General features: G+C 36.3%; 4 protein-coding genes across 4 annotated transcripts; 3 read left to right on the top strand and 1 right to left on the bottom strand.

Annotated features, from left to right (window-relative positions):
• Positions 1 to 80,358: 80,358 nt before the first annotated feature.
• On the top strand, positions 80,359 to 94,698 carry LOC142541944 (uncharacterized). Its single transcript, XM_075648388.1, has 5 exons — positions 80,359 to 80,634; positions 80,745 to 81,189; positions 81,639 to 81,778; positions 81,893 to 82,076; positions 94,583 to 94,698. The coding sequence occupies exons 1-5, from the start codon at positions 80,359 to 80,361 to the stop codon at positions 94,696 to 94,698; spliced, it is 1,161 nt and encodes a 386-aa protein (XP_075504503.1).
• Positions 94,699 to 100,515: 5,817 nt separating this feature from the next.
• LOC142543204 (calmodulin-7-like) lies at positions 100,516 to 104,520 on the bottom strand. The gene is made up of 3 exons (XM_075650312.1): positions 104,290 to 104,520; positions 103,197 to 103,566; positions 100,516 to 100,781 (listed from the first exon to the last, which is right to left on the bottom strand). Exons 1-3 carry the CDS (start codon positions 104,363 to 104,365, stop codon positions 100,703 to 100,705), a joined length of 525 nt encoding a protein of 174 aa, XP_075506427.1. The 5' UTR covers positions 104,366 to 104,520; the 3' UTR covers positions 100,516 to 100,702.
• A 5,173-nt stretch (positions 104,521 to 109,693) lies between these two features.
• LOC142541610 (putative ubiquitin-like-specific protease 2A) lies at positions 109,694 to 110,672 on the top strand. Its single transcript, XM_075648100.1, has 4 exons — positions 109,694 to 109,816; positions 109,911 to 110,042; positions 110,123 to 110,204; positions 110,290 to 110,672. Exons 1-4 carry the CDS (start codon positions 109,719 to 109,721, stop codon positions 110,410 to 110,412), a joined length of 435 nt encoding a protein of 144 aa, XP_075504215.1. The 5' UTR covers positions 109,694 to 109,718; the 3' UTR covers positions 110,413 to 110,672.
• Positions 110,673 to 123,030: 12,358 nt separating this feature from the next.
• On the top strand, positions 123,031 to 125,076 carry LOC142541943 (putative ubiquitin-like-specific protease 2A). Its single transcript, XM_075648387.1, has 7 exons — positions 123,031 to 123,115; positions 123,381 to 123,526; positions 123,736 to 123,983; positions 124,061 to 124,228; positions 124,323 to 124,454; positions 124,535 to 124,616; positions 124,703 to 125,076. Exons 1-7 carry the CDS (start codon positions 123,031 to 123,033, stop codon positions 124,823 to 124,825), a joined length of 984 nt encoding a protein of 327 aa, XP_075504502.1. The 3' UTR covers positions 124,826 to 125,076.
• The last annotated feature ends 19,103 nt before the right edge of the window (positions 125,077 to 144,179 follow it).

Here is a 144,179-nt window from a genome sequence, read left to right as displayed (position 1 = left end):
ACCGAGAGGCGAGACTTGTCTTCTCAATTATTGTAAGATTTTATTTAAGTTTTGCTAAGTAGAATCCTATGTTACATAAGCTTGATTAAAAGTTAATTAAGCACAATCTAGATGAATTAAGAAGCCTATAATTAAATTGGTGATTAATTAATTAAAGTAGACTTAAATCCACTTGATTTCAACAAAATAAATTATTTCTTAGCTCGGAATAAATTTAGGAATATTTTTGGATCATAAAATTCATCTCCGATTTTCTATCTCCGGTCCGGTCTCGCTTAAATATCTAAAATGCTAAAATTTGAAATACGCGATTTAAAATCCTTAAAAATAACGTAAATGATTTAAATGCAATTAAATCAATCATTTCTTAAAAAAATAACCATTTAAAATTAAATAATAGAAATTATGCACATATATACGCATATTGGTTTTTCGGGTATTACAGCTTTCTTGTCGAAGATTAAAATATTACCTGATATAACTGAAGAATCAGGATTAGAAATTTCTTTGGTCATTGCAAAAATTCTTCCTTGAACTCTTCCTTGATTCGAAGAAAGGGGACACTTCTGTGCTGTGTGCCCCATTTTCTTGAATCTAAAATATCGATCACTACCAACCAAACATTCACCTTTGTGTGGCTTGCCACACTTAGGACACACAGGTCGCTTCCTTACCTGACGAAGACAAGGAAGGCTTATTGCGATGCTCCATCTTTCCTTTTCCTTTGTGGCCACCTCGCACATTAGTACTTGTCCCTTCCCTCTAGCTTGAAAAGCTTGCCTCCTTAACTGTCGTTCCTTCTCAATGTCTTGTTCATCATGCTCGGCATGTAAGGCTATCTCAACAATGTCTTGATAGGTGATGACCTTGGGCATATGAACATCTCTTTGAATCTCTGACTTCAAACCACGAAGGACGTGTTCTCCCTTATCTTTGTCGTTTTCAGCAATAAAAGGAACAAAAAGACATCCTTCTTCGAACTTCAAAGTAGACTCAGCGACGGACATATCATCTTGCTTCAATTCAAGGAATTCCTTCACCTTCTTGGCCTTGACCTCTCTTGAAAAATATTTGGCGCAGAATAATTCCTTGAACTTGTCCCGCTTTAAATCTCGAACATTAACTGTAACCTTGGTGGCTTCCCACCAGATACATGTCGCTTTGGCCAATATAAACACAGCACAACTTACTACAAGAAGATGTAAGTTTCATTCAATTCCAGCACATTTTGATATATATGTGTTAGGAGAAGGATGAATTGAGTTCTATAATATGTTCTTGAGATTATTGATATCGTAGAAACGCAACCGAATCGAAGAACGGACGTTGTATGCTATAGTTATTATTTTCCAGCATGTTTAGAATTAAATATGCAGATTTTGAGTACTATCATGTGCTTATGATGATGATTATGAGTTGAGAATTATGAATTGGTGATATATGTTGAGAGATGGATTGACCGGTATCGAGAAATTACGTCGTTTTGCCGTCAATGTGTACCGAGATTAAGTATTGAATTGGATATGTGTTGATTGAGATTAGAGATTGATAGAATATGTATCAACATTTCCATTACAGATTTGATATTGACAGATTCGTCTTCGAGACTTCGACTACGACACAGATTGTGCGACAAAAGGTATAATTCATGTTTTGTTTGGGGAAGACACAACTCAAATGAGATCTAATTTGAGTTTCCCAACCAAATCACATACTAGAATTGTTGTTTATCTTTTGATATGAATTTGATTTGTTTATAGATTTATATTCAAATCTCGTGATATGATGATGTCTTGTTTATAGATTTATATTCAAGCCTTTGAGATAGGAGAGTCATTGGCAGACTTGCCAAACTAGATGTTCGGTGGTATCGACGCTTCGGACCAGATTCAATCCGATTGTAGACATTCGATACAGATATGACAAAAGTCAAGGAATAAGACGTACAGTCACCCCGAGTGGGAGGGTAGGTGACAGCCATTGACATCTTATTCACACCGGGATCCCTAGAGTAGAGTCGATTCGAGTCAAGACATGATTTGATTTGAATTGCATGTTTAGATAGATCGGTTTCATAGACTATGGAGCCATTGTTATTACTTTCACGCATGATTTATGATTTTGTATTAGCATGCATACATGTTTTATACTGAGATTTGTTCTCACCGGAGTTTCCGGCTGTTGTTATGTCTGTATGTGTGCATAATAACAGGTGGGACAGGATCTGGGTCACGTCAGAGGTGAGATCAAGATAGCGTGGTGACTACGGGCGCAGAAGACCACTAGTGATGTTGTACTAGATTTGTACTACTTGTAGTTTATGGTTTGTATTAAAACACTAGTGATGTGTTTGTATGTGGGGACCCGGGCTCTAACTCAGTTCTTTTCGGGATTAATTGGATCATTGTTACAATATACGGGTCAAAATTTTGCTTTCAACATTAATTCACATGTTTATAACTTAAGCAAAAAAAAGTTCTATATTTATTTCATTACAACAAACATAATATACATGTCTTGTTTTGTCCATATTCTACAAACCAGTATTTAAGTACAGTACATGTCAAAAGTACAACTACTAGTTCATCCGCTACGCCCGTGATCACCACGCTATGTCCATCTCTCATCTTTGTCGCGACCCTGATTCTGCCCCACCTGTTGTTATGCACACATACAGACATAACAACAGCCGGAAACTCCGGTGAGAACAAATCCCAGTATAAAATATGTATACATGCTGATACATAATCATGAATCATGAATCAAAGCAATAATAATGGGCTCCATAGTCTATGAACCAATCTATATAAACATGCAATTCAAGTCAAATCATGTCTTGACTCAACTCGACTCTACTCTAGGGATCCCGGTGTGAATAAGACGTCACTGTCTGTCACCTACCCTCCTAATCGGGGTAACTGTACGTCTTATTCCTAGACTTCGGTCATGTCTGTATCGAATGTCTACAATTGGAGGATGCCTGCTCCTATGCGTCGATACACCGAACATATAGAAGTTTGGCAAATCTGCCAATGACTCTCCTCTCTCAAATGCATGAATATAAATCTATAAATGCATAATCATATCAAAAGATTTGAATATAATTTATACACAAATCATAATCATATCAAAAAGCAAGCAACTAATCTAGTATGTGATTTTGTTGGGAAACTCAAATTGAATCTTATTTGAGTTGTGTCTTCCCCAAACAAAACATGCATTATACCTTCGTTGTAGTATAGTTGTCGTCGTAGTCGAAGTCTTGTTCCCAAATTTACCAATACAAATCTGAAATGGCATAATCAATGTGTATTCTATCAAACTTCTACTCAATTCAACACATATATGAATTGACAATCAATCTCAATACAATCGACGGTACAACGGCATAATCCTGCGATACCGATCACTCAATAACATCATAATCAATCACAATCAACTCATACTCCTCATTACAATATAATGTATCATACTGAACTCTTCACTATCTTAACTCAATATACATGCTGGAAAATCGACACCATCTCAAACGTTATCCGAAAATCGATCCGATTGTATTTCCATACTCACCATAATCATAAGAACATATAATACAACTCATATCTGATTTTCTCATACAACTCAACATCAAAACATGCTGAAAGGAAACAATACTTACATTCCCTTGTAGCCTTCAAAGAGAGGAATCCAAATCTATGTTTAGATTCAAGTTTTAATGTATAAATCTCACACAATCACCATTACTAATTTGGAAGAACTTGAGGAATTGTTGAAGCTGCTCTCGATTCTGAATTCTGAAATGAGAAAGACTAAATCAGTCCAATATCTATATATATATATGCCATGTGTCACAACAAGGAACAAAGGTGGATCTCTCGCATGCAGCACAGCGGGTGCGGTCACTCTTCACCGCGGGTGCGCTGTGGCCACGGCATGCCTTTCATTTTCTGAAATTCGACGACCGCGAGTGCGGTCCCTCCTTGACCGCGGCTGCGGTCTTGCTTCGCATAAAATTTCCTACCCTACTGGCCATGCACCGCGGGTGCGGTACTTCTTCACCGCGGGTGCGGTGTCACTTTGGTAAATAATCTCCAACTCTCTGTCCATCAACCGCGGGTGCACTCTCTCAGGACCGCGGGTGCGGTTACCCTACAGTAAAAATGGCCATCTTTCTGTCCATGCACCGCGGGTGCGGTGCTTCTCTAGGCGCGGGGGCGGTCTCCCTTCAAGCAACATTTCCTCTTTGCATTTTAGATATGACCATCTAGGGCATTACATTTCTCCCCCTCTTAGATATTAGTTCGTCCTCGAACGTGAAATCAATTAATCAAAGTATGTAAAAACAACAGTAAAATCAAAAGCTGAATAAATACTCACATCATGAGAATAACTCAGGATATCTCTGTCTCATATCTGTTTCTGTCTCCCAAGTCGCTTCCTCGGTGCCATGACGAGTGCACTGAACTTTCACCAGTGGAATAGTCTTTGTTCTGAGTTGTTTCTCTTTCTGATCAAGAATCTGTATCGGTTGTTCAATATAACTCAACGTCTGATCCAGCTCAGCTTCGTCAGGCCGAATGACATGAGAATAATCTGGCATGTATCTACGCAGCATCGATAATGAAAAACGTCATGTATCCCGGATAGAGAAGGAGGAAGTGCCAGTCGATATGCTCGATCGCCAAACTTCTCAAGAATCTCGTATGGACCGATGTATCTAGGAGACAATTTCCCACGCTTGCCAAATCTTACAATGCCTCTGAAGGGAGAAATCTTCAAGAATACTCTAACCCCTTTTTCAAATACAAGCGATCTACGTCTGATATTGGCATATTTGGCTTGCCTGTCTTGTGCCGTCTTCATTCGCTTCTGAATGATCTTTACCTTCTCAGTCATTTCCCGAATCATATCAGGCCCAAGTTCTGGTACCTCAGACATATCATCCCAGTACAACGGAGATCTGCACTTCTTACCATATAATGCTTCAAACGGTGCCATCTCTAGGCTCGTTTGATAGCTGTTGTTGTACGAAAATTCACACAACGGTAGTGAATCTTGCCAACTAGTGCCAAAGTCTAGCACTACAGCTCTCAACATGTTCTCTAAAGTCTGGATAGTCCGCTCTGACTGTCCATCTGTCTGTGGATGTTAAGCAGTGCTCAGGTGCAATGTCGTACCTAAAGCATGCTGCAGACTGTGCCAAAAGTGAGAAGTGAATCGTGGATCACGGTCTGATACGATAGACTTCGGCACACCATGTAATCTGACTACCTCTCGGACATATATTTCAGCAATCTGATCATGTCTATACGTCATTCTGTACGGAATAAAACACGCTGATTTGGTTAATCTGTCTATCACAACCCAAATCGCATCACAACCCCGGGATGATCGAGGTAACTTCGTCACGAAATCCATGGAGATGTGATCCCATTTCCATTCAGAAATAGACAAACTCTGAAGTAAACCTCCGGGCTTCTTTCTTTCGGCCTTCACCTGTTGGCAATTTAAGCATTTAGACACAAATTCGGCAATATCTGATTTCATCTGTTTCCACCAGAACTGTGTCTTCAAGTCGTTGTACATCTTTCTGCCACCAGGGTGAATGCTGAACCGACTACAGTGCGCTGCTGACAATATCTGTTGTTTCAACTCTGAAACATCTCGCACTACAATACGGTTATTCACATACAGAACAAAATCATGTACCTGATATTCAGACTGATGTCCTGATCTGACCATCTGAATCGACTTCTGCACATTCTGATCAGTTCTTTGTGCCTCTTTGATTTTCGTAATCAAATCTGGCTCAACTTGAATCGTGGCAAGTCTTAATGGTCTACTATCTGTGTCAAATGCTAAACCAGACAAACAACAATCTTCAACTAAATTCGAAACACCTATCGTTGATAAGGATAAGGCACAAACCTTTCGACTCAAGGCATCTGCTGCTGTATTTGACTTCCCTGGATAGTACTTGATCTCGCAATCAAAATCTTTCAGTAGATCAAGCCATCACGCTGCCTCATGTTCAACTCTGACTGAGAAAACAGATACTTCAGGCTTTTATGGTCAGAGTAAATCTCAAATTTTTCACCATAAAGATAATGACGCCAAATCTTTAATGCAAATACGATAGCCGCCAATTCAAGATCATGAATGGGGTATCGAATCTCGTGTGGCTTCAGCTGTCTAGAGGCATATGCGATCACATGACTCCGCTGCATAAGAACACATCCCAGCCCTCTGTGAGATGCATCACAATATACAACGAAATCGCCAGTACCTGAAGGAATCATCAAGACATGTGCACTGGTCAGCCTCTTCTTCAACTCTAGGAAGCTAGACTCGCAATCCTCCGACCACACAAATGGTGTATTCTTTTGCGTCAACTGGGTAATCGGCTTCGCAACTGAATTCACAATCTTCAGACCACACAAACGGCGCATTTTTATGTGTCAACTGGGTAATCGGCTTCGCAATACTGGAGGAATCTTTGATGAATCGTCTATAGTACCCTGCTAGACCCATGAAACTGCGTATCTCAGGCACCGAAGTCGGTCTAGGCCAACCGATCACCGCTTCAACTTTACTTGGATCTACCGAAATACCATCTCCAGATATGATATGACCCAAGAAGACAACCTGTCTCAGCCAAAACTCACACTTTGACAGTTTCGCATATAATCTTTCATTTCTTAGTGTTTGCAACACAATTCTCAAATGATTGGCATGCTCATTCAGATTCTTAGAGTACACCAAAATATCATCAATAAAAACAATCACAAATTCATCTAAACATCTCTGAAAGACGCGGTTCATCAGTCCCATAAATACCGCTGGAGCATTCGTTAAACCAAAAGGCATGACAATAAATTCGTAATGTCCATACCTGATTCGGAATGCTGTCTTTGGTATATCAATATCTCGTACTCGCAGCTGGTGATATCCAGACCTCAAATCAATCTTAGAATAGATAGAAGATGTAATAGCCAAGCCTGGTGTACGGTACGGTTTAAGTTTTCATAAGTTTATTGACTACTTGGTCAAGTTTAGGTATAGTTTGGATGTTAAGAGTTTCGATTTATGATTTATAGTATGGTTGGTTATAGATGATGTGTAGTGCTTTTGTAGCGGCGTTACAATTAATTCATGATAAATTGTATATTGATCCAAATGAGGTGAGGCCTTTTCCATTAGAAATATAAGACATAGAGGTGTAACTTTCTTGTTTTGAGTTTTGTTCAAATCATTGTGGAAGGATAGCCAAAAGTGCCCCGAAGTGTTTCGTGTGTTTCGACGTTCCTCCTGTGACACATGTTGGAAGAATGGGCATAAGTCGTCCAATTGATCTGAAATTTTGAGGGATTCAAGATAAGACATAGAGCTACAACTTTGTAGTTTACCACGTTTCCAAATTATAAAGAGAAGAGGCGTTTCAAAAGCGATCTTTGGAGTGGCAGTGCGCAGAGTGCGCGCCCGAGCGGGAATAAATGTCCGCTCGGGCGAGCCTACTTCGAAAATTTTGGATTTATGGCCGTGAGTTCTGCGCTCGGGCGGAAAAATATGTTCGCCCGAGCGGCCAACAATGTTTAAAAATCGTGTTTTGGTATTTTTAGTCTTTAAATACAAGTGTTTGCCCTCATTTCTCTCATTTCCTCCATTCTTCTCGGTTCTTCACTTCAAGGGAGAGCTAGGGTTCTCATTCCTTTTTCATTTCCTTTGATTCAAGCTTCTTGTTGGGTTGTTGAAGTGAGAGCAAGATTATTTTGGGTTCAAAGAGCTAAGGTAAGCTTGTGGTTTTGTTTATTCTTGGATTTTGGTGTTGGGGAGAAATCTGGGTTTGGTGATGTGTTGATTTTATGGATTAATTGATATGGGTTATGATTATTGAGTTGTTGATGGTTCAATACATGGTTTATTGTTGTAGGATTGCTACCAAGATTATAGATTCAAGGTGTTCTTGTGGTTTGTAAGTGGAAATTCATCCCTTGTGCTCACATGATGTTATATGTATTGTGTTTCAAAGGTTGTAATGTGTTATTCCCTTCATTTGCTTCATAGTTATGTATTGATTCATTTGTTATATCTATTGGAGGCATTGTATGTCTCAATTGTATTGAAAGGGAATACAAAGATATAGTATTCAAGGTGTTTGATAAAATGTCCCAAAGAAGGAGTTTAAATGTTTTATGGATTGATAGATACATAGTCAGAGATTACATGCAATTAGTTGATCAACGACCATAGGCTTATATCCCTCAGAGTTGTCGATTTATATCGATGGGATAAGAGCACCACAGACAGAGTTACTATTGATATCAATCCACCATAGTAAAGAGAAATACCATCTCATTGTTGTGCTATTGCTACGATATACATGTTTTAGAGTTGATGGTATTTTATGTTTTCAAAGCCATGTTTTACAGAATATACTATGTATCATTGCTATGTAAGAGTTCCACTTGCTGAGTTTTATACTCATTTCAGTTATTTCATGTGATGCAGATAAGAGCGACGGACCAGGACGTTGATTGTGGCCCGGAGTCATATGCATACGAAGTTGGAAGGAAGATGTTATTTTGCAAGTATTTTTGGATCATGATCATAGGAATGATATTTTGTATTTTGTTATATCATTTGAATGATAATTTATTTACTTTTAAACATTTTATGGTGATGTATTTTGAAACCTTCCTTCATTTTATAAGAAAATTTTAAATTCCGCTGTTATTTTTATTGTAAACGGGTCGAGGTGTCACAGAAGATCCCTGCAACTGATCAAATAAGTCGTCGATACGAGGCAAAGGATATTTGTTCTTTATCGTTACCTTGTTCAGTTGCCTGTAATCTACACACAATCTCATAGAACCGTCTTTCTTTCGCACAAATAGCACTGGTGCGCCCCAAGGAGATACACTGGGTCTGATACATCCCTTGGCTAGAAGATCTTCTAGTTGTGCTTTCAATTCTTTCAATTCTATTGGCGCCATCCAATATGGGGCTCTCGAAATAGGAACGGTACCTGGAATAAGATCAATACTAAAATCTACCTCTCGAGCTGGAGGTAACCCTGGAATCTCGTCAGGAAATACATCTGCAAACTCCCGTACTACTGGCAAATCTGCCAATGCCGGGCTCAATTTCAGTAAATCTACTGAATAAATAAGGAACCCTTCTGCTCCTTGTTGCAACAATCTACTCATAGTCAGCGCAGATACTAAGGGAACCGAGATCTGGATCCCTTACCGTAGAATTTCCACTCCTCTGTCATTTCAGGTCTGAATCTGACAATCTTGTGAAAACTGTCTACGGTGGCTCTGTACTTAGTCAACATGTCAATCCCGACAATACAATCAAAATCAGATAAACCAAGTATAGCACATTCTAAATCGATCTCATGCCCTTCAAACTGTAGTAAGCAATGTCTAACTGAAGTCACTGATATCAGACCACTTCCAAACGGAGAAGAAATAGACACTACAGTAGACAATGACTCTATAGGCAATGCATGTGTCAATGCAAAATGTTCTGATATGAATGTATGTGATGCACCTGTATCTATCAATACATATGCAGGATAACCGTAAAGAAAACAGTTACCTGCAATCACATCGTCTGGCGCATCTTGGGTTTGCTCTTCCGTCAATGCAAACACCTGAGCTTGTTGTCTGGGAGGTTGGCTTACTGTCTGGCCACCTCTGGCTCTAGGCTGGGACTGTGTAGGCGTGGGCTGGAAGGAATGGACAGACGAAGCTTGCCTCTCAGGCTTAGTCACTGATGCTGATGACCCTGCACTCTGAAATCTCTAGGCATCTCTCTGGGGACAGACTCTGGCGAAATGTCCCTGTTGCTTACATATGTTACATCTGCCCATCACTCCCTAACAGTGCTCTGTGGCATGTCGGCCTCCACAAGTAGTACAATACACACCTGTCACATCTGTACTCTGGCCAGGACCTCTCTCTCGTGACCCGCTGGAGCTCGATGAACTGCTCCCTGCTCTCTTGAACTGCTTACCCTTAGCTTTCAAAGAATCTTTCCTCGCTGCCTAATCAAGCCAGCCTCTACTCCCTTCGCTCGATTCAGTGCCTCAGAAAAAGTGTTGGGTCGCCCCGTGTTCACTAAAGTGAAGATATTCGGATTCAAACCATTTATGAACTGATCGGCAACTGCCTCATCATTCCCTGCTACATGAGGTGAAAATCAAAGCAAGGACGAGAATTTGGCAACATACTCCTCTACGTTCCATTGCCCCTGTCTCAAGTTGGCGAAGTTTGCCCCTTTGTCTTTTCGATACGACACTGGAAAGAAACGTTGATAAAATTCATCTTTAAAGACTTTCCAAGTAATATCAATACCTCGATGCTCTAAGGCTCGTTTCGCCGTTAGCCACCAACTCTTGGCCACTTTTTGCAATTGATGCCCAACCAGCTTCACTCTACGTTCATCTGTATAGGCAAGTGATTCAAATAACATCTCTATATCATCCAACCATTGGAAATCAGTTTCCACCACCTCCTCCTCGATTTGATAGTGGAATCAGTAGTAGTGGGAAGAAAGATTCTTTGAAAGCTAAGGGTAAGCAGTTCAAGAGAGCAGGGAGCAGTTCATCGAGCTCCAGTGGGTCAAGACAGAGAGGTCCTGGCATGAGTACAGATGTGACAGGTGTATATTGTACTACTTGTGGAGGCCGACATGCCACAGAGCAGTGTCAAGGAGTGATGGGCAGATGTAACATATGTAAGCAACAGGGACATTTCGCCAAAGTCTGTCCCCAGAGAGGTGCCCAGAGATTTCAGAGTGTAGGGTCATTAGCATCAGTGACTCAGCCTGAGAGGCAAGCTTCGTCTGTCCATTCCTTCCCGCCCACGTCTACACAGTCCCAGCCTAGAGCCAGAGGTGGCCAGACAGTGAGCCAACCTCCCAGACAACAAGCTCAGGTGTTTGCATTGACGGAAGAGCAATCCCAGGATGCACCAGACGATGTGATTGCAGGTAACTGTTTTCTTTACGGTTATCCTGCATATGTATTGATAGATACAGGTGCATCACATACATTCATATCAGAACGTTTTGCATTGACACATGCATTGCCTGTAGAGTCATTGTCTACTGTAGTATCTATTTCTTCTCCGTTGGGAAGTGGTCTGATATCTGTGACTTCAGTTAGACATTGCTTACTACAGTTTGAAGGGCATGAGATCGATTTAGAATGTGTTGTACTTGGTTTATCTGATTTTGATTGTATTGTCGGGATTGACATGTTGACCAAGTACAGAGCTACCGTAGATTGTTTTCACAAGATTGTCAGATTCAGACCTGAAATGACAGAAGAGTGGAAATTCTACGGTAAGGGTTTCAGATCTCGGATTCCCTTAGTGTCTGCTCTGACTATGAGTAGATTGTTGCAACAAAGAGCAGAAGGGTTCCTTATTTATTCAGTAGATTTACTGAAATCGAGCCCGGCATTGGCAAATTTGCCAGTAGTACGGGAGTTTGCAGATGTATTTCCTGACGAGATTCCAGGGTTACCTCCAGCTCGAGAGGTAGATTTTAGTATTGATCTTATTCCAGGTACCGTTCCTATATCTCGAGCTCCGTATAGGATGGCGCCTATAGAGTTGAAAGAATTGACAGCACAATTAGAAGATCTTCTGACCAAGGGATACATTAGACCGAGTGTGTCTCCTTGGGGCGCACCAGTGCTATTTGTGCGAAAGAAAGACGGTTCTATGAGATTGTGTATAGATTACAGGCAACTGAACAAGGCAACAATAAAGAACAAATATCCTTTGCCTCGTATCGACGACTTATTTGATCAGTTGCAGGGATCATCTATCTATTCCAAGATCGATCTGAGATCTGGATATCACCAGCTGCGAGAACGAGATATTGATATACCAAAGACAGCATTCCGAACCAGGTATGGACATTACGAATTTATTGTCATGCCTTTTGGTTTAACGAATGCTCCAGCGGTGTTTATGGGACTGATGAACCGCGTCTTTCAGAGATATTTAGATGAGTTTGTGATTGTTTTTATTGATGACATTCTGGTGTATTCTAAGAGTATGACTGAGCATGCCGATCATTTGAGAATTGTATTGCAGACATTGAGAAAAGAGAGATTGTATGCCAAACTGTCCAAGTGTGAGTTTTGGCTGAGACAGGTTGTCTTCTTGGGTCATATCATATCTGGAGATGGTGTTTCTGTGGATCCGAGTAAAGTGGAAGCTGTGATCAGTTGGCCGAGACCGACTTCGGTGCCTGTGATCAGTTGCAAAGCCGATTACCCAGTTGACGCAAAAGAATACACCATTTGTGTGGTCGGAGGATTGCGAGTCTAGCTTCCTAGAGTTGAAGAAGAGGCTGACCAGTGCACATGTCTTGATGATTCCTTCAGGTACTGGCGATTTCGTTGTATATTGTGATGCATCTCACAGAGGGCTGGGATGTGTTCTTATGCAGCGGGGTCATGTGATCGCATATGCCTCTAGACAGCTGAAGCCACACGAGATTCGATACCCAATTCATGATCTTGAATTGGCGGCTATTGTATTTGCATTGAAGATCTGGCGTCATTATCTTTATGGTGAGCAATTTGAGATTTACTCTGACCATAAAAGCCTGAAGTATCTGTTTTCTCAGTCAAAATTGAATATGAGGCAGCGTAGATGGCTTGATCTACTGAAAGATTTTGATTGCGAGATCAAGTACTATCCAGGGAAGTCAAATGCAGCAGCAGATGCCTTGAGTCGAAAGGTTTGTGCCCTATCCTTATCGACGATAGGTGTTTCGAATTTAGTTGAAGATTGTTGTTTGTCTGGTTTAGCATTTGACACAGTTAGTAGACCATTGAGACTTGCCACGATTCAAGTTGAGCCAGATTTGATCATGAAAATCAAAGAAGCTCAAAGAACAGATCAGAATATACAGAAGTCAATTTAGATGGTCAGATCAGGACATCAGTCTGAATATCAAGTACATGATTTTGTTCTGTATGTGAATGACCGTCTTGTAGTGCCAGATGTATCAGAATTGAAACAACAGATTATGTCAGAAGCGCACTGTAGTCGGTTCAGTATTCATCCTGGTGGCAGGAAGATGTACAACGATCTAAAGACACTGTTCTGGTGGAAACAGATGAAGTCCGACATTTCCGAATTTGTGTCTAAATGTTTAAATTGCCAACAGGTGAAAGCTGTGAGAAAGAAGCCCGGAGGTTTACTTCAGAGTTTGTCTATTCCAGAATGGAAATGGGATCACATTTCCATGGATTTCGTGACAAAGTTACCTCGATCATCACGGAGCTGTGACGCGATTTGGGTCATTATTGACAGATTAACCAAATCAGCGTGTTTTATTCCATACAGAATGACGTACAGACATGATCAGATGGCTGAGATATATGTCCGAGAGGTAGTCAGATTACATGGTGTGCCGAAGTCTATCGTCTCAGATCGTGATCCACGATTCACTTAACATTTTTGGCACAGTCTGCAGCAGGCTTTAGGTACGACATTGCACCTAAGTACTGCTTATCATCCCCAGACAGATGGACAGTCAGAGCGGACTATCCAGACTTTAGAGGATATGCTAAGAGCTGTAGTGCTAGACTTTGGCACTAGTTGGCAAGATTCACTACCGTTGTGTGAATTCTCGTACAACAACAGCTATCAAACGAGCATAGAGATGGCACCGTTTGAAGCATTGTATGGCAAGAAGTGCAGATCTCCGTTATACTGGGATGATATATCTGAGGTACCAGAACTTGGGCATGATATGATTCGAGAGATGATTGAGAAAGTGAAGATAATCCAGATGAGAATGAAAACAGCACAAGATAGGCAAGCCAAATATGCCAATATCAGACGTAGATTGCTTGTATTTGAAAAAGGGGACAGAGTATTCTTGAAGATTTCTCCCTTCAGAGGCATTGTCAGATTTGGCAAGCGTGGGAAATTGTCTCCTTGATACATCGGCCCATATGAGATTCTTGAGAAAATTGGCGATCGAGCATATCGACTGGCAAGTCTTCCTCCTTCGCTATCCGGGATACATGATGTTTTTCATGTATCGATGCTGCGTAGATACATGCCAGATTATTCTCATGTCATTCGGCCTGACGAAGCTGAGCTGGATCAGACGTTGTGTTATGTTGAACAACCGATACAGATTCTTGATCGGAAAGAGAAACAGCTCAGAACGAAGATTATTCCATTAGTGAAAGTCCAGTGGAGTCGTCATGGCACCGAGGAAGCGACTTGGGAGACAGAAGCAGACATGAGACAGAAATATCCCGAATTGTTTACATGATGTGAGTATTTATTCAGCTTTTGAGTTTACTGCTGTTTTTACATATTTTGATTAATTGATTTCACGTTCGAGGACGAACTAATATCTAAGAGGGTGAGAAATGTAATGCCCTAGATGGTCATATTTAAAATGCAAAGATGAAATGTTGCTTGAAGGGAGACCGCCCCCGCGCCTGGAGAAGCACCGCACCCGCGGTGCATGGACAAAAAGTTGGCCAATTTTACTGTAGGGTCACCGCACCCGCGGTCCAAATAAGAGTGCACCCGCGGTTGATGGACAGAGAGTTGGAAAGTATTTACAGAAATGACACCGCACCCGCGGTGCAGAACTGACCGCACCCGCGGTCGACGTTTATGCAAATATGGTTGGACCGCCGAAGCTTGAGCGCAGCCGCGGTTCATGAACGGTGCACCCGCAGTCATACGTGTTACTTGAAAAATATGACACTTGCCCCTCAACATGCAAGAATATATATATTATATGTCTTCATTTCCTCTCCTGGACAGCTGAGAATCGAGAGGGAGAAGGGATCAAGGAAAAGGAAAGTTCTTTCACTTTTGAAGCTAGCTTGTACAAGACTTTTACATCCAAACTTTAATCCGATTTTGGTTTTGTGTTCCTCTCATCACTAGCTACAAGAAGATGTAAGTTTCATTCAATTCCAGCACATTTTGATATATATGTGTTAGGAGAAGGATGAATTGAGTTCTATAATATGTTCTTGAGATTATTGATATCGTAGAAACGCAACCGGATCGAAGAATGGACGTTGTATGCTATAGTTATTATTTTCCAGCATGTTTAGAATTAAATATGCAGATTTTGAGTACTATCATGTGCTTATGATGTTGACTATGAGTTGAGAATTATGAATTGGTGATATATGTTGAGAGATGGATTGACCGGTATCGAGAAATTACGCTGTTATGCCGTCAAAGTGTACCGAGATTATGTATTGAATTGGATATGTGTTGATTGAGATTAGAGATTGATAGAACATGTATCAACATTTCCATTTCAGATTTGATATTGACAGATTCGTCTTCACGACTTCGACTACGACACAGATTGTGCGACGAAAGGTATAATTCATGTTTTGTTTGGGGAAGACACAACTCAAATGAGATCTAATTTGAGTTTCCCAACCAAATCACATACTAGAATTGTTGTTTATCTTTTGATATGAATTTGATTTGTTTATAGATTTATATTCAAATCTCGTGATATGATGATGTCTTGTTTATAGATTTATATTCAAGCCTTTGATATAGGAGAGTCATTGGCAGACTTGCCAAACTAGATGTTCGGTGGTATCGACGCTTCGAACCAGATTCAATCCGATTGTAGACATTCGATACAGATATGACCGAAGTCTAGGAATAAGACGTACAGTCACCCCGAGTGGGAGGGTAGGTGACAGCCATTGACGTCTTATTCACATCGGGATCCCTAGAGTAGAGTCGATTCGAGTCAAGACATGATTTGATTTGAATTGCATGTTTAGATAGATCAGTTTCATAGACTATGGAGCCATTGTTATTACTTTCACGCATGATTTATGATTATGTATTAGCATGCCATACATGTTTTATACTGGGATTTGTTCTCACCAAAGTTTTCGGCTGTTGTTATGTCTGTATGTGTGCAAAACAACAGGTGGGACAGGATCTGGGTCACGTCAAAGGTGAGATCAAGATAGCGTGGTGACTATGGGCGCAGAAGACCACTAGTGATGTTGTACTAGATTTGTACTACTTGTAGTTTATGGTTTGTATTAAACACTAGTGACGTGTTTGTAGTAGAACATGACATGTATCTTATATGTGTTGTAATTAAATAAAGAAAGATATTATGCTTAGTATTTACATTTGAATTAATGTTAAAAAGCGAAAATTTGACCCACATTTTGAATAAAGATCCAATTTATCCCGAAAAGAATTGAGTTAGAGCCCGAGTCCCCACACGTGTCCACCTCCGTGTAAGGGTCTGTGTACACTCGGTCTTTGCAAATGTCATAGGACACTAACCCCGTGTGCTGTTCCGTGCTCGGGTCCGTGTAGACTCTGGAATTCTTCATCCTCGGCTGTAAAGGACACGGACCCCATGTGCAGGTCCGTGTACACGTCCGTGTAGTCTCGGCCGTCTCCAACAATGCTTGAATGACATTCCTTTGGCCTCCCGACGTACTCCCATACATCACGACCCCTTCGGCACTTTGCTCCTTGCACGTAAGCCCTCCTCGCCTGCTTATAAACCCATTAACGGCTACCATGATCGCATCATCCTCCCCTTCTTGAAAAGGATTTGTCCTCAAATCTTTGCTACCTACACAAAAATGAAGCAATTTAGTAATAACAAGGATTATACGACCAACATGCTTACCTTTAAACTCAAGTCGATAGGTGCTATCGCCCACGTGCTCCATCAACGCTTTGAACTCCAACTCCAAGGTCGACTTCACTTTCAATTCACCAACCTCAACATATACCAAATAGTAAAAGACACCAAATGATAAAATATGATTAAGTATCACAAATATCAGATTCCTCCCCTTCTTAGACCTAGTTAACCCAAAAATAAGATCCATACACGTGTACATCCACAGTTCACTAGGAATAAATTTTATATCATGCAATGAATATAGAATGAAGAATTTATTTTCTTTAAACATATATCCATCATGAATGGAGGAATTATCATATTCTGTGATGGACCTTTCAAAATCACCACCAACCAAATATGACTCATCATGAACGAAACAATTATCATTCCCAACCATCAATCTCTCAAAACCTTCCCTAACCAAATATAAATCATGCAAATAGGACACATTAAATGTACTACCAATGTATTCATTTAACTCATCACATGACTTTAATTCTAATGCATACAAGTCATTGTCATGACAAAGTGTCAATTGGACAATCTTTGAACACTCAAAATCAATAACATTTGAATCTAATTCATGCAATATATCTTCATTCTCAATTCTATGACACTTAGGCAACAAGATTAAATCACATTCATATCTTCTAAACATCACATTTTCAACTTGTTCCCATAATTCTTGAAAACAAAACAACAATAAATTAAAGTAAGGAAGAAAATCATACCTCCCATATGTTGCGTTGACAGCTAACCTTACCTCATCGCTATGGCTCTTGAATCCATATGGTTCATCCCATTGCATCCTCACACCATCAACACTTGCTAGCCTACCCATCATGACATCACCGTATGTAAGGCTCGAGACTTATTAATCTTCATTGATGTGATATTCGGAAGATATGAGTATGCATGACATGTAATGAGAAGCACTAAAAAAGATTATGAAGTGGTGCATGAAATAATAGACCGCACCCGCGGTAAGGAAAGGGCCGCACCCGCGGTTGAACTCATGAATTGTGGAAGAATTACAGTAGCATGAGCGCACCTGCGCTACGAACAAGACCGCACCCACGGTTGAAGGACAGAGAGTTGGAGATTAATTACGGAAGTGACACCGCACCCCGGTGCTAGACAGACCGCACCCGCGGTTTTGCTACAGTGAGGTCAGCGCACCCGCGTTACAGGACTGAGCGCACCCGCGGTCGAAGCTTTCGGAAAAGTTGATGTATATCCTTACACTGAGCGCACCCGCGGTGCGACGTGCAGCTTGAAAAATAAGCCACGTTTCCTTGTGTTGCATGCAGTATATATATAGATATACAATCGATTCATTCTTCACAATTCAGAGAGGAATCAAGAAAAGGCTCCGAGGAAGGATTCCAATTTGTGATTGAAGATTTTGGAGATCCATCCGTCCGATTGTGAATCCGACTTCAGTACTGTGTTCCTATCGACGCAGGCTACAACTGGACGTAAGTTTTTTTACGTTTAGACATGATTTGAATTTATGATATTGTCAGAATTGAATATGAATCAGATATGATGTTTCTGCTACAGTAGACATGGTATAACTGAAATCAGATTAAAGAATAGACTCTTTATGAAATTGTTATGAATTTCAGAGTTGATTTAGTTGAGATTTTATATCAGAGTTGTGTTATTGTAAGGCTCGAGATTTATTAGTCTTCATTGATGTGATATTCGGAAGATATGAGTATGCATGACATGTAATGAGAAGCACTAAATGAGATTATGAAGTGGTGCATGAAATATAGACCGCACCCGCGGTAAGGAAAGAACCGCACCCGCGGTTGAGCTCATGAATTGTGGAAGAATTACAGTAGCATGAGCGCACCCGCGCTACGAACAAGAACGCACCCGCGGTTGATGGACAGAGAGTTTGAGATTAATTACGGAAGTGACACCGCACCCGCGGTGCTAGACAGACCGTACCCGCGGTGTTATACCAATAGGGTCAGCGCACCCGCGTTAAAAGACAGAGCGCACCCGCGGTCCAAGCTTCGGGGAAAGTTGATGCATATCAATACATGGAGCGCACCCGCGGTGCAAAAGTGAGCGCACCCGCGGTGCGACGTGCAGTATGAAGGTTTAGCCATTTGTTTGACATGCAATTGAGATATATATATGTACTGATTCTCACGATTTCAGCAGAAGAAATAGTGGGTTTTCCTTCAACAAATCACTTAAAGCTTTTCATATCTTCAAATAGTGATTTTGAGATATCCGTGTATCAGAAGTCGAATCCAAACGCAGTATCGTACTCCTCTCGCTACGAGCTATACAAGGACGTAAGTTTTATTAAGTTCTGAGATGATTTGGAAACATGATATTGTCAGAATTGAATATGAATCAGATATGATGTTTCTGCTACAGTAGACATTGTATAACTGAAGTCAGATTAAAGAATAGACTGTTTATGAAATTGTTATGAATTTCAGAGTTGAATTAGTTGAGATTCTATATCAGAGTTGTGTTATTATTCAGATTATGAGTTGTACTGATACTGATTATGAATTCTGGTATTATATCCGTGATGTTGAGAGAGACGGGGTTATCGTGACTGTATTGTTATGCCGTCGAAACATCAGTAGATTGATATTGATCAGATTCAGTAATGATTTCGATTGTATCGTGATATCATTGATATGAATTAGATTGTACCTTGTTCAGATATGGATCAGATTATATACCGATTTGAGTATTGATCAGAACAGGTCTTGAATTGAGTTATATACTGATATGGTATTTATATGATTGTCATTATCAGATTTGGATATGGACAGATTGGAATGCGAGACTTCATCTTCATCAGACCGAGAAGACAATTATAAATCGATGTTAATTGGGAGATCGACTTGAGTTAGATTTAACTCGAGTTTCCCTAAACCACATACTTGCATGGTATTGTTTCTGTTGTACCTTTATGCTTTTCTTTAAATGATTGTGCTTATTCGATTGAATTAGAAGTAGAAAGCAGAGAGCTATTAAGTAAGAGTCACTGACAGAGGGGTGAGATTATGACAGTCTTGTCACTGACCCATTGCACATTGTCAGAATAGGCTTAGTCTTGGTGGATACGCCAAGGCACTGGACGTTTGGTATATCGTTATGCTTCAGATACAGATAGCATTCTATTCGATATAGATTAGACCAAAGTCCAGAAATAAATACGTACCGCCACTGCGACTGGTAGTAGTAGGTGGGAGACTTGTTACGTTCTTATTCACCGGGATCCCTAGATTAGAATGAGAGATGAGTCGAGTTTTAGATATTGAGACTAGAATTTGATTTACTGATCCGTATTGATTTATGTTTCGTAGATTACGATTCATGTTTTATTTACAGACTGATATGGATACATGTTGTTTGATTATGCTACATGTGATAAGATAAAAATCATGCTTTTATGTTAATTCAGTTAAATGCATGTATACATTATATATACTGGGATTTATTCTCACCGGAGTATCCGGCTGTTGTCTTGTTTGTATGTGTGCATGACAACAGGTGGGGCAGGATCAGGGTAAAGAGGATGATGAGAGATCGAGACTAGAGTGGTGATTCCGGACATGGATGTAGACTTGGTTTAATACTGAAAATTAGTAGTTGAACCTTAGACTAGTTTGAATAAATGTTGTACATTATTGTACTTTTATACTGAGATGTATATTAGTTAAATTCCATTACGTTCCGCACTTATATTTTAAAAAGAAAAATTTTTAGACCCTGTTTATCTTAATTGATAATTAAATCCCAAAGATGATTAAGAAGATGATTAGCGTCCGGGTCCCCACAACAGGTGGTATCAGAGCCATAGATCCTTTAGACTGAGATAGAAGAAAATGAGCGGGGTAGATTGAGTTTTCTTTCCTTGCATGTGATTGCTAGCATGAGATTTATTTTAATATTGACTTACATTGTGTGTGCTAGCATGACATTATGCTTTACTGCTTTAAAATACATGTTATCTAATTATCTGATTTGAATTGGTAATATGTATTATTGAGTATGAATCAGATTTGATTCTTGATCTGCAGTAAGATGACCAGAGAAAGATTGGAACAGATTTGTAGTATTTGAGTACTAATGTTTTGATAAGCAGATATACCTCCACGGAGAATTCCAGAAAGGGGTAGTACTTCGACTGAACAGATAGATGTATCAGAAATTCCGATGGAAAAACAGATGAAGAGGTTTCAGTCGTTTCAACCGCCGATTTTAAAGGGTACTGAGACGCCAGTAGATTGTGAGAATTTGCTTGAAAACATAGAAATGCTATTTGAATTTCTTGGTTTCACAGATGATTGTAGAGTTACACTGATTGGGAACCAGCTAAAAGAGACTGCAAGAAGTTGGTGGCTAATAACCAAAGAAGCTTTGGAACAACGTAGTTCACTAATTACGTGGAAAATTTTTAAGGTTGAATTCTATCAAAGATTTTTCCCCGTATCATACAGACAAGACAAAAGTGCAGAGCTTTTCAAATTTGAGACATTGTCACTTGAGTATTGATGAGTATTTGGGCCAGTTCTTTACCTTGCTACGTTTTGTCCCTCATGTTGCTAGAAATGATGAAGCTATATCTGATCAGTTCATTCAGGGATTGAATTCGGAGATACGTACATTGGTAAATGTGAAACGATCGATTAATTTTGCTGATACCTTGAACAGAGCCAAAAGAGCAGAAACAGTTCAGAGAGGACAAAAGAGAGCATCGTATGTTCTTCCAAGATCGAGTTCACATCGACTGCCCCACAGAGTTGAGATGGGCAGTAGCAGTAGTGGGACGAAAGAACAGTTCCAAGCTCGAAAGAAGCAGTTCAAGAAGTTAGGGAGCGGGTCATCTAGCTCTAGTGGTTCTAGCTCGAATTACATTGTAGAGTATTGCAGAACTTGTGGAGGAAGACATCCTACCGAGCAATGCCAGGGAGTGACTGGTATTTGCAATATCTGCAAACAGCCGGGAGACTTTGCTAGAGTTTGTCCTCAGAGAAGTTCCCGAAGATTTTAGGGAGCAGAAGACCAAGGAACAGACACCGGACACACCTGATGATAGAGTGGCAGGTACTGTTCTTTTATGATTATATTGCATAGGTATTGATATATACTAATGCATTCCCTATGATTATCTTTGAATGAGTAACATTGAGATATGCTGTATCTGTTGAGTCTGATTGTACGGTAGTATTGATTCCCTTACTTGTTGGGAAAGAAAGATTGATATCAGAGATTTCGGTGAAATATTGTATACTACAGTAAGATGAGAATGAGGTCGAGTTAGATTATGATGTACTTGTATTTCTGAGTTGACCGCATTATTGATATTAATATGCTGGACAAGTACAGAACTATTATAGATTCTTGTCAGGAGAGTATAGAATTCAAACCAGATATGACTGATGAATAAAGATTTCACGGTAAGGATTCTAGATTTAGAATTCCTTTGATATCTGTATTATTTATGACTCGATTAATACAGAAAGGAGCAGATGGTATCCTTATGTATTCAGTAGATATACTGAAATCGAGCCTAGAATTGGCAGATTTGCCAATAATGTACGACTGGCTGATGGTTGTCCAGATGAGATTCCGGATTTGACTCGAATTGAAAGATAGACTTCAAAATTGAAATGAGATCAGGTACTGTTTGTTTTATTAGAACTCAGTACAGAATGATATTGAATGTGCAGAATGTCACTGAATGAAGTGAAACAATTAAAAGATCAGTAGAAGAGTACCGACCAGGAGTTACATTTGATTTAGTGTTGCTCGGTGGCATATTTCATTATGTTCAGAGATATTCTGATGATTTCATGCTCGTTGTATCTATGATGTTTTGATATGATTGCAGCATCTGATTGATTGAATCGAATATCTGAAGATTGTATTGAATACTCTGAGAACTGTGATTATTATATACAGAAATTATTCAGATATGAATCCTGCTTGAAACAGATTGTATTCAGAATATTCGCGCGATATCTGAAGTTAGTATATCTATTGATTTGGACACAGTTACGATCATGATCAGTAGATAAGAATAATATCGATATCAGACAGAGCAGAAATGTCAGAAATTTATTTTGGTCTGAATTGACAGATTTTCGTATACATTGTTGTTTTGTGTCTGCCTGAGTATTGTTATTGTTCTAACACAATATTTGAGACAGCTTATATTGTTTGAGGACATATTATATTTGCAGGTGATATATAGCGGTTGATCAAAACGACATGAAGACGTGATTGATTAGTCAGAATTGACAATATTGCCAGAAATTGCCGTTTTATGAGTTTACTAAACTCACTAGATCAGTATAGATTATTGATATTATGAATCTGATTTGATAGTACTGTTATTCTGAGTCAGTGTTTGATATAGATTATTCAAACCGAATCAGAGTTGAATTTGAGAATTTCAGTAGATCAGAAATATAATCAGAATGTTCAGAGCTTAATTTCAATAATCAGAACAGAGCATCGATCAGAGTGACAGATATGTGATTTTACAGTATGAGAATGATTATCTTGTGATGCCAAATGTTTCAGAAATTTTACAACAGAATTTGATATCGACAATCAGAACCGAATACCAGATAGGTATTTTTCTTTAATATATATTATTAACTGATTTGTTTTTACCAAATAGTTCGAATATGAAATGACAGATAGGGTCAGAAGCGCACAGTAATGAATTCAGTTTTCATTCTGATGATTGAGAATTTATAATATTCGGACAGATAGTTTTGATATAGACAGATTAAATCAGTTATGGCAGAATTTATACTGAAATATTGGCAGAATTGTACTGAAATGTCTGAACCGCCAATAAATGAAGTTAGAAAGATAGGGATCAGAAGAATTATTACAGAATTTGTATATTCTGACTAGACATGGGGAGTATAATTCGATGAATTTCGTAATGAGATCACTATAATACTTTCCAGATTGTGATATGATATGATTGTGGTTGACAGACTGTTCAATCTATATCTTTTAATTTGTACAAGATGACGTACAAACATGACCAAATGACACAGATTGATGTCACAGAAATGGTCAGATTGATCAGAATGTAGAATTAGACTATATCAGATTATAATTTTGATTGAGTTTGTAATTGTGGCAGAATATACCATGAACTCATTCATATATTATCCACCGACTGACAGATAGCCAGAGCGTACTATCCAGATATTAGATGATTATTATGGAGTTGTAGTGCTGGATGCTAGCACTAGTTAATATGACATATTGTCATCCTATGAATTATAGTATGATAATAGCCATCAGAAAGTAATGAGATAGTTACGGATGATATAGTGTACAGTGAGTACTGCAGATTTCTTTGGTATAAGAATAATATCTCGGAGATACCTGAGATAAGATTTGATACAGTCAGAGATGTGACAAAGAAAATGTAGCTAATTCAGAAGAAAATGAAGATAGCTCAGACCAGACAGACTTAATACGCCAACGTCGGATGATGACGATTGGTATTTGGGGCCGAAGATTTAATATATCCTTGACTGGGATAAACAGATTTGATAACAGCTGATGATATTGATTTGGTATGAGCTGTTGAATTGGTATATACAGATGTTGTATAGCCAGTATTGCGAAATTGATTCTGTCAGAGTATTTCGAAGGGGATTATGAGATTATACTCTTGAATTATTATTCCAATTTAGAATCACAGATCCGTACAAGAAAGATACTTCAGAATGAAGACTATTCTATTATTGAAAATACAGTAAGTGACAGGGCCTCAAAGAGACTATCTGAAAGACAGAACTTGTCATGAGATTAAGATTTCAGAATGGATTCATTGAGATGAATTTTGATTTAAACTCTGTATACATTTCTTCTTATATATCTGAATTGATTACTTGTGATTTCGAGGACGAAATCATTTCTTAGAGGTGGAGAAATGTAAGGCTCGAGATTTATTAGTCTTCATTGATGTGATATTCGGAAGATATGAGTATGCATGACATGTAATGAGAAGCACTAAATGAGATTATGAAGTGGTGCATGAAATATAGACCGCACCCGCGGTAAGGAAAGGACCGCACCTGCGGTTGAGCTCATGAATTGTGGAAGACTTACAGTAGCATGAGCGCACCCGCGCTACGAACAAGACCCTACCCGCGGTTGATGGACAGAGAGTTGGAGATTAATTACGCAAGTGACACCGCACCCGCGGTGCTAGACAGACCGTACCCGCGGTGTTGTACCAGTAGGGTCAGCGCACCCGCGTTAAAAGACAGAGCGCACCCGTGGTCCAAGCTTCGGGGAAAGTTGATGCATATCAATACATGGAGCGCACCCGCGGTGCGACTTGCAGTATGAAGGTTTAGCCATTTGTTTGACATGCAATTGAGATATATATATATGTATTGATTCTCACGATTTCAGCAGAAGAAATCGTGGGTTTTCCTTCAACAAATCCCTTAAAGCTTTTCATATCTTCAAATAGTGATTTTGAGATATCCGTGTATCAGAAGTCGAATCCAAACGCAGTATCGTACTCCTCTCGCTACGAGCTATACAAGGACGTAAGTTTTATTAAGTTCTGAGATGATTTGGAAACATGATATTGTCAGAATTGAATATGAATCAGATATGATGTTTCTGCTACAGTAGACATTGTATAACTGAAGTCAGATTAAAGAATAGACTGTTTATGAAATTGTTTTGAATTTCAGAGTTAAATTTTTTGAGATTCTATATCAGAGTTGTGTTATTATTCAGATTATGAGTTGTACTGATACTGATTATGAATTCTGGTATTATATCTGTGATGTTGAGAGAGACGGGGTTATCGTGACTGTATTGTTATGCCGTCGAAACATCAGTAGATTGATATTGATCAGATTCAGAAATGATTTCGATTGTATCGTGATATTATTGATATGAATTAGATTGTACCTTGTTCAGATATAGATCAGATTATATACCGATTTGAGTATTGATAAGAACAGGTCTTGAATTGAGTTATATACTGATATGGTATTTATATGATTGTCATTATCAGATTTGGATATGGACAGATTGGAATGCGAGACTTCATCTTCATCAGACTGAGAAGACAAAGGTATAAATCGATGTTAATTGGGAGATCGACTTGAGTTAGATTTAACTCGAGTTTCCCTAAACCACATACTTGCATGGTATTGTTTCTGTTGTACCTTTATGCTTTCTTTAAATGATTGTGCTTATTCGATTGAATTAGAAGTAGAAAGCAGAGAGCTATTAAGTAAGAGTCACTGACAGAGGGGTGAGATTATGACAGTCTTGTCACTAACCCATTGCACATTGTCAGAATAGGCTTAGTCTTGGTAGATACGCCAAGGCACTGGACGTTTGGTATATCGTTATGCTTCAGATATAAATAGCATTCTATTCCATATAGATTAGACCAAAGTCCAGAAAAAAATACGTACCGCCACTGCGACTGGTAGTAGTAGGTGGGAGACTTGTTACGTTCTTATTCACCGGGATCCCTAGATTAGAATGAGAGATGAGTCGAGTTTTAGATATTGAGACTAGAATTTGATTTACTGATCCGTATTGATTTATGTTTCGTAGATTACGATTCATGTTTTATTTACAGACTGATATGGATACATGTTGTTTGATTATGCTACATGTGATAAGATAAAATTCATGCTTTTATGTTAATTCAGTTAAATGCATGTATACATTATTTAAACTGGGATTTATTCTCACCGGAGTATCCTGCTGTTGTCTTGTTTGTATGTGTGCATGACAACAGGTGGGGCAGGATCAGGGTGAAGAGGATGATGAGAGATCGAGACTAGAGTGGTGATTCCGGACTTGGATGTAGACTTGGTTTAATACTGAAAATTAGTCGTTGAACCTTAGACTAGTTTGAATAATTGTTGTACATTATTGTACTTTTATACTGAGATGTATATTAGTTAAATTCCATTACGTTCCGCACTTATATTTTAAAAAGAAAAATTTTTAGACCCTGTTTATCTTAGTTGATAATTAAATCCCAAAGATGATTAAGAAGATTATTAGCGTCCGGGTCCCCACAACAGGTGGTATCAGAGCCATAGATCCTTTAGACTGAGATTGAAGAAAATGAGCGGGGTAGATTGAGTTTTCTTTCCTTGCATGTGATTGCTAGCATGAGATTTATTTTAATGTTGACTTACATTGTGTGTGCTAGCATGACATTATGCTTTACTGCTTTAAAATACATGTTATCTAATTATCTGTTTTGAATTGGTAATATGTATTATTGAGTATGAATCAGATTTGATTCTTGATCTGCAGTAAGATGACCAGAGAAAGATTGGAACAGATTTGTAGTATTTGAGTACTAATATTTTGATAAGCAGATATACCTCCACGGAGAATTCCAGAAAGGGGTAGTACTTCGACTGAACAGATAGATGTATCAGAAATTCCGATGGAAACACAGATGAAGAGGTTTCAGTCGTTACCGCCGATTTTAAAGGGTACTGAGACGCCAGTAGATTGTGAGAATTGGCTTGAAAACATAGAAATGCTATTTGAATTTCTTGGTTTCACAGATGATTGTAGAGTTACACTGATTGGGAACCAGCTAAAAGAGACTGCAAGAAGTTGGTGGCTAATAACCAAAAAAGCTTTGGAACAACGTAGTTCACTAATTACGTGAAAAATTTTTAAGGTTGAATTCTATCAAAGATTTTTCCCCGTATCATACAGACAAGATAAAAGTGCAGAGTTTTCAAATTTGAGACTGGGTCACTTGAGTATTGATGAGTATTTGTGTAACGCCCCAGATTCGACGACTGTCCTCACTGTATCAAGACGAGTCTTTCCAGCGTGCTTATGTCCTCACTCACACGCACCCTGGGAAACTTCCCAGGAGGTCACCCATCCCAAAATTGCCCCAAGTCAAGCACGCTTAACTTTGGAGTTCTTATGTGATGAGCTACCGAAAAGAAGATGCACCTTCGTGATATGAGTAGTACAAAATAAATCTTTTAAGCCCTCTTCAACTGTACAGTCCATTACATTGAACAGTCTCGGAATCCCTCTCATTCCCGTGTGGGTTCGGTTCATTCATGTTCCCTTCACCTAGAAGCCTGCCAGGAGCCGCTCATTGTCCGTGCAACTGATGGCACCGGCGATCACCCCCCGCCCTCTTCGGCCCCGGGCCTCACATGCCCACCAGCTTCCGCTTGGTTCGTCCCCGAACCACACCGTACTAAGAGAGGTCTGCTCTGATACCACTTCTAACGCCCCAGATTCGACGACTGTCCTCACTGTATCAAGACGAGTCTTTCCAGCGTGCTTATGTCCTCACTCACACGCACCCTGGGAAACTTCCCAGGAGGTCACCCATCCCAAAATTGCTTCAAGTCAAGCACGCTTAACTTTGGAGTTCTTATGTGATGAGCTACCGAAAAAAAGATGCACCTTCGTGATATGAGTAGTACAAATCAAATCTTTTAAGCCCTCTTCAACTGTACAGTCCATTACATTGAACAGTCTCGGAATCCCTCTCATTCCCGTGTGGGTTCGGTTCATTCATGTTCCCTTCACCTAGAAGCCTGCCAGGAGCCGCTCATTGTCCATGCAACTGATGGCACTGGCGATCACCCCCCGCCCTCTTCGGCCCCGGGCCTCACAATTTGGGCCAGTTCTTTACCTTGCTACGTTTTGTCCCTCATGTTGCTAGAAATGATGAAGCTATATCTGATCAGTTTATTCAGGGATTGAATTCGGAGATACGTACATTGGTAAATGTGAAACGATCGATTAATTTTGCTGATACCTTGAACAGAGCCAAAAGAGCAGAAACAGTTCTGAGAGGACAAAAGAGAGCATCGGTATGTTCTTCCAAGATCGAGTTCACAGCAACTGCCCCACAGAGTTGAGATGGGCAGTAGCAGTAGTGGGACGAAAGAACAGTTCCAAGCTCGAAAGAAGCAGTTCAAGAAGTTAGGGAGCGGGTCATCTAGCTCCAGTGGTTCTAGCTCGAATTACATTGTAGAGTATTGCAGAACTTGTGGAGAAAGACATCCTACCGAGCAATGCCAGGGAGTGACTGGTATTTGCAATATCTGCAAACAACGGGGACACTTTGCTAAAGTTTGTCCACAGAGAGATTCCCGAAAATTTCAGGGATCAGGACCATCTTGTGGTAGTGACCGAGGAACAGACCCAAGAGGCACCTGATGATATAGTGGCAGGTACTGTTCTTTTATGATTATATTGCATATGTATTGATATACTAATGCATTCCCTTCAGATTTGCTTTATATCAGAAAGATAGATTTCAGAATTGAATTGATACCAGGTACTGGTTGTGTTTTTGAATTCAGTACAGAATGATATTGAATGTAAAGAATGACACTGAAAGAATTGAAAGATCAGTAGAAGAGTACCGACCAGGAGTTACATCTAATTTAATGCTTCTCTTTGGCATATTTCAGTATGTTCAGAGATATTCTGATGATTTTATGCTCGTTGTATCTATGATATTTTGATATGATTGCAGCATCTGATTGATTGAATAGAATATCTGAAGATTGTATTGAATACTTTGAGAACTGTGATTATTGTATACAGAAATTATTCAGATATGAATCCTGCTTGAAACAGATTGTATTCAGAATATGCGATATCTGAAGTTAGTATACCTATTGATTTTGACACAGTTACGATCATGATCAATAGATAAGAATAATATCGATATCAGACAGAGCAGAAATGTCAGAAATTTATTTTGGTCTGAATTGACAGATTTTCGTATATGATTGTTGTTTTGTGTCTGCCTGAGTATTGTTATTGTTCTAACACAATATTTGAGACAACTTATATTGTTTGAGGACGTATTATATTTGCAGATGATATATAGCAGTCGATCAAAACGACATGAAGACGTGATTGATTAGTCAGAATTGACAATATTGCCAGGAATTGCCGTTTTATGAGTTTACTAAACTCACTAGATCAGTATAGATTATTGATATTATGAATCTGATTTGATAGTACTGTTATTCTGACTCAGTGTTTGATATAAATTATTCAATCTGAATCAGAGTTGAATTCGAGAATTTCAGTAGATCAGAAATATAATCAGAATGTTCAGAGCTTAATTTCAATAATCAGAACAGAGTATCAATCAGAATGACAGATAAGTGATTTTACGGTATGAGAATGATTATCTTGTGATGTCAAATGTTTCAGAATTGTACAACAGAATTTGATATCGACAATCAGAACCGAATATCAGGTAGGTATTTTTCTTTAATTATATTATTAACTGATTGTTTGTACCAAATAGTTCGAATTGGAAATGACAGATAGGGTCAGAAGCGCACAGAAATGGATTCAGTAGTCATTCCGGTAACAGAAAGTATATGATAATTCGAACAGATAGTTTTTGATATAGACCGATTAAATCAGTTATGACAGAATTATGCTGAAATGTTGGCAGAATTGTACTGAAATGTCTGAACCGCCAATAAATGAAGATAGAAAGATAGAGATCAGAAGAATTATTACAGAATTTGAATATTCTGACTAGACATGGGAAGTATAATTCAATGAATTTCGTAATGAGATCACTATAATACCTTCCAGATTGTGATATAATATGATTGTGATTGACAGATTGTTCAATCTATATCTATTAGTTTGTATAAGATGATGTACAAACATGACCAGATGACAAAGATCGATGTCAAAGAAATGGTCAGATTGATCAGAATGTAGAACTAGACTACATCAGATAGTGATTTTGATTGAGTTTGTAACTGTGGCATAACGTACCATGAACTCATTCATATTTTATCCACAGACTGACAGATAGCCAGAGCGTACTATTCGGATATTGAGAGATATCCAGGGAGTGGTAGTGCTGGATGCTAGCACTAGTTAATATGACATATTGTCATCCTATGAATTATAGTATGATAATAGCCATCAGAAAGTAATGAGATAGTTACAGATGATATAGTGTACAGTGAGTACTGCAGATTTCTTTTGTATAAGAATAATATCTCGGAGATACCTGAGATAAGATTTGATACAGTTAGAGATGTGACAAAGAAAATGTAGCTAATTCAGAAGAAAATGAAGATAGCTCAGACCAGACAGACTTAATACGCCAACGTCGGATGATGACGATTGGTATTTGGGGCCGAAAATTTAATATATCCTTGACTGGGATAAACAGATTTGACTAGACATGGGAAGTATAATTCGATGAATTTCGTAATGAGATCACTATAATACCTTCCAGATTGTGATATAATATGATTGTGATTGACAGATTGTTCAATCTATATCTATTAGTTTGTATAAGATGATGTACAAACATGACCAGATGACAAAGATCGATGTCAAAGAAATGGTCAGATTGATCAGAATGTAGAACTAGACTATATCAGATTGTGATTTTGATTGAGTTTGTAACTGTGGCATAACGTACCATGAACTCATTCATATATTATCCACAGACTGACAGATAGCCAGAGCGTACTATTCGGATATTGAGAGATATCCAGGGAGTGGTAGTGCTGGATGCTAGCACTAGTTAATATGACATATTGTCATCCTATGAATTATAGTATGATAATAGCCATCAGAAAGTAATGAGATAGTTACAGATGATATAGTGTACAGTGAGTACTGCAGATTTCTTTGGTATAAGAATAATATCTCGGAGATACCTGAGATAAGATTTGATACAGTCAGAGATGTGACAAAGAAAATGTAGCTAATTCAGAAGAAAATGAAGATAGCTCAGACCAGACAGACTTAATACGCCAACGTCGGATGATGACGATTGGTATTTGGGGCCGAAGATTTAATATATCATTGACTGGGATAAAAAGATTTGATAACAGCTGATGATATTGATTTGGTATGAGCTGTTGAATTGATATATACAGATGTTGTATAGCCAATATTGTGAAATTGATTCTGTCAGAGTATTTCGAAGGGTATTATGATATTATACTCTTGAATTATTATTCCAATTTAGAATCACAGATCCGTACAAGAAAGATATTTCAGAATGAAGACTATTCTATTATTGAAAATACAATAAGTTGACAGGGCCTCAAAGAGACTACCTGAAAGACAGAACTTGGCATGAGATTACGATTTCAGAATGGATTCATTGAGATGAGTTTTGATTTAAACTCTGTATACATTTCTTCTGATATATCTGAATTGATTACTTGTGATTTCGAGGACGAAATCATTTCTTAGAGGGGGGGAAATGTAAGGCTCGAGACTTATTAATCTTCATTGATGTGATATTCGGAAGATATGAGTATGCATGACATGTAATGAGAAGCACTAAATGAGATTATGAAGTGGTGCATGAAATAAGAGACCGCACCCGCGGTAAGGAAAGGACCGCACCCGCGGTTGAACTCATGAATTGTGGAAGAATTACAGTAGCATGAGCGCACCCGCGGTTCATGGACAGAGAGTTGGAGATTAATTACGGAAGTGACACCGCACCCGCGGTGCTAGACAGACCGCACCCGCGGTTCTGCTACAGTGAGGTCAGCGCACCCGCGTTACAGGACTGAGCGCACCCGCGGTCGTAGCATTTGGAAAAGTTTATGTATATCCTTACACTGAGCGCACCCGCGGTGCGACGTGCAGCTTGAAAAATAAGCCACGTTTCCTGGTGTTGCATGCAGTATATATATAGATATACAATCGATTCATTCTTCACAATTCAGAGAGGAATCAAGAAAAGGCTCCGAGGAAGGATTCCAATTTGTGATTGAAGGTTTTAGAGATCCATCCGTCCGATTGTGAATCCGACTTCAGTACTGTGTTCCTATCGACGCAGGCTACAACAGGACGTAAGTTTTGTTACATTTAGACATGATTTAAATTTATGATATTTTCAGAATTGAATATGAATCAGATATGATGTTTCTGCTACAGTAGACATGATATAACTGAAATCAGATTAAAGAATAGACTGTTTATGAAATTGTTATGAATTTCAGAGTTGTTTAGTTGAGATTTATATCAGAGTTGTGTTATTATTCGGATTATGAGTTGTACTGATACTGATTATGAATTTTGGTATTATATCCGTGATGTTGAGATAGACGGGGTTATCGTGACTGTATTATTATGCCGTCGAAACATCAGTAGATTGATATTAATCTGATTCAGTAATGATTTCGATTGTACCGTGATATCATTGATATGAATTAGATTGTACCTTGTTCAGATATGGATCAGATTATATACTGATGTGAGTATTGATCAGAACAGGTCTTGAATTGAGTTATATACTGACTGATATGGTATTTATATGATCGTCATTATCAGATTTGGATATGGACAGATTGGAATACAAGACTTCGTCTTCATCAGACCGAGAAGAGAAGGTATAAATGGATGTCAATTGGGAGATCGACTTGAGTTAGATTTAACTCGAGTTTCCCTATTGAATTAAAAGTAGAAAGCAGAGAGCTACTAAGTAAGAGTCACTGACAGAGGGGTTAGATTTTGACAGACTTGTCACTGACCCATTGCACATTGTCAGAATAGGCTTAGTCTTGGTAGATACGCCAAGGCACTGGACGTTTGGTAGTCCAACATGTCAAGAATACATAATAACCATCATATCATAATTTTTCAACACATGGAATCTAAATCATGCTGAAGCATAACCCAACTTACATCCTCTTGTAGCCTTTGAAGTGAGGAACAAGAATCTAAGCTTGGATTAACTTTTGGATGAGTAATTCTTACACAACCAAATGATAAAGATGGAGGGAAAGGCTTGAAGAAACTCTCTCCATCGTTGCTGGTATGCTGGAATGAACAAGAAGTGAGTCATGCTCAACTTATATATACCTCAGGCCATGTGTAACATAAAATTCAAAGGTGGATTTCTCGCACCAAGCACCACGGGTGCGCTCCGTCTAGACCGCGGGTGCGCTTAAGCTTCGGCAGTCCATTCATTTTCCAAAATCGACGACCGCGGGTGCGCTACATATAAGACCGCGGGTGCGTTGACATCAACGCGGGTGCGGTTACGTTTGAACCGCGGGTGCGGTCCCTACTATAAAAATGGCTAACTTTCTGTCCATGCACCGCGGGTTCGGTGCTTCTCTAGGCGCGGGTGCGGTCCCTTTCTTCAAGCAACACTTCATCTTTTCATTTTATCCACATACAATCTTGGGCCTTACACAGAGGTAGCCAGACAGTGAGCCAACCTCCCAGACAACAGGCTCAGGTGTTTGCACTGACAGAGAAGCAGGCCCAAGATGCACCAGACGATGTGATTGCAGGTAACTGTTTTCTTTGTGGTTATCCTACCTATGTATTAATAGATACAGGTGCATCACATACATTCATATCAGAACGTTTTGCATTGATACATGCATTGCCTGTCGAGTCATTGTCTGCTGTAGTGTCTATTACTTCTCCGTTGGGAAATGGTCTGATATCTGTAACTTCAGTTAGACATTGTATACTACATTTTGAGGGACAAGAGATTGATTCAGACTGTGTTGTACTCGGCTTATCTGATTTTGATTGTATTGTCAGGATTGACATGTTAACCAAGTACAGAGCCACCGTAGACTGTTTTCACAATATTGTCAGATTCAGACCTGAAATGACAGAAGAGTGGAAATTCTACGGTAAGAGTTCCAGATCTCGGATTCCCTTAGTGTCTGCTTTGACTATGAGTAGATTGCTGCAAAAAGGAGCAGAGGGGTTCCTTATTTATTCTGTAGACCTACAGAAATCGAGCCCGGCATTGGCAGATTTGCCATTAGTACGGGAGTTTGCAGATGTATTTCCTGACGAAATTCCAGGATTTCCTCCAGTTCGAGAGGTAGATTTTAGCATTGATCTCATTCCGGGTACCGTTCCTATTTCAAGAGCTCCGTATAGGATGGCGCGGATAGAATTGAAAGAATTGAAAGCACAGTTAGAAGATATTCTAGCCAAGGGATATATCAGACCCAGTGTATCTCCTTGGGGCGCTCCAGTACTTTTTGTACGAAAGAAAGACGGTTCAATGAGATTGTGTATAGACTACCGGCAACTGAACAAGGCGTCGTAAAGAACAAGTATCCTTTGCCTCGTATCGACGATATATTTGATCAGTTGCAGGGATCTTCTATCTATTCCAAGATTGATTTGCGATCGGGATATCACCAGCTCATAGTTCGAGATGTTGATATACCGAAGACAGCATTCCGAACCAGGTGTGGACATTATGAGTTTGTTGTCATGCATTTTGGTTTAATGAATGCTCCAGCGGTGTTTATGAGGTTGATGAATTATAAAGGCCTAAAATCCTTACTTGGAAATTTGCGGAAAATTTAAAATTTTCCGCAAATTTCCAATTACGGATTTTTAGGCCTTTACAGATGGTATCAGAGCGGTGGTTCTGTATAGGGTTGTACTACTACTGACCACTAGAAGCTCACGAAGTCACGTCTTCGGTCTGTAAGTTTATATTTACGCATTTTCTTTAAAGCATGAATTATTTTCTTAACGGCATGATTTCATGAAGCATTTTATGTCCAGATTCATTTTATTTGTTCAATATTTAAATTTAAATAAATTATGAAATTATGCATGTTAGTTACGTATGGGTTATGTATGGAACAGTATGCCCCCTAGACGCATCCTTGAGCGCCCTACTGGGGAGGAGCCTCGCCGAGAGTACAGAGAGGAGCCGAGGCAGGAGAGAGACTTACCACCTCCACCTCCACCGAACATGAATGCCCAGATGTTAGCTGGGATTACTCAGTTCTTCGCACAGTTTGCGGGGAACAATGCTGTGGCGACCAGGCCGACAGGGCCCGAGGCTGTCTACGAAAGATTCATGAAGATGCGTCCGAAAGAGTTTTCTGGGACGTCTGACCCCATGATTGCTGAGGGCTGGATCAAGTCCCTCGAGGTTATCTTCGAGTTCATGGAGCTTGGAGATGCAGACAGAGTCCGATGTGCCACATACTTACTCGGAGGAGATGCCCGCTTATGGTGGGAAGGAGCATCGGTAGCCCTGAACATGGCTACGCTGAGTTGGGTACGCTTCACGGAGGTGTTCTACTCCAAATACTTTGCTGAGGAAGTGCGCACCAGGTTGACCACTGAGTTTATGAGCTTGAGGCAAGGAGATATGACTGTTACGGAGTTCATCCGTAAGTTCGAGAGGGGTTGTCATTTTGTACCCCTGATCGCAAACGATGCTAGAGCCAAGATGATGCATTTTCTGGTGGGTCTACGGCCGATCTTGCGCCGTGATGTTAGGGTGTCTGACCCTACTTCTTATGAGGTCGCTGTCTCCAAAGCCTTAGCTGCAGAGCAGGATCAGCGTGATATCGAGAGAGATCGCTTGGGAAAGCGACCAGCCCAGGTACCACACCGCCCTCCTCGTCAGCAGCATCAGCAGCAGAACGAGAGGCCTTTTCACGGACCGCCTAGAAACATAGGCCAGCAGCAGCAGCAGCGGGGACGCCCAGCCCCGAGGGCTCTTGAGCGCCCAGTCTATCCTAAGTGTTCACGTCGCCATCCTGGAGCATGTTTGTACGGCTCAGGAAAGTGTTATAGGTGTGGTAGTGATGTGAATCTTTGTACGACGAATAGCAAACACGTTTAAAATCGAATCGCGCCCTCAATTCAATAACGAACAAAGAATCGCTGTTGTCCCGATCTTTTGAATCAAGTGTGTGTGTTGTGATTTTCACCTCTAAACTATGAAAAGTCTAGCAACAATAATCACGAAATAAACAACCGAAATTATAACGAACCTTCAAAGAACAAGTCGACGACAATCCGCACAAGCAAGATCGACAAACGCCACAAAGTTAAAAACTTTGATAAGTTTGATTTTTGAATAACAAAGCGAAGCTTTGAAAAGTTTGAGAGAAAACTCTAAACTTTGATAAAACCCTTCAGCACTCTGCTCCTTGCTTGTATGTCCTTCTTCATTTCTCATAAGTCCGTGCAACGCTTCCTTGAACTTCTTCAATCGTCCCCTCGTGATTGGTCCCTCCGGCAACTCCAAAGGGTCCCAGGCTTTCCTTGTCGCCTGACCATCCGTGCTCGCATCATCCTCCCCTTCTTGAAAAGGATTTGTCCTCAAATCCAGCTCGTTACCTACATCAAACAACGACAAGTCACTAACATTAAAAGTAGAACTCACGTTATACTCACCTGGTAGATCGAGTTTGAAGGCATTGTCATTGATCCTTTCAAGGACTTGAAATGGTCCATCGCCCCTAGGTAATAGCTTTGAACGTCTCTTCTCGGGGAACCTCTCCTTCCTCAAGTGTAACCACACCCAATCTCCCTTCTCAAATATCACTTTCTTCTTTCCCTTGTTGGCTTGCTTGGCATTTTGCTCATTCTTCTTTTCAATATTGGCCTTGACCTTTTCATGCAAACCCCCAACAAATTCAGCTTTTTTTTGCCATCCATGTTTAACCTTTCACTCACAGGTAAAGACATCAAATCCAACAGAGTCAAAGGATTAAAACCATAAACAATCTCAAATGGCGAATAATTCGTAGTTGAATGCATGCAACGATTATACGCAAACTCAACAAATGGTAAACAATCTTCCTAATTCTTTAAGTTCTTTTTAAGTATAGCACGCAAAAGTGTTCCTAAAGTTCTATTGACAACTCCAGTTTGTCCATCCGTTTGAGGATGACATGTAGTAGAAAACAACAATTTTGTGCCAAGTTTAGCCCATAACGTCTTCCAAAAGTAACTCAAGAATTTAACATCGCGATCAGAAACAATAGTCCTAGGCATGCCATGCAACCTAACGACTTCTCTAAAGAATAGGTCCGCAATGTGAGATGCATCATCAGTTTTGTGACAAGCAATAAAATGTGCCATCTTAGAAAACCTATCCACAACAACAAATATAGAATCCCCCCCCTTCTTTGTCCTATGCAACCCCAAAACAAAGTCCATAGAAATATCAACCCAAGGTTCACTAGGGACGGGAAGTGGTGTATACAAGCCATGTGGTTGTGTTTTAGATTTAGCTTGCCTACAAGTAATGCACTTATCACAAACACGCTCAACGTCACGTTTCATGTGTGGCCAATAGAAATGTTCATGCAATGCACTTAAAGTTTTAGCCACACCAAAATGTCCCATTAGGCCACCCCCATGCGCTTCCCTAACAAGTAATTCACGAATGGATGATCTAGGGGTGCACAACCTATCTTCCTTAAACAAGAAACCATGATGCAAATAAAACTTGTCATGTGGACCATGCATACATATTTCAAATTCATTCTTAAAATCTTCATCTAGCACATATAATTCCTTCACATGCTCAAATCCCAAAACTTTAGACTCCAAAGTAGAGATTAGTACATACCTCCTTGATAGTGCGTCGGCCACTACATTTTCCTTACCTTGCTTGTACTTGATGATGTAAGAAAATGTTTCAATGAATGCCACCTACTTGGCGTGCCGCTTGTTCAACTTCTGCTGTCCCTTAAGGTGCTTAAAAGACTCATGATCCGTGTGAATCACAAATTCCTTAGGCCTCAAGTAGTGCTGCCACGTCTCTAGAGTCCTCACAAGTGCGTAGAACTCCTTATCATACGTGGGGTAGTTCAAGGCTGCTCCATTGAGCTTTTCGCTAAAGTACGCCACTGGCCGTCCTCCTTGCATCAAAACTCCGCCAATACCTACACCTGACGCATCACATTCAATTTCAAAAGTGTTAGAAAAATCAGGTAAAACAAGTAAAGGAGCATTAATCAATTTGTGCTTAATAAGATTAAAAGACTTTCTTGCTCCTCGCCCCAATAGAATGGAACGTTCTTCTTAATTACCGCCGTCATCGGTGCTGCAAGTATGCTAAAATCCTTTACAAATCTCCTATAGAAGCTTGCAAGTCCATGAAAACTTCGGACTTGACCAAAAGTAGTAGGCGATGGCCAATCTCGAGTAGCACTTACCTTGTCTTCATCTACTTGTATCCCCTGTGAGCTTACCACAAAACCAAGAAAGACAAGTTTGCTTGTACAAAAATCACATTTCTTTAAGTTAGCATATAGATTTTCAGCCCTTAGTGTGATTAACACAAGTCTCAAGTAATTAACATGCTATCCAAGTGTTTGCTATATAATAGGATATCATCAAAGTAAACAACAACAAATTTTCCTATGTATGCACGCAAGACATGGTTCATTAACCTCATAAAAGTGCTAGGAGCATTAGTCAAGCCAAAAGGCATGACCATCCATTCATATAACCCATACTTGGTTTTAAAAGCCGTTTTCCACTCATCACCTTCTCTCATCCTAATTTGGTGATAACCACTCTTCAAATCAATTTTGCTAAAGATACAAGCACCATGCAATTCATCTAACATATCATCTAGCCTAGGTATGGGACGCCTATACTTAATGGTTATGTTATTGATTGCCCTACAATCTACACACATACGCCATGAGTCATCTTTCTTAGGAACTAATAAAACAGGTACCGCACAAGGTGACATGTACTCATGCACAAAACCCCTATCTAACAACTCACTTACCTGCCGTTGAAGCTCCTTCGTCTCCTCCGGATTGCTCCTATAAGCTGGACGATTTGGCAATGCACTCCCGGGCACCAAATCAATTTGGTGTTCAATCCCATTCAAAGGCGGTAGTCCTTGAGGTAGCTCCTCCGGAAATATATCATCAAATTCCTGCAATAGTGAAATAACAATACTCGGAAGGGAACCGGCTATATCACTTGTGTTAAAGAGGATCTCTTTATAAAGAATCAACACAAGTGGTTCATGTGTGTGCAACAAGTGTTTCAACTCACTTTTTTGGGCCATATATGATTTCTTTTTGGCCTTTTTCCTCTCATTTTCTTTCCTCTCTTTTTCTTCCCTCTCATTTTTCTTTTGTAAGGCTATCTCACTCTTTTTATCACTCTTTTTTCAGCCATCTCATTTTTGTTTTCAAAGGCCATCTCACTTTTTAGTTCACTCTTTTTTTCGGCCTCATCTCTCTTCTTTTTTTTCAAATGGTCCTCCAACACTTGCTTTGGGGACAATGGAAGTAAAACAATGATATGAATCTGGCCGGGCATGACGTGCTATATCTGGCGATTCGAACCTTCAAAGAATTTGGCATGCATAGCAATGAAGTTGGAAGATACTTCAATGTTATTCAAGTGTAAAATTATGAAGAGGAATCCAAAACAAGACTCCTGTCCCGAGAGCTCCGCGCTAGGGCGGTAAAAAAGTAGCGCCCGAGCGCGTACCTCGCGCCCGAGCGGTAAAACATTACCGCCCGAGCGCGCCTACTGTGTGAAGAAAATTCATAGTTTCCTATTTTAGAGTTTTTATTATCTTGGCAAGTAGATTTCATATCTTTTTGATTTGGTATCAATATATAGACGAATTTTATTGATTGAAAACAGCTTTTGTTCATTATTGATTGAGTTTATAAAAACTTTCTTTGAGAATTCTCTCAAAAACAAGCTTAAGTTTCGTTATAACTTTTGCGTTGTATCAAATAAAACTTATCAAAAGATTTATCTTTTGTGGCGTTTGTCAATCGAATATCACGAGGGTTGCCAAGGACGGGTTCTTTAAAGGTTCTCTTGAACGAGATTGTTTCTATCGTTGATGAATTGTTGCTAGACCGCGTGATCTAGAGGCGATTTTCACACCTATCAATTACTTGTTTCAAAGATCGGGAAAAATTAAAGATCTCGTGGGCGGGATCGCATCATTTGGTATCAGAGCTCAAGGTTTTTGATTCAAGTAAGCGTATCCATTCAATTCTTCGTAGGATTTTCAATACCGATTTATCGTGTAGCGATTTCTACGGATTTGTTGAATCTACAAAAAAAAAAAGGTCGTGATTTACTGTTCATCGCCGGAATTACTATTCATCTACCGGAATTACTGTTCACGCGAATCGGATTTCGGAATTACTGTTTATCGGAATTTACTGTTCATATTCGGATTTACTGTTCATTCGCCGGAATTAATATTCATCTGCCGGAATTACTGTCCACGCGTATCGGATTGACTATTCACGATACTGTTCGACAACCGGATTTACTGTTCACCGTATTGGTTTACTGTTCATTCGCCGGAGTTACTGTTCATCGGCACGGAAATTACTGTTTAGTGCCGAATTTACTGTTCACGGTACTATTCATCCGCCGAGATACTGTTCATCGTTTCCGAAATTACTGTTCAACCGTCGAATTAATTATTCACGAAACTGTTCAATCCGAAATTACTGTTCATCCGCCGGAGTTACTGTTCACTCGAAAAAAAAAATTCAGAAAAAAAAAATATATATATATATATATTTGACTCGGGTGTTTGTTGGAATTTTAGCGCTTATATTTCAGCGTTAAGTTTGTCCTTGTCATTTAGTCGCATTCTAGTCAATTTCCAGAGTTGCTTGTTCTTGTGTGGTCTAAGTGAGTCGAATTTCAAGCGTCACAGGATTGATCTCATAAGTTTGATACGTGGAAGCCACGAGACTTAAGCGCCCCCTTGAGAATTCAAAATTGAGTGAACATATTTGAGTGGAGTGAATTTTCATTGGAGTGATTTGTGAGGTTTTGTGGTGAGGGAAAAAGACAAGTGCGAGTGAATTTTCCTTGAAGTGACTAGTGAGGATTTGTGGTGAGGAAGTTTATTTATTTTATTTTTCTACTAACCTTTTCTTGCAGGTATAATGATTGACGATCTTCAATTTCAAACAATGTTAAGGGGGTTTGATAGAATATGGGAGAAGGAGCTTAAGCCTTTACATGAAAGGTTGGATAGGCTTGAGGGTAGTGCTAATGAGAAGAGACGAGGTAGTAGATTTGGTGGGGATAGAGCATTGCATTTGGATCGTGATGATAGGAAGTGCAAATCGAGTGGTAGGCAGGGAATTGACTCGTGGAAGGAGTTCTTGGCATCCGCACGAAGGTCGAGTGAAGAGAAGAAGGTCATAACTAAACCGAAGTTGGTTTTGAAGCATGAATATCAAGGTACATTTGAAAACTCAAATTCTCGTACTTATGATATTATATGTTGTTGGTGTTTAGAAGTTGGGCATGATATCACTCAATGTCCACGTGAGGAGGTGACGGTAGTTAAATCGCCAGTTGAGCTTAAATCTCAAATGGAGGTTGATGTTGCGGTTGGGCTTGAATCTCAAGTGGAGGTTGTGGTTGATAAAGTTGTTGATGACATTATTCCACTAGTTGGTGAGTTGAATGTTATTGAACCTAAAGTGGAGGTTGAGAGAATTGAGGAGGTTGGTAATCCACTGATTTCTGACTTAAGCATAGAATGTTGTGCTGTGGAGGGTGAATCCTTAGATGGTGAATTTTCTTCTAATGTGTGTGCTATGGAGGAGAAAGAAGAAAGTTGTAATAATTTGTTGCACGCATGTTATGATTCATCATGTACCTTTCTTGATCAACCTATTTCAGTTGTAATTACTGATGATCAACTGCAATTTAATTGTGAGAGTGAAAAAGAATTTAAAATGGCCGAAAAAATGAGTGATCAAAAGAGTGAGATGGCCATAGAAAGAAAAGAAAAAGAAAATGCAAAAGAGGCCAAAGAAAAAGAAAAAGAAAAAGAAAGGAAAAATAATTTTAAGGCCCAAAAGAGTGAAAAGAGTGAGGATGAGAGTTGTTTACTTTTGTATAAACCCCTTAAAGTACCTTTGTACAAAGTGGTTTATTATTCTTGTGATGATATAGCCGGTTCAATCCCGAGCATTGTTATTTCTCATTTGCAGGGTTATGATGAAGTTGTGATGAGGAGACGAGCAAATGTGGAAGGTGTAAAAATGCAATGGGATGATCCATTTGGCGTTGAGAGCAATCACCGTGAGGTAAGCATAGTTGCCAACGCAACAAGCATGAGGTATGACTTTAGTCCTTATCTTAGTTCATTGCTGTGTTTTGCTCAAGAATTTGGGGTGAGTGTTGAAAGTGTGATGTCCAAATGGTCTAACGATGAGAGATGACGATTTTGTCAGGGAGTCACAGCGTTGAGGATGGTGATATAATGCATGAATTAAATTCAAATGTTAGTTATTTTGAGTGTTCAAAGATTGTCAAATGGATGAGGCTTTGTCATGGCAATGACTTGTGTGCATTAGAATTAAATTCATGTGATGAGTTAAATGATTGCATGGATAGTACATTTACTGTGTCCTATTTGCATGATTTATATTGGTTTGGTTATGGTTTTGAGAGGTGCAGGGATGAAGATGCTTATTTCTTTGTTTATGACGAATACATGTTTAAAGAGAATAAAATTTTCATCACACACCTATTGCATGAGTTTCTGCTTGATATTGAGGCGCATGACCTTTGTTTGATTGGTAGCCATGAAGTAAATAGGGTCATTGATAGGATGCATGAATTTTTACTATGGTTGCATATGAGGAGGTCTATTGAGTGGAAGTGTGTAACCTGCGTCGCATATAAGAATTTTTATGATCCTAATGAATACAATTTCAAGGAGGATAAATTGTTTATTCTTTCATTGCATGAATTATCTGATGGTGGGGCGTATTGTAGTGGCTTGATAATTGACATATTACATGACTACATGTGTTGGTTGCATATGAAGAGGTATGTTAAATGGTATAGTGAAGAGTGCATTGCCTATAGGGAGAGAGCACCTGAGCTTGATTTCAATGATTTGCTTGAAGTATTTCTTATTCCTAGTGAGCTATGGTCGTACACGTGTATGGATATTATGTTGGTGTTGACTAGGTCTAAGAAGGGGAGAAATCTGATATTGATGATACTTAATGATATCTTTTTGTTATTATTTGGTATGTGGCGAAGTTAAGGAGTTTAGAGGAAAGGCAGCGGTGATGTTGGGGTTTCCAGTGCGGATGGAGCAGGAAAATGATAGCACCTACAAACTTAAATTGAAAGGTAAGCATGTTCATAATTTAATTCTTTTTATTACTAACTTGCTTCGTTGGTACGTAGGTAGCCAAGATTTGAGGACAAATCTTTTTGAAGAAGGGGAGTATGATATGAATCTGGCCGGGCATGACGTGCTATATCTGGCGATTCGAACCTTCAAAGAATTTGGATGCATAGCAATGAAGTTGGAAGATACTTCAATGTTATTCAAGTGTAAAATTATGAAGAGAAAGCCAAAACAAGACTCCTGACCCGAAAGCTCTGCGCTAGGGCGGTAAAAAAAGTCGCGCCCGAGCGGTAAAACATTACCGCCCGAGCGCAAACAGTCCAGAAGACCCCGCGCGCCCGAACGGTAGAAATATCGCGCCCGAGCGCGCCTGCTGCGTGAAGAAAATTCATACTTTCCTATTTTAGAGTTTTTATTATCTTGGCAAGTAAATTTCTTATCTTTTTGATTTGGTATCAATATATAGACGAATTTTATTGATTGAAAACAACTTTTGTTCATTACTGATTGAGTTTATAAAAAATTTCTTTGAGAATTCTCTCAAAAACAAGCTTAAGTTTCGTTATAACTTTTGCGTTCTTTCAAATCAAACTTATCAAAAGATTTATCTTTTGTGGCGTTTGTCAATCGAATATCACGAGGGTTGCCAAGGACGGGTTCTTTGGAGGTTCTCTTGAACGAGATTGTTTCTATCGTTGATGAATTGTTGCTAGACCGCGTGATCTAGAGGCGATTTTCACAACTATCAATTACTTGTTTCAAAGATCGGGAAAAAATTAAAGATCTCGTGGGCGGGATCGCATCAAACAATGGAATCTTTCTTCATCATAAATGAATACTTATTCTTGTACCCATCATGTGTCACCCGCCTATCATATTTCCAAGGTCTACCCAACAAGATATGACATGCATGCATGGGTACCACATCACACAAAACCTCATCCACATACTTCCCAATAGAAAAAGACACCAACACTTGTTTGTTCACCTTCACCTCCGCACAATCGTTCAACCATTGAAGCCTATATGATTGGGGATGCTTTAATGTAGGTAAACCCAATTTTTCCACCATCTCACTACTAGCCACATTGGTACAACTCCCCCCATCTATGATTAAATTGCAAACCTTTTGATTTACAAAACACCTAGTAACAAGTTTTCCCTTTGGTTAATCTCCTCCTCCTTTACTTGGGCACTCATGATACGCCTAGTCACTAGTGCTTCACCTACAAACGCCTCATATCCCTCATCGGGATCCTCTAACGCAGACATCTCATCATCATCGTCTTCCCCCTCACTTGGAGACTCATAATCACCATATTCATTCAAAATCATCACTCTTTTATTAGGGCACTCACTAGCAATATGTCCTAACCCTTGACACCTAAAACATCTAGTATCTCTAGAACGAGTAAGAGGAGTTTCAGATTTACCTTGCACTCCTTGTTTAGGCGCCTCTGGTTTGGTTTCAAATTTGGGCTTGGCCACCACTTTACTCTCCTCACGCTTCACTACATTTGACCTCCAAGAAGATGATGAACCCCCAGTTTGATTGGTGCGGCCAACTCCACGCCTTTTGAGTTGTTGCTCCACTTTTATGGCCATTTGCACCATCTCGTCTAGATCCAAGTAGTGCCGAAGCTCCACTTGATTTTGAATTTCCCTGTTCAAACCACAAAGATAACGAGCCATGGTCGCCTCACTATCCTCCTCAATATTTGCCCTAATCATGACTACCTCCATCTCCTTATAGTAGTCCTCAACACTCTTCAACCCTTGCCTCAAAGTTTGTAACCTCTTAAACATCTCCCTATAGTAGTGATTGGGCACAAACCTTTTCCTCATGACCCTCTTCATCTCATCCCAAGATTCAATAGGTCTCTCATTATACCTCCTTCTAGTGGTCACTAGTTGATCCCACCAAATGAGAGCATAATCTAAGAATTTCACCACCGCCAACCTCACCTTCTTTTGTTCGGAGTAGTGGTGACACTCAAACACAAACTCTACCCTCTTTTCCCACTCTATGTACGCCTTCGGGTCAGACTTCCCATGGAGCGATGGAATTTTCATCTTAATGCTACCCATGTTACCATCTTCCCTACTCCCGTCATATCTACCCCGTACGGCTTCTCTTCTACCTCTACCGAATCCTCTACCTCTTCCATTCCTACCCCAATTTTCATTTTGACTCTCCTCGTCTCCTCCCAAATCATATTCCTCCTCTTCTTCTCCTCTACCCAAATCTTTAGACTTTGCCTTACCCCCACTAGTACCAACTTCAAGCTTATCCAACCTTTCGTGTAACAACTCCATTTGGGTCGTCATCATCCTACTAAAATGCCCAAACAACGCCTCCATTTGAACCTTAGACAACCCCGGGTTCGAACTATCTCCTACCTCCCTCTCCATTTAATTTCAAATTTGTACCTGCAAGAAAACGTTAGTAGAAACAAAATAATCCTCACCCAAATGCTCACGATCACTCCAAAGAAATTCACTCGTCTTTTCTCTCAATTTTTTTATTTTTTTTGCTCACAACAAATACTCACCGTTCGCTCCAAGAAATTCACTCGCACTCAAGTAAGGTCACTCGAATTCGAGAGTTCTCTCATGGTGCTCAAGCTTTGTAGTTGTGTATCAAACAATCAAGTCTCAACTTGTGAACAATTGTGATCGACCCACTTAGACTGCGTAGACAAGCAATTTGAAGATAAATAATAATTTTTTTTTTTTGACTGTGGGAGGCAATTGATTATGACTCTCTAAAGGAAGTAGAACAAGATATCAAAAGGAATTAATGGTGAATTTTCGGAATTTTTGTATTTTTTTTTTTTTGGCTGAGTACTTGCTCGAAAATCACCAAGAAAAATAAAAAAAATCAACTTTTCTTCGAGAATCACAGATTCACGAAGAGACGAAGAACGATAAACGAAAACAGATCTGGTAACTACGAAGAAATAACAGATCTGAAAATTGAATAACAAGATACTTACTTGAATTCAATGAACCTAAGCTCTGATACCAAATGATGTGAATCTTTGTACGACGAATAGTAAACACGATTAAAATCGAATCGCGCCCTCAATTCAATAACGAACAAAGAATCATTGTTGTCCCGATCTTTTGAATCAAGTGTGTGTGTTGTGATTTTCACCTCTAAACTATGAAAAGTCTAGCAACAATAATCACGAAATAAACAACCGAAATTATAACGAACCTTCGAAGAACAAGTCGACGAAAATCCGCACAAGCACGATCGACAAACGCCACAAAGTTAAAAACTTTGATAAGTTTGATTTTTGAATAACAAAGCGAAGCTTTGAAAAGTTTGAGAGAAAACTCTAAACTTTGATAAAATATCAATAATGAATCTGAAAAGTGTTCCTATGCCTTCCGAACTCAATCCCATGCACCACAAACCCTTCAGCACTCTGCTCCTTGCTTGTAAGTCCTTCTTCATTGTTCATAAGTCCGTTCAACGCTTCCTTGAACTTCTTCAATCGTCCCCTCGTGATTGGTCCCTCCGGCAACTCCAAAGGGTCCCATGCTTTCCTTGGCGCCTGACCATCCGGTTTTGCTACGAAGGCCTTGATAAATTCAGGGGCCACCCACTCATTCATTTCAGAGGTCTTTGCTAATTTCCTCAAAGTTGAGACCATTGGGCTAGATATAGCCTATTCCGTAGTACTGCCGTCTGGCGAGGAGATGGCAGCCACCAGTGTGATCCGAGACATAGATCTTGAGCTCCATGGCAACCTTGTTTATGCGGATCTGATCATACTGCCGATGCCAGAGTTTGACATTATACTAGGGATGGATTGGCTATTGCGGAACAGAGTTTTGATTGACTTCCAGCGGAGATCTGTTCTAGTCCGACCGCCTGGAATGACGCAGTTCTTATTTGAGCCAGACAGGTACTTTCATCTACCACGTATTATTCCATATGTTCAGGCTAGGAAGCTCATGCATAGAGGGTGTCGGGCGTTTCTAGCAACCTTTGTATCTGTCCCCGAGGCACCCAGTCAGTCAGCCTCAGATGTTCCGATTGTAGAGACTTCTTAGACGTTTTTCCTGAGGACGTCTCTGGTATGCCACCTGAGAGAGAGGTGGAGTTTTCCATAGAGCTTATGCCAGGTACAGCTCCGATCTCAAAAACACCGTACCGACTTGCACCGACAGAGATGGCAGAGCTTAAGAAGCAGATTCAGGAACTTCTTGACAAGGAGTTCATTCGCGCTAGTTTCTCACCTTGGGGCGCGCCAGTCTTGTTTGTTAAGAAGAAAGATGGCTCTACGAGACTTTGTATTGACTATCGGGAGTTGAACAAGGTTACAGTGAAGAATAAATACCCACTTCCGAGGATTGAGGATCTGTTTGACCAGTTGCAGGGAGCTTCAATTTTCTCTAAGATAGATCTGCGTTCCGGTTATCACCAGTTGAAGGTGAGAGATGCTGATGTTTCAAAGACAGCTTTCAGGACTCGTTATGGTCACTACGAGTTTCTTGTGATGCCGTTCGGTTTGACGAATGCGCCAGCGATCTTCATGGATCTCATGAATCGCGTATTTCAGCCATACCTCGACCAGTTTGTGATAGTATTCATAGATGACATTCTCGTCTACTCCAAGAATCGGGAGGATCACAGCAGGCATCTGGCCACAGTGTTGCAGACATTGCAAAAGCACAAATTATTCGCAAAGTTCAGTAAATGCGAATTCTGGTTAGAGAAGGTGGCGTTCTTAGGCCACATTGTATCCAGCAGTGGTATTGAGGTAGACCCAGCGAAAGTTGCAGCAGTCAGAGATTGGGTTGTGCCGCAAAATGCATCAGAGATCCGCAGTTTTCTTGGCTTAGCAGGATATTATCGGAAGTTCATTATGGGATTCTCTTCGATTGCAGTTCCACTCACAGCACTGACAAAGAAGAATGTGAAATTTGTTTGGAGCGAGGAGTGTCAGAAGAGCTTCGATACTTTGAAGCAAGCTCTTATCTCAGCACCAGTTTTGGCCGTTCCGTCAGGGTCCGGTGAGTTTGTTCTGTATACCGATGCTTCGAAGCTCGGTCTTGGCGCAGTATAGAAGAGCTTCGTATGCTTCTCGACAGCTGAAGATCCATGAGAAGAATTACCCTACCCATGATCTGGAGTTAGCGGCCGTAGTTTTTGCTTTGAAGATTTGGAGGCACTATCTGTATGGAGAGAAGTGCCAGATCTTTACCGACCACAAGAGCCTCAAGTATTTCTTTACGCAGATGGAGCTGAACATGCGTCAGAGGCGTTGGTTGGAGCTTGTGAAGGATTATGACTGTGACATTAGCTACCACCCGGGTAAAGCTAATGTAGTTGCGGATGCATTGAGCAGAAAAGTCGCAGTGATGGCTCATTTGACAGTGTCGAGACCTCTTCAGATTGAGATGCAGAGGTTTGATCTTGAGACTTATCCTCAAGGTAGAGTTCCCCGTCTATCTACCTTGACCATTCAGTCTTCTCTTCTGGACCGTATTCGCAGTGGTCAGTCATCAGATGAGCAGTTAGCAAAGTGGAAGCAGAGGGATGAGGCCAAGGGCAGTGTCTTGTATTCAGTCAGTGATGGTATTGTGAGATACCGAGACAGGATATGGGTTCCTAGCAGTGATTCTATCCGAGCAGATATCTTATCAGAAGCCCATACGTCGTCGTACTATATTCATCCAGGGAGTACGAAGATGTACAAGGATCTGCAGCTACTGTATTGGTGGCCAGGGATGAAGAAGGATATCAGGCGATTTGTGTCCGAGTGTCTGACTTGCCAATAAGTGAAAGCGGAGCATCAGAGACCAGCAGGTTTGCTCAAGCCTCTCCCTATTCCCGAGTGGAAGTGGGAGAATGTTACCATGGACTTTGTGACCGGATTGCCGAGGTCAGCCAGAGGATCGAATGCTATCTGGGTGATTGTAGATCGTCTTACCAAGTCAGCGCACTTCTTGCCTATTAAGACGACTTTCACCATGGTTCAGTATGCAGAGCTGTATATCCGAGAGATAGTCCGACTCCATGGTATTCCGGTTTCTATCGTATCTGACAGAGATCCTAGATTCACTTCCTCATTTTGGAAGAGTTTGAATTCGACTATGGGTACGAATTTGCTGTTTAGCACAGCTTTACATCTGCAGACAGATGGGCAGTCAGAGCGAGTCATTCAGATTTTAGAGGATCTTCTCCGTGCTTGCGTCATTGATTTCTCAGGGAGTTGGGAGTCGAACTTGCCATTGGTTGAGTTCACCTACAACAACAGCTTCCAGTCTTCCATTGGTATGGCTCCGTACGAAGCACTATATGGCCGCAAGTGTAGATCTCCTGTTCATTAGGATGAAGTAGGAGAGAGAGCAGAGTTGGGTCCATATATTATTCAGCAGACTATCGATGTAGTAGCCCGGATCCGTGATAGAATGAGGACTGCTCTGAGTCGACAGAAGAGTTATGCCGATCAGCGGAGGAGAGATTTAGAGTTTGCTGTCGGCGACCATGTCTTTGTGAAGGTGGCACCTATGAAGGGTGTCATGAGATTTGGCAAGAAAGGGAAGCTCAGTCCGAGATTCATTGGACCATTTGAGATCCTCGACAGAGTTGGGACGCTAGCTTATCGTGTGGCTCTTCCGCCGAATCTGGCCGGAGTACACAATATATTCCACGTCTCCATGCTGAGGAAGTACATGGCGAACCCTTCGCATGTCCTGAACTTTGAGCCGTTGCAGCTTACTCCGAACCTATCTTATGAGGAGAGGCCAGTGCAGATCCTAGACAGGCAGGAGAAGAAGCTTCAGAACAAGCTGGTTAAGCGAGTCAAAGTCAGATGGCTCAACCATTCAGAGGAGGAAGCTACATGGGAGTCTGGTTCGGAGACGAGAGATCGTTACCCCGAGTTATTCGGTGAGTTTTAATTTCGAGGACGAAATTTCTTTTAAGGGGGAAGGATTGTAGAACCCGTAACTTAGACTACGTATAAACCATGCATAATTCTAGTATTTAAATTAAAAATGATTTTTGTTGCATGAGTATTTAAAGTTAATTATTTTAATGCAGTAGTTTGATTTTTTGCCATTTCAGTTATTTCTGTGGGGACCCGGACGCTAATCATCTTCTTAATCATCTTTGGGATTTAATTATCAATTAAGATAAACAGGGTCTAAAAATTTTTCTTTAAAATGCGGAAGGTAATGGAATCAATCTATTATACATCTCAGTATAAAAGTACAATAATGTACAACAATTATTCAAACTAGTCTAAGGTTCAACTACTAAATTTCAAGTATTAAACCAAGTCGACAATAAGTCCGGAATCACCACTCTAACTCATCTTCTCTCATCATCTTCTTGACCCCGATCATGTCCCACCTGTTGTCATGCACACATACAAAATAAGACAACAGTCGGATACTCCGGTGAGAATAAATCTCAGTATAAAACATGTATACATGCATATACACAATATAAATCATAAAACATATTATCATGCATAAAATTCATAACAATAGGTTTCATAGTCTAGGAAACCCCATCAAAATAAGCATGCAGTAACAATGGGTTCCATAATTTTTGGAATCAAAATAAAATAAGCATGCAACTCGATTCAATTCATATCTTAACTCGACTCGACTCTAACTCTAGGGATCCCGGTGTGAATAAGACGTCACTGTCTGTCACCTACCCTCCCAATCGGGGTAACTGGTACGTCTTATTCCTAGACTTCGGTCATGTCTGCATCGAATGTCTACAATCGGATTGAATCTGATCCGAAGCGTTGATTCTACCGAACATCTAGTTTGGCAAGTCTGCCAATGATTCCTATCTCAATGCTGGAATATAAATCTATAAACCAGGCAAATCTTATCAAAAGATAAACAACAATTCGAGTATGTGATTTTGTTGGGGAAACTCAAATTGAATCTCATTTGAGTTGTGTCTTCCCAAACCAAAACATGAATTATACCTTTGTCTTCCCGGTCTGACGAAGACGAAGTCTTGTATTCCAATCTTTCCATTACCAGTCTGGCAATGACAATCGTATAAATACAATATCAGTATATAATTCGATTCAAAACCTGTTCTGATCAATACTCAAATCAGTATATAATCTGATCTATATCTGAACAAGGTACAATCTAATTCATATCAACGATATCATCGAAATCATTACGGAATTTGATCTCTCTAAATTAACTGATGTTTCGACGGCATAACAATACAGTCTCGATATCCCCATCAATCTCAACATCACAGATATAATATCAGAATTCATAATCAGTATCAGTACAATTTATAATCTCAATATATGTACACTTAAGATCAGTAACAACACGACTCTGATATCAAATCCCAATCAATATCTTTCGAAAATCATAACAATTGTATAAACAGCCTATTCTTAAATCTGACTTCAATTATACAATGTCTACTGTAGCAGAAACATCATATCTGATTCATATTCAATTCTGACAATATCATAAATTCAAATCATGTCTAAACGTAACGAAACTTACGTCCAGTTGTAGCCTGCGTCGATAGGAACACAGTACTGAAGTCGGATTCAAAAACAGACGGACGGATTTCTCACAAAAGGCGTAAGAATATTTCAATTCTTTCTTGCATTTCTCTCGGCTCTTTCCTTCCTTCCTTCTCATGAATTTGCATGTAGGAATATATATATATATATAGATCACATTGTATGTAAGGCACATGGCTAAATGTTCTTACTGCACGTTTCACCGCGGGTGCGGTATTTCTCACACCGCGGGTGCGCTAGGCATATTGATCATCATCCAAAATTTCAGAAACAGCGACCGCGGGTGCGCTCTGTCTTGCACCGCGGGTGCGCTGACCACACTGTAGCAGAACCGCGGGTGCGGTCTGTCTAGCTCCGAGGGTGCGGTGTCACTTCCGTAATTAATCTCCAACTCTATGTCCATCAACCGCGGGTAGGGTCTTGTTCATAGCGCGGGTGCGCTCATGCTACTGTAAGTCTTCCACAATTCATGAGCTCAACCGCGGGTGCGGTCCTTTCCTTACCGCGGGTGCGGTCTATATTTCATGCACCACTTCATAATCTCATTTAGTGCTTCTCATTACATGTCATGCATACTCATATCTTCCGAATATCACATCAATGAAGACTAATAAATCTCGAGCCTTACATTTCTCCCCCTCTAAGAAATGATTTCGTCCTCGAAATCACAAGTAATCAATTCAGATAAATCAGAAGAAATGTATACAGAGTTTAAATAAAAACTCATCTCAGTGACTCCATTCTGAAATCTTAATCTCATGCCAAGTTCTGTCTTTCAGATAGTCTCTTTGAGGCTCTGTCACTTACTGTATTTTCAATAATAGAATAGTCTTCATTCTGAAATATCTTTCTTTTACGGATCTGTGATTCTAGATTGGAATAATAATTCAAGAGCATAATATCATAATACCCTTCGAAATAACTCTGACCGAATCAATCTCACAATACTGGCTATACAACATCCGTATATATCAATCAACAACTCATACCAAATCAATATCATTAGCTGATATCAAATCTGTTTATCCTAGTCAAGGATATATTAAATCTTCGGCCCCAAATACCAATCGTCATCATCCGACGTTGGCGTATTAAGTCTGTCTGGTCTGAGCTATCTTTATTTTCTTCTGAATTAGCTACATTTTCTTTGTCACATCTCTGACTGTATCAAATCTTATCTCAGGTATCTCCGAGATATTATTCTTATACAAAAGAAATCACTAGTACTCACTGTACACTATATCATCTGTAACTATCTCATTACTTTTCTGATGGCTATTATCATACTATAATTCATAGGATGACAATGTGTCATATTAACTAGTGCTATCATCCAGCACTACAACTCCATAATTATCCTACAATATCTAGATAGTACACTCTGGCTATCTGTCAGTCTGTGGATAATATATGAATGAGTTCATGGTGTATTCTGCCACAATTACAAACTCAATCAAAATCACAATCTGATATAGTCTAGTTCTATATTCTGATCAATCTGACCATTTCTTTGACATCAATCTGTGTCATTTGGTCATGTTTGTACGTCATCTTGTACAAACTAATAGATATAGATTGAACAATCTGTCAATCACAATCATATTATGTCACAATCTGGAAAGTATTGCAGTAATTTCATTACGAATTTCATCGAAATATACTCCCCATGTCTAGTCAAGAATATACAAATTCTGTAATAAATCTTCTGATCTCTATCTTTCTATCTTCATTTATTGGCTGTTCAGACATTTCAGTACAAAGTCTGCAAAAATTTCATCATAAATTCTGCCATAACTGATTTAATCGGTCTATATCAAAACTATCTGTTCGAATTATCATATACTTTCTGTTACCGGAATGACTACTGAATCTCTTTCTGTGCGCTTCTGAATCTATCTGTCATTTCCAATTCGAACTATTTGGTATAAACAATCAGTTAATAATATAAATTAAAGAAAAATACCTACCTGGTATTCGGTTCTGATTGTCGATAACAAATTCTGTTATACAATTCTGAAACATTTGACATCACAAGATAATCATTCCCATACAATAAAATCACATATCTGTCACTCTGATCGATGTTCGGTTCTGATTATCGAAATTAAGCTCTGAACATTCTGATTATATTTCTGAACTGCCGAAATTCTTGAGTTCAGCTCTGACTCGGTTTGAATAATCTATACCAAACACTGACTCAGAATAACAGTACTATCAAATCAGATTCATAATATCAATAATCTATACTGATCTAGTGAGTTTAGTAAACTCATAAAACGGCAATTTCTGGCAATATTGTCAATTTCGACTAATCAATTATGTCTTCACGTCGTTCTGATCAACTGCCATATATCATCTGCAAATATAATACGTCCTCAAACAATATAAGTTGTCTCAAATATTGTGTTAGAACAATAACAATACTCAGGCAGACACAAAACAACAATCGTATACGAAAATCTGTCAATTCAGACCAAAATAAATTTCTGACATTCTGAATTTTCTAATCTTTTTGACATCGGTATCGTTCTCAGTCACTGATCACCATCTCAACTATGTCAAAATCAATCGGTATACTAACTTCAGATATCACATACTCTGAATACAATCTGTTTCAAACAGGATTCATATCTGAATAATTTCTGTATACAATAATCACAGTTCTCAGAGTATTCAATATACTCTTCAGATATTCGATTCAATCAATTAGATGCTGCATTCATATCAAAACATCATAGATACAACGAGCATAAAATCATCAGAATATCTCTGAACATACTGAAATATGCCACCGAGCAACACTAAATCAAATGTAACTCCTGGTCGGTACTCTTCTACTGATCTTTTAATTCTTTCACTTCATTCAGTGACATTCTGCACATTCAATATCATTCTGTACTGAATTCTAAAACACAACCAATACATGGTATCAATTCAATTCTGAAATCTATCTTTATGATATAAAGCAAATCTGAAATCTTATCTGGCAATTATCAGCCAACTCGTACATCACTGGCAATCTGCCAATGCTAGGCTCGATTTCAGTATGTCTACTGAATACTTAAGGATGCCATCTGCTCCTTTCTGTAATAATCGAGTCATAGACAATACAGATATCCAAGGAATTCTAGATCTAGAATCCTTACCGAGGAATCTTTACTCATCAGCCCTATCTGGTCTGAATCTTATATTCTCCTGACAAGAATCTATAATAGTTTTGTACTTGTTCAGCATATTAATATCAATAATGCAATCAATTCAGAAAACACAAGTACCTCATAATTTAACTCGATCTCATTCTCTTCTTACTGTAGTATACCATATTTCACAGAAATCTCTTATATCAATCTTTCTTTCCCAACAAGTAATGGAATCAATACTACAGTACAATCAGACTCAACAGATACAGCGTATCTCAATACAACTCAGCCACAGATAATCGTAGGGAATGCATTAGTATATATCAATACCTATGCAATATAATCATAAAAGAACAGTACCTGTCACTATATCATCAAGTGTGTCCGATGTCTATTCCTCGGTCTTCTGCTCCCTAAAATCTTCGGGAACTTCTCTGAGGACAAACTCTAGCAAAGTGTCCCGGCTGTCTACAAATATGGCAACTACCAGTCACTCCCTGGCATTGCTCTGTGGGATGTCTCCCTCCGCAAGTTCTGCAATATACTCCAGTATGACTCGGGCTGGAACCACTGGAGCTAGACGAACCACTCAGTCCGCTCCCTAACTTCTTGAATGGCTTCTTTCGAGCTTTCAGCAAATCTTGCTTTTTACTCGTGCTGCCGCGATCAAATCGGAGAGGGGATTGCTGTGTCTGGGGTTGCCTAATCAGACTCGCACCCACCCTTTTTAGTTGCCTAATCAGACTCGCCTCCGCTCTCTTCGCTTTACTCAAGGCATCAGCAAAATGATAAGGTCGCTGCATATTCATCAATGCAACTATCTCCGAGTTCAATCCTCTGATGAACTGCTCCGCTACAGCTTCATCATTCCCAATTACATGAAGAGCAAAACGCAGTAGAGTAGAGAATTTAGCAACATATTCTTCAATATTCAGTTGACCTTGTCTCAAATTCTCAAACTCTGCTTTCTTGTCCTCTCGGTACGAAACTGAGAAAAATCTTCGATAAAATTCAGTTCTGAATATTTCTCACGAAATAACTGTACCTCTCTGTTCTAGCATTCTTTTACTTGTAATCCACCAACTTCTGGCAGTCTCTCGTAACTGGTGGATTATCAGTTTAATTCTATGCTCATCTGAATAATCAAGTAAATCAAACAGTATTTCTATGTCATCAAACCAGTTCTCACAATCTTCAGACGTCTCGATACCACTCAGAATCGGCGGCTGAAATAACTGAAATTCTTCCAACTGTATTTCCATTCAAGTTTCTGATACATCTATCTTTTCAGTCGAAGTACTACTCCTTTCTGGAATTCTCCGTGGAGGTATATCTGCTTATCAAACCATTAGTACTCAAATACTACAAATCTGTTCCAATCTTTCTCTGATCATCTTACTGCTGATCATGAATCAGATCTGATTCATACTCAATAATACAGATTACCAATTCAAATCAGATAATCAGGTAAACATGTATTTCAAAGCAGTAAAGCATAATGTCATGCTAGCACCCACAATGTAAGTCAACATTAAAATAAATCTCATGCTAGCAATCACATGCAAGGAAAGAAAACTCAATCTACCCCGCTCATTCTCTTCTATCTCAGTCTAAAGGATCTATCGCTCTGATACCACCTATTGTGGGGACCCGGACGCTAATCATCTTCTTAATCATCTTTGGGATTTAATTATCAATTAAGATAAACAGGGTCTAAAAATTTTTCTTTAAAATGCGGAAGGTAATGGAATCAATCTATTATACATCTCAGTATAAAAGTACAATAATGTACAACAATTATTCAAACTAGTCTAAGGTTCAACTACTAAATTTCAAGTATTAAACCAAGTCGACAATAAGTCCGGAATCACCACTCTAACTCATCTTCTCTCATCATCTTCTTGACCCCGATCCTGTCCCACCTGTTGTCATGCACACATACAAAACAAGACAACAGCCGGATACTCCGGTGAGAATAAATCCCAGTATAAAACATGTATACATGCATATACACAGTATAATTCATAAAGCATATTATCATGCATAAAATTCATAACAATAGGTTTCATAGTCTAGGAAACCCCATCAAAATAAGCATGCAGTAACAATGGGTTCCATAATTTTTGGAATCAAAATAAAATAAGCATGCAACTCGATTCAATTCATATCTTAACTCGACTCGACTCTAACTCTAGGGATCCCGGTGTGAATAAGACGTCACTGTCTGTCACCTACCCTCCCAATCGGGGTAACTGGTACGTCTTATTCCTAGACTTCGGTCATGTCTGCATCGAATGTCTACAATCGGATTGAATCTGATCCGAAGCGTTGATTCTACCGAACATCTAGTTTGGCAAGTCTGCCAATGATTCCTATCTCAATGCTGGAATATAAATCTATAAACCAGGCAAATCTTATCAAAAGATAAACAACAATTCGAGTATGTGATTTTGTTGGGGAAACTCAAATTGAATCTCATTTGAGTTGTGTCTTCCCAAACCAAAACATGAATTATACCTTTGTCTTCCCGGTCTGACGAAGACGAAGTCTTGTATTCCAATCTTTCCATTACCAGTCTGGCAATGACAATCGTATAAATACAATATCAGTATATAATTCGATTCAAAACCTGTTCTGATCAATACTCAAATCAGTATATAATCTGATCTATATCTGAACAAGGTACAATCTAATTCATATCAACGATATCATCGAAATCATTACGGAATTTGATCTCTCTAAATTAACTGATGTTTCGACGGCATAACAATACAGTCTCGATATCCCCATCAATCTCAACATCACAGATATAATATCAGAATTCATAATCAGTATCAGTACAATTTATAATCTCAATATCTGTACACTTAAGATCAGTAACAACACGACTCTGATATCAAATCCCAATCAATATCTTTCGAAAATCATAACAATTGTATAAACAGCCTATTCTTAAATCTGACTTCAATTATACAATGTCTACTGTAGCAGAAACATCATATCTGATTCATATTCAATTCTGACAATATCATAAATTCAAATCATGTCTAAACGTAACGAAACTTACGTCCAGTTGTAGCCTGCGTCGATAGGAACACAGTACTGAAGTCGGATTCAAAAACAGACGGACGGATTTCTCACAAAAGGCGTAAGAATATTTCAATTCTTTCTTGCATTTCTCTCGGCTCTTTCCTTCCTTCCTTCTCATGAATTTGCATGTAGGAATATATATATATATATATATAGATCACATTGTATGTAAGGCACATGGCTAAATGTTCTTACTGCACGTTTCACCGCGGGTGCGGTATTTCTCACACCGCGGGTGCGCTAGGCATATTGATCATCATCCAAAATTTCAGAAACAGCGACCGCGGGTGCGCTCTGTCTTGCACCGCGGGTGCGCTGACCACACTGTAGCAGAACCGCGGGTGCGGTCTGTCTAGCTCCGCGGGTGCGGTGTCACTTCCGTAATTAATCTCCAACTCTATGTCCATCAACCGCGGGTAGGGTCTTGTTCATAGCGCGGGTGCGCTCATGCTACTGTAAGTCTTCCACAATTCATGAGCTCAACCGCGGGTGCGGTCCTTTCCTTACCGCGGGTGCGGTCTATATTTCATGCACCACTTCATAATCTCATTTAGTGCTTCTCATTACATGTCATGCATACTCATATCTTCCGAATATCACATCAATGAAGACTAATAAATCTCGAGCCTTACATTTCTCCCCCTCTAAGAAATGATTTCGTCCTCGAAATCACAAGTAATCAATTCAGATAAATCAGAAGAAATGTATACAGAGTTTAAATAAAAACTCATCTCAATGACTCCATTCTGAAATCTTAATCTCATGCCAAGTTCTGTCTTTCAGATAGTCTCTTTGAGGCTCTGTCACTTACTGTATTTTCAATAATAGAATAGTCTTCATTCTGAAATATCTTTCTTTTACGGATCTGTGATTCTAGATTGGAATAATAATTCAAGAGCATAATATCATAATACCCTTCGAAATAACTCTGACCGAATCAATCTCACAATACTGGCTATACAACATCCGTATATATCAATCAACAACTCATACCAAATCAATATCATTAGCTGATATCAAATCTGTTTATCCTAGTCAAGGATATATTAAATCTTCGGCCCCAAATACCAATCGTCATCATCCGACGTTGGCGTATTAAGTCTGTCTGGTCTGAGCTATCTTTATTTTCTTCTGAATTAGCTACATTTTCTTTGTCACATCTCTGACTGTATCAAATCTTATCTCAGGTATCTCCGAGATATTATTCTTATACAAAAGAAATCACTAGTACTCACTGTACACTATATCATCTGTAACTATCTCATTACTTTTCTGATGGCTATTATCATACTATAATTCATAGGATGACAATGTGTCATATTAACTAGTGCTATCATCCAGCACTACAACTCCATAATTATCCTACAATATCTAGATAGTACACTCTGGCTATCTGTCAGTCTGTGGATAATATATGAATGAGTTCATGGTGTATTCTGCCACAATTACAAACTCAATCAAAATCACAATCTGATATAGTCTAGTTCTATATTCTGATCAATCTGACCATTTCTTTGACATCAATCTGTGTCATTTGGTCATGTTTGTACGTCATCTTGTACAAACTAATAGATATAGATTGAACAATCTGTCAATCACAATCATATTATGTCACAATCTGGAAAGTATTGCAGTAATTTCATTACGAATTTCATCGAAATATACTCCCCATGTCTAGTCAAGAATATACAAATTCTGTAATAAATCTTCTGATCTCTATCTTTCTATCTTCATTTATTGGCTGTTCAGACATTTCAGTACAAAGTCTGCAAAAATTTCATCATAAATTCTGCCATAACTGATTTAATCGGTCTATATCAAAACTATCTGTTCGAATTATCATATACTTTCTGTTACCGGAATGACTACTGAATCTCTTTCTGTGCGCTTCTGAATCTATCTGTCATTTCCAATTCGAACTATTTGGTATAAACAATCAGTTAATAATATAAATTAAAGAAAAATACCTACCTGGTATTCGGTTCTGATTGTCGATAACAAATTCTGTTATACAATTCTGAAACATTTGACATCACAAGATAATCATTCCCATACAATAAAATCACATATCTGTCACTCTGATCGATGTTCGGTTCTGATTATCGAAATTAAGCTCTGAACATTCTGATTATATTTCTGAACTGCCGAAATTCTTGAGTTCAGCTCTGACTCGGTTTGAATAATCTATACCAAACACTGACTCAGAATAACAGTACTATCAAATCAGATTCATAATATCAATAATCTATACTGATCTAGTGAGTTTAGTAAACTCATAAAACGGCAATTTCTGGCAATATTGTCAATTTCGACTAATCAATTATGTCTTCACGTCGTTCTGATCAACTGCCATATATCATCTGCAAATATAATACGTCCTCAAACAATATAAGTTGTCTCAAATATTGTGTTAGAACAATAACAATACTCAGGCAGACACAAAACAACAATCGTATACGAAAATCTGTCAATTCAGACCAAAATAAATTTCTGACATTCTGAATTTTCTAATCTTTTTGACATCGGTATCGTTCTCAGTCACTGATCACCATCTCAACTATGTCAAAATCAATCGGTATACTAACTTCAGATATCACATACTCTGAATACAATCTGTTTCAAACAGGATTCATATCTGAATAATTTCTGTATACAATAATCACAGTTCTCAGAGTATTCAATATACTCTTCAGATATTCGATTCAATCAATTAGATGCTGCATTCATATCAAAACATCATAGATACAACGAGCATAAAATCATCAGAATATCTCTGAACATACTGAAATATGCCACCGAGCAACACTAAATCAAATGTAACTCCTGGTCGGTACTCTTCTACTGATCTTTTAATTCTTTCACTTCATTCAGTGACATTCTGCACATTCAATATCATTCTGTACTGAATTCTAAAACACAACCAATACATGGTATCAATTCAATTCTGAAATCTATCTTTCTGATATAAAGCAAATCTGAAATCTTATCTGGCAATTATCAGCCAACTCGTACATCACTGGCAATCTGCCAATGCTAGGCTCGATTTCAGTATGTCTACTGAATACTTAAGGATGCCATCTGCTCCTTTCTGTAATAATCGAGTCATAGACAATACAGATATCCAAGGAATTCTAGATCTAGAATCCTTACCGAGGAATCTTTACTCATCAGCCCTATCTGGTCTGAATCTTATATTCTCCTGACAAGAATCTATAATAGTTTTGTACTTGTTCAGCATATTAATATCAATAATGCAATCAATTCAGAAAACACAAGTACCTCATAATTTAACTCGATCTCATTCTCTTCTTACTGTAGTATACCATATTTCACAGAAATCTCTTATATCAATCTTTCTTTCCCAACAAGTAATGGAATCAATACTACAGTACAATCAGACTCAACAGATACAGCGTATCTCAATACAACTCAGCCACAGATAATCGTAGGGAATGCATTAGTATATATCAATACCTATGCAATATAATCATAAAAGAACAGTACCTGTCACTATATCATCAAGTGTGTCCGATGTCTATTCCTCGGTCTTCTGCTCCCTAAAATCTTCGGGAACTTCTCTGAGGACAAACTCTAGCAAAGTGTCCCGGCTGTCTACAAATATGGCAACTACCAGTCACTCCCTGGCATTGCTCTGTGGGATGTCTCCCTCCGCAAGTTCTGCAATATACTCCAGTATGACTCGGGCTGGAACCACTGGAGCTAGACGAACCACTCAGTCCGCTCCCTAACTTCTTGAATGGCTTCTTTCGAGCTTTCAGCAAATCTTGCTTTTTACTCGTGCTGCCGCGATCAAATCGGAGAGGGGATTGCTGTGTCTGGGGTTGCCTAATCAGACTCGCACCCACCCTTTTTAGTTGCCTAATCAGACTCGCCTCCGCTCTCTTCGCTTTACTCAAGGCATCAGCAAAATGATAAGGTCGCTGCATATTCATCAATGCAACTATCTCCGAGTTCAATCCTCTGATGAACTGCTCCGCTACAGCTTCATCATTCCCAATTACATGAAGAGCAAAACGCAGTAGAGTAGAGAATTTAGCAACATATTCTTCAATATTCAGTTGACCTTGTCTCAAATTCTCAAACTCTGCTTTCTTGTCCTCTCGGTACGAAACTGAGAAAAATCTTCGATAAAATTCAGTTCTGAATATTTCTCACGAAATAACTGTACCTCTCTGTTCTAGCATTCTTTTACTTGTAATCCACCAACTTCTGGCAGTCTCTCGTAACTGGTGGATTATCAGTTTAATTCTATGCTCATCTGAATAATCAAGTAAATCAAACAGTATTTCTATGTCATCAAACCAGTTCTCACAATCTTCAGACGTCTCGATACCACTCAGAATCGGCGGCTGAAATAACTGAAATTCTTCCAACTGTATTTCCATCCAAGTTTCTGATACATCTATCTTTTAAGTCGAAGTACTACTCTTTTCTGGAATTCTCCGTGGAGGTATATCTGCTTATCAAACCATTAGTACTCAAATACTACAAATCTGTTCCAATCTTTCTCTGATCATCTTACTGCTGATCATGAATCAGATCTGATTCATACTCAATAATACAGATTACCAATTCAAATCAGATAATCAGGTAAACATGTATTTCAAAGCAGTAAAGCATAATGTCATGCTAGCACCCACAATGTAAGTCAACATTAAAATAAATCTCATGCTAGCAATCACATGCAAGGAAAGAAAACTCAATCTACCCCGCTCATTCTCTTCTATCTCAGTCTAAAGGATCTATCGCTCTGATACCACCTATTGTGGGGACTCGGACGCTAATCATCTTCTTAATCATCTTTGGGATTTAATTATCAATTAAGATAAACAGGGTCTAAAAATTTTTCTTTAAAATGCGGAAGGTAATGGAATCAATCTATTATACATCTCAGTATAAAAGTACAATAATGTACAACAATTATTCAAACTAGTCTAAGGTTCAACTACTAAATTTCAAGTATTAAACCAAGTCGACAATAAGTCCGGAATCACCACTCTAACTCATCTTCTCTCATCATCTTCTTGACCCCGATCCTGTCCCACCTGTTGTCATGCACACATACAAAACAAGACAACAGCCGGATACTCCGGTGAGAATAAATCCCAGTATAAAACATGTATACATGCATATACACAGTATAATTCATAAAGCATATTATCATGCATAAAATTCATAACAATAGGTTTCATAGTCTAGGAAACCCCATCAAAATAAGCATGCAGTAACAATGGGTTCCATAATTTTTGGAATCAAAATAAAATAAGCATGCAACTCGATTCAATTCATATCTTAACTCGACTCGACTCTAACTCTAGGGATCCCGGTGTGAATAAGACGTCACTGTCTGTCACCTACCCTCCCAATCGGGGTAACTGGTACGTCTTATTCCTAGACTTCGGTCATGTCTGCATCGAATGTCTACAATCGGATTGAATCTGATCCGAAGCGTTGATTTTACCGAACATCTAGTTTGGCAAGTCTGCCAATGATTCCTATCTCAATGCTGGAATATAAATCTATAAACCAGGCAAATCTTATCAAAAGATAAACAACAATTCGAGTATGTGATTTTGTTGGGGAAACTCAAATTGAATCTCATTTGAGTTGTGTCTTCCCAAACCAAAACATGAATTATACCTTTGTCTTCCCGGTCTGACGAAGACGAAGTCTTGTATTCCAATCTTTCCATTACCAGTCTGGCAATGACAATCGTATAAATACAATATCAGTATATAATTCGATTCAAAACCTGTTCTGATCAATACTCAAATCAGTATATAATCTGATCTATATCTGAACAAGGTACAATCTAATTCATATCAACGATATCATCGAAATCATTACGGAATTTGATCTCTCTAAATTAACTGATGTTTCGACGGCATAACAATACAGTCTCGATATCCCCATCAATCTCAACATCACAGATATAATATCAGAATTCATAATCAGTATCAGTACAATTTATAATCTCAATATCTGTACACTTAAGATCAGTAACAACACGACTCTGATATCAAATCCCAATCAATATCTTTCGAAAATCATAACAATTGTATAAACAGCCTATTCTTAAATCTGACTTCAATTATACAATGTCTACTGTAGCAGAAACATCATATCTGATTCATATTCAATTCTGACAATATCATAAATTCAAATCATGTCTAAACGTAACGAAACTTACGTCCAGTTGTAGCCTGCGTCGATAGGAACACAGTACTGAAGTCGGATTCAAAAACAGACGGACGGATTTCTCACAAAAGGCGTAAGAATATTTCAATTCTTTCTTGCATTTCTCTCGGCTCTTTCCTTCCTTCCTTCTCATGAATTTGCATGTAGGAATATATATATATATATATATATATATATATATATATATAGATCACAGTGCATGTAAGGCACATGGCTAAATGTGCTTACTGCACGTTTCACCGCGGGTGTGGTATTTCTTACACCGCGGGTGCGCTAGGCATATTGATCATCATCCAAAATTTCAGAAACAGCGACCGCGGGTGCGCTGACCTCACTGTAGCAGAACCGCGGGTGCGGTCTGTCTAGCACCGCGGGTGCGGTGTCACTTCCGTAATTAATCTCCAACTCTCTGTCCATCAACCGCGGGTGCGGTCTTGTTCATAGCGCGGGTGCGCTCATGCTACTGTAAGTCTTCCACAATTCATGAGCTCAACCGCGGGTGCGGTCCTTTCCTTACCGCGGGTGCGGTCTATATTTCATGCACCACTTCATAATCTCATTTAGTGCTTCTCATTACATATCATGCATACTCATATCTTCCGAATATCACATCAATGAAGACTAATAAATCTCGAGCCTTACAATTTCAGTGAGGCCGGACAGGACTTGGAGTTTTGAGATAGAATTTAAGATTTAGAAAACATTTCCGGAATTTATTTTAGCTAGCAAGTAAGTTCATTTAAGTTAAAAAGGAAGTTTCAGGATTTAATTTAATTACTTGAGGTGAGTAGGAAAATAAGCTCATTTGAGTTACTTAATTATAAGGGATTAATTCAATAAATTAATTAAGGGATAGATAAGGCTCTTAAGGTATTAATATTTAGTAACTAAACAATTTCTCTCCTTCATTTTATTGTATTTTCGGCCCCTTAATAGATTAAGCATTACCATGCCAACTCATCACCCTTTTGACCCATTCTTTTTGGTGTTAACATGCTAATATTTCTTTTATGATTAGTCCACCTTAATTAATTAATCATTGAGCATTATCCTAGTCTAGAAAGCTTAAGATTTCGGCCCCCACCTTCTAGAGCCATCCATCAACTCATTTGATATCAAACAACAATTCAAAATTCAAAATGAGGGAGACTTGTTCTTGAGTTGCCCCTTATATTTTGCACCCACTTCCCTCACTCCCCTAACTATCTTCCCCTCTCCCCTAAGCTCGAAATTCAGAGTCATTTTAGAGGCAAATCGTGAGGTGCTAAGGGAAAACAAGAGAGAAAAATTCATAATCAAGCTAAGTAGCAAAGCGCTCCACCTCCTCCGCGCCGGATCGTCTCTTCTTTTCGTTTTTCTTTCAAACGAAACCATGCATCCATATATTCTTCCTTGACTCTTCAATCAAGTCATACTATCATATTTTTATGTTTCATGATCCCCCTTTCATGTAAAAACCGAAATACATCAGCATTTTCAGAAAAGAACAACATGCAGAATTTCGGCCCCTTTCTTTCAAGCTTCACGGTTTGCTTTGATGTTGTGGTTTTAGGTATTGGTTCGGTTCCAGGCTCCCAAGGCAACATCTAGACATGTTCTAGGATGGATTAGGATCACTTTAGTCCATTGTTTCAGCCCCCATGCTTGCTGGAAATTCGAAAATGACAGCAACTCCATTTGTGTCCATTTGTGTTCGAAAATCTGATGTTGCGGTCATAAGGGAATAGATCGGATCTTGGCTGCCCTAGGGGCCTATAGCCATGATTAGATCACTTCCCTAGCATGTCTAAGACGTGACTAAGTTGCCCTTTTGGTGGCTTGGTCCATGGCTAATCGGTTTTTACATAAAACGCAAGAACAGCCCCTCCCCTTGTCGGCCCCTTTGATTTTGACAGCATGTGTTGGTTCAAGTATGGTGGAATGGTGTGGATCTTGGTTGGCCTAAAGCCCATAGCCACGGTTGAAACCATGCCCCAAGATGTCTAGATCGTGCCATGGTCAATCAAATGGCCACTGGAACGAGACGAGACAACAAGCGAAGCACAACACCCCTCACACGCAAAAAGGTGCTCTCGGGTGAATCTTTTCGGTTGGTTGCTGGAATGGCGAGGATTGTGGCTGGCCTAGGGCCCCTAGCCATGGTTCAAATCATTCCTTGGGATGTTGGTTCTTGAGGTTTTGGTCGATGGTTCAAGCCCCAATGGCCATTAGCCTCGCAAACGACGCAAGCAAACCAAAGCAGGGTTGCTGTATTTTTGGACAGCAACTTGCTGTGTCGGTTCGGAGGTTCGTTTGAATTCTTGGTGGGCTTTTAGCCTATGGCCTTGGACTTGACAGTGCCTCATTGAGTTGGGAAAGTCATGTCTTCAACCGTTCGTAATTCGGATCATTTTTGAGGTCGTACGAGAATTTACGGTGCGATGTGCCAAATTGACTCTCGAAAGAGCGTTTCATGTTTTGGCCTCCATTCACCTAGATTTCGGCCCTCACAATTTTAGGAGCATTATTTTATCATTTTAGGCGTACTTTAATCATGACTACATGACGGTTCAGTGTTGGTTCGGGTTGGTTCGGAGTCATGATTAAATACGAAGTCGATAGGCATAATTGTCACATTTTAGAATGTTATTGCATAGTTTGGTTCCATAAATCTATTGCATATTTTTCATGACATATTTAGGTTGCAGCAAGCCTGGGAGCGATCCAATCCAAGCAGTAAATTATTACAGGATATTTAATTGTGCCATTTAATTATATTACGTGCATAAATATATAAAATGTTCATTTTTGAGATTATACGATATTGCTTGTGGCCATTTCACTAGCATGGGATTATTGCTAAATTCGGTCGCTAGTTACCGGTCAGTTGAGTTTGTTTCACCCAGTATACTGTTGTAACGTACCGTACTTTTACTACTTCAAAATTTGCGGAAAAATTAAAAATTTTCTTAAACATAAAATTTCATACGGTCGTCACTTGTCATTTAACTTAATAATATTAAAATCAACATTCCCAACTAATATTTTCCAACAAAGTACTTATTTCAAATCATCTCACATCCAACATAAAAACATAATATTTTAAAGTTTTCATAAAACATAAACATAGTGGTCCTCGGGTTTAGCCTTCCGCTCAGTCCAAGCCTGCCCTTTGGTCGCCACCTCCTGTCTCCTCCTCAACGTACTCACCTGCATCGTTCAAGTCTAGTGAGTCTAAAGACTCAACACGTATAAACTGGGAATAACGAGTATTACATAATAAAACCACATACAACTTCAAAATATAACATATATACTTGAAACTTAAACTTTCATAATAACTTTGAACTCTCATAAACTTCTTTGAACTTAAACATACATACTTTGAAACTTGAATTTGCATAATAACTTGAACTTTCATAAACTTGAGCTTTGCATAAACTTTGAACATACATGCATACATAATATGACGTGCCATCACATAAACTTTTCTTTAAATATGCTTTCATACTTCAACATACTTAACTTCATCATTTTGCGTAGAGGATGTTTCAAAGCAAGTGACCCATAACATAATAAATATCTGATCAGACAAACCACAGTACTGGGCTGACAGGGACGTATCCACTGCCACGTACATGAGATCCCTGTTCATAATTTAACAGGCCAGTTGATCCACGTTCATAATTTAACGCTTCACAACCACGATCTAACCCGTTCATAATTTAACGGGCGGATTGGTCCCCGTTCATAATTTAACGCTTTCCAATCCTAACTTCAAACCCGTTCATAATTTAACGGGGTAGAGAGGTCCTCGGCCACGTTCACCGACTTCCAAACCCATTTACTTTTGGTCACAAGACATTTAGCATACCTCAAAAACTTCAAATATTTTCTTTGCACGTCATACATACTTACTTAGCGCTGAGGGATTCGTTGGATGTCAATCGTGTCGTTGCTGCAACATACTAACATGAATTCATAAACTTAACGTGTACAACTTAAACGTAAAAGTCATGCTTAATCTCAAGCTAAATAATTTCTTAGAACATTCTATAATTTCTCACCACTTGACCTTGTAAAACATTAATGTTAAATCATACCATAACACCTCAAACCAAACCTTAAGTGATAAAATATTTATCCCAAAAACTGAAGCTACACGGACCCCGTACCCAGGTTAGGCCCCGGGTCTGTGTAGGTACTGCCTCATATGTGTCATGTAAAAGAAGGAGCACGGACCCCGTCCCTAGGTCCGTGTACGGGTCCGTGTCTGTGCGTTTAAATATGTCTCGAAGAAATGAGAAGGCACGAACCCCGTGCTAACCTCCGTCGTCCGTGTCCGTCTGCCCAACGAATTATTTGATGAAAATTTTATGACATGTCTATTCTCCCAATTAACACATAATGCATCAAGATTCCACACTATGAGACCATTCTAGGACACCATAACAATGAACTAAACTTTTATAATCACCCTACAATTTATACGACCCAAAAATACTGTCATTTATATTAAAGTTTATTTCTTACGACTTCTTAATAATTCAAGCTTTTAACGACATGAATCGAAACCTCAAAAATACTCTAAACATCATTACTAACTTTCTTATATGCAGCAACGATCACCCATCGATCCCCAACAAAGCCTGCAACATAAAAACTTCAAGAACACATTAAAATTCATAACTTTCTTGAAACACGATTTGAGCAGTCATACGAAAAACATCATAACTCACTCGTTTTTATTCCAAATAACTCGAAATTTATATCAAATCGAACGTATCGAAAAGATCTATGTTTTTGTAGTTGAAAGTTTTCTCAAAATATGTACCGAAAAATTGCAGTTTTCGAAAGAACATCAAAACAGGAATTTTCGGATCTAATTTGAGCAGTCATACTAAAAACACAATAACTCACTCGTTTTTAATCCAAATAACTCGAATTTTATATCAAATCGAACGTATCAAAAAGATCTACGTTTTTGTAGTTGAAAGTTTTCTCAAAATATGTACCGAAAAATTGCAGTTTTTGAAAGAACATCAAAACAGGAATTTTCGGATCTAATTTGAGCAGTCATACTAAAAACACAATAACTCACTCGTTTTTAATCCAAATAACTCGAATTTTATATCAAATCGAACGTATCAAAAAGATCTACGTTTTTGTAGTTGAAAGTTTTCGCAAAATATGTACAGAAAAATCTCAGTTTTCGAAAGACCATCATAACACGAAATTTCAACTCCAAAAATACTTCCAAATACATTCGGTAGATTTTTCTGCTCAAACTTCTACATCATACATACATTTTTATGCTTAAAAACAACTTAATACATAATATGACATGATCGATGCAGCAAGAACAGATTATACGTGCCTTTTGATATTTAAAAATACCGAAACGACGATACCGAAGCGGAGATGATACGGGAGACGATCCGGGACGAAGTTAGCTCAATTTCTTCAAAGAAAACTTACTAAATATATGCTGGAAATTTTTAGAGGAGATGTGCTCGTTGAATGAAAAAAAAAGAAGGAAGAAAATGAAATAAATAAATTGAGATAGGAGTGTTTTAAAAACACAACCTTCTCTTTAGTCAAAAAGTTTAATAACATGTTTTGTTTTGTGTTTTGTGTTGTGTGTGTGTACGTGTATATGTGTGTGTAAATGTGTGAGTGTGTGTGTGAGTCAAAGTGTGTGTGCTTGTGTGTTGATATATATATGTGTGTATATATATATACCTACATATATATAAACAATTGTAACATATGTATTTAATATACTAAAATATCTATTTAAAAACATTTAACTTACTAATTTAAAATAAATCTCATATTAACCCCATTATAAATTTTAAATTTAAATAAGATGCACAAATACTACAACTTTAAAATTTTAAAATCAATTAATCATTTAAATAATTAAGCTCTTAAATTACTAAAATTAATTAAATTATTTAAAATACTTCATCCTTATCTTAAATAAAATACTGCATTAAAATTTGCTAAAAAAAATCGTCCCTATCTCCTTTCCTCGATCTCGCCTCGAATAATCGCCTGAAACATAAAACTCTAGAAAACATTTTAACATACATTAAATAAACATAAATAATTAAAATAATAAATTTCATAAATTAAATATATGCATGGATTTTACGTATACTATTTTGGGCTTTACAATATCTCCCCCCCTTATAAAAATTTCGTCCTCGAAATTAAGTCTTACCGAACAACTTTGGGTAGCGGATTCTCATATCTGCTTCAGCTTCCCAAGTGGCCTCCTCCACTGATTGATTCAGCCACTGGACTTTGACTAACTTAGTCGTCTTATTTCGAAGTCTACGCTCTTGTCTGTCTAAAATTTTAATCGGTCTTTCCTCATAAGACAAGTCTGGAGTCAACTGCAATGGCTCATGGCTCAGAACATGCGAAGGATTTGCTAGATACTTCCTCAACATCGAAACGTGAAATACATTGTGCACTCCGGCCAAATTCGGCGGTAGGGCTACACGATAAGCTAGTGTTCCAACTCTGTCAAGAATCTCGAACGGTCCAATAAATCTCGGACTCAGCTTACCTCTCTTCCCAAATCTCATAACACCCTTCATAGGTGTTATCTTAACAAATACATGATCACCTACAGCAAATTCAAGATCTCTCCTTCTCTTATCAGCATAACTCTTCTGACGACCCTGGGCGGTCTTCATTCTGTCACGAATCTTAACCACCACATCTGCAGTCTGCTGAACTATTTCTGGACCAAGTTCTGCTCTCTCACCAACTTCATCCCAATGAACTGGCGATCTGCACTTTCGTCCATACAAAGCTTCATAAGGAGCCATACCTATTGATGATTGAAAACTGTTATTGTAGGTAAACTCCACAAGTGGTAGTTTAGACTCCCAAGTCCCATGAAAATCAATCATACAAGCTCTCAACAAATCCTCTAATATCTGAATCACTCGCTCAGACTGGCCATCTGTCTGAGGGTGAAATGCAGTACTGAATAACAATTTCGTCCCCATGGCTGCATGTAAACTTTTCCAGAAGGACGATGTAAACCTCGGATCCCTGTCTGACACAATAGAAACTGGAATCCCATGCAAACGAATTATCTCCCTTATATAAAGCTCCGCATACTGCGTCATGGAGAAAGTCGTCTTCACTGGTAAGAAATGTGCTGACTTAGTTAGTCGATCCACTATAACCCAAATGGCATTGGATCCTCTGACTGACCTCGGCAAACCAACAACAAAATCCATGGTGATATTCTCCCATTTCCACTCTGGAATGGGAAGTGACTTAAGCATCCCTGCTGGTCTCTGATGCTCTGCTTTCACCTGCTGACAAGTGAGACATTCTGATACATATCTGCGGATATCTCGTTTCATCCCTGGCCACCAATACAAAATTTGCTAGTCATTGTACATCTTGGTACCTCCTGGGTGAATAGAATACGGAGATGCATGTGCCTCTGACAAAATATCCTGTCTGATTGAATCACCACTAGGCACCCACATTCTATCTTTGTATCTCACAATACCATCTGACACTGTGTAGAGAACACTGCCCTTCGCTTCATCTTTTAGTCTCCATTTCTGTAGTTGCTCATCTGAAGACTGTCCTGCTCGAATACGATCTAGCAAGGAAGATTTGACTGTCAGATTAGACAGCTTAGGAGCTTTGCCCTTACGATAAACTTCCAAGTCAAACCTTTGAATCTCATACTGAAGAGATCTCTGAGCTGATAAATGAGCTATGACTGCAACTTTTCTGCTCAATGCGTCTGCGACAACATTAGCTTTTCCCGGATGATAGCTAATTTCACAGTCGTAATCCTTAACCAGTTCTAACCAACGTCTCTGTCTCATATTTAATTCTTTCTGTGTGAAGAAATATTTGAGACTCTTGTGATCAGTGAAAATCTGACATTTCTCACCGTATAGATAGTGTCTCCAAATTTTCAATGCAAAAACAACGGCTGCTAACTCAAGATCATGTGTCGGGTAGTTTTTCTCATGTACCTTCAACTGTCTGGAAGCATAAGCTATGACCCGACCTTGTTGCATCATTACTGCTCCTAAACCGAGCTTAGATGCATCAGTGTATAACACAAAATCTCCTTGCCCTGATGGCATGGCTAACACTGGTGCTGAAATAAGAGCTTGCTTCAAAGTATCGAAGCTCTTCTGACATTTATCGCTCCACACAAACTTAGCATTCTTCTTAGTCAGTGAAGTGAGTGGCACTGCTATCGACGAGAATCCTTGAATGAACTTACGGTAGTAACCAGCTAAACCCAGAAAACTTCGGATCTCAGATGCATTCTTTGGTTCAACCCATTCCTTGACAGTTGCTACTTTCGCTGGATCCACCTCGATACCACTACTAGATACTATATGACCCAAAAACGCTACCTTTTCCAACCAAAATTCGCACTTACTGAATTTCGCAAATAACTTGCGACTCTGAAGAATCTGTAAGACTATCCTCAAATGCTGGTTATGTTCTTCATGGCTCTTCGAGTATATGAGGATGTCGTCAATAAATACTATGACGAACTGATCAAGATACTGATGGAATACTCGGTTCATTAGATCCATGAAAATAGCTGGAGCATTCGTTACTCCAAACGGCATCACTAAGAACTCGTAATGCCCATACCGGGTCCTGAAAGCTGTCTTGTGGACATCTGCATCCTTCACTTTCAATTGATGATATCCTGATCGAAGATCTATCTTAGAAAATACAGTAGCTCCTTGCAATTGATCAAACAAATCTTCTATTCTAGGCAATGGATACTTATTCTTGATCGTCACCTTATTTAACTCACGGTAATCGATGCAAAGCCTCATGCTCCCATCTTTCTTTTTCACAAATAGTACAGGTGCTCCCCAAGGTGAGAAACTTGGGCGAATAAATTCCTTGTCCAGAAGCTCCTGTATCTGTTGCTTGAGTTCTAACATCTCAGCTGGAGCTAATCTGTATGGTGCCTTAGAGATTGGCACGGTACCTGGCATGAGATCGATGGCAAACTCCACTTCTCTATCCGGTGGAAGTCCTGCAACATCATCTGGAAAGACGTCTGGAAAATCTCTGACTACTGGAACATCTGATATAGATGGAGTGGTTACATCAGGTGCTGACACAATACTGGCCAAGAAAGCCTGACACCCTTTGGAAATCAATCTCCTCGCCTGCATACAGGAGATCATGCGAGGAAAATTCCTCCATCTAGCTGGCTCGAATAGAAACTGCTCCATGCCTAATGGTCTGACCAACACTGATCTCTTCTGAAAATCAATAAGAACTCGATTCTTTGTCAACCAATCCATTCCCAAAATGATATCAAACTCTGGCATTGGCAATATAATCAAATCTGCATACACCAAGTGACCCTGCAGTTCTAGATCAATATCTCTGACCACACTGGTGGCTAACAACTCTTCCCCTGATGGAAGTGTCACTGAAAAGTTCACGTCTAGGCCAATGGACTTGATGTCCAAATGATTAGCAAAGGTCTCCGATATAAAGGAGTGAGTGGCTCCTGAATCTATCAGTGCAGTTGTGGCTAATCTCTTTATGAAAATATTTCCTGAGAGATGTTAGCACAACACCAAACTTATATCCCAAAATACTAGCAATTAACTTTAAGCATAGTTGAAATCAATATATTCCAAGTCAATCTAAAATCTTACTAGTACACTAATAATCGCAAATAAAATTTCCACATGCAAGGCAAATAATACCGAGCTTAAATAGAAATGATTACCGGTCATTAGTGTAGTGTCTGGGTTCGCCTCCTGTGCGTGCATGGCGAATACCCTCCCTTGGGTTGGCTGCTTCCACTGAGGACACTGCTTCAGCATGTGATCCGTAGATCCACATTTAAAACACTTGCCTGATCCATACAAGCATGGTCCTGGATGCTGGCGGTTACACTTCGGGCACATTGGGAAAACAACGGGCCTCTGAGGCGCCCCCTGCTGCTGGATAGGACCCTTGCCCCTAGGTGGTCCTTGGTAAGGCTTCTTCCCAGGCTGCCCCTGAAAAGGTTTCTTGTACTGGGGTCGCTGATGCTGATGCTGTGGCTGCGGTGGTGCCTGGTAGGGCCTCTTGCCCAACATATCAGTCTCAATGTCTCTCTGGTCTTGCTCCGCCGCCAGAGCTCCAGAAACGGCAGCTGCATATGTAGTAAGGCCAGTTACTCTCACATCACGGCGCAAGACTGGCCGCAAACCACCCATGAAATGCCTCAGTTTTGCTCGAGCATCATTAGCTATGAGTGGCACAAAGTAGCAACCCTGTTCAAACTTTCTCACAAACTCAGCCACACTACTATCTCCCTGTCGTAGTGTCATAAATTCCGTAGTCAAACGGGCTTGTACCTCCTCAGTGAAGTACTTAGCGAAGAACATCTCTTTGAATCCATCCCAAGACAACATCGGCAAATTAACTGCCACCGATGCACTGTCCCACCATCGTCTTGCATCCCCTGCTAGGAGAAAAATGGCACATCGGACTCGATCCACATCCTGCAATTCCATATACTCAAAGATCACCTCTATAGACTTAACCCACTCTTCCGCCACCATAGGATTCGTAGTCCCTGAGAACTTCTGAGGATTCATCTTCTGAAATCTCTCGTACACTGCCTCCGGTTGAGTCCTCGGTCCTGCACCTCCTGCTGCTGGAGCTGGATTCCCCGCAACCTGTGCGAAGAACTGCGTCATAGCTGCAAGCATCTGCGCCTGCATATCTGGAGGTGGAGGAGGAGGAGTGGCTCTTTCCCTATCACGAGACTCTCGGTCCTCATCCCTAGCTCCACGGGCAATCAAACGTCTAGGAGCCATACTGTTCTAAAATTACCCAATACGTAAACCCAACATGCATATGAACATGATATAAATAACATAGGATTCACGTAACTGAACTTAAAAGTATGGACATGCTGAAAATAATAACTTAATGCATACTACACTAACATAAATCTTTGAAAACTTAAAACTTACAGACTTGAGGTGTGACCTTATGAGCTTCTTGCGACTGGAATTAGGCATAACCCTTTACAAGAACCTGGCTCTGATACCAACTGTAACGTACCGTACTTTTACTACTTCAAAATTTGCGGAAAAATTAAAAATTTTCTTAAACATAAAATTTCATACGGTCGTCACTTGTCATTTAACTTAATAATATTAAAATCAACATTCCCAACTAATATTTTCCAACAAAGTACTTATTTCAAATCATCTCACATCCAACATAAAAACATAATATTTTAAAGTTTTCATAAAACATAAACATAGTGGTCCTCGGGTTTAGCCTTCCGCTCAGTCCAAGCCTGCCCTTTGGTCGCCACCTCCTGTCTCCTCCTCAACGTACTCACCTGCATCGTTCAAGTCTAGTGAGTCTAAAGACTCAACACGTATAAACTGGGAATAACGAGTATTACATAATAAAACCACATACAACTTCAAAATATAACATATATACTTGAAACTTAAACTTTCATAATAACTTTGAACTCTCATAAACTTCTTTGAACTTAAACATACATACTTTGAAACTTGAATTTGCATAATAACTTGAACTTTCATAAACTTGAGCTTTGCATAAACTTTGAACATACATGCATACATAATATGACGTGCCATCACATAAACTTTTCTTTAAATATGCTTTCATACTTCAACATACTTAACTTCATCATTTTGCGTAGAGGATGTTTCAAAGCAAGTGACCCATAACATAATAAATATCTGATCAGACAAACCACAGTACTGGGCTGACAGGGACGTATCCACTGCCACGTACATGAGATCCCTGTTCATAATTTAACAGGCCAGTTGATCCACGTTCATAATTTAACGCTTCACAACCACGATCTAACCCGTTCATAATTTAACGGGCGGATTGGTCCCCGTTCATAATTTAACGCTTTCCAATCCTAACTTCAAACCCGTTCATAATTTAACGGGGTGGAGAGGTCCTCGGCCACGTTCACCGACTTCCAAACCCATTTACTTTTGGTCACAAGACATTTAGCATACCTCAAAAACTTCAAATATTTTCTTTGCACGTCATACATACTTACTTAGCGCTGAGGGATTCGTTGGATGTCAATCGTGTCGTTGCTGCAACATACTAACATGAATTCATAAGCTTAACGTGTACAACTTAAACGTAAAAGTCATGCTTAATCTCAAGCTAAATAATTTCTTAGAACATTCTATAATTTCTCACCACTTGACCTTGTAAAACATTAATGTTAAATCATACCATAACACCTCAAACCAAACCTTAAGTGATAAAATATTTATCCCAAAAACTGAAGCTACACGGACCCCGTACCCAGGTTAGGCCCCGGGTCTGTGTAGGTACTGCCTCATATGTGTCATGTAAAAGAAGGAGCACGGACCCCGTCCCTAGGTCCGTGTACGGGTCCGTGTCTGTGCGTTTAAATATGTCTCGAAGAAATGAGAAGGCACGAACCCCGTGCTAACCTCCGTCGTCCGTGTGTTACAATTGTTTATATATATGTAGGTATATATATATATACACATATATATATCAACACACAAGCACACACACTTTGACTCACACACACACTCACACATTTACACACACATATACACGTACACACACACAACACAAAACACAAAACAAAACATGTTATTAAACTTTTTGACTAAAGAGAAGGTTGTGTTTTTAAAACACTCCTATCTCAATTTATTTATTTCATTTTCTTCCTTCTTTTTTTTTCATTCAACGAGCACATCTCCTCTAAAAATTTCCAGCATATATTTAGTAAGTTTTCTTTGAAGAAATTGAGCTAACTTCGTCCCGGATCGTCTCCCGTATCATCTCCGCTTCGGTATCGTCGTTTCGGTATTTTTAAATATCAAAAGGCACGTATAATCTGTTCTTGCTGCATCGATCATGTCATATTATGTATTAAGTTGTTTTTAAGCATAAAAATGTATGTATGATGTAGAAGTTTGAGCAGAAAAATCTACCGAATGTATTTGGAAGTATTTTTGGAGTTGAAATTTCGTGTTATGATGGTCTTTCGAAAACTGAGATTTTTCTGTACATATTTTGCGAAAACTTTCAACTACAAAAACGTAGATCTTTTTGATACGTTCGATTTGATATAAAATTCGAGTTATTTGGATTAAAAACGAGTGAGTTATTGTGTTTTTAGTATGACTGCTCAAATTAGATCCGAAAATTCCTGTTTTGATGTTCTTTCAAAAACTGCAATTTTTCGGTACATATTTTGAGAAAACTTTCAACTACAAAAACGTAGATCTTTTTGATACGTTCGATTTGATATAAAATTCGAGTTATTTGGATTAAAAACGAGTGAGTTATTGTGTTTTTAGTATGACTGCTCAAATTAGATCCGAAAATTCCTGTTTTGATGTTCTTTCGAAAACTGCAATTTTTCGGTACATATTTTGAGAAAACTTTCAACTACAAAAACATAGATCTTTTCGATACGTTCGATTTGATATAAATTTCGAGTTATTTGGATTAAAAACGAGTGAGTTATGATGTTTTTCGTATGACTGCTCAAATCGTGTTTCAAGAAAGTTATGAATTTTAATGTGTTCTTGAAGTTTTTATGTTGCAGGCTTTGTTGGGGATCGATGGGTGATCGTTGCTGCATATAAGAAAGTTAGTAATGATGTTTAGAGTATTTTTGAGGTTTCGATTCATGTCGTTAAAAGCTTGAATTATTAAGAAGTCGTAAGAAATAAACTTTAATATAAATGACAGTATTTTTGGGTCGTATAAATTGTAGGGTGATTATAAAAGTTTAGTTCATTGTTATGGTGTCCTAGAATGGTCTCATAGTGTGGAATCTTGATGCATTATGTGTTAATTGGGAGAATAGACATGTCATAAAATTTTCATCAAATAATTCGTTGGGCAGACGGACACGGACGACGGAGGTTAGCACGGGGTTCGTGCCTTCTCATTTCTTCGAGACATATTTAAACGCACAGACACGGACCCGTACACGGACCTAGGGACGGGGTCCGTGCTCCTTCTTTTACATGACACATATGAGGCAGTACCTACACAGACCCGGGGCCTAACCTGGGTACGGGGTCCGTGTAGCTTCAGTTTTTGGGATAAATATTTTATCACTTAAGGTTTGGTTTGAGGTGTTATGGTATGATTTAACATTAATGTTTTACAAGGTCAAGTGGTGAGAAATTATAGAATGTTCTAAGAAATTATTTAGCTTGAGATTAAGCATGACTTTTACGTTTAAGTTGTACACGTTAAGCTTATGAATTCATGTTAGTATGTTGCAGCAACGACACGATTGACATCCAACGAATCCCTCAGCGCTAAGTAAGTATGTATGACGTGCAAAGAAAATATTTGAAGTTTTTGAGGTATGCTAAATGTCTTGTGACCAAAAGTAAATGGGTTTGGAAGTCGGTGAACGTGGCCGAGGACCTCTCCACCCCGTTAAATTATGAACGGGTTTGAAGTTAGGATTGGAAAGCGTTAAATTATGAACGGGGACCAATCCGCCCGTTAAATTATGAACGGGTTAGATCGTGGTTGTGAAGCGTTAAATTATGAACGTGGATCAACTGGCCTGTTAAATTATGAACAGGGATCTCATGTACGTGGCAGTGGATACGTCCCTGTCAGCCCAGTACTGTGGTTTGTCTGATCAGATATTTATTATGTTATGGGTCACTTGCTTTGAAACATCCTCTACGCAAAATGATGAAGTTAAGTATGTTGAAGTATGAAAGCATATTTAAAGAAAAGTTTATGTGATGGCACGTCATATTATGTATGCATGTATGTTCAAAGTTTATGCAAAGCTCAAGTTTATGAAAGTTCAAGTTATTATGCAAATTCAAGTTTCAAAGTATGTATGTTTAAGTTCAAAGAAGTTTATGAGAGTTCAAAGTTATTATGAAAGTTTAAGTTTCAAGTATATATGTTATATTTTGAAGTTGTATGTGGTTTTATTATGTAATACTCGTTATTCCCAGTTTATACGTGTTGAGTCTTTAGACTCACTAGACTTGAACGATGCAGGTGAGTACGTTGAGGAGGAGACAGGAGGTGGCGACCAAAGGGCAGGCTTGGACTGAGCGGAAGGCTAAACCCGAGGACCACTATGTTTATGTTTATGAAAACTTTAAAATATTATGTTTTTATGTTGGATGTGAGATGATTTGAAATAAGTACTTTGTTGGAAAATATTAGTTGGGAATGTTGATTTTAATATTATTAAGTTAAATGACAAGTGACGACCGTATGAAATTTTATGTTTAAGAAAATTTTTAATTTTTCCGCAAATTTTGAAGTAGTAAAAGTACGGTACGTTACAGTTGGTATCAGAGCCAGGTTCTTGTAAAGGGTTATGCCTAATTCCAGTCGCAAGAAGCTCATAAGGTCACACCTCAAGTCTGTAAGTTTTAAGTTTTCAAAGATTTATGTTAGTGTAGTATGCATTAAGTTATTATTTTCAGCATGTCCATACTTTTAAGTTCAGTTACGTGAATCCTATGTTATTTATATCATGTTCATATGCATGTTGGGTTTACGTATTGGGTAATTTTAGAACAGTATGGCTCCTAGACGTTTGATTGCCCGTGGAGCTAGGGATGAGGACCGAGAGTCTCGTGATAGGGAAAGAGCCACTCCTCCTCCTCCACCTCCAGATATGCAGGCGCAGATGCTTGCAGCTATGACGCAGTTCTTCGCACAGGTTGCGGGGAATCCAGCTCCAGCAGCAGGAGGTGCAGGACCGAGGACTCAACCGGAGGCAGTGTACGAGAGATTTCAGAAGATGAATCCTCAGAAGTTCTCAGGGACTACGAATCCTATGGTGGCGGAAGAGTGGGTTAAGTCTATAGAGGTGATCTTTGAGTATATGGAATTGCAGGATGTGGATCGAGTCCGATGTGCCATTTTTCTCCTAGCAGGGGATGCAAGACGATGGTGGGACAGTGCATCGGTGGCAGTTAATTTGCGATGTTGTCTTGGGATGGATTCAAAGAGATGTTCTTCGCTAAGTACTTCACTGAGGAGGTACAAGCCCGTTTGACTACGGAATTTATGACACTACGACAGGGAGATAGTAGTGTGGCTGAGTTTGTGAGAAAGTTTGAACAGGGTTGCTACTTTGTGCCACTCATAGCTAATGATGCTCGAGCAAAACTGAGGCATTTCATGGGTGGTTTGCGGCCAGTCTTGCGCCGTGATGTGAGAGTAACTGGCCTTACTACATATGCAGCTGCCGTTTCTGGAGCTCTGGCGGCGGAGCAAGACCAGAGAGACATTGAGACTGATATGTTGGGCAAGAGGCCCTACCAGGCACCACCGCAGCCACAGCATCAGCATCAGCGACCCCAGTACAAGAAACCTTTTCAGGGGCAGCCTGGGAAGAAGCCTTACCAAGGACCACCTAGGGGCAAGGGTCCTATCCAGCAGCAGGGGGCGCCTCAGAGGCCCGTTGTTTTCCCAATGTGCCCGAAGTGTAACCGCCAGCATCCAGGACCATGCTTGTATGGATCAGGCAAGTGTTTTAAATGTGGATCTACGGATCACATGCTGAAGCAGTGTCCTCAGTGGAAGCAGCCAACCCAAGGGAGGGTATTCGCCATGCACGCACAGGAGGCGAACCCAGACACTACACTAATGACCGGTAATCATTTCTATTTAAGCTCGGTATTATTTGCCTTGCATGTGGAAATTTTATTTGCGATTATTAGTGTACTAGTAAGATTTTAGATTGACTTGGAATATATTGATTTCAACTATGCTTAAAGTTAATTGCTAGTATTTTGGGATATAAGTTTGGTGTTGTGCTAACATCTCTCAGGAAATATTTCATAAAGAGATTAGCCACAACTGCACTGATAGATTCAGGAGCCACTCACTCCTTTATATCGGAGACCTTTGCTAATCATTTGGACATCAAGTCCATTGGCCTAGACGTGAACTTTTCAGTGACACTTCCATCAGGGGAAGAGTTGTTAGCCACCAGTGTGGTCAGAGATATTGATCTAGAACTGCAGGGTCACTTGGTGTATGCAGATTTGATTATATTGCCAATGCCAGAGTTTGATATCATTTTGGGAATGGATTGGTTGACAAAGAATCGAGTTCTTATTGATTTTCAGAAGAGATCAGTGTTGGTCAGACCATTAGGCATGGAGCAGTTTCTATTCGAGCCAGCTAGATGGAGGAATTTTCCTCGCATGATCTCCTGTATGCAGGCGAGGAGATTGATTTCCAAAGGGTGTCAGGCTTTCTTGGCCAGTATTGTGTCAGCACCTGATGTAACCACTCCATCTATATCAGATGTTCCAGTAGTCAGAGATTTTCCAGACGTCTTTCCAGATGATGTTGCAGGACTTCCACCGGATAGAGAAGTGGAGTTTGCCATCGATCTCATGCCAGGTACCGTGCCAATCTCTAAGGCACCATACAGATTAGCTCCAGCTGAGATGTTAGAACTCAAGCAACAGATACAGGAGCTTCTGGACAAGGAATTTATTCGCCCAAGTTTCTCACCTTGGGGAGCACCTGTACTATTTGTGAAAAAGAAAGATGGGAGCATGAGGCTTTGCATCGATTACCGTGAGTTAAATAAGGTGACGATCAAGAATAAGTATCCATTGCCTAGAATAGAAGATTTGTTTGATCAATTGCAAGGAGCTACTGTATTTTCTAAGATAGATCTTCGATCAGGATATCATCAATTGAAAGTGAAGGATGCAGATGTCCACAAGACAGCTTTCAGGACCCGGTATGGGCATTACGAGTTCTTAGTGATGCCGTTTGGAGTAACGAATGCTCCAGCTATTTTCATGGATCTAATGAACCGAGTATTCCATCAGTATCTTGATCAGTTCGTCATAGTATTTATTGACGACATCCTCATATACTCGAAGAGCCATGAAGAACATAACCAGCATTTGAGGATAGTCTTACAGATTCTTCAGAGTCGCAAGTTATTTGCGAAATTCAGTAAGTGCGAATTTTGGTTGGAAAATGTAGCGTTTTTGGGTCATATAGTATCTAGTAGTGGTATCGAGGTGGATCCAGCGAAAGTAGCAACTGTCAAGGAATGGGTTGAACCAAAGAATGCATCTGAGATCCGAAGTTTTCTGGGTTTAGCTGGTTACTACCGTAAGTTCATTCAAGGATTCTCGTCGATAGCAGTGCCACTCACTTCACTGACTAAGAAGAATGCTAAGTTTGTGTGGAGCGATAAATGTCAGAAGAGCTTCGATACTTTGAAGCAAGCTCTTATTTCAGCACCAGTGTTAGCCATGCCATCAGGGCAAGGAGATTTTGTGTTATACACTGATGCATCTAAGCTCGGTTTAGGAGCAGTAAGGATGGCAACAGGTCGATCATAGCTTATGCTTCCAGACAGTTGAAGGTACATGAGAACAAACTACCCTGACACATGATCTTGAGTTAGCAGCCGTTGTTTTTGCATTGAAAAATTTGGAGACACTCATCTATACGGTGAGAATGTCAGATTTTCACTGATCACAAGAGTCTCAAAATATTTCTTCACACAGAAAGAGATTAAATATGAGAACCAGAGACATGGTTAGAACTGGTTAAGGATTACGACTGTGAAATTAAGCTATCATCCGGAAAGCTAATGTTGTCGCAGACGCATTGAGCAAAAAAGTTGCAGTCATAGCTCATTTATCAGCTCAGAGATCTCTTCAGTATGAGATTCAAAGGTTTGACTTGGAAGTTTATCGTAAGGGCAAGCTCCTAAGCTGTCTAATCTGACAGTCAAATCTTCCTTGCTAGATCGTATCGAGCAGGACAGTCTTCAGATGAGCAACTACAGAATGGAGACTAAAAGATGAAGCGAAGGGCAGTGTTCTCTACACAGTGTCAGATGGGTATTAGTGAGATACAAAGATAGAATGTGGGTGCCTAGTGGTGATTCAATCAGACAGGATATTTTGTCACGATGCACATGCATCTCCGTATTCTATTCACCCAGGAGGTACCAAGCTGTACAAAGACTTGCAAATTTTGTATTGGTGGCCAGAGATGAAACGAGATATCCGCAGATATGTATCAGAATGTCTCACTTGTCAGCAGGTGAAAGCAGAGCATCAGAGACCAGCAGGGATGCTTAAGTCACTTCCCATTCCAGAGTGAAATGGGAGGAATATCACCATGGATTTTGTTGTTGGTTTGCCGAGGTCAGTCAGAGGATCCAATGCCAATTTGGGTTATAGTGGATCGACTAACTAAGGTCAGCACATTTCTTACCAGTGAAGACGACTTTCTCCATGACGCAGTATGCGGAGCTTTATATAAGGGAGATAATTCGTTTGCATGGGATTCAGTTTCTATTGTGTCAGACAGGGATCCGAGGTTTACATCGTCCTTCTGGAAAAGTTACATGCAGCCATGGGACGAAATTGTTATTCAGTACTGCATTTCACCCTCAGACAGATGGCCCAGTCTGAGCGAGTGATTCAGATATTAGAGGATTTGTTGAGAGCTTGTATGATTGATTTTCATGGGACTTGGGGAGTCTAAACTACCACTTGTGGAGTTTACCTACAATAACAGTTTTCAATCATCAATAGGTATGGCTCCTTATGAAGCTTTGTATGGACTAAAGTGCAGATCGCCAGTTCATTGGGATGAAGTGGGGAGAGAGCAGAACTTGGTCCAGAAATAGTTCAGCAGACTGCAGATGTGGTGGTTAAGATTCGTGACAGAATGAAGACCGCCCAGGGTCGTCAGAAGAGTTATGCTGATAAGAGAAGGAGAGATCTTGAATTTGCTGAGGTGATCATGTATTTGTTAAGATAACAACTATGAAGGGTGGTTATGAGATTTGGGAAAGAGAGGTAAGCTGAGTCCGAGATTTAGTTGGACCGTTCGAGATTCTTGACAGAGTTGGAACACTAGCTTATCGTGTAGCCCTACGCCGAATTTGGCCGGAAGTGCACAATGTATTTCACGTTCGATGTTGAGGAAGTATCTAGCAAATCCTTCGCATGTTCTGAGCCATGAGCCATTGCAGTTGACTCCAGACTTGTCTTATGAGGAAAGACCGATTAAATTTTAGACAGACAAGAGCGTAGACTTCGAAATGAAGACGACTAAGTTAGTCAAAGTCCAGTGGCTGAATCAATCAGTGGAGGAGGCCACTTGGGAAGCTGAAGCAGATATGAGGAATCCGCTACCCAAAGTTGTTCGGTAAGACTTAATTTCGAGAAGAAATTTTTATAAGGGGGGGAGATATTGTAAAGCCCAAAATAGTATACGTAAAATTCATGCATATATTTAATTTATGAAATTTATTATTTTAATTATTTAGTTATTTAATGTATGTTAAAATGTTTCTAGAGTTTTATGTTCAGGCGATTATTCGAGGCGAGATCGAGGAAAGGAGTAGGGGACGATTTTTTTAGTAAATTTTAATGCAGTATTTTTATTAAGATAAAGGATGGAGTATTTTAAATAATTTAATTAATTTTAGTAATTTAAGAGCTTAATTATTTAAATCATTAATTGATTTTAAAATTTTTAAGTTGTAGTATTTGTGCATCTTATTTAAATTTAAAATTTATAATGGGGTTAATATGAGATTTATTTTAAATTAGTATGTTAAATGTTTTTAAATAGATTTTTTAGTATATTAAACATATGTTACAATTGTTTATATATATGTAGGTATATATATATATACACATTATATATCAACACACAAGCACACACACTTTGACTCACACACACTCACACATTTACACACACATATACACGTACACACACACAAACAAAACACAAAACAAAAACATGTTATTAAACTTTTTGACTAAAGAGAAGGGTTGTGTTTTTAAAACACTCCTATCTCAATTATTTTATTTCATTTTCTTCCTTCTTTTTTTTCATTCAACGAGCACATCTCCTCTAAAAATTTCCGCATATATTTAGTAAGTTTTCTTTGAAGAAATTGAGCTAAGTTCGTCCCGGATCGTCTCCCGTATCATCTCCGCTTCGGGATCGTAGTTTCGGTATTTTTAAATATCAAAAGGCACGTATAATCTGTTCTTGCTGCATCGATCATGTCATATTATGTATTAAGTTGTTTTTAAGCATAAAAATGTATGTATGATGTAGAAGTTTGAGCAGAAAAATCAACCGATGTATTTGGAAGTATTTTTGGAGTGAAAGTTCATGTTATGATGGTCTTTCGAAAACTGAGATTTTTCTGTACATATTTTGCGAAAACTTTCAACTACAAAAACGTCGATCTTTTTGATACGTTCGATTGATATAAAATTCGAGTTATTTGGATTAAAATCGAGGTGAGTTTATTGTGTTTTTAGTATGACTGCTCAAATTAGATCCGAAAATTCTTGTTTTGATGTTCTTTCGAAAACTGCAATTTTTCGGTACATATTTGAGAAAACTTTCAACTACAAAAACGTAGATCTTTTTGATACGTTCGATTTGATATAAAATTCGAGTTATTGGATTAAAAACGAGTGAGTTATTGTGTTTTTAGTATGACTGCTCAAATTAGATCCGAAAATTCCTGTTTTGATGTTCTTTCGAAAACTGCAATTTTTCGGTACATATTTTGAGAAAACTTTCAACTACAAAAACATAGATCTTTTCGATACGTTCGATTTGATATAAATTTCGAGTTATTTGGATTAAAAACTGAGTGAGTTATGATGTTTTCGTATGACTGCTCAAATCGTGTTTCAAGAAAGTTATGGAATTTTAATGTGTTCTTGAAGTTTTTATGTTGCAGGCTTTGTTGGGGATCGATGGGTGATCGTTGCTGCATATAAGGAAAGTTAGTAATGATGTTTAGAGTATTTTTTGAGGTTTCGATTCATGTCGGTTAAAAGCTTGAATTATTAAGAAGTCGTAAGAAATAAACTTTAATATAAATGACAGTATTTTTGGGTCGTATAAATTGTAGGGTGATTATAAAAGTTTAGTTCATTGTTATGGTGTCCTAGAATGGTCGCATAGTGTGGAATCTTGATGCATTATGTGTTAATTGGGAGAATAGACATGTCATAAAATTTCATCAAATAATTCGTTGGGCAGACGGACACGGACGACGGAGGTTAGCACGGGGTTCGTGCCTTCTCATTTCTTCGACACATATTTAAACGCACAGACACGGACCCGTACACGGACCTAGGGACTGGGGTCCGTGCTCCTTCTTTTACATGACACATATGAGGCAGTACCTACACAGACCCGGGGCCTGACCTGGGTACGGGGTCCGTGTAGCTTCAGTTTTTGGGATAAATATTTTATCACTTAAGGTTTGGTTTGAGGTGTTATGGTATGATTTAACATTAATGTTTTACAAGGTCAAGTGGTGAGAAATTATAGAATGTTCTAAGAAATTATTTAGCTTGAGATTAAGCAGACTTTTACGTTTAAGTTGTACACGTTAAGCTTATGAATTCATGTTAGTATGTTGCAGCAACGACACGATTGACATCCAACGAATCCCTCAGCGCTAAGTAAGTATGTATGACGTGCAAAGAAAATATTTGAAGTTTTTGAGGTATGCTAAATGTCTTGTGACCAAAAGTAAATGGGTTTGGAAGTCGGTGAACGTGGGCCGAGGACCTCTCCACCCCGTTAAATTATGAACGGGTTTTGAAGTTAGGATTGGAAAGCGTTAAATTATGAACGGGGACCAATCCGCCCGTTAATTATGAACGGGTTAGATCGTGGTTGTGAAGCGTTAACTTATGAACGTGGATCACTGGCCTGTTAAATTATGAACAGGGATCTCATGTACGTGGCAGTGGATACGTCCCTGTCAGCCCAGTACTGTGGTTTGTCTGATCAGATATTTATTATGTTATGGGTCACTTGCTTTGAAACATCCTCTACGCAAAATGATGAAGTTAAGTATGTTGAAGTATGAAAGCATATTTAAAGAAAAGTTTATGTGATGGCACGTCATATATGTATGCATGTATTGTTCAAAGTTTATGCAAAGCTCAAGTTTATGAAAGTTCAAGTTATTATGCAAATTCAAGTTTCAAGTATGTATGTTTAAGTTCAAAGAAGTTTATGAGAGTTCAAAGTTATTAGGAAGTTTAAGTTTCAAGTATATATGTTATATTTTGAAGTTGTATGTGGTTTTATTATGTAATACTCGTTATTCCCAAGTTTATACGTGTTGAGTCTTTAGACTCACTAGACTTTGAACGATGCAGGTGAGTACGTTGAGGAGGAGACGGAGGTGGCGACCAAGGGGCAGGCTTGGACTGAGCGGAAGGCTAAACCCGAGGACCACTATGTTTATGTTTTATTGAAAACTTTAAAATATTATGTTTTTATGTTGGATGTGAGATGATTGAAATAAGTACTTTGTTGGAAAATATTAGTTGAGAATGTTGATTTTAATATTATTAAGTTAAATGACAAGTGACGACCGTATGAAATTTTATGTTTAAGAAATTTTTAATTTTTCCGCAAATTTTGAAGTAGTAAAGTACGGTACGTTACAAAAAGTCCACATTTTCTAACTTTATTTGAATTCTCTTTAACTCTGAGCCATTATAAATGATATATATATATATATATATCTATTATTATTAGTACATTATAAATATATGGTTTGATTATTACTATGAGAATATATGAGTTTGAATTGTGAGCTTATCTTTTACCCTTTTATTATTTTATATTAGGAAGACGAATGTAGATGAGTGGCATTGAAAAAATTAAATAATTAAAAATATTAATTTCATATAAAACATCTTCTTCCATTTACAATAGAGATATTTAAGCCTACTTATGTATAAACAAATATATGTGATGGAGAGAAAATATTTGTATGTAGTTGATTTTCAATATAAACATTAAGCTATTTAGTCAATTTTCGATATTTGATGTTAAATAATAGTATCTATTAAATATATTATTTCATTTGTAACTTTGCCATTTTTGTTTTACAATTTTTCATGTGCTATGATGTTATTTAAGTCATTTTTTATGTTAGTTTATAAGATCATTAATAGTGTACTTAACTCAATCAAACTAATTATTGTTTTAATTACTTTTAATTTTAATTTTAATTACTAAATTATAAATTTTCTATTATAAATATATGAGTTTGAATGTGAGCTTATCTTTTTACCCTTTTATTTATTTTATATTGTCATGTTCATTTGGTTCTTTAAGTAATTTTCTATGTTAGTTTAATATGTTAATTAATAGTGTACTTAACTTTCATTTGTGAATTTTCTTTTTTACCCTTTCATTTGTTTTATATTTTGCATGTTCATGGGGTTTTTTAAGTCATTTTTCATGTTAGTTTAATATGATAATTATTATAGTGTACTTAACTCAATCAAATTAATTTACAATGACATCAAATTAATAGAAAATCACTCTCATGATGTTATACATTAAAAAAATTATTAATATTACGAACATTAAAGTAATAATAGGAAGACGAATGTAAATGAGTGGCATTGAAAAAAATTAAATAATTAAAAAATATTAATTTCATATAAAACATCTTCTTCCCATTTACAATAAAAATATTTTAAGCCTACTTATGTATCAACAAATATATGTGATTGAGAGAAAATATTTGTATGTAGGTGATTTCAATATAAACATTTAAGCTATTTAGTTATTTTCGATATTTGATGTTAAATCAATATTATATATTAAATATATGATTTCATTTGTAACTTTACCATTTTACCATTTTTTGTTTTACAATTTTTCATGTCCATGATGTTATTTAAGCCATTTTTTATGTTAGTTTAATAAGATCATTAATAGTGTACTTAACTCAATCAAACTAATTATTGTTTTAATTTACTTTTAAATTTAATTTTAATTACTAAATTTATACATTTCCGTCAAATTCATGAAAAATATCTACCATATAGATGATAGGTAATAATGAGCAGATGAAGGGAGATGAGTCGGATTGAATAAAAATAAATTATTAATAAATATTAAGGTTATATAAAACTTCTTTCTCTCATTTAGAATAAAGATATTTTCAAACTCTTAATGTGTCAATAGAGATACATGATTGAGAGAAATGTTTGTATGTGAGTTATTCCAAAAACTGTTTTTAAGCTATTTAGTCAATTTTTTATATATGCTGCAAAATAAATATTACTAAATAATATACTTCATTTGATCATTTTGTGTTCTTGCAATGAGATGAGTTTTTTAACATAGCATTACATGTTTTGGTGTTATATGCCGTTTGTATTGCTCATGTTGTGTTTGGATTCCTTATGTGATTTGTTTGTTCACCGAAAGAAATATAAAACAAAATCATATATCCCACAAAAATGATTATTTTAATTTTTTTTCTTGAGATATTTTTTTAATTCTTAAACACATAATGCATGTTTTCAGGTTGCTTAGATTACTTAGTTTGAAGCGACTCAGAAAATATTAAAAATGATGAATATTTTTTCGTTTTTAGCTTATATCTCAGAATATAAGAGATAATATTTTTTTATTTATTAGGACAATCTATTTCCTGACTTGTGTCTATAAATCAGTATTCAAAATTTTTACAACATTATTATATTCTCTATTCAAATTTTTATTTAATTGATTGAAGGTATTGAATTTGAGTTTTATGTGATTGATTATATTATTTTTGTAGTATTATTTATTGTGAAATTAATAGGTGGACTAAAAAAATTAGTGGATCTATGAGTCTTCTGGTGGAAGAACAACATGGATAAATTGTTAAAAAAGATAATATCAAGTAGATTTTGGCATACGATTTTGTTCTAATTAAATGATTATGCATGATTCTAATTTTTAATTGTATCACAAGTTAACGTATGTTTTGCCGTTACCAGATATATTTGTCAACGTCTAATATTTTTCTTTGATTTAAGGAAAATTATGTGACTTCGTATTATATTTTTATTTCTTAAGTTTTATTAAATGATTTTTCATGATGAGTTTGAGGCACCATTTTTTCCTTTGTGTGTTTTTTAAAAAGTAAAATATTTATGAAACCATGACGTTAATAAGTCGTCTTCGCTTTATTTGAAAAAATATATTGAAAAATTTATAAAATTTTGAATAATATGAGTTAGTATTTAATTTGAGAGTGATTTATGCTTTGTTGTTCGTATATACTTCAATTTATTTTGTTATTGTACTAAATAAATTATTTTTTAACTTTGAGTTATCATTTTTTTACGGAGGTTGTTTGTCTCATGAATTTTTTAAATTCATTTTGTTTAGTATTGTTGGCGGGAATTGATTTTTCTGATATTCTATTATTTGTCTTGTTGTTTATATGAAAATATGTATGAGAGTACACCAATCAAAGCCACATATTTTGGGTCTTATGTTCTACGAAGAGAGGATAATATATGATTTCTGTGAATTATATAATTTATTGGTTCTTCATACGTGTAGTTAAGAAATGAATCAAATTTTGAACAAAAAATTATGACAAACATAGTGGATGAAAAACATGTTAAAAAAAATAATGTTGCGTATTACTATGACCCTATTTCTGTATGATATAATTCAAATATATTTTTTTAGATATTTGAAATTAGGTCTAACTAAGTGACATGAAACATATACATATATATTTGAAGGCGTATTTAAAGCAAAATATTAAGATCAAGAATGATTCATATTTAATTTCAACACAGCACAACGAAGAAGAAATTGGAAAATTGTATGTGTAAACTTTTAAGGGTTATATAGTGATTATGTTGCTACTTCATGGTTTGCAACATATTGATGACATATAAAATATCAATATTTCTCAAAAAATAAACAAAAAGAAAAATTCTTCATTCAGAAAAAGAAATACATGAAAAAAAAAATTGTGTATAATTCTCATTCTGTTTTTAATGGTATGAGAACAATTCTAAAGCTTTGTGGACACAATAGATCAATTTTGAGCATTTTTAGTAAATTGGGACATTGAGCCGGTTGCACTTTATTTCTTCCAATATTATCTTGATATATTTCGAGGTGGCTAAGAGGTTGTTTTTGTCTATTTTTTTAGTTAAAGTGGCTAACAAACTAATTCATGAGATATATGATGGTAACATAGAGAACTACTCGTCAAATAAATTCACTTAGCCGAATAGTGAAATTCAAATTGAATTATACAATATTTCATCAAATTAATTTTATCTATTATAAGATGCTAATGAAATTTAAACAATTGTATTATTAGATGAGATATCGAATAAGACAAATACCTTGATATATATATTTGAATGATATCTCATATACATATCTTAATTACGTTATCCATGTCATTATCAAGATTTTTAAAATATAACAATTAATTTTGTATGTTGTTCCATAATAGATAAAATATTATAAAACAAAATGTAAATTCGATAGAATAAAATTTGTTTTGTTTATGAGATTGAAACTATATCATCCTCATGATATGATACACGCAATTATTTTTTCAAATCTTCTAAAAAATGAAGAACGAAATGAATTTCCTGAAATGCGTCAAATTAAACGATGACACAGTTCTAAGATATAGTAATTTGAAAAGATTTTCAAGTTTTTTTCTCACACTGATTGAGAAATAATTGTTAAAAATTTATTAAACATATAACTATATGTTGATAATGTTGATACTAAATATATAAAAACGATATTACAAATATCACGATGTTTGAAGAATTACAGCACCATTCATTGGTTATGTTGTTGAAGAATATATATGTTATACATACTTTTAGTCACAGTAAAAACCAATCATGACTAAAAACAGCATTTATTCTTATGAGTTATAGTTGATGATTGTCAAAAACTGAAAAAATCATTCAACAATAAAATAATATTGGAAAATAAGATTACTGGATAAAAACAATGTAGAAAACCGAAAAAACGTCCTGATAGGGAAGTAACTACGAGCATGTCAGATCCCAGATGAGGATTTTAAATAACATAATAGAAGTTAAAGACGATCATATAGTTGCTGAGTATACCAAAATGGTTATATGTATATTATAACAAACTATGACAAAGAGTTGTTGAGTTATCAAAATCACCAAGAAGTATATTGAAAAGTGTGTCATGTGGATAAGATAACTTCTCCGATTCATATACTGTCTATGGTCATGATTATTGATTTTGTGGTTTTGGTTTGTTTCAATTGTGCTCATCAAAGTGTTTGGGTGGTAATCTCTTGGTAAGTGGATATTCTATCATGGAGTTTCTACTGATATGTTCAATAGACAACTTGCAACTCTGAATTTTTTTGTAACAACCAGAAACTTGATGCCTATATGTTTTGATTTCATCGAGCTCCTGCTATTATTAGAATATACGACTGCTGATTTATTGTCACAATATAATCATAATGGGCTTTCAATTCAAACAATAATGTGCAGCCCTGTGACAAAATTTTGCAGCGATATCCCATTGTTGGTTGTCTCGTAACATTCTACAAACTCAGTTGTCATAGTGGAAGAGGCTATAAGAGACTGTTAGCAATCTTTCGGGAAATGACACCTCCAGCAATGAGATATATGTAGCCTGACATAGAGTTCATACTATCTTGGCATCTAGCAAAATCGGAGTCAGTGTACACAATGACCTCAAGCTGATCCAACCTCCGATATATGAGCATGTAATACTTTGTTCTCTGTAAGTACCGTAAAATTCTATTGACTGTTTTCCAATGTTCTACTCCTGGATTACTTAGATATCTTCCCAACATTCATGTCACGTACGTAATATCTGGATGTGTACAAACACGAGCATATACTAGACTCCTTATTACAAATGCATAGAAAATCTTTTGCATGTCCTTTTTCCCCAATGTCCTACTCTTGGATTACTTAAATATCGTCCCAACATTTCTATCATGTACGTTATTCTGGACATGTACAAACTTGAGGATACATCAGACTCCTCACTGCAGATGCATATGGAATCTTCTGCATTTTATTTTCTTCAAAATCATTTTTGGGGTATTGTTTGAGACTAAATTTGTCCCCCTTAGCTACAAGATTATCCATTGGTTTACAATCTTGCATCTCATATCGCTTGATAACTTTCTTGATATAACATTTCTGAGATAATCCAATAATAGATCGAGAGAGATTATGATGATGCATCACCAAGATCTGTCATCTCAAAATTCTTAGTTGGAAACTTACTGGTGTCATGCAACAACTTTATATCATTGCTAGCAAGTAGGATGTCATCAACATATAAAATCGGAAAAATATGTTTAGTCTCACAAAATTTATGGTACACATAAGTATCGACCAAATTCGTTTCAAAACCAAACAAGATGATCATTTGATGAAAATTTGAAGTATCACTTTCAAGATGACTGCTTGAAGCAATAACATCAAAATAATAAAGATTATCATATCCTGATAAAGAACCAGAACCAACCAATTTTGAATCATGAAACAAATTGAATATTCATTTTCAAATGAACAAGAATACTCGAATTTATCTAATGCATAAATGAAATCAAATTCCATATAAAAGACGGCACAATAAATGTTTCAAAAAGTTCCAAATAAATTCTAATTTTTTACAATAATCTAAATTCTCCTATTTTCTCAACTTCAACTTTTTTGTTATCACCAACATAGATGAATCTTTTAGCATCACTTGGTTTTCAGTAATACAGGGAATAGAAACCCTGATACGAGTTGTCGCACCAGAATATATTCACCAAGTGTGTCTAGGCACTGAAGTTAAATTAACCTCAAAACAAATCATATTAAGAAGCATATATTTCTTAGCACGCCAAGCGTGATAATTTGTGCATTCCTTCTTTATATGCACATCATTGCCATAGAAGAAACAACTAGCAATTTGAGAATCACTAGGATTCTTCTATTGTTTCTTCGGGGGCTATGTATCTGTAGCTTCATTTTCTTTCTTTTTCTTTCCTTTATCCTTTAATGTAGAGGTATATGGGCATTTTTTGTCTTGTCTTGCTTCAACATTTCCTCTTCCTGAACACAGTGCGAGATGGGCTCATTCAAAGACCAAGTCTCTTTCGGACAGCTATAGCTCATCTTAAACTGATTGAACTGTGGAGGAATATATATCAAAACTAAATGCACCAGCAAGTCTTCGGAGAGGTCAAGCTTCATGCTTTCAACCTTGAAGCAAGATGAGACATCTCCATCATGTACTTTCTTATATTGCCTTTATCCATGTACCTCATTGAAAGAAGGCTTGCCAAGAGTGCACCAATTTCAGACTTTTCTCTATTAGCAAACCTCTTTTAGACGTCCTAAAATTGTACTTGACTAGTTTTTTTTCCTGTCATTAATGAATCACTGAAGTAATGTTGAAAAAATATAGATGCCTCTCTAAACAAGTGCACACATTGCATATGGATCCCTCAACTCGTGCCTTGTTATGCACTATGTTCTTCAACTTATGTAGAAATCTTTCAAAGACTACATCCATCTAAATTTCATGGGACCCACAATGCGGGCTTCGTAAGGAAAATGTATACATAGACATTCCATGGAGTCAAAGAAACTGGGCGGAAATATTTTCTTCAACTTACATAAAATGATAGGAATCCGTTCATTTAGACGCATCAGATCACTTTTTTAATATTCCTAGAAGTTAGGTTTCAAAAAAAAATTTAACTAAGTCAAAAACTCCCACACATCACTTGCTAACAACTCTCTGAATGCAACATGTATTAAACATTGCATAAATACATAACAATCATGACTCTTCATATCAAATATTCGCAACTTGTTAATGTCTACAAAACGAGACATTTTCGGAACATAACAATCAGATAATTGAACATTCTTCAACCATCTAAATAACTTTTCTTGCATGCTTGTCTAGTGTGTATCTTGCTTTAGAATATCTTCACGTAAATCCGTCAGGATGTAAATTTGTTTTTATACCTATTTCAACAAGATCCCCTAGTGATTTTGTGTTATCTGTGGTACGTCATGTCATATTCGTCATTGTGTTAAAGACATTGTCGAAAATATTTTTCTCAACATGCATGACATCCAAGTTGTGTCTTATCAAGTTAGTAGTCCAGTAGGGAAGCTCCCAGAAAATACTTCGTCTCCATTAACATTTGATCAAGTTACATAATTTTTTGTTTGTCGTATCATATTTAACCTCATACGAAGGCCTACACCCAAAATCGTCCAACTCAGTAAGTAATCCATCATCTCATTTAACAATAGGGGAGGAATGCAACACTCTTCTACCGCGAACGAACATGTGACTATTGCAACGTAGTGGGTGATCTTCATATAGGAACTTACTTTGATTGTGGAACCACGAGGTCTTACCAGAGTGAACGACTCTAAATATGACAGGCAGTGAGGAAATGCTTGTTTTCCAGCTGTACTCCAGCCTGATAACATTGCCTACGCCAGGAAATCGCTTATTGTCCACATCAACGCAACTTTGAGAGTGAAATTTGCTTGGTGTGAATGTCGTATGTATAAGCACTATTAGACCAAATTGATTGAAGTTCTGCAATCAGTAGCTGAAGGAAAACATCAAGTTTATCTTTTGGGTTACTCGAGCTAGGTGCAATCACAATAAAGAACATGTACTCTTCTTTCATACACATCCAAGGCGGAAGGTTATATGGCGTCAGAATCATAGGCCACGATGAATATTGTTGACTATTTTGACCAATAGGTTGGAATTTATCAGTCCATGGTCATAATCTCACTTTCGAATCTCTTATGCAAAAGATGGTGTATGGTGTCAAATGACACCACACTAATGAATCGAATGGGTGTGTCATTGTTTCACCATCATAATGGTGGTTGTGGCGCCATTGCATATGTGTGGTTGTAGCAGTTGAAACATATTATAACATTTGTAGACTATGGGTGATTGAAAAGTAACACATCTTCTTATATACAATTTGCTTATTTACATTATGAGATCTACGTCTACTGGGTTTATAGTGGATGTTAACATATCTTACCCTCATTCAAAGTATTGTCTACACCCCAATAGATCATGAAATTATTGTTACATGCATCAATCTTCTCGACGGGCAGTACAAGTTATTTAGTCAGTTTCTTCGTATCGTAAAAACTTTAAGCAATTTTGTTTTCAGCAGGACATATCTCTGACATTAATTGACACATGTCATTGAGATTCCTTTGTGACATATTATACTCATATTTCATCTTTAATAAACTCATCAAAATGGACAACAAAGAGTGATCGTGTGGATTTCCATCTTAGATCTCCTTCTCGGCTGATTTGATCATCCCATACAATGATTTTATTTAGCTATTAAGACTTTCTGAAGCCTTATCAACATGGTTTGGTGGTGGTTGTTCTTCATCAAAGTTGTCATTTTTATTTTCAAAATTTTCTTCAAAGTTAAAATTTTCTTGAAAATTATTATCGAGCACAACAGAATCATCAGGTGCAATCATTTATGGTTCCCTAACAACAGTTCAAAACACGGTACAAAGAAAACAGAGCATCAAGATTAATATTTTTGATGGATCGGTTCTAACACCTGCGAGGGTGCTTCAGACACAATATTCTCAATGAGCTGCAATAGCTCGTGTTCTAAAACTGTAAACACCGATGAATTAAACCAAACGGAATATACTCGTAATAATCTTCATTAAGAAAGCTAATCGGTTTAAAGCTTTAACTTGTGTAAACTCATTAACTGATATAAGGGGATCAGTTCTTGCATATATCAGTTCAGTTATAGTGAGAACTGAACTGATAACAGCTCGAACTGATCAAATCAGTTTGAAAACAAATGTTAAACAGTTAAGTACACAAGATATGTTTATGGATGTTCGGAGACTTCAACTGTTCCTACGTCACTCCTTCTACCATCTCGGGTAGGTTCCGCTAGAAAACTTTGTTTTATACAACACCTTGTACAAACCCACTCAGCTTAAGACTTACACCACTGCCTAACTGAACTTCTAGTCTAGATTGAAGGTAGCACCTTCCAGCCAACACTTGTTTAACATCTATGTGTCAAAGACTACATACACAAGTTTAATGTCTTTGTGCAAAACTCACTCAGCTATTCGAAAAGCTCAACTCTCTATATATGTGAGTGATTGTGTGTGTGCGTGTGTGAGAACTGATTTATGAATGCAACACGAAAGTGTTCTCACACATCGAGAATTTTGCTTCTAGACTAAGCAGTTTGCATGCCCTATTTTTCTATTTTTTTCTGATTTTCACACTTGTTTGTTGATGGTCTTGTTTTATATTTATAGAGGCAATGTGATCGTACACCAAGACTCATCAAATATGTTCGTTGCAATTTGAACTCGTTCCTCGAAATGTGTCTGTACTTTTCGACAGCCATTCTGGAACATTAATTTGTCTTTAAGCTCTGTTGAAACATCTATTATTGTCCTTTGACTGGAGAAAAGCTTTTCCTCAGTGCGCACGGCTGAATTCCATTGAATAAGCTTGTCGTGTTCTGCAAACAAATTGATTCCTAACTGATGTTCTGAACTGGTCTTGAACTGGTTTGGTGAAATCAGTTGGCTCGTCAGCTGAACTGATTTCGCTACTTCAGTTTGAACTGATCAGCTGGACTTTTCATCAGTTGAGCTCTTCATCAGCTGGCCGGGCTTATGAAGGCTTTCTGCTGAACTGCCTATCAGCTGGACAATCAGTTTAACTGGTCTTTGATATATCAGTTGAACTGGTTCAGTTTGGACGATCAGTTAGCCTTTCAGTTTACGTCTCGATAGCTTCAGTTGTGGCTCGATAACTGATCAGTTCGAATCCTGATCAGTTCCAGTTTCTGCGTACTTAGGTAAAATCATTAGAAACAAAATAACAAGTTTTTTTAACATCAAAATCAAGATTGCGAATATGAGATGTTACAACAATTTTGATATGATGGATGAATATACTCATCTCCATGATAATACCAACAAAAGTAATCAGGTATAAATTCATATCGTGCTAAGTGTACTTTAACTATATCGTCATTAAAAAAAGTTTTGTTTTGACTTTTTTGCGGTTGCACGGGCAACATACTTTACCATTTAATAAGCACTCTGGATGACTCAAGGAAAACGTAACAAATGACTCTACAGTATGATACTCTTGGGTTAAGAATACATTCACCAACCTATGATACATTCAAGTTCTATCGTTGTTATACATTTTAGTCTACAATAAATTGATAATTGAATTGGTGATTTTGACTTAAATCCGATGGCGATTTTTAAAAAATATATTTATAATATACATTAATTACTTACAAAATAATTTATTTTTAATAATAATATACATATTATCGATATTAAATTATAATAAATATTTAAGTAAATAAACTATTTTAAGATTTTATTAAATTTTTTATTAAATTAAAAATTAAAGTGATAAATATTTTTGAATAAATATAAACAACATTCAAATTTAATATATGCATTACTTAATTTTGATCAAACTATATATAAACTATTTTTAAAATGTTAATAAAATTATTTTAAATTTTTTAAAAAATAATATACATTAATAATTATTGATAATACTTAAATTAAAGATTGTAAAATTAGTATTGTTAATAATATTCAAATTATGAATAATGTATTTGAAATGATACACATAATTATATATATTATGCTACATATATAGTAAATGTAAATTTATATTAATATTATCAAATTAAAATACACAAAGAAATATAAAAAACTTGTTTGAATCGTTGATTTATAAAGTTGAAGCTGAGAACCAGATCTAAAAAATTAAATAAAAACACAAGTTATAGTGATTAAAAAGCATGATACTAGGAGAAAAAAGTAAGAACTTGTCTATACGAGAAAGAAAAACGAAAATCGCTGAAAAAATAAAGAGAAATGAGGTATATATAGCCAATTAGCGACGGTTTTTTCAGTAGGGACAAAGTTCTCAAAAATGTCACTAATTAACAACATATTTTTCAAAAACATTGTTGATTTGAATTTGATTTTCAAAATTCAAAATTGAGACGACATTTAATTTAAAACAAATTTGTCGCAATTAGCGATGGAATTATTTGAAAAATAGTCACTAAATAATTAATGCCACGGATTTTTGAAAATTGTCGCTAATTTGAAATGGATTTTCCAAATTCAAAATTGCGACGACATTGAATTTAAAAAATTCATCGCAATTAACGACATAATTATTTGAAAAACCATCGCTACGTAATTAATGCGGCATTTTTAATATTACGTCGCTATTTTTAGTGACGGAATATTGAAACAGTAGCTAATTTGGCCACGTTTCTAAACTCACGTCACTAAATTAGCGACTAAATTTGTTGTATCGTCTAAATTAGCGTTTTTTTGTAGTGATACTTTTAAGATGGCTTTAACTTCTATAACATTTCATGGATCCATGTAGGAAAATACTCCAAATATCAGACTCCATTCTCTTGATCCTGTCATACACCGTTTTTGATTGTGGATGGCAAAGTCAAAGTGAGATGTATCCCCAGTGAACCAGATGAGATGGACTGTCTCTGTAATCTTCTCGATGTCCATGTCACTGAACATTTCACATTTTAGCTCATACATCTATTTCTTCCATTAACATTTTGTGTTCATGAGTTGCTTCCTTCATAAACATCAGCGATTTATAGCTTTTTCCAAGCAAACAAAAACAACAGTACTGTAACCTCGATAGTGTAGTAGAGTTTGAGGATGGTCGGCTCAACCTGTTGTTGCTCTTGGTCTAACTCATCGGTTCCGGTCCAAATACGTGACCGCGGTTCATTACAAACCTCTCAAGAGGTAATTCTAATCCTCGAATGTGAATGGTGATTTGGTTTAGGTTGCTTTAACAATCATGATGTTGATATGAAACGTGTAACGTACAGTATTGTTTTCTAGAAGGAAAAAAAGAGAAACCACTGTTGTTTATTGCCATTATTTATTCTAAACATATACAAGCCTCAGCTCTCTTTTGATACAGTATGCATGGTTTTCAGCAGTGGAGATCCTTACAAACTCAGAAAACCACGATTGTGAAGAAGATGACCGAGTCTTAGAGGATAGAACATTGGTGAATCCTCTCCCACGTCCGCCTTATCTTGCTACCATTGCTCTTTTCATTCGTCGTTCCTTTGAGTTCCCGTCTCCTTGCTTCGATTTATGCTTTCGCATTCTGCATTAATCAACATTTATTTGGGGGTCAGCTTTGTACTTAAAGTTATGTGAAACGATCTCGAATAGCCGCTTCTTGTTAGTCGTTTGAGTAGTAAGATAAGATGATGAGATGTTGGGAATGGAACCATGGGATATCAGCAAATGGTGGATTAAGATGCAGCATAAAATATTCATATACAACGCTTAAAAGTCGAAACCCAGGCTCATGTTATTTGACTTTAAAAACAGAAAAGAAATCTGCATTGCTTCCAGCTCTACCACTCTTTAGAACACGGGTAGAAGATTTAATTTTTTAAGAAATCAGAACTTGCTCTTGCTTTTCCGGTGGAGTGAGTGAGTGATACACACGAACAAGCCTCAACAACCTATTATTGCAATTCTGAGAACTTCAGGGCTGGCTTCGCAACATTTAGATTGTAAAATCAACTTTGTTTTGACGTTAAAAAGTTGTGAATGGCACGAAAATGTGATATAAAATCAAGAGTGCGTACATGGTAAAGACCAGTCAGTGAAATAATTTGTGAAACACCATCTGATTTGCACTATATATCATACATACAACATAAATATAGATGTAAATTCACGAAATACGAAGTTCATATTTCAAGAGAATTTATAATAATGTTGTGTTATTTTGACTCCACGGAGATGATCCTTATAGCCCAAACCCGATTATATGAAAACGGCACATAAATTAACAAATGCTTAATTAGAAGCCCGGATAGTAGGATTTAAGTTTTTGCAAAACACTGTCCTTTGGCCCATCAAATTATAGACATTGGAGCCCAGTAATATAAATTTGATAATAATTCATTCAAATATTTTAGACGTTAGTAACCATGATGACAATGATGTAGTTTTTGCAAGTTTAATAATAAATTAATATCCACGTCACATTGAAATTGCTATTCTCCAATAACATAATCCAGAAATTCAGAGGAAAGAAATTGTGGCTATCATGTATGCAATAATGAATTTTGGAACTGAAATTTCCGGATGACAGAGTGGAAAAGGGGAATAAGATGAGTGGCAGTTTGTGAAGGCTGGAGATTCTAGCTAGTACTATTGTACAAAGAAGGATATCAAAGGTACAAAGAATAGGGTCTGAATTGAGTGAAAAATATACAAAAGAAAAATACCAAGATTAGGGATCAAGCATTCGGATAATATGTAGATTTCAAAAGGATAAGATGCTGCACTAAAAACTAAAGTAAAAAAGGGGAAAACGAAAACAAAGAAAGCAAGAGCATATATGTACTCTCTTTCTTCTTTATACATCCAACTAGCGGTTTTAAAAAGATGGATAAAGGGAGAAGAGTTTTTTTTTTTTTCCCTTCTTCTTGAGATGAAACGATTTATATAGTTTTAATATCTCTCTCTTAATGAGAATCAAAAGTAAATATTTGCAAGCATGACACAATAGAATTGACAATTACCAGGATAAGACGACTAGTCGACTACAAACATGGGTAGAAACCCCAACGGAGATTCAGATCTCCAATGTAAAATACGAAGTAGAGTGACATTTGTTTGTTGACAAGCTGCACCACCAGTATGGCAGCATGAATTGTCTTGATAAGTAACTCAGTCTACGCCACTATACAAGTGGCATCCTAGAACAAGTTGCTAGTCAGGCGAATAGCTTATCCTAGGATTAATTTGGCTGGATGGACGAAGAATTTCGTGCAGTAAACTGGAAAATAGAGAAAACATGAAGCAAATACACAAGTTCTTTACAGAAAAGTACATATCGAAGCAGGGTCTAAAAGGTAAGCCACAAAATGAGAAGATTGAGACGAGTAGAAGGCAAAGCAATTATAGAGGTCTCAAAGAGCTTACCACCCAAGTGGCTTGAATTTCAGAAAAGATATGGAACAAGGCGAGACAAAATTTGTACTCCGGAAGGGGAAAAAGATATACCTGAAGTCTGAACAACGTGAATTTTCAGATTTTTCGTTGTATTTTTGGTCCTCCTTCGACTCAAGCCCTTATGAGAGCAGGTGCTTAAATGTGTCAAGAGACGATCATGAACTAGGGCCCAAAATTATAGCACTAAAGCAAGTTACAGCTAGGTAAAAAAAGGTAATTTTACAACTAAAAAGAAACAAAGACTAGAGAACATGAATTTCATCAACCAATAAGTGACTGGTTAAAGCAAAAGTAAATGCTCTAGAATTTGTTTGTTCTAAGTTAGTTTGCAATCTTAAATGTTGAAAGAAAATAGTTGAAGACCAAACAACCCAAATAGTAAACAAAGAAAAACAAGAAAATACAGAAAAAAACAGCATTTAAATAACAATTTAAAAAGAAAACAAGCGAGCAAGCAGACACAAATCTCATCGAACTTATCTGCCTGTTTCCTGTTTCGGAAAATTACACTTAAAATTTTAGTTTTGGGTTTTTCAGATCTCACTTGGCCATCATGATCTTCACAAATTCTTCGTAGTTGATCTGCCCATCTCCATCCACGTCAGCCTCACGGATCATCTCATCAACCTCCTCGTCAGTGAGCTTCTCCCCCAGATTTGTCATGACATGGCGAAGTTCAGCGGCAGAAATGAAGCCATTCTGGTCCTTGTCAAAAACTCTGAATGCTTCCTTGAGCTCCTCTTCAGAATCTGTATCCTTCATCTTTCGGGCCATCAGATTAAGGAACTCAGGGAAGTCAATAGTCCCGTTGCCATCAGCATCAACCTCGTTGATCATGTCCTGAAGTTCAGCCTCAGTGGGGTTTTGTCCTAGGGAGCGCATTACAGTCCCGAGCTCCTTGGTAGTGATACAACCTGTCAGAATTTCGCAACAAATTACAGTAAAATGGAAATTATAACAATAATTGCAGGAATACAAAATGGGAGAGTCCATAACTAATCTTTTCTAACCATAAGTAATAACCACGACTGAAAAGGACTTGATGTGAAAAATCCAAAGGTTTCCTTGAACATTCCAACCAAATTGATAACCAAAATCAAGTAACATATATATAACGTAATTCAATGTAAGAGATAAAGCATTCAAAACAGGAAAACAGGCAGAACACTTATGACAAATAACAAACTTTCGATCTGGAACAACGCCTCATTATCGACAACAGCAGACACACAAAAATACATTTCTTTCTCAACAATTTAACTGATATAACGAGCTAAAACCGAGAGACGTTAGCAATCCAATAAATCCTTCAGCTAATTCCCCCGTAAAGACACAAAAATTCACGACGCGCATATATAATTCGTAAACAGATATATACTGATACTACACACTCACACATAAACACCACAAAATAACTTACATCAACATGCACATAAACTCGGCGTAAGATCCACATATCTCGCCCAAAAAATCTCCAACCACAAAGTTCACAAATGCAGAACACACCAATATCAGCTGAAAATCAATTAACACGGACAGTTTCATAGATCTATACAAACACACAACGAAAACAGAAAAAATACGCCACAATCCACATATACACACACGAAAATCTGCAGGTTACTTAAGTTACTGACCGTCGCCATCTTTGTCAAACAGAGAGAACGCTTCCTTGAACTCCGAGATCTGATCGCCCGTCAGCTGTTCCGCCATGTCAGGTTTATTGCACAAAATTCGTTTGAATTTCGAGAAAGAGGGGATGATGTGTGCGCCAACTGACGATTGAAGGTTATTGCTATTTATATATGGGAGGAAGCAGAATCTGATGCCTTCCTCTTTTCCGACTTTTACTTTCTCATTTTTCTTCTTTTTCTTTTTCAAGTTTTCTATTAATTGCATTTAAAAAAAAAATCCAGATTTATATCCTAAAAATTATGAATTCTCTCAAGTTTATTTTAATTTTAGAGTGGGTCTCATGTGATACCGTCTCATAAGACCGTCTCACGGATCTTAACTTATGAGACGGGTCAACCCTACCGATAATCACAATAAAAAATAATATTCTTAGCATAAAATGTAATATTTTTTCATGTATGACCCAAATAAAATATCTGTCTCACACAAATTTTTGTCTTAATTTTAATATTATCATTCATTATTTGTAGATAATATTATCTACTCATCAATTTTTATTCTTATTTTACATTAGATAAATGCATATGCACGTTTATCTATACCACTTAAATATTACTATTTAAAAAAATATATTTTAAATTTATTTTTTACTTAAAATTAATCCATCATATTTTACGAATATAATTTATTCAAAATTGTAGTTCTGACAATGTTCAAGTCTGGAATTCGAATTCTGTCAATATTAATCTGGCAATGACAATATCAAGAAGTACAATATCAATATATTGCTCAAATCAATACCGAATCTGATCAATCTGAATCTAACTCAAGATCAACGGCATAACGAAACAATCTCGATATCCTCGTCAATACAATATCAATCGATATCAATTAATGCAATTCACAATCGATAACAACACAATCCGATATCAATCTCAATCATATCTAATCTGAAATTCATAACAATTTCATACAGTATCCGTTCTTCAATCTGGTTTCAATTATACGATGTTTAGCATATCAAAAACACCATATATAAATCATATCCGATTCTGGTAATACCATAATTTCAAATCATATCAAAACTTAAGAAAACTTACGTCCAATTGTAGCCTGCGTCGATAGGAACACAGTACTGAAGTCGGATTCAAATTCTGATGGACGGATCTTTCACAAACTTCAAATTTCTAAAATAAAAGACGTAAGGATTTTCAACACTTTCTCTGAAAATTTTCTCGATTCTGTCCGCTGGAAGATGAGGAAATGAATTGGTTTCTCATTTAAATTGCATGGCAACGCATATGTGGCTTCATTTTGATGCATCACGTCTCGCGCATATGCGCGACTTCAACCAGCGCATATGCGCGAGAACCTACTGGTCTCCGCAACTCCTTCCTCGGCAGCTCGCGCATAAGCGCGCACCACTTCCGCGCATATGCGCGAGGTCCTTCACAACTCTCGGGTACCCTCGCGCACATGCGCAAATCCATATCGCGCATATGCTCGAGGTTCTCTGCCTGCCTCGCGCATATGAGCCCGGCGCGGTCGCGCATATGCGCGAGAGCTTATCCTCGCACATAGATCAATCTTCTTTTCGGCTCTCCCGGTCTGATCTGTTCCGTCTATAATCACATCAATTAATCAACGAATCATTTCAGATTAACAACACAGCAAATCTCGGGCATTATATTTCTCCGCCCCTAAGATACGATTTCGTTTCCGAAATCACAGGCTATCAATCAGATATAAAAGCAGATACAATAAGAAATGGAGAATAGAAGCTAAATAAGAATACTTCTTGGAAGTTAGATCCTCATTTAGTAATTCCTCACATTTGGTCACTTTAGTAGTCAACTCAAAGAAATCCCGGAACTCCGCCCCTGAAAACTTGTTTCTTAGTTCAAAACTCAATCTTTCTGGCCTATTTTCATAAATTCTATATCTGGAAAGAAAACATTGCAACTATTTTTCAAATTTTTTTTAATTTATCAATATACAAATCAACAGACTCCCCACTTCTTTGTGTGATTCTATATAAATCAGCAATTTACACTTCTGGCTCATTTCTATATAAAAAAAATTTGCGAAATTGCCTTTCCATTTCTTGCCATGTTAAAATAATTTTTAGGCAAAGAGGTATACCAAAAAAGTTATACCAATGAGTGAGTAGAAAATAACATGAGTTTTAAGTTGGCGAAATTCTCTAGATTAGCCAACTCCCCATGTTGGATAGTGAATCTGCCTATATGCAAGATTTATTGTCTTGTACAGAGAACAAGATGAATTCAGACGTTTTATAACCCTTAGGATATGGGTTATTCATATCTATGTAATCCAAATAAAGTTTGTGAAATCTAGGCGACCAATTTGTCATAATATCGACCCATATAATTCCTACATTACTTTCTCGTGTATTTAGTCACATGAGTTTCCTTAAATGTTCATGGCCATGAATTTGGCCTTCAAATGATTAAATCATATCTTGAACTGGAACTTCATGTGCAACTCTTTCAACATTATCTTCTTCAAAATTTGTTGGAACTTCCACTCCCTTCACTTTCTTTGATTGTTTCGTCTTTTCGACGGAATACATTTTTCTCTCACCGGATATGCCAATTTTTGCTCATATAAAATTTGTAGCTTGTGGGCGTGTCAGGTGTAAGTGAATCAGTTTGTGTAAAAACTAAAAAAAAAAAAAAACTAACATCTTGAACAAAATGATTATGAATTCCAAACTTAATCATTAATAATCATATGTTAAGCTATTAAACTCACCAAAACAAAGGACAAGAATAAAAATAAAGTTGAATGTTTAAGAAATAAATTTCTGACATGATTATATATTCATAAATCACGAAGAATTCACAAAATATGGAAATTTACAATAAACTTTTTTAAAAACAGGAATGAAAAATGCATAAAGCATTTGAAAATTGATAAAAAAAAAACTTGAACATAAAATTTAGAGATTTTTGCAGTGTGATTGCAAGTTTCTGGAGTGTTGAGACGTGTTTTCTCAATCTACTGATGTTTTCCTTTTGTTTCACCTATGGAGAGTTCCTCCAATTTCTGCCAATATTCACGATTTTCTTTTCTTGTCCTCTATTTTACTCGCTCAAAATTTCTCTGGATAACTGGCGGGATTCATCTGTCACTGTTTTGGGCTTCGTCAAGTAATTTTATCCTATTGGACCTGAGCTAAATCTATCGGGTCAAAATTTTTTTTAGCACAAATACTTGTATTAAATTATCTTATGCTATATTTTAAATAATGTATATGAGCACCCTTAATATTTGTAGACATTTAAATTTCAACTATGCTATATCTTTTATAATTTAAACAAGACAATATTACGTAAATATTTGCCAAGAATATTTTTATTTTACATACGAGGTGGGTCCAATGGCCCAATGACAATGTTTAAATAGCGTGGGCTTTCAATTGGTTGGGCCAGAACTCTTTCTGGATAATGAGATCCGATAGTAAGACATATTACTTGGAAATTGGTCGGTTTGGGGCTACCCCTTTACTTTGTAGGTTGGTATAAATTATAAGAATATGTGTCTTGTGAGACGGTCTCACGAATCTTTATCTGTGAGACGGGTCAACCCTACCGATATTCATACTAAAAAGTATTACTCTTAGCATAAAAAGTAAATTTTTTTATGAATAACCCAAATAAGTGATCTGTCTCACGAAATACGACCTGTGAGACGGTCTCACACAAGTCTTTGCCAAATTATAATAATGATAAATTGCCTAAAAAACATATAAAATGAAAGGCTAAATAATCAAATCTTCTATTTTATATCCTACTTATTTTGTATTATTCTCATTTATTGTAAAATGTGACCTTAATTAACGTTACTTGTCCATTTGATGAAATAAATCTTATGAGAAGATCGGGAGATCAATACACGTTCATCATATCGAACCGCGGGATCGTACAAAAAATGGGAAATTTTGAAACCACTGTTAAAATATGTCTATAGAACGCAAGATTCGGTATTTAATGATACCCCTTTGGATTTTAGGTTCATACAACACAAAAATTTTCGTGAGACGGATGTCACCCATGAAAAAAAATTATTTTGTATAAAAAAATATTATTTATTATGTAAATATGAACAAAGTTGACTCGTCTCACGGATAAAGATCCATGAAACTGTCTCACGAGAGAGCTACTAATCCCGCTAATATGATTAATAATAAATGAAAATCCAACGGATGGAGAAAATGTGAAATATTAATTGCTTATATAGCTTATTTGTTGTTAGATTTTTTAAAATTAAAATAATTAACAAAAACACTTTTTTTAAAATTTCAAGATATAATATTTTTTCTACTTCCAATTTAAAAAAGAAAAATATTTATTTTTGTACGCATGTGTAGGAAAGCTAGTTAACAATAGTGGGTGAAACTGGTTAGGTCGATGCTATATGTGGGGGCTGTGTCCCCACATAATTTCGATGAACAAGATTCACACACATATGTGATTTTAAAAAAATTAGTGGACTCCATGTATGTGTGGCTAAATTTGGACTCTTGATTCTATCATGGGGTAGTGCTCTTACATGTAGGATGAAATGAACCGGTGAAACTTCGTGTCCAGATACATTTTCAGGGAGAAAGTAAAAATTGTAAAATGGAGATCAAATATGTGTATCGAAGAAGGGTGAAAGGGGAGCGGCCCCCATGTTATTTAATCAAGATTTTGTCATTTACTTCAGGTAAAAAAAAATAAAGGTCCATTTTTAAACCAGTCCTCCTTTCCCATTGATTAATATGTTTTCTGTAATTTTTTTAAAAAGATTTAATGATTTTTTTCAATTAAAAATTATATAATTATTATTATTATTTTTATTATTCCCGACCGTTCCGTAACTAGAACCACCACCTCCTCGACGTTCTCTGCGACGGCCACGGGAAACATGTTTGCATGTCGTGGTTTACTTCCAGTTCACTGAGCAAACTCCTTCTGCTGCTTGAATCCAGGGGTTCATGAAGATTCCAACGAGGGTTTCGAAGGAGCAAAGAATGAAGATCGGGACGATGGTTTAATTCAACTTTTCACCTTTTTAAAAAAATTAAAAAGAATCCTACATCTGTGCATTGCTCGTTTTTCGCTTATGTTTCGTGTTGGTTTGATTTTGGATTGTTACTTCTTCACATAAATGCGGGCTTGTTCTGTTTCTTTTTGAATCGATTTGTGGTGCTGATGTGTGATTTCCTCTTTGTCTTTGAATCGATTTAATCGCTCACTGTTTCATCGTCTTACTTTTGAGTTAATTAAAGGGCTTGCTTAGCAAAATCTCTAAATTTTATTTTTCCTGTTTTTGTTTGTTGAGAAGATACAACGCCGTGGACTCGTGATCTATGTGGTTGTTTCAGATGGGTCGGTGCACATACTTAAACTGTCTATGGTTTTGCATGTACAATAACGAATGTTTTAGAGATAGGGTACTGACTTGGATCAAGAAGGAGAACATATTTTCGAAAACATATGTTTTTGTTCCCATTGTCATGTGGTATGCAACCTTCTTACAACAAAACCTTGCATTGCCTGCCTGCCCTTAAGGGCATCCCATTCGGTACGGACTAATCAATGCACTATTTTATTAGGTCTCACTGGTATCTCTTGATCATGTGTCACTTTGGTGAAAGCCTGAAATCCGGAACCAGGACTCCATGTATGCTGCTGCTCGACTCGCTGCGTGCGTTGGATCCTATGAGACTCGAGCCCCTTATACGAAGGTACTTTTGAGTATGGATGATACTTTAAAATGCCCACTTTATGTTTCATGATTCACTTAAAATGCTTTTACAATTCACAGTTTCGTCGTGGACATATTCGAAACACAGGATAGACATGAGAACATAAAGCTGATTAATGACATTCCCCTTTTGGTTCCCGAGGTAGCAATGTCCTCGAGTATGAACGTTTATAAATGACTTAAACTGTTATACGTTCTCTGTTTCTTAAAAAAAAATTGAAATTCAGGTTCCACAGCAGAGAAATGGTGAGGAATGTGGTGTTTTTGTTCTGTACTATACACATCTTTTCATGGAGAGTGCTCCTCAAGAGTTGAGCATCAATAAAGGCTACCCTTACTTTGTGAGTTAAATGTTTTATTTCTTCACTTTGTCCATTGATGCAAGCTCGCGAATCATGTCGTAACATGGTGGCGCTACGTTGTTTGTTGTTGCTGGTTCGACGCAGATGAGAAACGATTGGTTCGGCGAGGAGGAGTTAGAGGGTTTTTATGAAAAGTTGGAGTCGCTCGAAATTGAGTCTAGCGATGAGGAGGAATGACATCTTCTAGTTAACGTGCATACATACACATAGTGTTGTTTTTGTTGTCATTTGTAAACTGCAAGAATTCTTGACTGCAATATTGAAGTGTGGGTACAAATTCTCAGTTTCACATCAATTACCATTGAGACACTTTAAGTGTAGCACTCTACTTCAAAAATTGCTTGCTTGAATCTCGTGTTGAGTTGTGTAGTGAAAAAAACATTTACGAATGAGAGAGACCTCGAAGCCATATTAAATAAAAATCCTTCTTCCTTTAAAGAAAATCAATAATACAATATCTGTCCTGAGACTCAAGACTCTGTTTATTTGCCTGTGATGTAAAAAGCCCAATCGATCCCTAATGTTAACAAAATATCTATTCAACTACCATTTATTCTATTTTATTAAGACATTAGTATGCTGGACCATGAAATAGTATCAAACCCGATTTAAGTATATAAAATTATTATTATCGTGTAATTAAATATTTGAGGATGAGATTTTCTGAAAGTATGAATTCGAACATAAGTTTAAAATTAATTATTTAATGGATTTATTTTAATTCTTTCGAATATTTGATGGGAGAAGATCTAATCAAGATTAGACATCATGAACAAATAGAGACATATCAGAGCCTAAGATAAGTTTATGAATCAAGATAACATGTTCCTAAAAATAGTATCAGATTCATCTAAACTCTCCGGAGATCTTAGAGAGATACAAAAGATGGTATAGTATGACAATCAGTTATACTATATATCACGTAAAATTTAAAAAATCTTTGGAAAAAAAAGAAAAAATTATTGGAACACTAAAAGATATTCAAACAAAAATCCAAAATCTAGAACAACAACACAGTTCTAGTAAAAGAATCTCGGAAGGAAAATTATTACTATCATTTGGTATCGATCTCTTGTTATATAAGGCAATATAAAATTATTATTCGATAATTTGATATAATTAAAATAATTATTGTGTTGATTAATTAAAATAATTAATTATACATATTTTTAAATTTATTTGATATGATTAAAATAATTATTGTGTTGATTAATTAAAATAATTAATTATGTCAAATAAATTTAAAAATATGTTAAAAATAAATATTTTAAAATATCAGATATTTAAACAATATAAAATACATAAAAAATTAAAAAGCACAATATTACTAAATAAATACAAATAATAACTAAGCTCAAATTACTATTTTCAGTATCATATTACACAATACATATTTATATATATGCTTACCAAAAGGAAGAAAGAACAAACCATCCACAAACCCTCTGCCCGACGCCCTCCTCTTCCAGCTACTGCCGCCGCAGAGTCGAGCCACCAACTGCCGGAGATGAAGCTTAAAACCCAAAAACCTATTTCCCCAAGCTCTATGTTCCGTTCCTGTTCTGAAATCGGAAGAAAACAGAGCATTCAATCACGGTTGGCGGCTCTGTCTCAGTGTGTGCTTCTTGGTTCGATTTTTGCTTCGTTCTTTGGTTGATTTGTGGCGTATTGAGTAAGGATCAAAGTCCTTTATGTTTTCCAGCCATGTTCCCCAGCGTGAACAGGAGCTCCGACGACATTTTCCGATAATGTTCCAACTGCTGCACCACCACGAGGAGTCTAGCTGCTCATTAGCTAGAATTTATTCCATTCAAAAGAAACAAACATTACCATGAACAAAAATTTTAAAAATCAAGGTTGCAATGTACGCATATATCAATAGTTGTTGTGCAACAAAATGCAACCAAAACATTAGTTTGAAACTATTACCAGTCTCAAAATACAAAACCGACTTTGAACAACTATCAAATTTTCTTCGAAATCCTAAGATGATTGAATATTCACAAGACCGAATAAATTCAACAATAACAACAAATAATTTAATTAATTTAACTATAAGTCAAAAAATTCTCAATGTTGAATATTATTGTCACAATTAATATCTAACAAAGCTAAAATAATGCAACTATTTCTAAAAATTACTAAAATTGAATTTATTTAGTAAATATTCAACATAACGATTTAATTACTAGAATTTTGTTACAGTATTCCCAATATTATATTAGAATTCATGGTGATGTTTGTTCCGATAATGTTTGTATCTCCTTTTTTTTATTGATTTCTGAATTTTCTTTTTTGAGGATAATTTCTGAAATTTCAAAAGGCTCGTCCAAGGAAAATACTTTTGATTACGGGTCATGACTAATGAATTAATATTTGTTTATACCAACGCGGACATTAAATTCTTCTTGCATACAATTACCAATCAGAAATCTTTTTGTTCCAATAAGAAAATATTTGAATTGATAGAAAAAATTGTATGCATCAGTTTCAATCCGATAATGCGATATTATAAACTAGTTTGGTATACAAGGTTGCATCCTTCAACATCATTAATACATGACAAAAACTTGTGTGAGACGGTCTCACGAGTCGTATTTTGTGAGATAGATATCTTATTTGGATCATCCATGAAAAATATTACTTTTTATGCTAAGAGTATTATTATTTATTGTGAATATCGGTAAGGTTGATCCGTCTCACAAATAAAAATTCGTGAGATAATCTCCTAAGAGATTTACTATTAATATATTGGTAGAAGGAATTAAAAATCTTTCAAAATGGTTTGACGCAATAAATATAATTTGAATATGGATAATTCTAAATTGAGTCAAAACAAAAGTATTTAGAGAAGTGAAATTAATGGCATAGTTGAATTCTTCATGGATAAAATGATTAAAGACGAGATTATAAATTAAAAGATAAACGGTACTATTTTTTAACTCTAACTATTATAAAACTTGAATCAAATATGGAATAATGCAATTCGAATCCGTGAATTTCAAGATAGCCAAAAGTTGCTTTGGAATTGTTGGAAAATAATACAAGCTCCATTGCAAAAAGATCTATATGTCAGCGATCTTCTAATGTATTTTGGAACAAGTATGTTCTAAAAGTAGCTAAACTTGATCGAACATATCTTTCTATGTTCCTATTTCCTATGATTCCATAACTACAAAATCAGTAAGAATATCATATAAAAACTTGTGAAAGTATCTGCATTCATACTCTCCATATGGAAAAGAAAACGCAAGTGCAAAAGAAAGAGTACTTAAACCAATTGACTTTTGATCTTAAGAGTGAAACCCCAAGACCCAGATAATCTTGAGAAATTAAATTTATTTTAGATTTAGATAAAACACTCGAACCCGTTGAATAAAAAAAAAATAAAACAAAACATAGAACCAGTTCAATGCATAGATTAATTGTTTAACTCAAGCCAAAACCCTAAAAGGGAAACCAGAAAAAACAAATAAAAGTAACCCATCACTGTACCTCACAGACCTACGGAATTCAACACTTTGAAGAAGGATCTTCATTTTCTTCTTTAGGCAACTCATTAAGATCAAAATCCAAGATTTTAGTAGCAGATTGTGTCTTCTGCTCCGGCATATTACCAGACCAATGGTGTCTCTGGTGACCTCCGAGAGCTTGGCCAGATGGGAATTTCTCGAAACATATCTTACATGTGTGTGTTCTTTCATCACCAACTGATTCTGGGGTTGCTGCAATATTTTTCTCACTCGAAGCAATTTTGCCAGTTTCTTGATGACATGTATTGGTGATATATTGCTTCTTACGTCTGTGATCAATGGCGTTGTAGATTACCATCTTGAACTTGTTGTGACTCGATTTGTGGCCACCCAATGCCAAGTGACTCGAAAACGCTTTGCTGCAGAAACTGCAAGCGTATATTTTGGGGGTATTCGGTGCCGCAGGAGAAGAGGTTACCCGGTTTTTGATATCCGCGGGTTGATCATCTGTACTTCCCTCCCGCACCCTGGATGAAGTTGAATTCCTGATATCGATCTCTGGTTCTCTGGTTTCTCCATCATGATCCGTGTCCGTATTTTTTGGATAATCCACCCCAGAATCAGTTTTTTGAATCTTATTATCACCCCTTCCAGGCCCATTCTCAGTTTCCTCTAATTTTCGCTTCAACTTTTCAGAATCATCACCGGACCCTAACTTCTTCCCCTTCTCCTTCTCCTTTTCCTTCTCCTCCTCCCCAGAACTCGAACCTCGACAAGAATCAAGAAGATCAGGCTGTACACTTGCTTCAGAACCCAAAACTTGCGGATAATGATTGTTATCCTGATCGCGACTCGAAACGCCCGGAGAATCAAGAACAGGCGGCGGCCATATCTGTTGGCGAATGGTTCTAGTTTTCACAGGAATGGGTTTCAGATACTTGGATAACTCAACCATTGAAGGCCGCGAATCAATATTTTCGCCTGCTACGATATTTTTCGGACTCTTGAGTCTCCCTTCAATCATTCGCAGAAATCTTTTACCAGTTGCAAAGTATCCTAATTCAAGTCGAAGAAGCAATTTAAAGTTTTGATCGAATTATAAGGAAACAAAAGAAGTTCTCATTCATTAAATAGGCAATGAATCCATCTGCTACCCCCGAAACGTTCCTTTTTAAATTATATAGCTATAATAATATTTTTGGAAAATTAGTTATTTCTCCTCGTTATTTGCGGAATTTTACCTATTGAATTCCTGATTGATAATAATAAAAATAAAAATAATAAAATAACAATAATTAGTTACTTATCAGTGAAGTACTAAATAATCAGAAATCTTTTAGCTCAAGTAATTGCATCTAGATGGATTGTCCATAGTCTATTTTTCGTCCAAGAAACTTTAAATTTGCAGTTTTACTCCAATAAATTGTTCCCTATTTTCATTTTATAAGCCGGACATGATAGCAAGTTTCAGTGTTATATCATAATTTTTCGACATCATATCAATAGTCCAACGAAAAAAAGTTTAAACGAATACACTGACCTACTTATATCACTAAAACTGCAATTTGGAATATTTTGGACAAATTAATAGAACAAAATAGAATTTAACATTTCATGAACATTCCAGAAAAACTTTGATAATAGGATTGTTCAAAACAGTTGTGTTCAAGTTGTTCAAAAAATCTACCGTATGAAACAGTGAATCGAGAAACAAATGAAATAAAAATATATATTTCGTAATTCAAAAAATATACATATTAAATAAACAAACCTTTGAATTGGGTAGAAATCTCAGAAAATATACGAGTAATTGATCAGTGATGTATGTATATATACAATTATATATGGCAAAAACTTGTGTGAGACGGTCTCACGGGTCGTATTTTGTGAGACGGATATCTTATTTGGGTCATCCATGAAAAAAATATTATTTTTTATGCTAAAAGTATTACTTTTTATTGTGAATATCGGTTATTTGGGTTATTCATGAGACCGTCTCACAAGAGACCTACTCATTATATATGTGTGTGTGTGTGTGTGTGTGTGTGTGTGTGTGTGTGATGGTGAAGAGTGGAGAAGGAAGAAGCTCTTTCTTTTACAGGAAGAAATTTTGAATTAGTTTGTGTTTTTGTGTATATACATTCATTCATTTTTTTTTTTGACAGAAAAACTTGTAATTTTATTCAAAACAAAGTAAGATACTCGATTATAAGCTTTACTAACCAAACAGGAAACTCTCCACAAATCCACACGAAAGGTGAGGGAGATGAAATAGCAAAAGAGGCTAACGAGTGCGCAACACCATTTGCGGTGCGCAAGACATGTTCTCATTCTAAATGGGCATGAGTTGCCAATAAATTCCTAATCTTTGTTGGAAAGGCCCCAGTGTATCCAAAGTCCTCTGCTGGACTAGTGAGTCGCTTGCACTGCCATCAGAGAATCCGATGTAATCTGGTTTATCCTCAAATTTTGAGTCTGAGTCATTTGAAATCCTTCCTCAATTGCAATAAGTTCAGCGGCTACTATAGATGGTGGTTTAGTAATTTGCTTCCCAAAAGCTAGCAATGTCTGGCCCTCGTGATTTCGCACAACACCGCCGATTGCATATCGATTGGAATTGACATTATAAGCTGCATCTACGTCCAAACGCAATTGGTTGATTGGTGGTGCTATCCATCGACTCGGTGATGATATATGTTCTCTCTTCTGCTTGCTGAAATTAGCATGGATGTTCTCGCCTCTTGGTAACCGCAGAGCATGGTCTCGCACCATTCGACATTAATACCCTTCTTCTTAGAATCATTGTTATGTACTGTTCTAAGTCTCTCCATCCATACTGCATAAGTTCTTGTGGCAAAGAATTCAAAATCCTTTCTGTTAAGTTTGCTCTTCATCCATAAAGTAATATCAAACACCTCCATCATTCGTACTATCTTTAGAAATGGCCAATAACTAGTATCTTTCCAGCAACTTCTGATCGCTGGGCATGAGAACAAAGCGTGACTAGATGAGTCATAAGCAAAGTGGCATAATGGACATGTTCCAATGGTAGGGATATGATGTACCAGCAGATTACCTGATGTAGGGATTATATTATGCAAAATCCCGCCACCAGAAGATACAGACTTTATGGGGTATCGAAAGAGACCACAAGAATTTCCACCAACTTTTTAAGTACACTTCAGAACTATTCGTAGGTGGATCATAAAATCCAATTGCCGACTTGTACCCGTGTCTCACCGAATATTTACTTATGTACTTATTACTTTTTATTTATATATTCTATTATATATATAAATTTCATTAAAAAAAGAGAAAATTAAAAATAATAAGCTAACAGAAGTATAAGTTAAACAGTAATTAAGTAAGGTTTATTTGGTGAATATCTGGTGTTTTCTTACTTAATTATCCTTTATTAGGATGCTTATTTGACTTTAAGTTATCTTCTAAAGTAGATAAACACATAATCTTTTTAGATTTGAAGCGATATAATTTATATAAAAATTTATGTGACAATTTTATGAGACGGATTTCCGACCCGAATGACTCATGAATAGCATTACTTTTTATGGCATGAGTATTATATTTCACTGTAAAATATAATTTTTTGTTATTTTATATATAAATATTATGTAATCTATATTGATTTAAGCGAAAAATATTATTTTTTTATATCTAAAGTATATTGAGTAATATATGATGATTTGAGTGAAAGATACTGTTTTTATATCAAAGTATTTATTTTCACTACAAATGTGGATCAGGTCGACCCATATAATTTATATATATCAATAAGATCGTATTGCACATAAGACCTATTCCCATAATTTAATGATGAATATATGCTTGTGTATATATATTAATAATTTAATTTTTATTATATCCAATTAATATTTAGTAAGTTAATTTTAAATATTTAAGACAAAAATCATATAATATAAATATTTATATTAAAATTTAGCACGATAAGTTTGTTAAAATCAATTGTTATTATTGAATCACATAAAATAGAATTGGTCTAAATATAATCATTAGACATCTGTGTCTAGGCACGCACGAGGACATAAAGTAATTATTATTTTGAATTTTGTGAAAATTTAAGCCGTAGATTAACTAAATTTTTGTGGCAGCTAATGTTGATTAAATTTCATTTTTTGTTAGGAAGAATAAATCTTTTTGTTGCTTAAAATGATGAGTCTTCTTTCTTTAAATTTTTGCACGAAATTGGATTGAAAATAGGAATTATATTCTGAGTTTTAGGGGGTTTTGGGAGACATGAATGGCACATGACTTTTTACCATTAGTTTTAACTTTCAAATCGACGGAAGAGCCAATTTGGTCAAATCTAAATGTTTCAAAATTTTGATCAAGTTGGTCCTTCTCTCGATTTAAGGGTTAAAAGTAATGATAAAAAGTCACATCAAGTCCACAAAACTTTCCTAAAACCAAATAGAATCCCTAATTTCAATCCAATTTCGTGCAAAAACTTAAAATAAAAAAGACCCGTCATTTTAATTTTTCACAAATACCAAATTCATAAAACCCCTAATTCTCAAAGTCGAAATACTAATTCGAATAAATCTCTAATGGAAAGATTAAAAAAACATAATAATCAATAAAAAAACCACAGTATCCAGGAAAATCGGATTTATATAAAAATCTTAATATTGACTTTTAATGACTTTTATAGATTTTAAAAATCTAGATGTATTCAACTTAGACTTTTACATACTATATAGAAGTCTAGTGGTATTCAAAATAGACTTTTATAGAGTTTTAAAAAGTCAAGTGGTATTCAACATTGACTTTTAAAAACTCTATAAAAGTTTATAGGTATTCAAATTTTCAATACACTTTTAATAACTTCATGGAATTAATCAACATACAAACATTAAAACCTAAAGTACAACTATAAATTGTCAAAATTGTATTTGGTTCAACCCAAAGATTTGGATGGATTTTTAAAACTTCTAACTCATACACAAGCTGTTTATCTCTTTTCTTATTTTCTCTCCTCTATTTCTATTACTCTCTCAAATTTTGGAAGTATATCTCTATATATATTTTCATCTTTCTTTTTTTTTATTTTTCATTTTTTGGCTGATTGTTCATTTAATAATTTTTTATTTTAATATCATAGGAAATTTTAAATTCCATAATTGATTTTGTGATTTTTAATTTATGATTTATACAAATTAATGTAATATGCAGTAATAATAAAAGATGATCCAAAAAAATATAGCTTAATTCTTAATAATTGAATAGCCTCGCACCAACCACGATTTTTTAAATTCTTTTTATCATTTTCAATTTCAATTAATATGTAAGCTATGATATTTTTATACAAAATTATATTCACACAAATATTCTTTTCACATGTATATTATCAATTTAAAAACAAATTTACAGATTAATCAATTGATGTATTTTAAAAAAAATTTATAAGCATGCATACAAACCCACAAATATACACATATAAGAATTAAATGATTTAACTTTTAAATAAATAAATTCATTTATTAATATAAATTTTGAAAAAATATTTTAAACTGAATATGTTATATATGTTAATTAATTATTGGTTCAAGGAAATTAATAAAAAATAATATGATATAATTAAGTACAAATTTTTAAATTCTTTAAAAAAAATTCACAAAAGTCTATAAAAATATTGCAAAAAAGTCTACATGAATTCACATAAATCTGTTTATAAATCTGTGAGATTCTGTAAAAGTCAATAAAAATCTATCAAATCCATAAAAATATATCGTTTGAAAAAGTCATTTAAGTAATTAAAACTCTAAATTAAATACACCTCACGAAGTTATTTATGTGCAAGATCCATTTCATTCTTCAAGGTGCATCTCTTAATAGAGTCCTTGTAGAAATAAGAGATAAATTTTTTAAATCGGACACAATCTTAATATTATATAAAATTTATGGACAAAATTTTAAAAATTGAGGAGCAAAAAATCGATAGCAATTATTTAATAGGAAATTAACTAATAGTAGTTTTCATATGAGACGCGGTCGCGCATATGCGCGAGAGCTTATCCTCACACATAGATCAATCTTCTTTTCGGCTCTCCCGGTCTGATCTGTTCCGTCTATAATCACATCAATTAATTAACGAATCATTTCAGATTAACAACACAGCAAATCTCGGGCATTATATTTCTCCGCCCCTAAGATACGATTTCGTTCCCGAAATCACAGGCAATCAATCAGATATAAAAGCAGATACAATAAGAAATGGAGAATAGAAGCTAAATAAGAATACTTCTTGGAAGTTAGATCCTCATTTAGTAATTCCTCACATTTGGTCACTTTAGTAGTCAACTCAAAGAAATCCCGGAACTCCGCCCCTGAAAACTTGTTTCTTAGTTCAAAACTCAATCTTTCTGGCCTATTTTCATAAATTCTATATCTGGAAAGAAAACATTGCAACTATTTTTCAAATTTTTTTTAATTTATCAATATACAATTCAACAGACTCCCCACTTCTTTGTGTGATTCTATATAAATCAGCAATTTACACTTCTGGCTCATTTCTATATAAAAAAAAATTTGCGAAATTGCCTTTCCATTTCTTGCCATGTTAAAATAATTTTTAGGCAAAGAGGTATACCAAAAAAGTTATACCAATGAGTGAGTAGAAAATAACATGAGTTTTAAGTTGGCGAAATTCTCTAGATTAGCCAACTCCCCATGTTGGATAGTGAATCTGTCTATATGCAAGATTTATTGTCTTGTACAGAGAACAAGATGAATTCAGACGTTTTATAACCCTTAGGATATGGGTTATTCATATCTATGTAATCCAGATAAAGTTTGTGAAATCTAGGCGACCGATTTGTCATAATATCGACCCATATAATTCCTACATTACTTTCTCGTGTATTTAGTCACATGAGTTTCCTTAAATGTTCATGGCCATGAATTTGGCCTTCAAATGATTAAATCATATCTTGAACTGGAACTTCATGTGCAACTCTTTCAACATTATCTTCTTCAAAATTTGTTGGAACTTCCACTCCCTTCACTTTCTTTGATTGTTTCGTCTTTTCGACGGAATACATTTTTCTCTCACCGGATATGCCAATTTTTGCTCATATAAAATTTGTAGCTTGTGGGCGTGTCAGGTGTAAGTGAATCAGTTTGTGTAAACACTAAAAAAAAAAAAAAACTAACATCTTGAACAAAATGATTATGAATTCCAAACTTAATCATTAATAATCATATGTTAAGCTATTAAACTCACCAAAACAAAGGACAAGAATAAAAATAAAGTTGAATGTTTAAGAAATAAATTTCTGACATGATTATATATTCATAAATCACGAAGAATTCACAAAATATGGAAATTTACAATAAACTTTTTTAAAAACAGGAATGAAAAATGCATAAAGCATTTGAAAATTGATAAAAAAAAAAACTTGAACATAAAATTTAGAGATTTTTGCAGTGTGATTGCAAGTTTCTGGAGTGTTGAGACGTGTTTTCTCAATCTACTGATGTTTTCCTTTTGTTTCACCTATGGAGAGTTCCTCCAATTTCTGCCAATATTCACGATTTTCTTTTCTTGTCCTCTATTTTACTCGCTCAAAATTTCTCTGGATAACTGGCGGGATTCATCTGTCACTGTTTTGGGCTTCGTCAAGTAATTTTATCCTATTGGACCTGAGCTAAATCTATCGGGTCAAAATTTTTTTTAGCACAAATACTTGTATTAAATTATCTTATGCTATATTTTAAATAATGTATATGAGCACCCTTAATATTTGTAGACATTTAAATTTCAACTATGCTATATCTTTTATAATTTAAACAAGACAATATTACGTAAATATTTGCCAAGAATATTTTTATTTTACATACGAGGTGGGTCCAATGGCCCAATGACAATGTTTAAATAGCGTGGGCTTTCAATTGGTTGGGCCAGAACTCTTTCTGGATAATGAGATCCGATAGTAAGACATATTACTTGGAAATTGGTCGGTTTGGGGCTACCCCTTTACTTTGTAGGTTGGTATAAATTATAAGAATATGTGTCTTGTGAGACGGTCTCACGAATCTTTATCTGTGAGACGGGTCAACCCTACCGATATTCATACTAAAAAGTATTACTCTTAGCATAAAAAGTAAATTTTTTTATGAATAACCCAAATAAGTGATCTGTCTCACGAAATACGACCTGTGAGACGGTCTCACACAAGTCTTTGCCAAATTATAATAATGATAAATTGCCTAAAAAACATATAAAATGAAAGGCTAAATAATCAAATCTTCTATTTTATATCCTACTTATTTTGTATTATTCTCATTTATTGTAAAATGTGACCTTAATTAACGTTACTTGTCCATTTGACTGAAATAAATCTTATGAGAAGATCGGGAGATCAATACACGTTCATCATATCGAACCGCGGGATCGTACAAAAAATGGGAAATTTTGAAACCACTGTTAAAATATGTCTATAGAACGCAAGATTCGGTATTTAATGATACCCCTTTGGATTTTAGGTTAATACAACACAAAAATTTTCGTTAGACGGATGTCACCATGAAAAAAAATTATTTTGTATAAAAAAATATTATTTATTATGTAAATATGAACAAAGTTGACTCGTCTCACGGATAAAGATCCATGAAACTGTCTCACGAGAGAGCTACTAATCCCGCTAATATGATTAATAATAAATGAAAATCCAACGGATGGAGAAAATGTGAAATATTAATTGCTTATATAGCTTATTTGTTGTTAGATTTTTTAAAATTAAAATAATTAACAAAAACACTTTTTTTAAAATTTCAAGATATAATATTTTTTCTACTTCCAATTTAAAAAAGAAAAATATTTATTTTTGTACGCATGTGTAGGAAAGCTAGTTAACAATAGTGGGTGAAACTGGTTAGGTCGATGCTATATGTGGGGGCTGTGTCCCCACATAATTTGGATGAACAAGATTCACACACATATGTGATTTTAAAAAAATTAGTGGACTCCATGTATGTGTGGCTAAATTTGGACTCTTGATTCTATCATGGGGTAGTGCTCTTACATGTAGGATGGAATGAACCGGTGAAACTTCGTGTCCAGATACATTTTCAGGGAGAAAGTAAAAATTGTAAAATGGAGATCAAATATGTGTATCGAAGAAGGGTGAAAGGGGAGCGGCCCCCATGTTATTTAATCAAGATTTTGTCATTTACTTCAGGTAAAAAAAAATAAAGGTCCATTTTTAAACCAGTCCTCCTTTCCCATTGATTAATATGTTTTCTGTAATTTTTTTAAAAAGATTTAATGATTTTTTTCAATTAAAAATTATATAATTATTATTATTATTTTTATTATTCCCGACCGTTCCGTAACTAGAACCACCACCTCCTCGACGTTCTCTGCGACGGCCACGGGAAACATGTTTGCATGTCGTGGTTTACTTCCAGTTCACTGAGCAAACTCCTTCTGCTGCTTGAATCCAGGGGTTCATGAAGATTCCAACGAGGGTTTCGAAGGAGCAAAGAATGAAGATCGGGACGATGGTTTAATTCAACTTTTCACCTTTTTAAAAAAATTAAAAGAATCCTACATCTGTGCATTGCTCGTTTTTCGCTTATGTTTCGTGTTGGTTTGATTTTGGATTGTTACTTCTTCACATAAATGCGGGCTTGTTCTGTTTCTTTTTGAATCGATTTGTGGTGCTGATGTGTGATTTCCTCTTTGTCTTTGAATCGATTTAATCGCTCACTGTTTCATCGTCTTACTTTTGAGTTAATTAAAGGGCTTGCTTAGCAAAATCTCTAAATTTTATTTTTCCTGTTTTTGTTTGTTGAGAAGATACAACGCCGTGGACTCGTGATCTATGTGGTTGTTTCAGATGGGTCTTCCATTGAAAGGATTCCGAACGAGTGCCCAAATAGACGTGCATACCTTCATAGAAAATGTAAACAAAAAAGATCTGTCTCAAGTGATTGGAATGATGTCTCCCACAACTTTCGTTCTCTTGGGCTACCAAGGAGATTTCCGAGGATAAAATCTGCCCTACGCGGAAGGTTGTATGACAACGTGTTCGATCGCTATTTCCGGTATGGTTTTATCAATTTACAATGCCATTGAGTCCAAGATATATATATAGTTTTGCGAAAATTTGGTGATTTTGTAGGAGAATATGGATGGATACTCCAGAAGAGAAAAGGGACCGGTGCACATACTTAAACTGTCTATGGTTTTGCATGTACAATAACGAATGTTTTAGAGATAGGGTACTGACTTGGATCAAGAAGGAGAACATATTTTCGAAAACATATGTTTTTGTTCCCATTGTCATGTGGTATGCAACCTTCTTACAACAAAACCTTGCATTGCCTGCCTGCCCTTAAGGGCGTCCCATTCGGTACGGACTAATCAATGCATTATTTTATTAGGTCTCACTGGTATCTCTTGATCATGTGTCACTTTGGTGAAAGCCTGAAATCCGGAACCAGGACTCCATGTATGCTGCTGCTCGACTCGCTGCGTGCGTTGGATCCTATGAGACTCGAGCCCCTTATACGAAGGTACTTTTGAGTATGGATGATACTTTAAAATGCCCACTTTATGTTTCATGATTCACTTAAAATGCTTTTACAATTCACAGTTTCGTCGTGGACATATTCGAAACACAGGATAGACATGAGAACATAAAGCTGATTAATGACATTCCCCTTTTGGTTCCCGAGGTAGCAATGTCCTCGAGTATGAACGTTTATAAATGACTTAAACTGTAATACGTTCTCTGTTTCTTAAAAAAAAAATTGAAATTCAGGTTCCACAGCAGAGAAATGGTGAGGAATGTGGTGTTTTTGTTCTGTACTATACACATCTTTTCATGGAGAGTGCTCCTCAAGAGTTGAGCATCAATAAAGGCTACCCTTACTTTGTGAGTTAAATGTTTTATTTCTTCACTTTGTCCATTGATGCAAGCTCGCGAATCATGTCGTAACATGGTGGCGCTACGTTGTTTGTTGTTGCTGGTTCGACGCAGATGAGAAACGATTGGTTCGGCGAGGAGGAGTTAGAGGGTTTTTATGAAAAGTTGGAGTCGCTCGAAATTGAGTCTAGCGATGAGGAGGAATGACATCTTCTAGTTAACGTGCATACATACACATAGTGTTGTTTTTGTTGTCATTTGTAAACTGCAAGAATTCTTGACTGCAATATTGAAGTGTGGGTACAAATTCTCAGTTTCACATCAATTACCATTGAGACACTTTAAGTGTAGCACTCTACTTCAAAAATTGCTTGCTTGAATCTCGTGTTGAGTTGTGTAGTGAAAAAAACATTTACGAATGAGAGAGACCTCGAAGCCATATTAAATAAAAATCCTTCTTCCTTTAAAGAAAATCAATAATACAATATCTGTCCTGAGACTCAAGACTCTGTTTATTTGCCTGTGATGTAAAAAGCCCAATCGATCCCTAATGTTAACAAAATATCTATTCAACTACCATTTATTCTATTTTATTAAGACATTAGTATGGTGGACCATGAAATAGTATCAAACCCGATTTAAGTATATAAAATTATTATTATCGTGTAATTAAATATTTGAGGATGAGATTTTCTGAAAGTATGAATTCGAACATAAGTTTAAAATTAATTATTTAATGGATTTATTTTAATTCTTTCGAATATTTGATGGGAGAAGATCTAATCAAGATTAGACATCATGAACAAATAGAGACATATCAGAGCCTAAGATAAGTTTATGAATCAAGATAACATGTTCCTAAAAATAGTATCAGATTCATCTAAACTCTCCGGAGATCTTAGAGAGATACAAAAGATGGTATAGTATGACAATCAGTTATACTATATATCACGTAAAATTTAAAAAATCTTTGGAAAAAAAAGAAAAAATTATTGGAACACTAAAAGATATTCAAACAAAAATCCAAAATCTAGAACAACAACACAGTTCTAGTAAAAGAATCTCGGAAGGAAAATTATTACTATCATTTGGTATCGATCTCTTGTTATATAAGGCAATATAAAATTATTATTCGATAATTTGATATAATTAAAATAATTATTGTGTTGATTAATTAAAATAATTAATTATACATATTTTTAAATTTATTTGATATGATTAAAATAATTATTGTGTTGATTAATTAAAATAATTAATTATGTCAAATAAATTTAAAAATATGTTAAAAATAAATATTTTAAAATATCAGATATTTAAACAATATAAAATACATAAAAAATTAAAAAGCACAATATTACTAAATAAATACAAATAATAACTAAGCTCAAATTACTATTTTCAGTATCATATTACACAATACATATTTATATATATGCTTACCAAAAGGAAGAAAGAACAAACCATCCACAAACCCTCTGCCCGACGCCCTCCTCTTCCAGCTACTGCCGCCGCAGAGTCGAGCCACCAACTGCCGGAGATGAAGCTTAAAACCCAAAAACCTATTTCCCCAAGCTCTATGTTCCGTTCCTGTTCTGAAATCGGAAGAAAACAGAGCATTCAATCACGGTTGGCGGCTCTGTCTCAGTGTGTGCTTCTTGGTTCGATTTTTGCTTCGTTCTTTGGTTGATTTGTGGCGTATTGAGTAAGGATCAAAGTCCTTTATGTTTTCCAGCCATGTTCCCCAGCGTGAACAGGAGCTCCGACGACATTTTCCGATAATGTTCCAACTGCTGCACCACCACGAGGAGTCTAGCTGCTCATTAGCTAGAATTTATTCCATTCAAAAGAAACAAACATTACCATGAACAAAAATTTTAAAAATCAAGGTTGCAATGTACGCATATATCAATAGTTGTTGTGCAACAAAATGCAACCAAAACATTAGTTTGAAACTATTACCAGTCTCAAAATACAAAACCGACTTTGAACAACTATCAAATTTTCTTCAAAATCCTAAGATGATTGAATATTCACAAGACCGAATAAATTCAACAATAACAACAAATAATTTAATTAATTTAACTATAAGTCAAAAAATTCTCAATGTTGAATATTATTGTCACAATTAATATCTAACAAAGCTAAAATAATGCAACTATTTCTAAAAATTACTAAAATTGAATTTATTTAGTAAATATTCAACATAACGATTTAATTACTAGAATTTTGTTACAGTATTCCCAATATTATATTAGAATTCATGGTGATGTTTGTTCCGATAATGTTTGTATCTCCTTTTTTTTATTGATTTCTGAATTTTCTTTTTTGAGGATAATTTCTGAAATTTCAAAAGGCTCGTCCAAGGAAAATACTTTGATTACGGGTCATGACTAATGAATTAATATTTGTTTATACCAACGCGGACATTAAATTCTTCTTGCATACAATTACCAATCAGAAATCTTTTTGTTCCAATAAGAAAATATTTGAATTGATAGAAAAAATTGTATGCATCAGTTTCAATCCGATAATGCGATATTATAAACTAGTTTGGTATACAAGGTTGCATCCTTCAACATCATTAATACATGACAAAAACTTGTGTGAGACGGTCTCACGAGTCGTATTTTGTGAGATAGATATCTTATTTGGATCATCCATGAAAAAATATTACTTTTTATGCTAAGAGTATTATTATTTATTGTGAATATCGGTAAGGTTGATCCGTCTCACAAATAAAAATTCGTGAGACAATCTCACAAGAGACTTATCGAACATATCTTTCTATGTTCCTATTTCCTATGATTCCATAACTACAAAATCAGTAAGAATATCATATAAAAACTTGTGAAAGTATCTGTGCATTCATACTCTCCATATGGAAAAGAAAACGTAAGTGCAAAAGAAAGAGTACTTAAACCAATTGACTTTTGATCTTAAGAGTGAAACCCCAAGACCCAGATAATCTTGAGAAATTAAATTTATTTTAGATTTAGATAAAACACTCGAACCCGTTGAATAAAAAAAAATAAAACAAAACATAGAACCAGTTCAATGCATAGATTAATTGTTTAACTCAAGCCAAAACCCTAAAAGGGAAACCAGAAAAAACAAATAAAAGTAACCCATCACTGTACCTCACAGACCTACGGAATTCAACACTTTGAGGAAGGATCTTCATTTTCTTCTTTAGGCAACTCATTAAGATCAAAATCCAAGATTTTAGTAGCAGATTGTGTCTTCTGCTCCGGCATATTACCAGACCAATGGTGTCTCTGGTGACCTCCGAGAGCTTGGCCAGATGGGAATTTCTCGAAACATATCTTACATGTGTGTGTTCTTTCATCACCAACTGATTCTGGGGTTGCTGCAATATTTTTCTCACTCGAAGCAATTTTGCCAGTTTCTTGATGACATGTATTGGTGATATATTGCTTCTTACGTCTGTGATCAATGGCGTTGTAGATTACCATCTTGAACTTGTTGTGACTCGATTTGTGGCCACCCAATGCCAAGTGACTCGAAAACGCTTTGCTGCAGAAACTGCAAGCGTATATTTTGGGGGTATTCGGTGCCGCAGGAGAAGAGGTTACCCGGTTTTTTGATATCCGCGGGTTGATCATCTGTACTTCCCTCCCGCACCCTGGATGAAGTTGAATTCCTGATATCGATCTCTGGTTCTCTGGTTTCTCCATCATGATCCGTGTCCGTATTTTTTGGATAATCCACCCCAGAATCAGTTTTTTGAATCTTATTATCACCCCTTCCAGGCCCATTCTCAGTTTCCTCTAATTTTCGCTTCAACTTTTCAGAATCATCACCGGACCCTAACTTCTTCCCCTTCTCCTTCTCCTTCTCCTTTTCCTTCTCCTCCTCCCCAGAACTCGAACCTCGACAAGAATCAAGAAGATCAGGCTGTACACTTGCTTCAGAACCCAAAACTTGCGGATAATGATTGTTATCCTGATCGCGACTCGAAACGCCCGGAGAATCAAGAACAGGCGGCGGCCATATCTGTTGGCGAATGGTTCTAGTTTTCACAGGAATGGGTTTCAGATACTTGGATAACTCAACCATTGAAGGCCGCGAATCAATATTTTCGCCTGCTACGATATTTTTCGGACTCTTGAGTCTCCCTTCAATCATTCGCAGAAATCTTTTACCAGTTGCAAAGTATCCTAATTCAAGTCGAAGAAGCAATTTAAAGTTTTGATCGAATTATAAGGAAACAAAAGAAGTTCTCATTCATTAAATAGGCAATGAATCCATCTGCTACCCCCGAAACGTTCCTTTTTAAATTATATAGCTATAATAATATTTTTGGAAAATTAGTTATTTCTCCTCGTTATTTGCGGAATTTTACCTATTGAATTCCTGATTGATAATAATAAAAATAAAAATAATAAAATAACAATAATTAGTTACTTATCAGTGAAGTACTAAATAATCAGAAATCTTTTAGCTCAAGTAATTGCATCTAGATGGATTGTCCATAGTCTATTTTTCGTCCAAGAAACTTTAAATTTGCAGTTTTACTCCAATAAATTGTTCCCTATTTTCATTTTATAAGCCGGACATGATAGCAAGTTTCAGTGTTATATCATAATTTTTCGACATCATATCAATAGTCCAACGAAAAAAAGTTTAAACGAATACACTGACCTACTTATATCACTAAAACTGCAATTTGGAATATTTTGGACAAATTAATAGAACAAAATAGAATTTAACATTTCATGAACATTCCAGAAAAACTTTGATAATAGGATTGTTCAAAACAGTTGTGTTCAAGTTGTTCAAAAAATCTACCGTATGAAACAGTGAATCGAGAAACAAATGAAATAAAAATATATATTTCGTAATTCAAAAAATATACATATTAAATAAACAAACCTTTGAATTGGGTAGAAATCTCAGAAAATATACGAGTAATTGATCAGTGATGTATGTATATATACAATTATATATGGCAAAAACTTGTGTGAGACGGTCTCACGGGTCGTATTTTGTGAGACGGATCTCTTATTTGGGTCATCCATGAAAAAAATATTATTTTTTATGCTAAAAGTATTACTTTTTATTGTGAATATCGGTTATTTGGGTTATTCATGAGACCGTCTCACAAGAGACCTACTCATTATATATATGTGTGTGTGTGTGTGTGTGTGTGTGTGTGTGTGATGGTGAAGAGTGGAGAAGGAAGAAGCTCTTTCTTTTACAGGAAGAAATTGTGAATTAGTTTGTGTTTTTGTGTATATACATTCATTCATTTTTTTTTTTGACAGAAAAACTTGTAATTTTATTCAAAACAAAGTAAGATACTCGATTATAAGCTTTACTAACCAAACAGGAAACTCTCCACAAATCCACACGAAAGGTGAGGGAGATGAAATAGCAAAAGAGGCTAACGAGTGCGCAACACCATTTGCGGTGCGCAAGACATGTTCTCATTCTAAATGGGCATGAGTTGCCAATAAATTCCTAATCTTTGTTGGAAAGGCCCCAGTGTATCCAAAGTCCTCTGCTGGACTAGTGAGTCGCTTGCACTGCCATCAGAGAATCCGATGTAATCTGGTTTATCCTCAAATTTTGAGTCTGAGTCATTTGAAATCCTTCCTCAATTGCAATAAGTTCAGCGGCTACTATAGATGGTGGTTTAGTAATTTGCTTCCCAAAAGCTAGCAATGTCTGGCCCTCGTGATTTCGCACAACACCGCCGATTGCATATCGATTGGAATTGACATTATAAGCTGCATCTACGTCCAAACGCAATTGGTTGATTGGTGGTGCTATCCATCGACTCGGTGATGATATATGTTCTCTCTTCTGCTTGCTGAAATTAGCATGGATGTTCTCGCCTCTTGGTAACCGCAGAGCATGGTCTCGCACCATTCGACATTAATACCCTTCTTCTTAGAATCATTGTTATGTACTGTTCTAAGTCTCTCCATCCATACTGCATAAGTTCTTGTGGCAAAGAATTCAAAATCCTTTCTGTTAAGTTTGCTCTTCATCCATAAAGTAATATCAAACACCTCCATCATTCGTACTATCTTTAGAAATGGCCAATAACTAGTATCTTTCCAGCAACTTCTGATCGCTGGGCATGAGAACAAAGCGTGACTAGATGAGTCATAAGCAAAGTGGCATAATGGACATGTTCCAATGGTAGGGATATGATGTACCAGCAGATTACCTGATGTAGGGATTATATTATGCAAAATCCCGCCACCAGAAGATACAGACTTTATGGGGTATCGAAAGAGACCACAAGAATTTCCACCAACTTTTTAAGTACACTTCAGAACTATTCGTAGGTGGATCATAAAATCCAATTGCCGACTTGTACCCGTGTCTCACCGAATATTTACTTATGTACTTATTACTTTTATTTATATATTCTATTATATATATAATTTCATTAAAAAAAAGAGAAAATTAAAAATAATAAGCTAACAGAAGTATAAGTTAAACAGTAATTAAGTAAGGTTTATTTGGTGAATATCTGGTGTTTTCTTACTTAATTATCCTTTATTAGGATGCTTATTTGACTTTAAGTTATCTTCTAAAGTAGATAAACACATAATCTTTTAGATTTGAAGCGATATAATTTATATAAAAATTTATGTGACAATTTTATGAGACGGATTTCCGACCCGAATGACTCATGAATAGCATTACTTTTTATGGCATGAGTATTATATTTCACTGTAAAATATAATTTTTTGTTATTTTATATATAAATATTATGTAATCTATATTGATTTAAGCGAAAAATATTATTTTTTTATATCTAAAGTATATTGAGTAATATATGATGATTTGAGTGAAAGATACTGTTTTTATATCAAAGTATTTATTTTCACTACAAATGTGGATCAGGTCGACCCATATAATTTATATATATCAATAAGATCGTATTGCACATAAGACCTATTCCCATAATTTAATGATGAATATATGCTTGTGTATATATATTAATAATTAATTTTTATTATATCCAATTAATATTTAGTAAGTTAATTTTAAATATTTAAGACAAAAATCATATAATATAAATATTTATATTAAATTTAGCACGATAAGTTTGTTAAAATCAATTGTTATTATTGAATCACATAAAATAGAATTGGTCTAAATATAATCATTAGACATCTGTGTCTAGGCACGCACGAGGACATAAAGTAATTATTATTTTGAATTTTGTGAAAACTTAAGCCGTAGATTAACTAAATTTTTGTGGCAGCTAATGTTGATTAAATTTCATTTTTTGTTAGGAAGAATAAATCTTTTTGTTGCTTAAAATGATGAGTCTTCTTTCTTTAAATTTTTGCACGAAATTGGATTGAAAATAGGAATTATATTCTGAGTTTTAGGGGGTTTTGGGAGACATGAATGGCACATGACTTTTTACCATTAGTTTTAACTTTCAAATCGACGGAAGAGCCAATTTGGTCAAATCTAAATGTTTCAAAATTTTGATCAAGTTGGTCCTTCTCTCGATTTAAGGGTTAAAAGTAATGATAAAAAGTCACATCAAGTCCACAAAACTTTCCTAAAACCAAATAGAATCCCTAATTTCAATCCAATTTCGTTGCAAAAACTTAAAATAAAAAAGACCCGTCATTTTAATTTTTCACAAATACCAAATTCATAAAACCCCTAATTCTCAAAGTCGAAATACTAATTCGAATAAATCTCTAATGGAAAGATTAAAAAAACATAATAATCAATAAAAAAACCACAGTATCCAGGAAAATCGGATTTATATAAAAATCTTAATATTGACTTTTAATGACTTTTATAGATTTTAAAAATCTAGATGTATTCAACTTAGACTTTTACATACTATATAGAAGTCTAGTGGTATTCAAAATAGACTTTTATAGAGTTTTAAAAGTCAAGTGGTATTCAACATTGACTTTTAAAAACTCTATAAAAGTTTATAGGTATTCAAATTTTCAATACACTTTTAATAACTTCATGGAATTAATCAACATACAAACATTAAAACCTAAAGTACAACTATAAATTGTCAAAAATTGTATTTGGTTCAACCCAAAGATTTGGATGGATTTTTAAACTTCTAACTCATACACAAGCTGTTTATCTCTTTTCTTATTTTCTCTCCTCTATTTCTATTACTCTCTCAAATTTTGGAAGTATATCTCTATATATATTTTCATCTTTCTTTTTTTTATTTTTCATTTTTTGGCTGATTGTTCATTTAATAATTTTTTATTTTAATATCATAGGAAATTTTAAATTCCATAATTGATTTTGTGATTTTTAATTTATGATTTATACAAATTAATGTAATATGCAGTAATAATAAAAGATGATCCAAAAAAATATCGCTTAATTCTTAATAATTGAATAGCCTCGCACCAACCACGATTTTTTAAATTCTTTTATCATTTTCAATTTCAATTAATATGTAAGCTATGATATTTTTATACAAATTATATTCACACAAATATTCTTTTCACATGTATATTATCAATTTAAAAACAAATTTACAGATTAATCAATTGATGTATTTTAAAAAATTTATAAGCATGCATACAAACCCACATATATACACATATAAGAATTAAATGATTTAACTTTTAAATAACTAAATTCATTTATTAATATAAATTTTGAAAAAATATTTTAAACTGAATATGTTATATATGTTAATTAATTATTGGTTCAAGAAATTAATAAAAAATAATATGATATAATTAAGTACAAATTTTTAAATTCTTTAAAAAAAATTCACAAAAGTCTATAAAAATATTGCAAAAAAGTCTACATGAATTCACATAAATCTGTTTATAAATCTGTGAGATTCTGTAAAAGTCAATAAAATCTATCAAATCCATAAAATCTATCGTTTGAAAAAGTCATTTAAGTAATTAAAACTCTGAATTGATACACCTCACGAAGTTATTTATGTGCAAGATCCATTTCATTCTTCAAGGTGCATCTCTAATAGAGTCCTTGTAGAAATAAGAGATAAATTTTTTTAAATCGGACACAATCTTAATATTATATAAAATTTATGGACAAAATTTTAAAAATTGAGGAGCAAAAAATCGATAGCAATTATTTAATAGGAAATTAACTAATAGTAGTTTTTCATATGAGACGCGGTCGCGCATATGCGCGAGAGCTTATCCTCACACATAGATCAATATTCTTTTCGGCTCTCCCGGTCTGATCTGTTCCGTCTATAATCACATCAATTAATTAACGAATCATTTCAGATTAACAACACAGCAAATCTCGGGGCATTATATTTCTCCGCCCCTAAGATCGATTTCGTTCCCGAAATCACAGGCAATCAATCAGATATAAAAGCAGATACAATAAGGAATGGAGAATAGAAGCTAAATAAGAATACTTCGTGGAAGTTAGATCCTCATTTAGTAATTCCTCACATTTGGTCACTTTAGTAGTCAACTCAAAGAAATCCCGGAACTCCGCCCCTAAAACTTGTTTCTTAGTTCAAAACTCAATCTTTCTGGCCTATTTTCATAAATTCTATATCTGGAAAGAAAACATTGCAACTATTTTTCAAATTTTTTTTAATTTATCAATATACAATTCAACAGACTCCCCACTTCTTTGTGTGATTCTATATAAATCAGCAATTTACACTTCTGGCTCATTTCTATATAAAAAAAAAATTTGCGAAATTGCCTTTCCATTTCTTGCCATGTTAAAATAATTTTTAGGCAAAGAGGTATACCAAAAAAGTTATACCAATGAGTGAGTAGAAAATAACATGAGTTTTAAGTTGGCGAAATTCTCTAGATTAGCCAACTCCCCATGTTGGATAGTGAATCTGCTCTATATGCAAGATTTATTGTCTTGTACAAAGAACAAGATGAATTCAGACGTTTTTATAACCCTTAGGACATGGGTTATTCATATCTATGTAATCCAGATAAAGTTTGTGAAATCTAGGCGACCAATTTGTCATAATATCGACCCATATAATTCCTACATTACTTTCTCGTGTATTTGTATTTAGTCACATGAGTTTCCTTAAATGTTCATGGCCATGAATTTGGCCTTCAAATGATTAAATCATATCTTGAACTGGAACTTCATGTGCAACTCTTTCAACATTATCTTCTTCAAAATTTGTTGGAACTTCCACTCTCTTCACTTTCTTTGATTGTTTCGTCTTTTCGACGGAATACATTTTTCTCTCACCGGATATGCCAATTTTTGCTCATATAAATTTGTAGCTTGTGGGCGTGTCAGGTGTAAGTGAATCAGTTTGTGTAAAAACTAAAAAAAAAAAAAAACTAACATCTGAACAAATGATTATGAATTCCAAACTTAATCATTAATAATCATATGTTAAGCTATTAAACTCACCAAAACAAAGGACAAGAATAAAATAAAGTTGAATGTTTAAGAAATAAATTTCTGACATGATATATATTCATAAATCACGAAGAATTCACAAAATATGGAAATTTACAATAAACTTTTTTAAAAACAGGAATGAAAAATGCATAAAGCATTTGAAAATTGATAAAAAAAAAAACTTGAACATAAAATTTAGAGATTTTTGCAGTGTGATTGCAAGTTTCTGGAGTGTTGAGACGTGTTTTCTCAATCTACTGATGTTTTCCTTTTGTTTCACCTATGGAGAGTTCCTCCAATTTCTGCCAATATTCACGATTTTCTTTTCTTGTCCTCTATTTTACTCGCTCAAAATTTCTCTGGATAACTGGCGGGATTCATCTGTCACTGTTTTGGGCTTCGTCAAGTAATTTTATCCTATTGGACCTGAGCTAAATCTATCGGGTCAAATTTTTTTTTAGCACAAATACTTGTATTAAATTATCTTATGCTATATTTTAAATAATGTATATGAGCACCCTTAATATTTGTAGACATTTTAAATTTCAACTATGCTATATCTTTTATAATTTAAACAAGACAATATTACGTAGATATTTGCCAAGAATATTTTTATTTTACATACGAGGTGGGTCCAATGGCCCAATGACAATGTTTAAATAGCGTGGGCTTTCAATTGGTTGGGCCAGAACTCTTTCTGGATAATGAGATCCGATAGTAAGACATATTACTTGGAAATTAGTCGGTTTGGGGCTACCCCTTTACTTTGTAGGTTGGTATAAATTATAGAATATGTGTCTTGTGAGACTGGTCTCACGAATCTTTATCTGTGAGACGGGTCAACCCTACCGATATTCATACTAAAAAGTATTAGTCTTAGCATAAAAAGTACATTTTTTTATGAATAACCCAAATAAGTGATCTGTCTCACGAAATACGACCTGGTGAGACGGTCTCACACAAGTCTTTGCCAAATTATAATAATGATAAATTGCCTAAAAAACATATAAAATGAAAGGCTAAATAATCAAATCTTCTATTTTATATCCTACTTATTTTGTATTATTCTCATTTATTGTAAAATGTGACCTTAATTAACTGTACTTGTCCATTTGACGAAATAAATCTTATGAGAAGATCGGGAGATCAATACACGTTCATCATATCGACCGCGGGATCGTACAAAAATGGGAAATTTTGAAACCACTGTTAAAATATGTCTATAGAACGCAAGATTCGGTATTTAATGATACCCCTTTGGATTTTAGGTTCATACAACACAAAAATTTTCGTGAGACGGATGTCACCCATGAAAAAAAATTATTTTGTATAAAAAAATATTATTTATTATGTAAATATGAACAAGTTGACTCGTCTCACGGATAAAGATCATGAAACTGTCTCACGAGAGAGCTACTAATCCCGCTAATATGATTAATAATAAATGAAAATCCAACGGATGGAGAAAATGTGAAATATTAATTGCTTATATAGCTTATTTGTTGTTAGATTTTTTAAAATTAAAATAATTAACAAAAACACTATTTTTAAAATTTCAAGATATAATATTTTTTTCTACTTCCAATTTAAAAAAGAAAAATATTTATTTTTGTACGCATGTGTAGGAAAGCTAGTTAACAATAGTGGTGTGAAACTGGTTAGGTCGATGCTACACTTTGGGGCTGTGTCCCACATAATTTGGATGAACAAGATTCACACATATGTGATTTTAAAAAAATTAGTGGACTCCATGTATGTGTGGCTAAATTTGGACCTTGATTCTATCATGGGGTAGTGCTCTTACATGTAGGATGGAATGAACCGTGTGAAACTTCGTGTCCAGATACATTTTCAGGGAGAAAGTAAAAATTGTAAAATGGAGATCAAATATGTGTATCGAAGAAGGGTGAAAGGGGAGCGGCCCCATGTTATTTAATCAAGATTTTGTCATTTACTTCAGGTAAAAAAAAATAAAGGTCCATTTTTAAACCAGTCCTCCTTTCCCATTGATTAATATTTTCTGTAATTTTTTTAAAAAGATTTAATGATTTTTTTCAATTAAAAATTATATAATTATTATATTATTTTTATTATTCCCGACCGTTCCGTAACTAGAACCACCCCTCCTCGACGTTCTCTGCGACGGCCACGGGAAACATGTTTGCATGTCGTGGTTTACTTCCAGTCATGAGCAAAAACTTCTGCTGCTTGAATCCAGGGGTTCATGAATGATACCCCATGGATGAGCCCATCAAGATCTGGCCCAAATTTATGGTTAAAACTTGATTATACACATCTTTTCATGGAGAGTGCTCCTCAAGAGTTGAGCATCAAAAAGGCTACCCTTACTTTGTGAGTTAAATGTTTTATTTCTTCACTTGGTCCATTGATGCAAGCTCGCGAATCATGTCGTACATGGTGGCGCTACGTTGTTTGTTGTTGCTGGTTCGACGCAGATGAGAAACGATTGGTTCGGCGAGGAGGAGTTAGAGGGTTTTTATGAAAAGTTGGAGTCGCTCGAAATTGAGTCTAGAGATGAGGAGGAATGACATCTTCTAGTTAACGTGCATACATACACATAGTGTTGTTTTGTTGTCATTTGTAAACTGCAAGAATTCTTGACTGCAATATTGAAGTGTGGGTACAAATTCTCAGTTTCACATCAATTACCATTGAGGACACTTTAAGTGTAGCACTCTACTTCAAAAATTGCTTGCTTGAATCTCGTGTTGAGTGTGTGGTGAAAAAAAACATTTACGAATGAGAGAGACCTCGAAGCCATATTAAATAAAAATCTTCTTCCTTTAAAGAAAATCAATAATACAATATCTGTGCTGAGACTCAAGACTCTGTTTATTTGCCTGTGATGTAAACAACCCCAACGATCCCTAATGTTAACAAAATATCTATTCAACTACCATTTATTCTATTTTATTAAGACATTAGTATGCTGGACCATGAAATAGTTATCAAACCCGATTTAAGTATATAAAATTATTATTATCGTGTAATTAAATATTTGAGGATGAGATTTTCTGAAAGTATGAATTCGAACATAGTTTAAATTAATTATTTAATGGATTTATTTAATTCTTTCGAATATTTGGATGGGAGAAGATCTAATATCAAGATTAGACATCATGAACAAATAGAGACATATCAGAGCCTAAGATAAGTTTATGAATCAAGATAACATGTTCCTAAAAATAGTATCAGATTCATCTAAACTCTCCGGAGATCTTAGACGAGATACAAAAAGATGGTATAGTATGACAATCAGTTATACTATATATCACGTAAAATTTAAAAAATCTTTGGAAAAAAAAAAAGAAAAATTATTGGAACACTAAAAGATATTCAAACAAAAATCCAAAATCTAGAACAACAACACAGTTCTAGTAAAAGAATCTCGGAAGGAAAATTATTACTATCATTGGTATCGATCTCTTGTTATATAAGGCAATATAAAATTATTATTCGATAATTTGATATGATTAAAATAATTATTGTGTTGATTAATTAAAATAATTAATTATGTCAAATAAATTTAAAAATATGTTAAAAAATAAATATTTTAAAATATCAGATATTTAAACAATATAAAATACATAAAAAATTAAAAGCACAATATTACTAAATAATACAAATAATAACTAAGCTCAAATTACTATTTTCAGTATCATATTACACAATACATATTATTATATATGCTTACCAAAAGGAAGAAAGAACAAACCATCCACAAACCCTCTGCCCGACAGCCCTCCTCTTCCAGCTACTGCCGCCGCAGAGTCGAGCCACCAACTGCCGGAGATGAAGCTTAAAAACCCAAAAACCTATTTCCCCAAGCTCTATGTTCCGTTCCTGTGTCTGAAATCGGAAGAAAACAGAGCATTCAATCACGGTTGGCGGCTCTGTCTCAGTGTGTGCTTCTTGGTTCGATTTTTGCTTCGTCTTTGGTTGATTTGTGGCGTATTGAGTAAGGATCAAAGTCCCTTTATGTTTTCCAGCCATGTTCCCCAGCTGTGAACAGGAGCTCCGACGACATTTTCCGATAATGTTCCAACTTGCTGCACCACCACGAGGAGTCTAGCTGCTCATTAGCTAGAATTTATTCCATTCAAAAGAAACAAACATTACCATGAACAAAACATTTTAAAATCAAGGTTGCAATGTACGCATATATCAATAGTTGTTGTGCAACAAAATGCAACCAAAACATTAGTTTGAAACTATTACCAGTCTCAAAATACAAAACCGACTTTGAACACTATCAAATTTTCTTCAAAATCCTAAGATGATTGAATATTCACAAGACCGAATAATTCAACAATAACAACAAATAATTTAATTAATTTAACTATAAGTCAAAAAATTCTCAATGTTGAATATATTGTCACAATTAATATCTAAAAAGCTAAATAATGCAACTATTTCTAAAAATTACTAAAATTGAATTTTTTAGTAAATATTCAACATAACGATTTAATTACTAGAATTTTGTTACAGTATTCCCAATATTATATTAGAATTCATGGTGATGTTTGTTCCGATAATGTTTGTACTCCTTTTTTTTATTGATTTCTGAATTTTCTTTTTTGAGGATAATTTCTGAAATTTCAAAAGGCTCGCCAAGGAAAATACTTTTGATTACGGGTCATGACTAATGAATTAATATTGTTTATACCAACGCGGACATAAATTCTTCTTGCATACAATTACCAATCAGAAATTTTTGTTCCAAAGAAAATATTTGAATTGATAGAAAAAATTGTATGCATCAGTTTCAATCCGATAATGCGATATTATAAACTAGTTTGGTATACAAGGTTGCATCCTTCAACATCATTAATACATGACAAAAAACTTGTGTGAGACGGTCTCACGAGTCGTATTTTGTGAGGATAGATATCTTATTTGGATCATCCATGAAAAAATATTACTTTTATGCTAAGAGTATTATTATTGTGAATATCGGTAAGGTTGATCCGTCTCACAAATAAAAATTCGTGAGACAATCTCACAAGACTTATCGAACATATCTTTCTATTTCCTATTTCCTATGATTCCATAAATACCAAAATCAGTAAGAATATCATATAAAAACTTGTGAAAGTATCTGGCATTCATACTCTCCATATGGAAAAGAAAACGTAAGTGCAAAAGAAAGAGTACTTAAACCAATTGACTTTTGATCTTAAGAGTGAAACCCCAAGACCCAGATAATCTGAGAAATTAAATTTATTTTAGATTTAGATAAAACACTCGAACCCGTTGAATAAAAAAAAAAATAAAAACAAAACATAGAACCAGTTCAATGCATAGATTAATTGTTTAACTCAAGCCAAAACCCTAAAAGGGAAACCAGAAAAAAACAAATAAAAGTAACCCATCACTGTACCTCACAGACCTACGGATTCAACACTTTGAGGAAGGATCTTCATTTTCTTCTTTAGGCAACTCATTAAGATCAAAATCCAAGATTTTAGTAGCAGATTGTGTCTTCTGCTCCGGCATATTACCAGACCAATGGTGTCTCTGGTGACCTCCGAGAGCTTGGCCAGATGGGAATTTCTCGAAACATATCTTACATGTGTGTGTCTTCATCACCAACTGATTCTGGGGGTTGCTGCAATATTTTTCTCACTCGAAGCAATTTTGCCAGTTTCTTGATGACATGTATTGGTGATATATTGCTTCTTACGTCTGTGATCAATGGCGTTGTAGATTACCATCTTGAACTTGTTGTGAGATCGATTTGTGGCCACCCAATGCCAAGTGACTCGAAAACGCTTTGCTGCAGAAACTGCAAGCGTATATTTGGGGGTATTCGGTGCCGCAGGAGAAGAGGTTACCCGGTGTTTTGATATCCGCGGGTTGATCATCTGTACTTCCCTCCCGCACCCTGGATGAAGTTGAATTCCTGATATCGATCTCTGGTTTCTCTGGTTTCTCCTCATGATCCGTGTCCGTATTTTTTGGATAATCCACCCCAGAATCAGTTTTTTGAATCTTATTATCACCCCTTCCAGGCCCATTCTCAGTTTCCTCTAATTTTCGCTTCAACTTTTCAGAATCATCACCGGACCCTAACTTCTTCCCCTTCTCCTTCTCCTTCTCCTTTTCCTTCCCTCCTCCCCAGAACTCGAACCTCGACAAGAATCAAGAAGATCAGGCTGTACACTTGCTTCAGAACCCAAAACTTGCGGATAATGATTGTTATCCTGATCGCGACTCGAAACGCCCGGAGAATCAAGAACAGGCGGCGGCCATATCTGTTGGCGAATGGTTCTAGTTTTCACAGGAATGGGTTTCAGATACTTGGATAACTCAACCATTGAAGGCCGCGAATCAATATTTTCGCCTGCTACGATATTTTTCGGACTCTTGAGTCTCCCTTCAATCATTCGCAGAAATCTTTTACCAGTTGCAAAGTATCCTAATTCAAGTCGAAGAAGCAATTTAAAGTTTTGATCGAATTATAAGGAAACAAAAGAAGTTCTCATTCATTAAATAGGCAATGAATCCATCTGCTACCCCCGAAACGTTCCTTTTTAAATTATAGCTATAATAATATTTTTGGAAAATTAGTTATTTCTCCTCGTTATTTGCGGAATTTTACCTATTGAATTCCTGATTGATAATAATAAAATAAAAATAATAAAATAACAATAATTAGTTACTTATCAGTGAAGTACTAAATAATCAGAAATCTTTTAGCTCAAGTAATTGCATCTAGATGGATTGTCCATAGTCTATTTTTCGTCCAAGAAACTTTAAATTTGCAGTTTTACTCCAATAAATTGTTCCCTATTTTCATTTTATAAGCCGGACATGATAGCAAGTTTCAGTGTTATATCATAATTTTTCGACATCATATCAATAGTCCAACGAAAAAAAGTTTAAACGAATACACTGACCTACTTATATCACTAAAACTGCAATTTGGAATATTTTGGACAAATTAATAGAACAAAATAGAATTTAACATTTCATGAACATTCCAGAAAAACTTTGATAATAGGATTGTTCAAAACAGTTGTGTTCAAGTTGTTCAAAAAATCTACCGTATGAAACAGTGAATCGAGAAACAAATGAAATAAATATATATTTCGTAATTCAAAAATATACATATTAAATAAACAAACCTTTGAATTGGTAGAAATCTCAGAAAATATACGAGTAATTGATCAGTGATGTATGTATATACAATTATATATGGCAAAAACTTGTGTGAGACGGTCTCACGGGTCGTATTTTGTGAGACGGATCTCTTATTTGGGTCATCCATGAAAAAATATTATTTTTTATGCTAAAAGTATTACTTTTTATTGTGAATATCGGTTATTTGGGTTATTCATGAGACCGTCTCACAAGAGACCTACTCATTATATAGTGTGTGTTGTGTGTGTGTGTTTGTGTGTGTGATGGTGAAGAGTGGAGAAGGAAGAAGCTCTTTCTTTTACAGGAAGAAATTGTGAATTAGTTTGTGTTTTTGTATATACATTCATTCATTTTTTTTTGACAGAAAAACTTGTAATTTTATTCAAAACAAAGTAAGATACTCGATTATAAGCTTTACTAACCAAACAGGAAACTCTCCACAAATCCACACGAAAGGTGAGGGAGATGAAATAGCAAAAGAGGCTAACGATGCGCAACACCATTTGCGGTGCGCAAGACATGTTCTCATTCTAAATGGGCATGAGTTGCCAATAAATTCCTAATCTTTGTTGGAAAGGCCCCAGTGTATCCAAAGTCCTCTGCTGGACTAGTGAGTCGCTTGCACTGCCATCAGAGAATCCGATGTAATCTGGTTTATCCTCAAATTTTGAGTCTGAGTCATTTGAAATCCTTCCTCAATTGCAATAAGTTCAGCGGCTACTATAGATGGTGGTTTAGTAATTTGCTTCCCAAAAGCTAGCAATGTCTGGCCCTCGTGATTTCGCACAACACCGCCGATTGCATATCGATTGGAATTGACATTATAAGCTGCATCTACGTCCAAACGCAATTGGTTGATTGGTGGTGCTATCCATCGACTCGGTGATGATATATGTTCTCTCTTCTGCTTGCTGAAATTAGCATGGATGTTCTCGCCTCTTGGTAACCGCAGAGCATGGTCTCGCACCATTCGACATTAATACCCTTCTTCTTAGAATCATTGTTATGTACTGTTCTAAGTCTCTCCTCCATACTGCATAAGTTCTTGTGGCAAAGAATTCAAAATCCTTTCTGTTAAGTTTTGCCTTCATCCTAAAGTAATATCAAACACCTCCATCATTCGTACTATCTTTAGAAATGGCCAATAACTAGTATCTTTCCAGCAACTTCTGATCGCTGGGCATGAGAACAAAGCGTGACTAGATGAGTCATAAGCAAAGTGGCATAATGGACATGTTCCAATGGTAGGGATATGATGTACCAGCAGATTACCTGATGTAGGGATTATATTATGCAAAATCCCGCCACCAGAAGATACAGACTTTATGGGGTATCGAAAGAGACCACAAGAATTTCCACCAACTTTTTAAGTACACTTCAGAACTATTCGTAGGTGGATCATAAATCCAATTGCCGACTTGTACCCGTGTCTCACCGAATATTTACTTATGTACTTATTACTTTTTATTTATATATTCTATTATATATATAAATTTCATTAAAAAAAAGAGAAAATTAAATAATAGCTAACAGAAGTATAAGTTAAACAGTAATTAAGTAAGGTTTATTTGGTGAATATCTGGTGTTTTCTTACTTAATTATCCTTTATTAGGATGCTTATTTGACTTTAAGTTATCTTCTAAAGTAGATAAACACATAATCTTTTTAGATTTGAAGCGATATAATTTATATAAAAATTTATGTGACAATTTTATGAGACGGATTTCCGACCCGAATGACTCATGAATAGCATTACTTTTTATGGCATGAGTATATATTTCACTGTAAAATATAATTTTTTGTTATTTTTATAAATATTATGTAATCTATATTGATTTAAGCG

The sequence above is a fragment of the Primulina tabacum genome, chromosome 4, assembly GCF_025594145.1.
Source record: "Primulina tabacum isolate GXHZ01 chromosome 4, ASM2559414v2, whole genome shotgun sequence".
Taxonomy (NCBI): Eukaryota; Viridiplantae; Streptophyta; class Magnoliopsida; order Lamiales; family Gesneriaceae; genus Primulina; species Primulina tabacum.
The sequence above is the reverse complement of the archived record's forward strand: the minus strand, read 5'-3'. Positions and strand labels throughout refer to the sequence as shown.

What these genes read in the sequence shown, in the direction of transcription:
- LOC142543204 (XM_075650312.1), bottom strand. Translation starts at nt 104,365, where the DNA reads ATGGCGGAACAGCTGACGGGCGATCAGATCTCGGAGTTCAAGGAAGCG. An exon ending in GTTTGACAAAGATGGCGACG is followed by an intron (nt 103,567 to 104,289) that starts GTCAGTAACTTA and finishes AAATTCTGACAG; the next exon opens with GTTGTATCACTACCAAGGAG. An exon ending in GTGAAGATCATGATGGCCAA is followed by an intron (nt 100,782 to 103,196) that starts GTGAGATCTGAA and finishes TGATTAATGCAG; the next exon opens with AATGCGAAAGCATAAATCGA.
- LOC142541943 (XM_075648387.1), top strand. Translation starts at nt 123,031, where the DNA reads ATGGAGATCAAATATGTGTATCGAAGAAGGGTGAAAGGGGAGCGGCCC. An exon ending in GATTTTGTCATTTACTTCAG is followed by an intron (nt 123,116 to 123,380) that starts GTAAAAAAAAAT and finishes GCTTGAATCCAG; the next exon opens with GGGTTCATGAAGATTCCAAC. An exon ending in TTTGTTCCCATTGTCATGTG is followed by an intron (nt 124,229 to 124,322) that starts GTATGCAACCTT and finishes TTATTTTATTAG; the next exon opens with GTCTCACTGGTATCTCTTGA.
- LOC142541610 (XM_075648100.1), top strand. Translation starts at nt 109,719, where the DNA reads ATGTACAATAACGAATGTTTTAGAGATAGGGTACTGACTTGGATCAAG. An exon ending in CTCGAGCCCCTTATACGAAG is followed by an intron (nt 110,043 to 110,122) that starts GTACTTTTGAGT and finishes TACAATTCACAG; the next exon opens with TTTCGTCGTGGACATATTCG. An exon ending in TTCCCCTTTTGGTTCCCGAG is followed by an intron (nt 110,205 to 110,289) that starts GTAGCAATGTCC and finishes ATTGAAATTCAG; the next exon opens with GTTCCACAGCAGAGAAATGG.
- LOC142541944 (XM_075648388.1), top strand. Translation starts at nt 80,359, where the DNA reads ATGACGCAGTTCTTCGCACAGGTTGCGGGGAATCCAGCTCCAGCAGCA. An exon ending in ACCATGCTTGTATGGATCAG is followed by an intron (nt 81,190 to 81,638) that starts GCAAGTGTTTTA and finishes CACTTCCATCAG; the next exon opens with GGGAAGAGTTGTTAGCCACC. An exon ending in ATTGGTTGACAAAGAATCGA is followed by an intron (nt 81,779 to 81,892) that starts GTTCTTATTGAT and finishes TCCTGTATGCAG; the next exon opens with GCGAGGAGATTGATTTCCAA.